The 144,179-nt window shown below is 39.8% G+C and overlaps 7 protein-coding genes and 1 long non-coding RNA gene across 9 annotated transcripts in view; 4 read left to right on the top strand and 4 right to left on the bottom strand.

Moving 5' to 3' along the window:
- The first annotated feature begins 9,044 nt into the window (after positions 1–9,044).
- On the top strand, positions 9,045–30,732 carry alx4a (ALX homeobox 4a). The gene is made up of 4 exons (XM_038701174.1): positions 9,045–9,458; positions 21,653–21,972; positions 26,086–26,214; positions 26,704–30,732. The coding sequence occupies exons 1-4, from the start codon at positions 9,107–9,109 to the stop codon at positions 27,022–27,024; spliced, it is 1,122 nt and encodes a 373-aa protein (XP_038557102.1). The 5' UTR covers positions 9,045–9,106; the 3' UTR covers positions 27,025–30,732.
- A 705-nt stretch (positions 30,733–31,437) lies between these two features.
- Positions 31,438–51,015, bottom strand: ext2 (exostosin glycosyltransferase 2). The gene is made up of 15 exons (XM_038701173.1): positions 50,848–51,015; positions 50,065–50,407; positions 49,710–49,933; positions 48,678–48,767; positions 47,600–47,716; positions 47,147–47,342; positions 46,189–46,328; positions 46,000–46,093; positions 41,306–41,437; positions 37,841–38,030; positions 35,498–35,664; positions 34,786–34,929; positions 34,195–34,323; positions 33,416–33,498; positions 31,438–32,626 (listed from the first exon to the last, which is right to left on the bottom strand). Exons 2-15 carry the CDS (start codon positions 50,377–50,379, stop codon positions 32,488–32,490), a joined length of 2,160 nt encoding a protein of 719 aa, XP_038557101.1. The 5' UTR covers positions 50,380–50,407; positions 50,848–51,015; the 3' UTR covers positions 31,438–32,487.
- A 2,401-nt stretch (positions 51,016–53,416) lies between these two features.
- dagla (diacylglycerol lipase, alpha) lies at positions 53,417–94,144 on the bottom strand. Its single transcript, XM_038702106.1, has 20 exons — positions 93,701–94,144; positions 73,253–73,354; positions 72,946–73,157; positions 72,648–72,749; positions 72,406–72,544; positions 72,177–72,264; positions 71,278–71,412; positions 71,098–71,175; positions 70,462–70,585; positions 69,958–70,109; positions 68,809–68,892; positions 67,585–67,662; positions 67,249–67,329; positions 66,849–66,991; positions 65,330–65,398; positions 65,165–65,237; positions 64,468–64,676; positions 62,342–62,468; positions 57,731–57,897; positions 53,417–56,988 (listed from the first exon to the last, which is right to left on the bottom strand). The coding sequence occupies exons 2-20, from the start codon at positions 73,345–73,347 to the stop codon at positions 55,884–55,886; spliced, it is 3,261 nt and encodes a 1,086-aa protein (XP_038558034.1). The 5' UTR covers positions 73,348–73,354; positions 93,701–94,144; the 3' UTR covers positions 53,417–55,883.
- Positions 94,145–94,184: 40 nt separating this feature from the next.
- Positions 94,185–98,130, top strand: LOC119890727. The gene is made up of 3 exons (XR_005442290.1): positions 94,185–94,323; positions 96,705–96,765; positions 97,492–98,130. It is a non-coding gene; the product is annotated as an uncharacterized LOC119890727 (long non-coding RNA).
- Positions 98,131–100,951: 2,821 nt separating this feature from the next.
- On the top strand, positions 100,952–102,913 carry polr2l (RNA polymerase II, I and III subunit L). Its single transcript, XM_038702105.1, has 3 exons — positions 100,952–101,094; positions 101,815–101,919; positions 102,633–102,913. Exons 2-3 carry the CDS (start codon positions 101,825–101,827, stop codon positions 102,739–102,741), a joined length of 204 nt encoding a protein of 67 aa, XP_038558033.1. The 5' UTR covers positions 100,952–101,094; positions 101,815–101,824; the 3' UTR covers positions 102,742–102,913.
- A 405-nt stretch (positions 102,914–103,318) lies between these two features.
- Positions 103,319–110,650, bottom strand: LOC119890722 (cleavage and polyadenylation specificity factor subunit 7-like). The gene is made up of 9 exons (XM_038702103.1): positions 109,989–110,650; positions 109,267–109,470; positions 108,124–108,227; positions 107,816–107,961; positions 107,365–107,698; positions 106,986–107,089; positions 105,083–105,227; positions 104,727–104,959; positions 103,319–103,646 (listed from the first exon to the last, which is right to left on the bottom strand). The coding sequence occupies exons 1-8, from the start codon at positions 110,073–110,075 to the stop codon at positions 104,731–104,733; spliced, it is 1,353 nt and encodes a 450-aa protein (XP_038558031.1). The 5' UTR covers positions 110,076–110,650; the 3' UTR covers positions 103,319–103,646; positions 104,727–104,730.
- An 82-nt stretch (positions 110,651–110,732) lies between these two features.
- On the top strand, positions 110,733–114,695 carry sdhaf2 (succinate dehydrogenase complex assembly factor 2). The gene is made up of 4 exons (XM_038702104.1): positions 110,733–110,886; positions 111,889–112,112; positions 112,708–112,817; positions 114,054–114,695. The coding sequence occupies exons 1-4, from the start codon at positions 110,860–110,862 to the stop codon at positions 114,182–114,184; spliced, it is 492 nt and encodes a 163-aa protein (XP_038558032.1). The 5' UTR covers positions 110,733–110,859; the 3' UTR covers positions 114,185–114,695.
- A 2,839-nt stretch (positions 114,696–117,534) lies between these two features.
- Positions 117,535–144,179, bottom strand: part of syt7b (synaptotagmin VIIb) — a 180,459-nt gene continuing 153,814 nt past the window's right edge. For both annotated transcript variants that reach the window (XM_038701019.1, XM_038701021.1), the window contains 6 exons: positions 129,349–129,472; positions 123,882–124,149; positions 123,571–123,740; positions 123,126–123,240; positions 122,713–122,912; positions 117,535–121,458 (listed from right to left, as the gene is read on the bottom strand). In XM_038701019.1, the coding sequence (XP_038556947.1) occupies positions 121,354–121,458; positions 122,713–122,912; positions 123,126–123,240; positions 123,571–123,740; positions 123,882–124,149; positions 129,349–129,472 (982 nt within the window). In that variant the 3' untranslated portion in view covers positions 117,535–121,353. The remainder of the gene's footprint in view (positions 121,459–122,712; positions 122,913–123,125; positions 123,241–123,570; positions 123,741–123,881; positions 124,150–129,348; positions 129,473–144,179) is intronic.

The raw sequence follows: 144,179 nt of genomic DNA, 5'->3' as shown, positions 1-144,179 counted from the left end.
CACTGAGTATTTACACTCTGAGGTCCTCCCGTTGGAGGAAGGCTGACCAGCTGCTAGTGTGTTTTGGGTCTCCCAGGGCCGGGCTCCCTGTATCCAAACATACTATTAGCAACTGGATTGTTCAGACTATTTCCCTGGCCTATCAGGTGCGCGGTTTGCCTTCACCTGGCTGTGAGGGCTCATTCTACCAGAGGCATGGCGGCCTCTCGAGCCCTCCTTTCCGGGGCCTCTTTGCAGGATGTTTGTTTAGCGGCTGGCTGGGCCACTCCGCACACATTCATTCGGCTTTACAGTCTTGACCTTCCTTCGGCACCTGGCACTCGTGCGCTCTCCTCTTAGTCGTGCCACTTTATTGCACCGGGGCAGGCGGGGTTTTCGGCACGGTTTAGTGGGTATCTCGTTCCCATAGTGTCGTAACCGACGCAGTTCGAGTTCCCTCGAAGGGGAACGTCTCGGGTTACGTATGTAACCCTGGTTCCCCGAGAAGGGGAACGAGACACTGCGTCGGCCCGCCGCACCTCTCTCCCCGCCTGAAGCGCCCGCTTCATAGTTTAAGCTAATGATGAGTGTGTACAGGTGTGCTTTAAACTCCTACGGTTATTCCGTCACACCTTACCGTTCTAGCAACAAGCCAATAGGATTGGAGTGATTTCATTCACGTTCAGACCTGCTTCGCCTAGAGGCGTTCCCATAGTGTCGTAACCGACGCAGTGTCTCGTTCCCCTTCTCGGGGAACCAGGGTTACATACGTAACCCGAGACGTTAGCAACGATGCTTTTGGGAAACGCACACCTGGATGGTACAATGAACTATTCAGGACAGCAACACACACTCTCCCTGAATCTTTGTTTAACCCATTTCCTCAGAAATACATGAACACACACGCCTCCATGTGCTACATGCTGTGTGTGGAAGCTGGGTGTGCTCTGAATTTGATGAAGCAGGATAATTCTCTCAACTGATCATATTAGTAAAGGAGGAATCCCAGCATCAACACCAGATTCTGGAGGTAGTCACATATGGGAAACATTTTTCCAGATCCTAATAAACTTTCATCTATGGATTGTGTGTATGTAGAGGGTCTGCATCGGCTGGGCATCTCCATGCCTTCTGCAAGTTGTGCAGAGCCCAAAAGTCAAGATGTTTTAAAGAAGGCAGATGGAAAATAACTGAAGCCACACTGTGCACTAACATGCACATAGATATAAATGCACAGTAAATACAGTGCACACAAACGCATGCCCAAAAACAGAAGACTGTGAAAAGAGACTGAATAAAAAAGTACAAATTATTATTTTAAAACTGCTTTATTTGAACTAAAAAGGGTGACTTCACATTTGCTTTCATATCAGTTAACCATGAATTGACAATGGATATTTGGAAATCAAATTCTGTGCTTACGAACCAGAAACACTGAGGTCCACTGGGAGTTTACCTGTTCTAACTTTGAACCTGCCAGGTGCCAGATGTTTAAAACTCCTCCACAGGAAGTCAAGCAGATGTTTCACGGGCACTGTGTGCAGTGGAGGTGCAGACTGTACCCACCAAGATTACGCACCCACCCAAAGTCAAAGTGAGGACCAAGAAACCTAGAACAGATGAATTTTCTATCTTTACCTCCTTGGGCCTTTTTTATTAAATTCAAGATAAGTGCAACCACTGGGTTATTTTGCTTTTCCCCCTTTTTTTGTTTAATTTGATCAGAAAATCTGCTGACGCAATTTAGTCCTCACTCATGTGAAACCAATTTCAGCAGCACATAAAAGTCTGCTGCAGTGCTTCAAACAGACAGAGGCTCATCTCATCCTCACCCAGAAGACCCTCGGTCAGATTAGCCATAGATGTGAGAACCTGGAGGTGTGTTCTTACCACTGTTTGCTGCAGGGTCAAACACAGGGAGGAAGGAGGAGAAGTTGTTTCACACATTCAGCAAACTCAGAAGGTTGACACTATCACACAACCTGAACAGAGCAACAGTCAGTATTTTTATAATGTCATGCAGTCAGGACCATAGAAAGATGAACAGTGGCAAAAACACACACACAACCACACACACACCAGCACTGATCTCCCACACAGCACTATGGATCTCAAAATGAAAACATGGTTATGACCAACTTACCGTTACTTATGGAGAAACGGTGCCCAGGAAAACAAAAAAACTACATGTTTAACTCTGTTTCAGTTCTTCATTTTTTTCTGCAAAGCCCTTATCTTCTTTTACAGCAGCTAATTGCTGATGAAAAAGTACAGTGACAACACACAAAGGAGGCAACTGAAAATAATTCTCTTAGCAATCTGCAGAAAACACATTTCTGTTGATTCTAAGATTCTATTACAGTTTAAGGTGAGTTATTTGATACCAGCTTGAAGCCATATACGATAATCAACCACCAACTTATCACATAATAGCTTCTGCAAATACACAAAGTACCTGAATTTAAAACAGAAATTTGATGATAATATCTAATAATTGTCTTTCTTTTAGGATTATTTTAATATTTTACGAAGAATCATAAAGTAAAATTCATGTGTTCACGTGTCTGTGTTTCATTTTGTGTATCAGACCAAATTTATCATGATCTATTGTTCGCTTATCAGAGAGCATTAACAGCATTCATGCATCTGTGCAGAATTTCGTTCACATTCATCAACATGCTGTGTGTCTCTGAAGTCTCTATCTTTAGTGCCAAAATCCACAGCGAGCACTTGTACAGAAGCCCAGTTCAGAGTTAAAATGAATGACATACCACCATGCAAATATGAGTACTATCGCAGAAATGTATTCACATGCCAATAAAGCTTCAGTTTCCCGTAAGTAAAGAATAACTTGGCTGGCTGACATCAGCTGCAGTGTGTCACTACAACTGCAGTATATTTGATGTTTAAAGTACAAATTCTTTGAAAAGGTGAAGTGAATATAATATGTTAGCTATATGACAATTATTTCAATTAAACATATTTATTTGATTTGAGTTTTACACCTTAAAAGGTGTATAGGAGGTAAACAGAGTTTCAGTTTAAGGAATTTGGAAAATGATAATATATCCAGTATGTTGCAAAACACTGTGAGCTGGTTCAACTTGAAAGTATAAGTTCCCTTGCTGTCTCAATAATGTGAGTAAGTTCAGTGTCGGCTCATGAGTTATTCAATAGACCTTGTCACACTGACATGGTACATTCAGATCTGACTTCCAAATATTTTGTAATAGTTTGAAGAATCAGTTCTTCAGTTACTGCAGATGCCTTACAGCTGTGGCAGCAGTTCAGATAGTAAGACAATGTGTTTGGCTGCTCCCATGAAATATGTTAATTTTACAGTGTGCAGGGTTAGGGACGAGTGGATTCTAACCTTCACCATGGTTAACATTGTTTTCATTATTATGAGAGGCATGACAACCATGACTTCACTTAAAGACGCACAGCAAATTTTCATCATGATTTCTTTAAACAACAAAAAAAGAAGTGTCACTGAATTTTTTACGCTCAAACAACACATGCTGGGACGTCTGTGGAAATGTGTCTGTGAACACTCCACTCCACATTCATTCAAGTCATCATTTCAAGTCCAAGGACTTCCTGTCAGAGGTTTTGTTTTGCTGTGAAGATCTAATCTAGACATTTTATATTGATTTAATTTGATGTTTTACACTGTAGATGTATTTGAACCCCGTTTACACTGCATCTGCATTTACCATGGCAATTGCACTATTGATGAACTGACCACAATACTCATTGTAAATGGTTTCTTTTGTTCAAATTCACAAGATGAGGAAGTCTGTAAAGACTATTGAGGTCAATGTTTTTTTTTTCTCTGGAGTGTCTCATTAAATCTGAGATTCAAAGGTCTTCACTCAAAATCCCTAAATCAGTGCCACCGGCTCAACAGACTCCTTCAGAACACAGTGATCCCTACTTTATAGTATATAGTAAAAACAATGAGCAAAACACAGCTTATGATGCATTCAGTGACACAACAGGCTAAAGTATTCTAGGAAATAAAAGTACCAGTATATAAGAAGAATAAATAGTATTACAGGTATAATACACAGTGATAAATGTTAGAAACACAAAATTGTAAAAACAAGTGTAAGTCTACTTCTTAGTTTACACATGCAATAGATGAGAAGTTGACAAAAAATTGTTAACTTTCCAAATATGTTGCATTACCACCACTGAAAATACATGAACTGCTTTGAGTCAAAAAGTCATCAAAGAATCCAACCACTGGTGCAGTACTGTTGTTCCACACTGAAAACGTTGTAATAGGATATGAAAGGAGGGGAGTCTTTGATTCAGTCAGATACACTGCAGATATTCGCATGTCACGAAGATGAAAACTTGAGCAGAGCTTAGCTCATTCTTTACACTGTAGAAGACAGAGAATGTGGTCAATACTAATTACAGATGTTTGCCTGTGGGCAGGGCTGCCCGTCATTATGCCAGGTAGTGGCTCTAAACAGTCCTCAATGCTGATTTGGCCAGTGCCACTGAAATGTTATTCCAATTTGGTGTGTTTAAAAGTATTTTAAAAAGTGCCACATGTGATGTGTTCAAAATAGCCCAGACTCCTGTTTTGGTTTCAGAAACGCTCAACACATCCCCCAGTATGTTGAGACGGTCTGGGTTTTCGTAGACTGCGATGCCCAAACAGGCTCCGTGAAGATGGAATGTCTCTTTTATGTGAAATTAAATAAGATCAGCTTGTGGGCCTCGCTCCTTCCTTTTCCGCTTTCCGTTTTATGTTCATTTCCATTCCCGAACAAAGCCGTCTCTCCACGGTGTATTAATGCTCATCAAAGGCCTCAATCAAGTTGCTTTGCCACAGGCTAGAACCAAACTGGAGAGGCTAAAGTTTAATGTTGTCAGTGCAGCAAGGATGTGGGCTCATGTCTCTTCCGTGTCCTTGTGTTTTCTTTTAACTCCCATATTCGCAAATATCTTGCAAGTCCGATTAGTGGAACAAGGCATCTGAAAACAGCACTCACTGAAGGGCCATTTCAAGGTCACTGACTGTGACAACAGTCTTACTCATTGTGCCTTTAGGACAATGTCTTCATGTATTTCACTGAGAGAGGAAAATTCAGAAAATAAAACATAATTACACAGGGCTTCCTAAAAAATTTGTCACGGCTGTATGTCAATAGACTCTTAGTTTAGATGTATCCGGCAAAGAGAAATATTTAAGAAGAAGCTGCCAACTGCTGACATTTTCTATTTTGCTTTGTATCAGTCCTTAACTTAAACTTCCTTTATAGATTGTGAGCTCTAACCAGACTTTCCACATGCATATGTAATTAACAACAGGTATGGATTTTAAAGTGAAAGATTCCTTTTTTTTTCTTGCATTTTCCTATTGAAATCCAAAAATACTGAAAATCACTGAAAATGTATTCATATAAAAAATAAAAGTATAAAAAGTAAAGAAAAACTTAGTCCTCATCCCAAAGCAGTTGTCTTTCTGCTGCCAATGAATATATTTGTCTATATAATAAAATGTAATAAAATATATTATAGATTTCATCAAATGAATGTTTTATCATCTAGGGACTGTCATCTTGTGGAAGATTTAGATTTGTCTCTCTACAGGAGAATAAAAACAGTCAAGTAAAAAGTTTTATTTGACTCATAATCGCATGCGGTCAGTAAATTTAAATATTCAATGTCTGTCATCAATTGTGATCTTCTTTCAATGGAACTTGGCCAAATATCATACTTTATAAAGACAGAAGTAACTTGTGTTTCTGGAAGTTAAATATGATGCCAGTGCTTTTTTTCTCCTTTGTGTTTGCACACATGAATGCATCTGGTGTGTGTGTTTTAATGCTCTTTTATTCATTGCAGGCAGGCCTACCGTTAAGGGGAAGCTTTCACTCACTGGGCCAAATGGTCCATCTCACTCTCACTCTGACAACCTGTGAAAATAAAAGATAAGAGAGAGATTGTGCAAGGTTCTTATAATAAAGCAATTACAGTTAGTCAAACTGGGGACACTTTCGCTTGTGAAATAAAAAGAGATCAAATCATGCTTGTGGCCAAAGCATGAACCACACTCTAAACATGCAATGAAAATATAAAACATGTTCCGTCTTTATTGACAGAAGTTGCAGAATTCCTGGATCTACACTAGAGACAAATATTCGGGCACATATAGCATTTTGAGTCCTGCTGGTGTCCATTATGCTTCCTGCTGAATACCACACATGCAACTTTTTTATCTATAAAATGATTAATTAATGACCTTTCAGTTCTGGTGCTTGTGATGACCAAGAAGTCCTTAAATATGTAAAAAGACCTCACCAGAAAAATGCAGCAAACATAAAGCATCAATGATTTGCACTGTAGAAATCACACATGCAGTGTCCTCTCTCTGAAAAGGTAAATTTGTGCAAAAGCTGTGACGTTATTACATTACAAAATCATTACCTAACATTTGCTCAATACTAAGAATAGCACAGACAGAAGTATTCTGTTCCTGCAGGTTGAAAATCGGGCTAAGTAATCATTAAGTCTGGTTCACTGCCAGAGTGAAGAAGACTTGAGTGAGAAGAGTGAGTTCAAAGTAATGAGATATTTGTTTGACTGTATTGGATGAAAGATAAACTGTTGTAAAGTCATTTCATCGTTTCCCCTCGAGACAGTCAGTTTACAGCTGAGTGTGAGCCAGTTTCTTCAGAGCATGAACACTGCATCAGACGTACAAGCATAGACACCTTCCAGCCTGATGGACTTCATTTGAAATCCAATCATGTAAATGGAGCAGATTTCTGTCCTCCTTCTCTCAGTTGCTTTCTTTTTTTTCTCTCACACATGTGTTTGCACGTGTGCATGTGTCCACAATGTGTGCATGACTGTATGAATATGTTTGTTACAGTATATGTGCACGCTACATATATAGCTGTTAGCTGTGAGTCTTTCACTTTTTCTGCTGGTTGCTTCTAAGCTCTGTGAGTGTGCCCAGCTCATCCTACACTTCTCATTTTTCCATCTCACAGAGCTTGAAAAAGGGCAGTGATGGTCACACCTGCTGCATAGATGCAAGATAGACCAAACTGCGTGTTGTTTATCTCTTATTTTTGTTGAATACTAAAAAGTAAAAAGTTCTAGATTATGTTTCCGAAAACACATTCAAAGTTACATCAGGTTCGGTACTTATTTATATTAGATCTCAATGCACTATTCAAAACATAGATAACTGTGTCAGCAAACACATTTACTAAAAATAGAAGATTGTGAATATGGGCTGCCTGTTATAAACCATGGGGTAATTGTTTAAAGTGGTACATATTTATTTCACTGATCCCATTGTTTCAGCTTGCGCATGAGAGGAAAGGATCCAGCAAAATGGGTAAAATACAATTTTAATTTTAGCAGACTAATTGTAAGAAATGCTGCCCTAACAGAAGCACATAATAGCAATATCAAATATAAAATTTAGCATATTAGAAAGCAATTCACATGAAAGTGAAATGACACAAATAAATAAAGGAGTGTGTTTTCTTGCATGCATAGTTAGTTTTTTTTTATGGGAGCCTTAATTGTGCTGACAAGAGACTGCTTTATTTTGAATTAAATGGTACTGTATTGAGCTGTGTTGAAATTAAATTGTAGCTAATTTTAAGTCTATTGTTTTAAGGGCTTATTAAGGACTTGATTGTTTCATGGAGGTAATGGTAAATAATTAACTATTATGGATCAAACTCAATAAGGCTTCAGGACGTTCTTATTGCTCAGGTGTAGGATTCTCTAAGCTACTAAAAAGAGCAAACACCTTGACGGGAAATAACTAGTCTATATCATGTCTCTAATGTTAAGTACGGTAATTGCAGTGGCCTCAGTAGCCTTTAAGCAATACAATACACAGGGCCTCTAAAAAAAACTCCATTGTTATTGTTGCGGGTTTTTCTACTGCGGACTGACCTGCAGTATTGTCTCCAAATGAATAACGGTGTTTAGGCTCTAAGCAACTTACTGCAGATCAGGTGGTCTTTCTTAAATGGCTGCAAATATGAAAACAGGATGTACAAAGCTCACTGCAGGGAGAAAACAACAGGCGGTTGTACTGTAAAATGGGATAGGCTATATCGTCTCACCTAACAAAGATTATATCATAGGCTTACACATATACCACCTGTATCACAATTTGAAATTGAGATCTTGCAATATTTGCAGTCATTGCAAGTTGGCTGTTTTTCTCAAACCAAATCTGTTGAAAAAATTAAAGATACGAAATTGATAATGCACATGATCTTGTGATGTCATTATTATTTTATATGTATTTCAATCCACCTTTATTTAGCCTACATACAACCACGATGCATTCAAGGTCATTCGTTCTTCACGTTTACCTTTTCGTGACACATCAAAATGTTTCACTATGGGTGAATACAAAATGAAAAGGATACAAGTGACTTAAAATTCGTTTCAAGTGATAATTAAGGCTCTGATAAACTAAGTAGGCTACCAGTTTTATTCAGAAGCCACAGCGTTGGCTGTAGGAGCACAATCGGCCGAGTATGGATGATTTGGCTTTGATGAACCACTGCGAATGAAGCGTGAAATTGTGCCCTCTCCGCCCCAGTGCCATCACTCATGGGCTATATTCATATCCAAATTGCATTAATGTCATGTGTTAAGCCCCCCGCCCTATTTTGCAACACCCCCCCCCCCCCCACACACACACACACACACACAGCTAATAAACGACCTAACTCGTTCATGTCATCAGCATAATCACTTAGGAAAGGTCCTGAAGCCTGGAGATCTGGGTCCCATCCTCTGAGGAAAGACGGGTTTGTGTAACTCTCCTCAAACCTGAAGGGGAGTTTGGAGTGTTTGGTCAACGACAGTGGTTCCTGGAAAAGATCTGAATCGTTTTATAACCAAACCCAGCTGCGGTCTGGTGTATGCTGCAGTCTATGCGTGCATGTGTGTGTGTGTGTGTGTGTGTGTGTATGCTCATCTGTATGAGGTAGAGGAAGGGGGGGGGGGTGTCTGCGCTTCCCTTGCCGAGAGAGAGAGAGAGGAGAGAGAGAGAGAGAGAGAGAGAGAGAGAGAGAGAAAGAGAAAAAATTGGTCTTTTTCTCCCCTTGACTCTTTTTTAGGCATGAACGCCGAGACCTGCGTTTCATACAGCGATATGACATCCATGGATTCGTATTATAGCCCCTCTGTAGCGCAAGGTAGGGATCACCAGACGGACCACTTTAGAACATTCCCATTCACTGACACCAAATACAGCCCCACTGCCTTCCTGCCCAACAAAGGTCAGGCTTACGGAGAAAGGTCCCGGAGCCCCTTCCAGCAGGAGTGCCAGTCATTGGATGCCGCCGCAGCTGGGCAAGGCACTTTCAGCAAATACCACCTCTTCATGCAGAGGTCTTCTTGCAAAACACCACCCGAGGAGGGCAAACTGCACCAGGAGAGCGGACACAACGGAGCGCTCATCCCGTACTATGGTGAGTGGAGAAAAAAACAAAAAACAAACTTTCACAAGATTGACTTCCAGGCGTCCGGCCACGGTCCACTTGGCAAGGTGAGGCTTCCCAAAGACAAAACACGAGTCCAGAACTGAGTTTGTTGAGTTGTTGTTGTTATAAAGGGGAGGAATTATCACGGAAATATAAGCAGAAATGTATCATGAGGATGTTTTCTCCGTGCAGTTGTTTTGTGTCTGGTAATTTCCTGTACCTGTGCAGATATCTGTTAACTTGTCATCGTTCATCATTTGTTCCCACAAAACCCGCAGATGTAGCCCAAGTGGTTTGGACGTTTCGATCGCAGTGCATGGCACACATGCGTAAAAGGGCCATTGTGGTTCCGTGAGTGAACTGACAGAACTCAGATATGTCATGACGCATTTGATCCGAAATTGTATTTTCACTCTCTGACTGATAAACATTACATGTCCAAAACTGTTTCAACGGGTTTGGTGCATTTAAAAACTGTCATTTGTTTTGTTTTCTTCTTCCGGTCTCCTGTAAAAAACCCCCAAGAGTGTGTAAATAACATCAGCAAACGTTTTTTCTCCAGCAGCAGCAGCAATGGACATCCCAGGCATGGCCTGTAGTAGTTATGTGCGTAACACAGTTAAGAAGAGGCATAATCTTCCCGACTATCAAATTGTCCCTTTGGCCATCAAAATTAAATTAGAGCGCATTTAATGCGATAATCTGCATTACAATCCTTAATATTGGAGCTGAGTCGGACAATTGAATTAACAAGTTTTCAGATGGCACAAATAGTTAGCTCCAAACTGATAATATTTTCATTTCATTGCTCTGCCTGATTGGCTCCAATTAGATTTAATTGCATGGGAACACTTCTGTAATGGGTGAATGAAGAGGGTGTAAATCAAACTTTGACCTTCGTTAGGCAATCGCAACTTTCAAGCAGCATTAATTCGTTATTAATTCCCCCACCCCACCCTCTCACCTGAAACACACACGGTATGAAAACTGGAGTATCAATATTTGTCATCCAAAAAGAAGCATTCAGTGCTTTTGTTAAATTAAAACACAGACAACCCGCATTTAACTGGTTTGCCCTCAACTGCATCCCTGCCTGCTCATACAGCACACACACACACACACACACACACACACACACACACACACACACACACACACATACACACACACACACAAAAGAAGACTAACCTTTGATATCATGACAGTAATTAAAATTTTTAATCCAGATTTAATGTAGTCAGTAGTGTCCATCTATGGGCCACAACTTGGAAAGAATAAAGCGACAGAAATAAGGAGACAAAGAAACACAACACACAAAAGAAAAATTGTTGAAGAGTTAAATACCCTATCATCTAGTGTGTATTGTACCTTTCAGGCTCAAATATCAAACACTGCTACCTTTTTATTCAATTCTGCGAGTCTTAAGTCTACTTTTTTTTTTTTTTTTACGTTGAATTGAGATCAGGTCTGAATTTTAATTTAGTTTTTTAGGTAACGAGCACAATAGAAGCATTCTGGACTTCAATAAAGTCAGAAAGCCTCTCTCTCTCTCTCTCTCTCTCTCTCTCTCTCTCTGCTTACAAAGTGTACACAATTAGTTTTAAATACCTTAAACATGTGAAAATAATCTCATATTTTTAAGAACTTTGTTGTAAACGGGCAAACAAAATAATCATGTTTAATATAGGCCTATTGCGAAAACAAAATATACACAAGATGAGATACGTACATGTGAATGGACATACAGTTATATTTGGACAACTGTGTGTGATTCGTGTATGCAACCCCCAAAAATTATTTAAATCATCATTTTAATAATATCAGGGAGCGAATATATCAGAGAGTGAAAAGACAATAATATATAATATATAATTTAGTAATACGTTTTTTGGCCTTCCACCACTACGCTTTTACGCAAGAAGTCGTCGGTCCTTCTTCGTTGATGTGCACGAGCTGCTTGTCGATCAGTATTACACTGAAATGTTTAATGGAAGCAGTTTAAGGATGTTTTGACAGTTTCTGGAAATCGGCCTGCAGAAAAAAAAAATTTACAGCTCCAAAATGTCAAGAACGGAGATCAATCTTTTCAAAAGCTCATACTTCTTTTATTATGACTGTTAAGTTTTTATTACCTATTAACTTTGACATCCGGTAAACCCAGATTTTATAATGTGTTGTAAATAAACCGCAGCTATTAGGCTGTGAGTAAATTACAATTTTAGTTCAAACTATAAAAAAAACCCTCCGTTTCCTGCAATTTATTTATTTATCTTAATGCTTAACCTGAAGGGAGAAATGGTGCGATCATGTTTGCTGCGTCCTCATGAAGGGTAAGTTAGTGAAATTACATAAAAATTTAATTTAATTTCTCGACTTATTTATAGCCTACTATTTTTGTTTGTGTTTTTCATTTTAATATCACGGTTAGACTTTTAGAGTGAAATATGCACGCGCAGACTGTCAGGTTTACTGGCAGGCCAGACACTTCAAGGAGCCTTAAATATAATGACGGGATTCACAGTGCAAAAGAAAGCAGGAAAAAACATCTCGGCTCTATAGACAAGAAGAGCTCTGAAATTAATGCGACTCAGATGTCAACTTCTCTGTTTGCCTTTGACTTGGCCCCTCAGAAAGAAAACTTCATTTAACTCTTGGAACAGGAGAGATCCTGTTTTTACATTTGTAGAATTTATGTTTTGTTACTTTCTCTCCGATGTAATTTAAAAATTAAATTTATATTGACACGTAAATGTGCGAAGATTGAGGCTTTAAAAAAAACTAGATCGAAATTCATTGTTTTCCTTGTGATTCTCAGTGACTGAAGGTTCTAGTTAACCCATCTTTTTACTGACTTCTGCACCACTGACTGGATATAAATTGAAGGCAGCAGTAAAATATGCCGAACTTACTAGCTGAGGAGAAAAATGATAAATGATTCCTGATGTGTTTATTGGAAAATGCTGGTGTATTTTACTTCCTGGCTCATTTCTTTTATGAAACCTGTATTTTGCACAATAGCAGGGCTGTTTCCGATAGGCAGAGAATGGCTTTGTTGTTATAATTTGTGGCTTGATCCATTCAGTCAAAGGTGATGTGATGACTGGTCTCAGAGCTGTCTGAAGGGCAGGCTGCCAACTATAACTCTGACATTTTTTGGCCATAGAAAACAGCATGTCTGTCTAATAACCATTTACATACATTAGATTCACTACAAACACAGTTATTGTTTCTACTCAACACACTGCCAATCATGTTGTTACATGAAATCAACAAGGCAGCTCTTAGAGCATCAGCTTTCAGCACAGGCAGAGACTGTTTCTAGGTAGCCTTACAACAACAGTAGAGTTACAGGCTTAAAGAGGCAAAAATAACAAATTTAACAGCGGAGAAAGAAGTTTTAAGATCCTTTCCCATAGTTGAACTAATAATAAAACAATGTAAAACTACTTTATCACAAATAAAAGTCCTTTATTTAAGATTTAACTTTAGTTTAAGTACAGAAATGCTATCAGTAAAATGTAAAATGTTTATATATGTTAATATAACACTGGCTAATTTCATTTATTTATTTATATAGCACTTATCAAACAAAAGTACAAAGTGCTTTACAAAAGATAAATAAACACAGCGTGAAAAAAGGGCACGTAACACCACCATAAAGATAAAATGCATGAGGACAATGCAAGATACAAAAAACAAATGAAAAAAATAAATGGAAATCACAAGTAGGTAAAACAGATTTACGATAAACAAGAGACTAGAATAAATAACAACTTTGTATGACTAAAATAAACACCATAAGATAAAATAACACCACAACATATTTTATAAGATGATGATATCTTTTGCATTTAAAATCCAAATCTGCAAAGGCACTCCACTGCAGCTGCCAAATAAATGCAGTGAAGTAAAAAGTACAATATTTATCATGTGTAAATCAACTAAAGTAAAGGCCTCAAAATTATACTTAAGTCAAAGACATGTTTTTAGGTTTATTAAATAAGTAATGCTGGCCACTGAACGATTAAAAAAAAATCAACATAAAAATGGTCAAACTGCTGAGGGACTTTTATTTTAACTAATTTAATTTTATCAGTCTCACCTACACGCCTTTTTGATCCTCCAGAGACAACACACTTCCTCTTTTGATGTGTTTGTGTCTTCTCTCAGTGTCTGAGGGTGCTGACCTTTAGCTTGGCTTGCCTGCCCTTGTCTGTTTGGAGGGCAGGGTGAATTTCCCTGCACGCAGCAGAGAAAATCCATTCAAACCCCCTGTTTGAAACTCTCTGGTGTCAAAGTAGAGCACTTTGCAACATGTGGAGTCCAGTTTTATACAGTAAACGTTTAACTACACCAATAAGGCAAATGTTGTTACTTTGTTGTTGCACTGATGTTGAATTGTAGGCCTAATTATAGTGGGATCCTGCCTTTTATCACTTTTTTTTTTTTTTTACAGTGACTGAGATGTGCAGGATAATGACATCTTTGCAACAATTACAAACTGCTGTTGTAATTTCAAGACATTAAAAGGTTGCTGTTGATCACAGCTTTAACCATAATTTATTTTTTCGGGCAAAGTGAGAATTTGATCCAGTTCTGCTGCCCTGCAAGCGTAAATATTTAATTCCCTGCAGAAGCAGTTTAAGACCATCATCCCGAGTAGGACCAACATTAAAGGTGTGATCGCACTGGCTTCTGAGATTTTGTCACTCCCATCTCCTGCCCTTTAGTTCCTTCACCATCTTCAACCCGGCACAACCATTTCAGCCTCTCTCAGCGGCCGTCTGTGCTGATTGGTTCGAGCAGGGAGTAATGGGAACCAGCCATGCAGCCCAGACAACTGAGGCACACTTCAGCAAGTCAATGACATGAGTGGAGGTGACAAGGACTCAGGATCATTTTACCATTTAGCTTAAAGTTTGGCAGGGCAATTTACATTAGGCTCAGTTTGCATGGTCGAGTGAGAGCAGCAGGGCAGAAAGGCTCATGCTGTCCAGGACTTCCTTTGGTCTCTTTGTCACTGCGTCATGTAAACTGAACACTGGGACAGCCGTGGAGGACTGCATCAACACAGAATTGCAGAGATTCCTTTTTTTTTTTTACCTGTTATGTGTGGGTATAATAAGGTGACCTTTCTCACATCAGTCACTTAACTTTGTTTGATTGGATTTGCATTTCTCTATTGTTCTTTGCAAGGCAGAATAATATTTTGTATATAACAGTAATGGCTGACCTTTTTGAGGTAACATGTACACGGTTACAACATACATACAGAAACATAGAATTTTCAAGGTATTACCTCCTTAAGTACAATCACTGTACAGCTTCACTAATGTATTAAAAAACAGCACTTCTGGATTTTTATTTTTATTGATGCAATTGGTTTTTGAGACTTTGGTAGGTTTTGAAAAGTTGAATAGTAACTTGCTTGAGGATCTAAACATGTATTTCATAAAAAAAAACATACATAAATACAGTAGAAATGGATTTAAGGTTCTCTTCAACAGCAGCTATTTTATTTTTATTTTTTATTTTTGTTCAGTATTTATTATGTGAAACTGCCATCATCAGATTAAATAAAAAAAGCACTCTAATGCACGGGTAGGCCTATAAAAATACTTGAATATGTCATGTTTTGCCAGTATTTGTCTGTCTGATTATCTTAAACATGTACTGTATTTCCATGGTGGACAGATAGGCCTTAAGCCAATGATCATTTCAGAAGATTTCGTTGGTGACTGAACAGTTGTATTTCTGCCGTTAGACAATTATTATTTCTTATCCATACCTATGAACCTTACATGTAGAGAGTTGTGATTCCAAGGCCTACAGGATTGTTGCAGTGCACATTGTTAGGATTGATGCCTTTTAAATTTTTTGGGAAGTTGGCTGGTGGAAATTGGTTGTATTTTGTGCTCTCAAACGGCTGTTTCACTATTCAGTATTTCATAACCTGAATCCTCAGAAGGAAGAAGTGATCATGCATTTTGTTAAGTGAGTTTCCCAGCAAAGTAATTTTCATTTTTGATGTGCGTGCACACAAAAATGTACTATAGCAAGTTTTTCCCACTCGGATGGAATGTTCTCTTTCGATCGAACAACAAAAACATAAGATGAAGGAAATTCTGTTTTGCTCCAAGGTCTGAGAGAAACATTTGGAAAAGAGCTAGTGGGAGGGAGAGAGACACAGAGGGGGAGAGAGCAAGCATGACAAAGAGTGCGTGAGAGGTGATTTATCAGTTTTAAGCTTTATGGACTTTCTTTTTCAGTCTGTGAATTTTGCCTGCTGAGATGGATCTTAGCCCTGCTCAGTCAGCAGAGTTGAATTTCAAAGTGAATGGCTACCTATCGCATGGTCACAAAAGAAAACGTTAAAAAAAAACAACTAAAGAGTAATGTGCTGATGTTGGCTGAGGGTCTATCTGTGGGACACACCATTGACCATTTCCAAATTACATCAGTGGCGTAAAAACGCACTGTTTAAGGGCATTGTGAGTGCGTGTTATGTGTGTGTAGAGTATGCGAGTGTGTACTGTATATTGTCACAAAATGTTTGGATGAATGCACCTGACACCATACCAAGCATGTAAAGTGCCAAGCTATTCATAGTCAGTCCAAATGAAACAAGGTTAGGTTTCAAGAAGAGAGTCAGAGAAACTTTGACTGCACCTTCAGCAGTCATGGAAAAAGTATTAAGATCCTTTAATTTAAGCAGCTATAGTAGCTACTCTTACAATACAATCATGACAATGTGAAAACAATGTGACAATAGGAAAGGGGTTGGTCAGAATTATCTGCTGCTTCCCTCTGCTTTACAGAGCTTTATAATGAATTTCGCTCACTGTTTTTCTGTCCTGACCCAACTTCACTGTTTTTAAATGAATTTAGTAATTTAATGTACTCTCCCTGCTCACTCACATAGGGTTGTTTTCTACCTGCTTAGCACCAAACAGGAGTCAGACAAAGTTACCTGTGAACAAAGTGAAACATTTAGCAGCTAAAGAGCCAGACATTTCCCTCAGGAGTTGGTGGTGACCCAAAACGGAGCTAAAATAGAATAAATGTTGAATTTGCATTCGCCAGGTGGTGAGAAACAGGACTCCAAATGAGTGATTATGTTGCTCTGTAACCGCTGGATGTGTAAATAAGAAGCTGTTTGCTAACAAGTTCACCATGTTAACTTAAAAGGGTGATGACATGTCAGTGTTGTGTTCTCAACTTATTTCCGCTGCCCACACAGTGGTCCCCAAAAATCAATTATTGTTTAAGTGAAAGCAACAATGTTACAATATGAAAATGCTCCATCACAGATAGAAGTCCTGCATTCAAAAGCTTATATTATTTAAAATAGAATACATTATTTTACTGGATTATTTCTAAAGATACATTCATGAGTAAGCAGTATTTAAATGTTGTAGAGGGCTAAGATAAAGCTACTTTTAATTACTTTGTATTGGCTAGTGTTGGGTGGTTTAATATGTAACAATTTTTAATTATTAACTAATAATGTTTGTCGTGTATTGTATGTGTAATTATTATTTGCAACATAATAATAATAACTACCGCTTTCAGATAATGTAGTGGAGTAAAAAAATACAATATATCCCTCTGGAATGTCTGGGAGTTGAAGTAAAAAGTAGCATGGAATAAAAACAATCAAGTACAAGTACTCTTACTAGAAACCAATGGGCATCAGAAACAACTTCATATATATTCATATGAAATTGTTTCTGATGTCTAGGACCACGCATCAGTATCTCAGCCTGCCTCTGTCTTTGCAGCCAAGCAAAACTTGTTGCTCCATGTTGAATCCCAATCCATATTTTAAGTCAGCAAAACAAATCTCCTGTAACACATACAAATAAATACTTTGCTCACACTTTTCCTTTCCTCCGTGCATGTAGTTTAGGCAAACTGTACTTTGTTTTTCCCTTTCCTTCATCTCTTTTTTCTCTTTCTCTCTGCTGTTTCTGTTTCCGTGTCTTTCAGATATTTCTTTTTCAGTTTGAGCAACATGTTGTTAATCTCTCTCAGTCGCCGCGTGGTGTGTAATTTATAGTGTTTCCTCTTAACACCGTGAGCTGACCCCAGTCATCCCAGTCAATAAAGAGGCAGGGAAGGTGCCCTGTCGCTTTACAGCCAGTTAAACTGCACTTTGATGTTGCCCTCTCATTTTCTACTGTGAATTAATAGCTGTCCGCGCTGAATGTCTGACCCAAAAGAACGTCATTTTAGCGCTGATATCCACAAAGGAAGTGCCTCACAATATTAAAAATGAGGCACCGTGGAAGGTCTTAAACCAATCCTCATGTTCATTTTGATATGATTGCCAAAGGTGACATATGTTGTAAAAATATATACTATACTGTTGTGTATGTCACATGAAAATTTAGACTTGTATACAAGTCAGTAATCTATAGTCAGGTGTAAACATTCACGTAAGCTGAACTGCAAATTACTGCTCAGTTTGATCTGTGTATAACCCTTTCTGTATTGTGTATTTACTTTCTGCAGAACGTTCTCTGTGCCCACCACACAGAGCTGCAGACTCTCCTCTCCTCTCTGTGCTCAGTAATTGGAACAGATGCTGACTGTTGGATCCACTGCAGTGAAAATAGAACATTCTGTGGTTGCAACTCAAAACATTTTGCATAGCATATTCGTCTCCAAAGGAAAAAAAAGTAGTGTGTGAGTCTGCTGGATTATTGTTAGGACGTACTTGTGTTAAAGACAGTACATGGAGAAGTGCAGGTGTGAGCTGAAGATGTCTTTTGCGTAGCAGAAGAAATAGCCATTTTTGCTGCAGGTTTTGCTGCAGCGTATGCTTTTCACGTCTCCTGACAGGCAATGTTTGCAATACGACTATCTTATGTTCTTCATACATATGGCATTCCCTGGAGGAGGGCTCACTGCTGTTCACCTTGGGCAGGGTTTGAGAGCCTCGCAGCTACAGCAGATCGAATGGCTAACAAGCAGGAGATTGTCACAATATCCCCCTCCTGCCAAAAAAACATCAATGACATGCGATGTAAACAATGGCCTTTGATCAGCGAGAGGCCTCGTGATTTCAAACAGCCTGACAGCTCTTTTTGCCACGGGAATATGATGAAATAACTAGAGTATTTATGCTAGGACAAAACACATTTGCTCCCTTCAAACTTAACAGGATGTGTTAGTCATGGATAGCGAGGCAATGTTGTGGGCGTTAGACCCCCAGTGAGAAGTCTGCCACCAGAACATGGCCCCTCAGCCTGAGGCCATTTCCAGCAGTGTAGGGCAAACATCTCAGGAACCAGATCCTCGGTGCTCATTGAATCTCTCAGGGCTGAAATACATCTGGTCTTATACATGGTTCCTCAGTCCTTTACCGCAGAATGAAGACTGTATAGCAAGGCAGGTTTTACTCTCTTCTTCCTAGGCTGAATAAAATAATATAGAATCAGTACAGAAACTTTGTTGACAATGAGCTTCTGCATGCACAGCTCTCCTCAGCAAGGCTTCAGATGGAGTGAAAAAAAGTGTAGGCTCTGGTCATCAAACCTCAATGCTTTTTGAGTTTTGCAATTGAGTATTAAACAGGTACTGAAAGCTGGCATTTATTTTTTTGAAGATGTGCCCTCAAATTAAGGTAATTTAAGTATTTGGTATTTTTGTATCAGTAAACAAAAGTCAGGTATCGTATTGGCACTGGTATCAAAAACATTAAAGCAAACCCAAGCCCTAGCCATTAGATCTTAAAATACTCAGTCCTCAATATATCCATAAAATTAGATGTCCCTAATAACAGTGACAGTTCAATATAAACTAGTCAGACACCAGTATTTCTGAAAAGTGAAATTTTCCATCCACGAGAGCCAATTTTTGTATTTTATGATGAAGAAAATTAACAATGAACGTAAAACATAGATAGGAAGGCAGTATTTTCTGCACAAAACATTCAATGTTAGAACAAAACAAATCTGCAACACAGATGTTGGAGCTCACATACCTGAATTGAATAAAAGAACATCAGAAGAGCAAGTTCATATGACATGACATTAGGTGTCTGCATGCACACCTTAAAAGGACAGAAGGCCAAACGTCACATAATGATAATAAAATAAAACAATATAAAAGATCCCCCAAAATTTTGCCACAAACAATTACTTAGACAATATAGCAAAATATGCACCAATTTATCATCTGTTACATGCATCCCATAGATCAACTCATCCACAAATAAAACAACTTATTTGTAGTTTTGATCCTTATCTAATGGAGGAATCCCACAACCTTATGACTTTTTTAAACACCCCTGTGCCTACACCTTGGTAATTTAATTTATCACTTGTCCTGCTGAGACTTGTGCTGTTGACAAAAACTTGCACTTGAAATACACACTTTTGTGCACGTGTCTGTGAGAGAGGCATAGTCAGCCTATGACAAGCTATCTATTCACCTCACCTTGCAGCACATTACCCAACATGGCTGTGAGTTGAGGGTCACTGGGTGTGTGTGTGTGTATGTGTGTGTGTGTGTGTGTGTGTGTGTGTGTGAGAGAGAGAGAGAGAGAGAGAGAGAGAGAAAGAGAGAGAGAGATCTTCTGTGCTGACTGAGTACTGAGAATTGCACATGGGGCTCACATGAACACACACACACCTGCTGGTTCTAACCTGACAAATTGTCGGGTGGGCAGATGAGCAGAGACGTCCTCGATCCTGAAAATAACTTCACCTCAGATGGTATCGAGGAGCAGGAAGGTGCATCGCTGTGAGTTGCCACTAGACTGAGCTAGAGGGTGGGGGCTCGCAGGCCTCATTAAGCGGCCTGAAACCAAACGCTTTCAGCTATTACATCCTCCACGATGTGGATGTGCATTAATCCAAAGATGTGTGTATAAACTGGATGGATCGGTGAAGGGCAGCAGCAGGGCAAAAAGAGCTGCCAGCGTAGACAAGAACGCTGGCCCGAGACACGGCTGTGGAAATTTATGATCAGAGAGCTGCCTGAGGTTTTACAGTTAAGCTGCAGCCATGAAGAAAGTGTGCGTGCGACAGAAAGAGAAAGAGAGAGAACAAAGGTGTGTCTCTCTCTTCTTTGAGTGGCTAGACATTACTCCCCAGCAAATTAATTGTGACAGTCTTGCTGCCAGGTGACTTTGCAGCCACAAAATAGACCACAGTCACACACAGCACTGAAAAACAGAGCCTGAGTGAAAGTGAGAGAGAGTGGTGTGTGTGTGTGTGTTTTGGAGCAGAGGCCGTGGGTGGTTGGGGAGGGTATGCAGTTAAAAAAGCTGCAACTTTCTGTCAGTCTCAAATTATGACCAGAGTGCCTGCTCCCCAGCACATCACAGAATGATCTACGAACTACAACTGGATCCCGTAAGCAGCCAGTGATCCCAGTCATCCATTACACAGGCAGACAGACAAACAAATCGACACATACTCAGCACTGCGCGCCAACAGATTTCACAACTGAATTTCCTCACAAAAGAGCGAGAAATTACTTTGTTCCACCCTATCAAACCACATGAATTATTATACTGATCCTACGAATAAATCACCAGTTATGAATATACTACCAGAGGCAAGTAACTGAGTGTAAGAGCTGAGTAGAATAGAGGCTCGGTAAAAACGTTTTAAATCTGTTTGCTTTCTGAAGGTACTAACAAAAAGGAACAATTTTTTTCTCAGTGATGAAAATATATCTAACTTACAACAAAAATCTTTCTTGAAAGGAGAAAAACAGCACAATTTACAGTAGATCCTCTTTCAGCATTTATATTCCATCAGCAGTGACTTCTAATTACTGATTTATGAATTAAAAGTTGTATTTCTGTGTGGAAATGTGAGATGTTTTAAAACTCCATTTCCCAGAAGCTTTTAAGTGACAAATGTTGCATTATGGACAGACAGAATTGCAAAAAGCCGGTTTCAACATTTTGAGTTGAGTTGCTCTTAAATCAGTTAACTCTGCATTGTAGCCTGCTTGTGCTGTACAGTACAGCTGAAAGTGAAAAAAGACAAGTTATAACACTCGTTTTTGCCTGACATCATGTAATGATCTACATTTTTTATTTTCACATTTGTCTTCTGCTAGAAGGTAACACATTCACAAATATCTGCTTTGATTCAATCCTCATAAAATTGGAAAAACATGAACCTCCTTTAACAGTTTCCATCTCCTTCCTGTGTCTGCAGTTAAAGACAGTTCAGGTCTGACAGACTCTGACTTGGCGCCAGACTCAGACCCACCTGGAATGGACACCAGCTACCTGGCTGTGAAGGATCAGGGCGTGAAGGTGGCCTCTGATAGGCCACCAGGCACAGACTTGTCAAGCCCTCTGGACAAGGGCGATGTTGGTGAAAGTAACAAGGGGAAGAAAAGGCGCAACCGCACAACCTTTACAAGCTACCAGCTGGAAGAGCTAGAGAAGGTTTTCCAGAAGACGCACTATCCAGACGTGTATGCCCGGGAGCAGCTGGCACTGAGGACTGACCTGACTGAAGCCCGTGTGCAGGTAATGCAGGAGTATTTTGAGGAAAGTCACATGCAGCTAAATATAAATAATAAAAAGCGCTTTACACTACATGTCACATTCACAACACACAGTGATGGCAGAGGCTACCATGTAAGGTGCCAGCTGCTCATCAGAAAGAAACAGACACACTGCAATTTGGGGTTCAGTATCTTGCCCAAAGACATTTTGACATGCAGACTGGAAGAGCTGGGGACCGACCCTCCAATCTTCCAATTAGTGGGAAACTTGCTCTACCTCCAGAGCCACAGCCTCTCTAATCACAGCAACAACAGGCCTATCCTACCAATAAGTAAAAAAGTCTTCGTCACAGCAGAACAGATGATGTTTAAACAGCACAACCTCATGGATCCTTCAACATCTGCAGCTCTGCAGAGATAACGTCACTCACAGAACAACATGAGAGATTTATCTGGTAATGTGGGAGTTGAGGAGAGAGAGAGTGGGGGAGTGGGAGTTAACAGAGGCCAGGGGGCCCATGGGGCTGAGGTTTGAGCCGCCTGGGCCTCATCTGTGCAGTTTTCATTTCATCAGCATTCAATATGCGGAGACTTGTTTGACTCTGCTGTGTGTCGATGGGATCGTCTCAGTGGCCTTTTTTCTTTGTACCTGAGCCTTTTGGTTTCCTGAATTTGTGAGTTCAGATCTGCTGGTATTAGTAGAGCCTGAGGCATGCAGCACCTCACTGACTTGAAACCCTTCTAGTGACCTTCTGGCCTGATTTACAAACAATCCGGTCATGACTGCTGTAATGCATTCCAACACTGGTGGAAAGAGACCTCCACCATTTCTGTACACGTGTGGTGTATGTGTATGCCTGTGCATGTTTGTGTGCACCGTGGACTATAAAAGCCCTTGGATTTTCTGTGTTTTTCTTTCATTAACATCCTGTTCAGACAAGAATGTGTCCCTACTGTGGTGTCCAGGTGTGATACCTTTCCCATGAGCTTTGAGTGAAGTTAGCGATTGATATTTCAAGTCAAATCTGAATTTTGACCATTTTTGAGGCATATGGGAAAAATGCAAGTATACAATATTTTGGCTTTATTTTTGCTGTATGCCAGTGCCGTCCATGGGATGAGATAAGAGCTCGATTAAAAAACAATCTTTTACATGACGAGCTGGAGCAGAGACCAGAAAAGCTATGCAGTGAAACACAGGAAGTCTGTGCAGCCGCAGGGTTATAATTCAACCCTGAGGGCTCTGCTCTGCTGCTCATACTATCACAGACCTGCCTGCTTCAGATGGATTCAGCTTTACAGCCCTCGGCTCTCCCAGCGGCCCTCTTAAACACTCAAGTCAAAAAGATAAAAGAAACAAGATGCCTAGTCATTCAGAGAACAGGGTTCTGTACTCTATTCAGGTCATTCACACGCAAAAGGACTCACAGCTCATGAATTCTGCGTCTTGAGTGAAAAAAAAGAAAAAATAAGAAAGAAAAAAACTTTTGTTTAAATACGAAAACTAAAAAATGCTTCAAGCATGTGAGTATAACTCTGAGGAGGGCAATATTATGCCTCATTGTCTCTGACGGTTCTCCCACAAAGAAAAACAAAGGACTTTCAGTTAAAAAACAAAAGGGTCTGGAGATGTTTGCTTTTTCAGTCTCAGTCTTTCAAAGGGAGAAAGTAAGTCCAGATCTGAGTCATATGCACTACAGATACACGGGAAGGTCAGGGGTCAAGGGTCGGGGTTTCAACAACATCACATTTCTCAGATTTGCAGTTCTGTTAGCCCAGAGAGCCCAGAGAGCTCAGAGAGCGGAGATGCCATCTGACATGTGGAGTTCACTGGGCAAACACAGGTGTCCATGAGTTTACAGATCCAAGCAGTTATTGGAAGATGAAATAGCACTAAAAAGCCTGATTTGACCAATTAGGAACCTGACGCACAGGTTCAGTCTAACTTGCAGATATGTTACAATGGATCGATATGCTTCATAATTAAAGAAATGCATAAAAACCTTTGTTAAACCAAGAAGAGTGAGGAATCATGACAAATACCATTTTTATAAAACAACTGAAAACATGATTTTATATACTATTATTCTTAGTCAGTCTCCGAAAATAACTTGGTATTCAATAAATCGATTAATGGACAATTTTGATAATCAATTAATCATTTACGTTATTTTACAAGCAAAAATGATAAATAGGCCCTGAGTTCAGTTTCTTCATTGTGAGGAAGAGTTTTGATATGAAGACATCACTTCGAATTTCAGGAACTGGTATGGCCATTTTTGACCACATCAGACATTTTTATATAAACAATTAATCAATTAATTGCGAAAATAATCATTTGTTTAATCAGAATTGAAAACAATTTATAGTTTAGTTTAAGCCTTAGTCAGAAAATTTGTGCTCTTAACAAATCTTGAAAATGACAACTAACAGGTCATGTACCAACACAAATAAAGACTATAGTTGTAGAGTCTTGGTGCCACACATCATCAATTAGCAAAGCTAATTCAAATTGCAACATATAAATCTTATATAAACAAGACATTATGTGGGAGATGGTTTTGAGGGGAAATAGACAAACTTACATTTAATGAACACCAACACTGGTCAGAGGTGTTTCTACGATATTATTAGTGCTTTGGGGGGGTTGGAAAACTGAAGCCAGGCTCAACCATGGATTTCTTTTTACTTTGGTTTGGAAGCTGACATGAGTGACAGCAGAGGCGGGTTATCAATCCTCTGAGCTGGTCTCTCACTTCAAAGTGTTTTCAGCCCCATACAGCTCTCCTGCTGGGGCCAGTTTGGCATTTCTCTGCTCTTTCTCTCTGGGGCTGTAACATAAATAAAGCTTCATTGAAAGTCCACCAGCTACTTAAGCTGTCATGGTCTTTACCAATTACTGTCACGACACAGTGTGTGCAACACAAAAATATGTTCTCCCATTATAATAGCCAACAGACTCGGCACAAAGCAGAGAGTGAGCATGTGAGCGCTGTATGTGACACTGTATTTGTTGAAGCAGAGATACCTTACAAACCTTTCATGTATATTAAACATAAAGCAACCTTCTTTTTGAGAAACTAGTGATCTTGTATGAAGTTGGAGGGAGATGTATGAAAACATCAAGGAAAGAAGGATTACGTCCTCTGGTTTGTGTGCTTCTTTAACTTTGGAGGAGACAGCATCTCAAAGCCAGCTGCTTCAGGCTTCAGGAAATTAAAAAGGAAAATGCAAACAAACCCCAGTTATAATCCCCTCTCACTTTTCAATTTCCCATTTTCCCTCCTTAGATCTATAGTGAGGTGTCTAAGCAAAGAGCCGATACTAATGAAATAACAGATATCATATCAGAGGCTAGTAAGTTTGGTTTGTGCGATAATCAGTCCGGCCAGGGAGTAACAATCAGACGAGAGTTGTATAGCAAACCGTTAAATTTTGAGTTTTGAAGAAAAGCATGTCAGGTCCAAACCCATCTGAGGCAAATGTATTTAGATTGCTTTCACACACTCTGATGGTAATTCAAACACAGTAATGCTTTGAATAAACAATGGTGTCAGATTTATATGTCAACTATGATTACAGCAAACATTAGTAATGAGAAAAATGCCTGCCCTTGTCAGACAACAAATAAGCAAAGGTGAAGGGGACAAGATCTGTTTACATTTTGTTTTGAGGACTTAAGTGAAGTGAAGGTTGCAGCACAGTTTACAAAGGCCTTTTTCCTCTTTCTCTATTTCCAGTTTCTTTTCCCCCTCAGCTCAGACTTACATCTATATTACCTCCATTGCCTCTGAATTGTGTTTGTACCTGTGCACTTCAGATATTATTTTTCATAGTTGAGCTTTCAGTCTTCTGGCAGTACTGCATGAGATCCTTTTAAAAGGAAAATTAGATTTTTATCTATAGAAAAGTATTTCCTTCAGATTTGGGGGAACTTCCTGTCAAAGGGTTTAGGTGTACAAGCTACTACACTCCATTTTCCCTTTTTGGAATTTTAAACCTCACATTGACCCAAGACCAGGACTGGATACTTGATAGAAAGAGCTAGATGAAAGCAAAGATCCCTTGTTCTCTCAGAGAAAATCGCCGAACAATCTTGCCAGTTTTATGACATTCAGACATTTTCTCTTTGCAGGTATGGTTTCAGAACCGAAGGGCAAAATGGAGGAAAAGGGAGCGTTTTGGTCAGATGCAGCAGGTCCGAACACATTTCTCAACAGCTTACGAGCTGCCTCTTCTGACACGTCCTGAGAACTACGCACAGGTGCAGTTTTTTTTTCTCAACCCAAATGTGATTTTTAAGAGACAGGGTTGATTGTTCTACTGTTTTACATTTTTATTTTGATTGCTGCTTTCCAGGTTTCAGTCATATCTACTTGTAGACTGGAAACCCTGCTAAGGTTCATTACAAACACCATTTAATAGCCTTGATTTTCCCCCCAACAGTCAAACAATTCCTTAACATTGCCTATGTTTTTTTATTGTTTGCCTTTCGTGTTGGAACAACTTTGCTAATATACTATGCAATGGTTTTTGGCAGCTGTTTTTGAATGCACCAATAAAGAAGGTTTTCAAAATAATTTTTGCCCATAACTGCATTACCATGCAATAATAACAGACTCACGATTGATGGGCTCAGAATAGTGTGTCTGATTAGTTATTGTTACTGTTTACTTACTGTTAATTAGTTAATATAAGAAAGAAGTCGGTTCTGTCACTCTTTAACAATGTTGATTTCCCATCATTATTTCAGATTCAGAACCCTTCTTGGATCGGTGGCAGCAGTGCAGCATCTCCCGTGCCGGGCTGCGTGGTGCCCTGCGACTCTGTGACTCCATGTATGACACCTCACCCCCACTCTGCCAGCGGGATGTCTGATTTTCTGGGTGTGCCAAGCCCCGGAGGTCATATGGGACAGGGTCACATGGGCAGCCTGTTTGGAGGATCTCCTAGCATGGCCACAGGCATCAACACATATGATCTCAACATGGACCCTGACCGCAAGTCCTCCAGTATTGCCGCTTTGCGCATGAAGGCCAAAGAACACAGTGCAGCCATATCTTGGGCCACATGATGTGTTGATACCTGCTGGATGGCGGATCTTGTTGATCCCTGAGATGTATACAACAAACCCAGTATTGGGTGAGGGGGCACTAAAATCAGAAACTTTAACGGCAACAATGACTACCTTCAAAAATGTTGCAATAAAATAATTATGCAAATATACGGATGGGTGAAGATTAATCAAAGAGAAAACAGCAAGAGATTTGGCAAGATAAGTGGCATGGCACTGCTATGTTTCTCCACCCCTCCGGTGGGAGAAAGCAACCACAGTGAGCTTTGTGGAAAGCCTGGTGGGAGGTGATGCTGTACTTTATAACAGGAGTGGCAGTGTAGTACTGATGATATGCGAAGGAAAATGTTACATAATTTCAAACAAAGCCATGCAGTTATATGCTTAAATACAGAATATTCTGTTTGTACAGTGCTTTCCGTGTCATGGAGGTTCTCTGTTCAGGTGCTGTTTTAATTCTACCATATTATTTAAATTTTGAGTGTTATTGTTTTTTCCCCTCGAGTTACTGGTTTTGATTTGACAAATAGCTTGGCAGGCATCCTTAAAACTTTATTTTAAAGTTTAGGTGTAATTGTTAAGCCATGTATATATTATTTTAAGGCAATCATAAGCAGCATTAGCACATGCAGAAGTGTGTAACACACACTGTTGGTATGCTAGTGCTACAGAAAAACTGTTATATCCAGCCTAGCTGTCACATTATGAAGCTTCTCGGATTCAATGCAAACATTTCAGTTGCTAAAAAAGTTTGAAGTGGTTCTGCCCACTAGCATTTAAAAGTCAAACAGATGAAATGTGGTTTGTTTTAGTGCGGTCAGGTTGAGAGATCCACCTGCCGCACTGACTCAGCCTGCTGATGGCCAGAGAAATGAAGGGATGGAGGAGGAAGCGATGTGTGGGAGTATGAGAGGGGCACAGCAGGCCTGCTGCTCTGAGGGCTGAAGAGCCTGGGAGCGCCAGCCTCCAAAAAGAGCCAGCTCTGTTTTCAGGAGGACAGACTCCAAGTGGACATGACTGTGCCCCTTGCATTTCCAGTCTCAGGAGTTTAAGAAGGAGAAGTGCCTACTAGTCAGTCATTCTGCCAGAAATAACACCGAAACCAGCGGCAGCCACCTTTGAAACAGAGGGGGCTGGTGGAGATTACAGAGTGTGTTGACACTTTTAAACACTGAAAGGATGTCAGTGTTCAACAGCCCTATTCTGGACTTTAACACGGCCGTGTTTGGCTGTCATAGCTGACCGGTTAATGGTTGTGAAGCAGCGCTGGCATATATGTTACAGTGTCTCTTTCTCTATTTCTCTCATTGTTTTTGTCAAGACCAAACAAAGGAAGCCATCGACCAGATTAATTCAGAGTAACCTCTATTCAGTAAGGTTCTGACTGCATCTCAGTTGGATGTGGCTCCTCTTTCTTTATACACCCTGAGGTCCTATTTTACCTCACAAAAACATACTTCTGTTCATCACATACACATCTAATATTTCTCTAAATGATGATGGAAGACAGTATCCAAATTTAGTGAGTGAGACAACAGGAAGAATCAAGGAGATTTCTGTAGGGATGGGTTTATGTTTCAGCTGAGGTACTTGCAAAGCCTTATCCAGCTGCCTCAAACTCCCAGATTCACTATGTTTCAGTTATTTTTTGGTGATTTGATTACATGCAAACTTGTTTGAGAATTTTTTGTGCAATTTCACTTGGGTCCTGCATTATCTTTTGCTCTAAGACTATAATTATTTTAAGTCGCATCATGCTTACAAGGTGTAAAATCATGAATTAAGTGTTTAATCAAATAACACAACAAACTAATTGACACACAGAAAACCTGGGATCAGGTAGCATATCGGTAAAGGTATACTGGTCGGTTTCTGGGTCTCTGGCAAAATATAGTGACACTGCTCTCTAGAAAGCTATGTGCACTCTCCATCTGGGGAACATGGACCCAACAGCAAATGTTAACCCCAAGCCTCTTAGCCTCATTAGTTTTTTTGGCATGATATCTGAGCAGGACCTGTGTTAATGAAACCACTAAGATGTCAGGCAAAGCACCGTAAGGAATCATGTCCCCTGTCTCCACTCTCAGCCATTACTCCCTGTTTACTTCTATGTAGTTTGTGTCTCTTTGTGGAAAGAGAAGAGGAGGAGCAAGGCAGAAAAAACCAGAGATGATCCCAAAACATACGCTTATATCCATATCCTCAAGTCATATAAATAGGTCAAATATTAAACCTTGTTTTTCCCTGGATTCCTCCAGTTACAGAAATGGCATATGAGGTTTACCGATGAGGTTATGCATGTTCTTCCTTTGTTTCCAAAGCCCGATTTAGGCCTTAAGCATAACAAAGGTTCATGGTTTTGAAAAGCAAACCTGAGACCTTGTAGTGCACCTTCAGGCAGAGCAACCATTGCTAATTCACTAAACCGAACCACATTCATTGTCCTTCTGGGCAGGTAAGAGAAGCGGGGAGCAGGCTATAACCTGTCAGCAGAGCAGAATGCCCCGGAGTACTCCAAATTACATCCAGTTTTACTCTCCGGCCCAAATCCAAGGCATATGCATAATCCTCCTCACTATAGCGTACATATCTCAAAACTGAGAGGGTCTCCTTGCAAATGCGGACATAGGGGCCCCCTGTACTCTAGCTGAGGGGTTGGATGGAGGACGAGCCGTGAGGGCGTCTGCTGTGTTCCGGTGTTCTGGGAAAAGGACAGTGCACACAGCTGCGCTCAGGGGGTAAATGCAAAACAAACATGCCTCACACATGCTTCCCCCTCAGCTGTCATGGCTCTGCTTTCAAAGATTCACCCCTCCTCTTCCTGACCCACCTCTATACACACATACACATTGCACTGCGCCTCTCCCTTTGCTCACTTCCACTGGCTCAAAGATGCAGCCCCCGATCGCAGGGTCCAAGGCACAGCCGCCCGGCCAACCCAGGAAGGCTTTTTAATTAACACTGAGCCATGTGGAGGCTGAGGACTGCAGTATTGTGTGTCAGGACAGACAGGGTTGTCTGTCTCCTAGTTGGTTTAGAGTAAAATTCTCCTCTGCACAGTGCGCAGACATACTCACATTCAGTAGCTCAGGTTTATACAATGCATACTCACTGTTTTCAACCTTCATTATTCATGGATTTACACAGCTCCAGTCAGTCTCCAAAACCTCCATGTCTTCCTTCTCTAAGAACGGCAGACATTCAATCTACCCCTTGAATTCCTTGTCCTACAATCACATAAGGACTGTTGAATCCTTATTAAATAATGATCTTTTGAAAAAACCTCCTGAATGCCGCATAACTCAATCCCTCAGTTATGATGTCATCATCCACTTTTCTCATTTTCTAATACTACTGAAGTCAGGCAATCAGTATTGATAAATGTGTGTGCTGTTGCGTGCATGTACATTTTTGTGTATGCAAAATGGATTGAAGTGTTATAAGACTCTTGGAAATGTTACTAATTATATATTGTTTTACTTTGTGAGACAATTTATCAAGTATTGGAGTGTATGTTTTTTTTTTCATTTGGTAGTACATGGTAAAATTGTCTTTCCAGAGTTGTGTTGTTTTTCTCGATATGTAATTCTTACAAGTTCCAAAAGTTCTTTTTTCAAGTATTTGTGGCTTCAAGCCGTCTTTTGAGTGTATGAATTTACTCATGCTTGTGCTACATTTTGTGTGATTAAAGTACAATAAGTTATTGCACTTCTATTCAGAAAAAGTTTGTCATTTAAGTTCTAAGGTATATAGGTTAAAACAACAAGACAATATATAAAGGATAGAATTTCTAGCAAGACAATCATGTTGGTGGTTCCCTCAAGCACCAAATGTTATACACAATTTGAAACAACCGTTACCACACAGTGCAGAGAAAAATCCACTACTCTGTATAGTATTTAGAGGTCACTCAAATCACTACCAGTTTCAAGAAAAGCCTTTCAAGTCATCAGCTAAATGTAATGGTTGGCCACAACTTGTGAATAAGTTGTCTGCTGTTGTTAAAAAACACCAATGAATTTGCAGTGTCTTATTGCATTGCACCACACTGCCAAAATATTGTGTCATCCCTGTAGTCACATTCTGAAATCCCCACGCATTTCAGTCCCTTTGAAGGGACTCGAGTGCTGAAATGAGATCGCATAACCCGCAAGAGTATCACACTAATTGAAGTTGACAAAAATACGAACTGCGCCCTTTTGAACTGCTGACATTGAACAGGGTGGATTAGGCAGCGTATATTAACAACAGGTGACAGGCTGGAGGGAACAGTGGATCGTCAGTGTCACGTAGGGTCTGCTCTGGAGGGTTTGAGGTTGGAGCAAAGACTGACATGAAAAAGGAAAACGTCTGTCTTTAACTTCTTCCCACCTCACTTACACAGACAGAAAAAAGAACATTAAAACTGCGACACACATTAGTGTGGTCTTTATCCTGTATTACAAAAATCATATATACACTTAGATACACAAACTCAGTCAAAGAAATTTCAATGACAATGAAAAGAAAAAGGCAAATATAAACATCACAAGGCAATGTTAACATCTTATACACTGCACTGCTCTCAATGCTGTAATGTAAAAATTAGAGATGGGGCAAGTAGGGATGAAAAGGACAAAAAACACACAACAGATATAATGGAAAAATAAAAAAAACAAAGCATTGCAACAGTTTATACACATCTGTTTTGAGAAGTGTCTATTATTCACTATACAGTATGTCTTTAAATGCATGGCGCACCGTGTTCACACACGTAACTCATCAAATGACTACTTACTCATCCTGAGTATTAGATTTATGGTCCAATCAGATTGTGTAAAAGACACCGTGAATATGTGACCACACTGTGTGTCATCACATTCAATTAACCATTAGATAAAGCCTACATAGATACATCATTGAATTATTTACTATATATCAAGTATATTAACCATTTATTTCTTATACAGAGCAGCTAAAAGAATCAGGTCCAAGAAAATCCTAATTGGAGCATCATAAATTATGACTATTGTACAGCACTGCTGCAAAATACAAATATATACACTGTATACACTGATTCCAGAGCAGCTGGAGCACAGAGTTTCCAACTCAAAAACAGTAACAGTAAGGGACCACAAACCTCCAATCAGTCAGCCTGTACATCAAACATCAGAATCAGGGTGACCGTCCAATAGCATGAAACTTAAGTCCATGCATTAGTATTGTAAATGTCTGAAAATCTCTTTTACTTCTTACCAGATTTTCAGTGTGCTCTATCATTCAAGACATTCACTTAATGTCCTGTGCAATTCTGCGTTTTAACATCAATTTAAAATCTCAGCGAATGTCAATGTTAGACTTAGAGGTGACAGAAGCATGTACAAATTCAGTCTGAATATTGACTTCTTGATATAAAAGACGACGTCGTGACAAATCTTTAAGTGTCGAGGCTGTGACGAGGTCCAAACATCTGTTACATGCTGGTCAGAGGCTGCCGATGTTGGGGAAGCTCTTGAGCTTCTCTGGGAAGTCGTCTTTATAGAGCACAGGGTCTGCACGGTGTTCCACCACCTTCAGAGGCATTGTACCAAAAACTGATGCAAACTTGTTGATGCACTCGGATCTAGGGACGAAAACACAACTTGTTTACCTAAAAAGCTATAGGCTAATAACATGCATGTATTGAGCAGGTTCTGATTAGTAATATTCGTCAATGATGTATATAAACGCGGTCTATACCTTTTTCTTTCCTTTTAATTATTGTAAGGAATCAATCTTCCTTAAATAAGTAGTTTTTTATTTCCACATTTTGCACGTTTATATATCTGTTTAGTGGTATGTAGAGGCTACATCCAGCCATTGATCTTGTGTGTTTATTTTTGCACAGCAAACAGAATTGGCCGGTTTAATATAATATGTATGTATATGTATGACTTTAATTAAATGAGTGCATCTAATCACCTGTTAAAAGTTACCGGAAATACTGAAAATAGATATACCATATTTCACTGCTACACGATTTTACAAGACACAGATTGGGTAAAATTGGGTTTCACCTAAATTTTATGTCAATGTGCTAAGGAAACCTTGAAATTATAGCATGTGTGAAACAAATATTATTTAAAATAAAAAAATAAAAATCAATTTGAACTTTTATAAGATTTTAATATGTTTTGTAATATTCCAAACAGAAAACTAATACATTCATGGATTTTTCGAAGATACAAACTATAAGAATATTCTATGACTGAAATTCTGCACAATACCAAGACAAAGCTGTGTAGATGTAACACGTGATGCAAAAATGCTTGAGTTAGAGACAAAAACAGACGTGGAAAATCTTTACGGTTTGTCCACAAAAATATTGTACTGAGCTCATTTCATCCAAAACTTCCAAAACAATGTGCCATACCTCTCCACCATGTGTGTCTGATCCAGGGACAGTCCATCAATGGCAGTACACTCAGGACACTTGAACTTTTTCCTGGGGGTTACCTAAACAGAAGCAGAACAAAGTCACACCAGTAACGTCAGCTCACGTCAACTGTTTGTTAAACCAGAGCAGCCCAGACAGAATCTAATAAACTGTCCAGTCTGATGAAATAAGTCTGTGACATCCTACAAGAACTTTTGTCAAACACAATAAGGGGAGAAAAATTGTCTGAATTCTCTTCAGTGGAGTTGGAGAGAGATAATGTATGGCGTTCCTCTGTCTAACCTCCATCACATCTACACCCCCAAAACAGGCCTGCAACCCAACGCTCTGACACACACCCGTGAATGTATGTGTGTATATAAGAAAATGAGAGACACAGAGAAGAAGACAGAAGCGGTTGGTTGGAGACGGCGGGTGTTTTGTGAAGGAACCTGTGGGAGATACGGTTGGAGGTGGGAGCGCGGGTGAAGGCGTAGGGGAAGTGTGCGGCTTGTGATTTGATGGCAGGGTGTGCTTGAGCCCTGGTGAGCTTAGGAAAACATACTCAGAGGGGGAGTGCCAGTGAGTGACACCCAGATAAGGGAGGTTAAGGCCGGGCTTTAGCTCGGGCCCCTGCACCTGGGCACAGTCAGTGTGATAGGGAGGGGGAGAGGCAGTGAAGCCGGGTGAGAGCTGATCAAACCCAGAGATCAGACTGTCAGCCTTCAGCCCCTGTAAGCTTAAAGCATCCAGGCCAGTCAGAGCTATGCATGTACCTTTATGGGGGCTTTGCCTGTGATGTTAGCCACCAGGAAGTTCATGGCAATATCTTCACAGTTCATGTGAGCGTCCACCCAGTTCTTGATGTCTCCTGGCATCTTGTATGTGTACAAATAGTTGAAGTACTGGAAAGGAAAGAGATTCACAACAACAAATTCTTACTAGGTGCCATATTATATATACACACACACATATATATACACACACACACACACACACACACACACACACTGCAGATTCATTGCGTAAAATAATGCCATCACATAGTGATCCAAGAGTGTGTAGGAGGAATCGCTGCACTAGAATTTGCTTTGAACTTAAGTGAGTGTGTGAGCTTTTAAGTAGAAGTGAGATAACCTCACCCTACATATGACACTCTGCTCATCTATCACTGTAATCTTCTTGCCTGAAAGACAACACATACCCAAAACAGAGGTCAAATGGAAATTATCTAATCCTTTCTGCACGTGTCACTTCCTTCGCGAAATCCATTCTGTGTGTGTCATTACTAAGCAACAGTTCTAACATCCACCAGCAGCTCTAAGTTGCCAAAACTCCTTGATTTCAGCCAGGCTTTCCCAAATCACCTTGTGGTAGAAGGCGGCTCCTGTTAGAACCATGGAGACCTCGTTGGTCCACTCAGACTCATACTTCCACTTCCCCATTTCATGGTCCCAGAGGTGCAGCCGGCCAGGGTAGCCGACCAGCCTGTCTGGAAACTCCCTCCATACCTGCAGCAGGACAGAAGACAGACTTTCAGACAGTTTCAGGAGAATTGAACTAAGGTGAGAACTGACGGATTACACTAAAAGATAAATGATTAGGAGGCATTTTCAGAGAGAGGTATCTTTATGGTTGGCTGAATGTCTCTGGTTTGACACCAGCAGCCAGTCTGATCCTTCTACTGCAAGCAAGAAACACCGTCATCTAGTAAGACAGACAACTCCTCTATCCTGCCTGCAATTCCATGTAATTATCCTTAAACTGAGCACAATTTTATTAAATGGCTTCTAAATGGATTCAGGTGAGTGCACAGGGCTAAGTAGGGCCGGGCAGGTATGTGGGCATGGAAAGCATCAGCTCTAGACCTGTCATCATTCTTCACACATCAAACACATTCAGCAGGCAGTCAGTGGAGAATGAGACTGTAATCTCTCTGAATGACTTTAAACTCCAAGATCAACTTGAAATGGTTCCCTGCAATACCTGTCATCAGAGGAAGGATGGGGAAAGTAGGTCAAGGTTAAGGGGTGTTTTTTTTTTTTTTTTTTTTTTTAAATAAGGAGGCCTTTTTCTCACCTCGTAACCAAACTGCAGCTCATCTGATGTCAGCATGATGATGTCATCATCGATAGCTAGCACAGCTTCTGTCTCGATCTCGTCGTAGGGGAAGAAGCGGTTGCTCAGCTTGTTCTCTTTGGTTCGCACGACTTTGAGGGGAACACCGATCTTTGGCCAAAGAGACTCTGCAGGGAAAACAATACAATAATAGCAACCACGTTTCTAGTTGTCCCAACATAGTTACAGGGCTGATACAATTAAGTCGATTAATCAGTTGACAACAATTTTGATAAGTGATTAATCATTTTCCAGGAAAATTGGCCAGAATTGGCTGGTTAAAGCTTTTTAAAATGTGAAAATGTGCTGTTTATATTTTTCTTATACGACAGTAAGTTGACTCTCTTTGAATTTTTGAAAGTCAGTTGTACAAAAAAGAGCTATTTGAAGGCGTCACCTTGTAATGGGCATTTTTCACACATTTTTCATTAACCAAACAATTAATCACCTCATGAATTAATTGAAAATAATAGTTAGCGGCAGCTCTACAGAGATACATATATATTGTGTGACACTATAATACACTTTTTTCATAAATCTTTAGTGGTTGATAAATATAAATATGGCCACTATCAGTGTTTTAAGATGGTTGAGGAATCATGATGTCATTTACCACTGACAGAGATATTTGAAGTCTGTCTTGGCAGTGAAAAACAGCGCCCTGGGAGTTTAACTTCCCTCACTGACTTGTATCGCTACGCTAACCTCAAGCACGTGCAAATCTAACCACACTGCGATTCTTCACGAGGGAGCATTTCAAAGATCTTGGGCAGTGTCCATGGCACGGACTGTGGCACAGACAGATCACACAGAATGTGTCCCCTCATTAATGGGGTAACTGGGGCCTGGCAGCCCATAAGAAGAGCTCTGAGTCCACCGAACCACGTCTGTCAAAAGCTATTGTCAGGAAAAGTGCTATGTTGAATGCCCAGACTTTCTTCTTTCACTCTGTCCATGTTGCTGTCATCCCTTCTTTTATATCCAAGGTTGGAAAGTAGGAGTGAGGGAATTATGGGCTATTATCTGAATTTTAAAACTTTAGCCGCACCTAGGCATGGGTCAAAAATGCAGCTACTGTTAATTCTTCTGTGATTTCTAAAACTGTATTAAAGACTAAATCTCCTGTTCTGAAGAATAAGCAATCGCTTTTTTTGCATGCCTTCTGCCTTTATTGTAGCTTTCTATACCAAGAGATCATTTATAAGAACAGACACAAACAGTGAAAGCAGGTCAAAATAATTTGATAAACATAATGTCATTTAAGTCTGTCACAAAGCTGATCTCCAAACCCACAAAAACACAATAATGCTACCTTGTGCTTTGTCAGCATCTTCTAAAAAAACACTGGAGGAAGCAAAACCTCTGTCAGTCTGTAAACACATCAGATCAAGGCTTGGTGTGAATGGGGAAGAAATCTGCCTTCATATTGGATTGAGCCCTGTAAGTCTGACCCGTCAATGGCCCCTTGTTAATTCTAATGGGTCACAAAGCTCCAGCCAGGCGCCGTTGATGCCTCTAATGAAAAGGCAACTCACAGCCACGAGGGAGCACTTCAAAGTCCTCTCATTATTTCATTACATTAGCTAACTCTTACAGCAGCAGGACCGATTTAATTCCTGGTCCAGAACAGTCTGAGCTAAGCCCTCAGTAGGTTAAGGCACGATTAACTGTTGTGTACTTAATTGACATATTAAGGCAAATAATTAGAGTGCAAGGTGCAATAAATAACAACTAATAAGAGATTACTGTGACACATCTCTGATGGACTACAACTAATGATGTAGTGTAATGAAAGACAGAAAAAACAGGGACAGACATGTAACAATAAAACTGCAAGTTAAACAGAGCACTACTGGTCAGTCACTACTGAAACCTACTGATGGCTTTTATTGGTACAAGTACATTAAGTGTATGCGCAGAGAATTGAGTATTAAGTAGTAACATCTCAATTGGCCGGCTTTCACTTATTACTCTTATGTTTGAGGACTACATGTGTTAATGAAAAAAGGTAACACCTGCACGTAAAGTTTCCTCCATGCCATAAAAGTTTATTAATTGTCCCTAAATTGGCTAAACCGATCAGTTGGGGAGGTGCGCCATAGAGTTAGGGGCCACCATGTTTATTTCAATGAGTGTAGACTCAATATTAGAAAACACCTCTGCAAAAAACAATTTGGCAGAATGACAAACTATTGTTTTTTGGCTAGTTAGTTTAGTTTTACCAATTAAAATGGCAACTCAGTGTATATACAACATATATATCTTTAAGAAGGCTGCATGAACTTTCTTATTTTATATACGCACCCTCAGGAGGACTCTTGTTCTGGTTATTCCACACCACCAACAGCTTAGCCAAGCTAGGCACCTTGGAGATTTCTGTGATGACCCGGAAAAGACTCTCAACGCGATCATAGGTCAGCACCACTGCTGTGAACCCAGGTGCCCTTGGCGGGATGAGTGGCAAGAACAGAGGGCTGTTCACACTGGACCATTTCTACACAAGACAGGAAAACAAAGAAAAACGTAGGCTGTTTAGGTTGCAAACATATTTAGTAATTTCTTGTTTTTCATTTCCATGGAAAGCTACTGTAGATCTAGTCTCATGTCTTCAGTGTCAACCTTGTCTGTCATGTTTTCCATGATTTAATACACTATAATAGTGCTTTACTGGACAGTGAGGTCACCTGCAGTAATTTCCAGTTGATGGTTTTTATTATGGAGCACGAATCATCCAATAATGTCTCTCAGGGGGCTAACAGAGTGCCAAAAGCTTCAAGTCAGAAAGTGAACCCTGCAGAAGCAGCAGTACAGAATGATAGGTAAGACCAGAAAGGATTTTGCAAACAAGACAGTTGGCTACCCTGTTGTGATGCTATTTTGACGGGTCTTCATGGATATAGGAGAAAGGGTGGGACAGAAAGAAGAGGGGTGGCAGTCAAAGAGTGGAAAGCCAGGTAGTAAATTTGGGCCTTCTATCGTCACTTTTGGAACTTGGCTTTGCTATCATCGCTCCCCTTTAAAATGGCTTGTAAACCACGGATCCTGACTCCAGCTTAGATCAAGTGACACTGTTAAAGAAGCAACAGGAGAGTTTTCTTATGGTATGTGTGCTAAACTTTAAAAGTTACAAAAAACCCTGGAACGCCAAACACAACGAGTGTCTGAGTGTCTACTAAGGTTGTTTTCTCAACTGAATTAAAAAGACAACCTATATCTTTCATTTACAAGCATGTGCTACTACAGCACTGACAAAACCCAACTTCATCAAAGGCTCCAAAAATGTTCCACTCTACCCTGGTTACAGTGACAATCAGTCTGCGAGGGGCAAAGAGAGCACGTCTAACACAGTAAATCTGTGGGCTTCTTGAAGTACATATAAACCCTGTTTCTCCTTTGGTCCCAGGTGGCCACACATTGATTATGTGGCTCCTTCTACAGCATCAACAGAAGTCTGTCAACAGAGACACAGCCACTGCCTTTAACACAACATCAGTCACTCCTCCACCAATAAAAAATCCACTTTATTGGAAAGTGGAAACTTCCTTGTGGTCATTCTCACATTGTCAAACCCGCCGAGGGGGAAATAATTAAACTAACACATATACGCACCACAGATGCATTAAAAACAGAATGAAAGAGGCAGAGACCACTTAAGTCATTTGTCAAACAGAATAAATTAGATGAAAAGAAAAAGCCACAGCTCAAAATGTCCCCAGCAGTTCTGAAAAGGAGTTGATGTGTTTTTCTTTTATACTTTAGATTTAAAAATAATCTTATTTGGTTATTTGATCTGCTTGAGTGGTTCTTCGTTAACTTTAGTGAAGAAAAGATCCTTGAAGACTCAAAAAAAAAGGTACATAGATTAAGTGCAAGATAATATAAAGAACTGCCAAGTATTCAAAATGCCTTAATCTTTCTATCCTATCTGTTAACCTGTAGAATCATCATAGAAACATTTTGATATCATCAACTTAAACAGCTTACATAAGTATTGCTAATATACACAGATTAAGAGGCACAGTAGTGGTAGATTAAATCTAATCTTTCAATATTTTGCTGAATAATACAAATAATAAAGTTGCAACACAAGATACTTGATAATTTTATAATTTATTAATATTATGACAATACTATGTTCTTGTGTTGTTTTATTTATTTTTACTATTTTGGCTCTATTTTGGGGAACTTTTCAAAAGATAACGACCCAGGGGTTGACTTCCAGTTTTAAAGATGTTGAATGTGGGTGAACATTGTAAGACTCTTAGTAATTTATACCTGTGAAGGATTAGGTTTAATACAGAGTTTAAGTAATGGATAAAGACTGTACTTTAACTTTTAAACATGATAGTGATCAAATACAACTCACACATGCCCAGGTGCCAATCACTACAAAAATGTTTTAAATTCAAATTTGGAAGTCTGGAGATGTCGAAATTCTTGTAATCTATAAACCTTACAATGCCACTACCTAACGACTCTCACACAAAATGCAGCCTGTCCCTTATTCTGAAACCCCCTTCCAAAAGGCACCAGCAATCCTGGGAAATGTGCTTTCAATTACCAGCCTGAAGACTACAGGAGGAGAGGGGGGAAAATGTCTGCCTGATTTATTTGGTGCTCTGTGCAAGTTCTTCTCACCAACCGTTCACTGAATCCATCGACAAAACACTTCATCTCCCATCTCTGGCAGGAATGGCCAAAGGTCTGTACCCTGACACAATTAACCTGCTCTGGGTCTGGACAAACCTTGAGACATGAGTGATACTGATAGAGTGGACTGGGAGTTGGACACTCTGACTAAACATTGTGACATAAGTGGGCAATGTCAAGTGTAACTGCTGATTAACAAGCTAGCTGCTCAAAGGAAAACAGGCAACCCATGGTCAAGAGTGAGCAGCTGCAGTGAACCTATTAGCAGAGCTTAAATGACAAAAATCAGAAAACAAGCGCCACTTGTTTACACCAACACAACCTGATTGTGACTGCCACCTCTCTAATCCAAGCATTTCAGTGGATCTGCTTATACTGGGGTTCTTGTAGACATCTGAAAGATGCAGACGCTCACATGCAAATGTCTCTACCCCACGGGCTGAGGATGGAGGAGACACTACATCAGACCGGGCTGATTAACAACTCCTGAGAGATGGTCGCTCAGCCAAGCTGTCTGCAGCCACAAACTCCCACAACCACAGGGAAGCTAAACACACACACCATTCTTCACATCCAGCGTACTCACTACAAACACAATGACTCAGACATGCAGGAACTTATTTTTCACCACAACGGAGGCATCCTCCTAGCGCAGAACTGCTGACACAAACTGGCTGCCTCGGAGCAAGCTGGGTGAATACCAAACTGTTCAGCACTGCATGTGTGGCGCTTCAGAAAGTGGGGAGGCATCTACTGTCACTCTCCCACAGAGGCTTCGATTTACAAGGCACAGGAGAGTGGGGAAGTTTATGTGGCACTGTGAGCGTCTGTACGGTCAAAGCTCTATTCTGGATGGCAGTCATTTAGATGTCTGCAACAAAAAGACTTCTAGAAATACAACTGAGCGGCTCAGCACAGCAGAGCACACAGACTGTATAGATTATGTAGCTGTATGCTGGAACAGAACAGCCTTCAGGGTATAGCTAAATATACTTCAGAACGACAACAATGGAAGGTTAGGACACAATCATAATAAATATACAATGATCTTGCTCAATGGCTAAAAGTTACAAATAACTGCAAAATGCACATTAACATAAAGTCTGCACAATTACATACCACCACAGGTGGATTGTTCCACTGCTCGTAAGTGCGTGCAGCATATGGGTAGATGCGGTCATTGATGATCTGGAGTGTTGTCAAGCCGATAGCCTTCATGGAGCTGAAGTAGGCCTCCCAGAACCAGCGTGCCTACAGACAAATGGAACAGACTTCTTTAAATGCACCTATAAAAACAAAAATTGGCTAAAAAGAGCAAACACAAAACATGCTTTGAGGATCAGCACTGCATATTTAACAAAATGTATAGTAAGCAAACATGCTTTTTCTATTAACTTTACAGAGATATTCACAGAACTGATCAAAACAGGTGATTACATGGACAACAATAATTGATCTTGAATAAGGTAGTATTTCATAAACTGTTGAAAAAGGTTGAATAAGGTAGTATTTCATAAACTGTTGGCATGTTGTTATTGCTTATAAAACAGTTTTTGTATTATTATTGTTACATTTATTACATGGCCATTACATGACAGAAGATAAGACCAGTGTGAAGTCATGACTGTAAAATCAAGGTTATTCCCTGCGGTCCATTTTGCAGCCCTCTCCCAGCCTCTCGACCTTCAGCAACTCTTCTTCTGAAGCGCTCTAAAAATGTCTTTTGACTGTGTCTGTTTTACTTCAACAGATCTCTGATGTGAAAAGCAGAATTTAATGATAACTGAATTCTTAACCCATAACTTAATGTTATCACATCGGCTGCTGGAATACTCAGCCCTCATTCACATCTCACGTCACGTAGTTCTTTCAGTCAAGACCGTAAAGATGAAAAAGAATCTGTACACTGAATTCTTTTATTCACACAGTTCAGGCTCTGACAGTGTGATGGTTAAGATGCCGAAAAGAAGAAATCTGAAAAGAAATCAACGCAAATGAACCTGATTTGACCAGAATTGATCAATAGCAGTATTAGTGGTATGGACCATGATGTGTGTCTCTCTTTGCCTCCAACATCAAGGAACAGCTCAGAGGCGAGAGAACCTTATAAGAGTTAATGAAGCTTCAAACAACACCATCTCCTGCCAGGAGGCACTGTGTCACCCGACTCCAGCCCCAGCTCCTCAATGACCCACAGTTCCAGGGTAAGAGGATGTGAATTTGAGTGTTTAAAGCACTAAGCTGTATTTCTATCTGGTCCTCCTATTGCAATGCACCAGTGTGTATTATTGGCGTCCCACGACAGTCCTTAGCGGCACGTTAATTATCTTGCCATTGCCTAAAACCCATGTAGAATGGGACAACGCATTGGAGATGTACAACATAAAAGCTGTGTTTATTTTTTATAGAGGGGGTGAGGAGAATCCAAAAAGACCTTCCAATCTCAGGGGGGAATCCCAATGGCTCATAAATCAGCCAGTGATGAAAGTTTCTTTTCTGACCGGGAAGAGGCAGAAAGCAGACTGTGTTGGCCCGAGGGCCCGTCCCACCACCCTCCACCCTCTCCCAGCGCCTGCAGGAATTTTTATGAGAAGAGAGAGCGTTCTAAGAGAGGAAGAGAACCCCTTACTCCATCTTACACTTGCAGCATCTAGCCTACAGTCTAAACTTTGTTCCTATTTGTTCTACTGATGTGTAGCAGTACAAATACAGCAACTCAGTCTATAAGTCTATAAGTCTGCTGCAAATATTGTAAAATAATGCAAACATTGTGTCATCCCATGCAAAAACGCTTGGTTAAAACCAAATAATCTTCTCATTTCCATCTCATTAAGAACAGCTCCCATTCTTTTGTTGTGTAATATAGTTAAAATACAGGTCAAAACAGATGATCAGAAAAGGTTTTGATTACAGTGGTCTGCATCAATTTGTTGAACTTGAAGTTGCCGAACAGATGACTCAACCTATGGACCAAAAATGGTAGCCAGTGAGCGTGGACAGAACCAGGCAATCATTAGTGTTTTTGACATAATCAAAAGCAGCAGTGAAACCAAGTCCGTTTCAATCATTTGAGCTGCTCACGGGGAATATTGTTTTTCCTCAAGATTTATTGGCACTTTACTTTTAACTGTGATCAAAACATTTCCACACACATACACACAACTTGTTCTAATGATGACCTGGTCTCTCAGGTGTAAATCAGTCCTTGAATGGCTAAAATAAAAACTAGTAGGACTTTGGGTCTTGCATGACTTAAGACCACTGCTTTAGCAGCAGGTTTCATGTGGGATTATACTGTCTTGGCGCTAGTGTGCCCCATGGTTTACAGACCACAGTTTGTGGATCAAAACATTCGGCAGAGCAACAGAGGCACACCATGAGACTGTACTCGTCTGTTCCCCCTGTACACTTTAGATTTCATATTTATCTTCGGGCTGTAATGTTCTGATAACTCCTGCATTTGTGAAGGTAAGGAAAGAATAGGAATCTGGTGGAGGACCTTGGTTGATAGTTCAAGGAGATCAAATCTGAAACTCTATATTGTTAAGATTAAGGAGCTGTTATTACATTTTTGACAGACCAAAAACCAACTGACACCTGTCATCATCCTGGCTGACTGTTTAGCTCTGCATGAGGGCATACGTGTAATAAAGAAGACTGGTTTGAGGAGAAACAGACAACATATAAGGGAGAGGAGACCGAGTTGACATATTCTATCAATCAGCTGCAGCCAGTGTAGTGTTCTGCACGGTGTAGTGCTACAGAGGCTTCACAGACTGTATACAGTGCACAGGAGGCTAAAGACAAGTAGGATTAAAAGAAAAGGCTGGTAGTCCGATTGAAGCTCAGTACACAGGCAATAGTAGGGGAAAGGATGTGGAGTAAGTGGAACTTCATCTTGGGAAATAACTCCCTCCCTGCACCTTGTTTTAATTCTAATTTTAATATCAGTATTGATTTGGCTGTGCTAATCTAATAAAAAGTCTGTAGTGTGTACGAGTCCTATTTTGAGGGTATGACCCAAACGAGACTCATGGAAGTCAGAAATCAAACATGGGCCCAGCGGTCTCATCTTGCAGCTGTTTAGTACGTAGCCTTTTAAAATGGGACCTAAATGGGTGCTATTACATCATCTCAAATTTGAAAATGAGTTCTGCTGTCTGAACCCAGTCTGCTGACTACTGATGGAAGCTCAACAGTAACCTATAACAATTTGACCTGGTCTCTAATAACACTTGCTCTTTAGTTAACCAAACATTCTGTCCCTGCAGGATGAACTGAAAACACTTGCTCATTATGGAGATGTTACTACTGTAACTATCAATGTTTGTGTGAAATAAAAACACACTCGACCTGCTAAAACTAATTTGAGGACTTTATTTCTACCCAAAGAAGCTTACATTTCTTAGCTTTTGTCAATCCTTTTTTAAATCTCCCTACCAAACAAAAACACTTTCTCACCAATTACTTTTTGGAGCAGCTAACATCACAGGTATTTATTTGGCCTCTGACCCCTCAAGGACTAACCACAATTTATGCTGACAAAACTGTAAACTTTACTAAATAAAAACTAAATAAAAGTATAATATAAGTGGTAGACTACATGGTATTTCTTTGAGGGTAAGTATGCATTGTCTACACCTACTTTTACATTCATAAGCACAACATTATGGGCACAACAGCCCATAATGGAACATAGAGAGACACTCAAATCAAAGGCTGCTGAGCCCTCTGCTGGCAAAACTAATTAAATACATCAGCTCGATCAGTAAGGTCTTCAAAGCCTAGACCTGGATTCAACAGAAACTTGTGCTTGCTGTGCTCTGGTAAGATTTAGGTTAATTAGTTGAAAGAAGAGAATAATGTGACACTGACCATCATTCCACACTGATCATTCCCCATGCGACTGAAATTAACCTCCAAACTATTATCTTCCAACTTGCACCTTCAAAGCCTCCTCTCAATTCTACTTGTTAAATTCTACCTCATGTGAAACATGATAGGACAGCACACTGATGCTTTATGTGTGGGTTTAGAGTGTCACCAACACCACAAACAAATACTATATAGCAGTACTCTTATTTTCCCCAAATACATAATAAAATAACTTGTCATGACATGTCTCACATGACGTACAGCCAATTCAATCCATCTGTAGTCCATCACATTAGGCAGAAGGGTACTGTGATAATGCACTGTCAGTGGATAACAATATTTAATAGTCTACCAAATTAGCTGCTATACACAGCAGAAACCCCACCTCACAAGCCATGTTTTTGAGCTCGTCTGGTGTAATCCTACCCCAAGCCCGTCTCAGAGCCCTCGGCCTAAAATGTTTGGCCAGGGTAATTGGTAAATGGACCAGAGTTGATACAAGGGAATGAGGAGCAGCTGAACTGGTGCACTTCTCTCGTAGCCGCTTTCACTTTTGTTTATTGTGGCTCAATGCAGATATCAAATGGAAAGAGAGAGAGAGCCGTCTGCCGTACATTTCACTCAAGCTAAAAATCAACATAGTTGAGTCTTCTGAAAGCTTTCTAAAATCTAGACTGGGCAAAGGAGCAAATTCAAACTTACAAAAGTGACAGTGGGATCCAAATTTCTGTCTTTCACATACAACTTTTCAGCTTCCATAGACCTGATTGGTTACTTGCTTGCGGTACAGGCACATGTCAGACATGAAATGCAAGTGCTTTAACCCTACTGACAGCTCCTCTGATCTCTCAGTTCTCAATCTGCAACTACATGTAAGGCACTTTCAATAAGTTTTGCTTAGAGGCGTTTTCTCTTCAGTTAGAGATTGTAACTGTTACCTGTCTCTGCATCTCTTCAACTTGTCTGTGAGGAATACTCTTTAGGATAGTGTACATCTCTGATAGCTTCTCCTCTGGAATAACCACAGATGCCCTGTACAGAAACAGAAACATTAAATTAGAGGACTGAAATTGTCTAACTGTAAAACCATTTACTTGGTTTTCAGCTGTTCAGTGACTTAGGCACACCTTTTCCAGTCAAGTACTTCAGAGAATGGCAGAATGTAGGAGTCAGCAAGGATGACAGGGACGCAGCCAGCCTGTAGTACATCACTGAGGGCAGCCTGACCCAATCGTGCCCCCCGCAGAACCACACAGAATGAAGACTCCTGTAGAAACACATTGGGAGTTAAAACTAACTAAGACCAGGCTCTACTGACCCATGTACACTGCTAGAGACGTCTTCAAGAACATTATAGGAATTTTAACTGCCTTTTGACCACATTCACAAAGTTCCAGTTTTAGTTCCCCAAAAAGTTCCTGCTCCCAAGAACTTTTATAGTTCTAAGAACAGTTGAAGGGACCTTGAGTGAAACAAGTGTACAGTGATTGTTCCAGTCTTAAGTGTATGTTGATTACCACAAAACAAATTATAAGTTATAGCTGTTGTTGTTGTTGTATGTCACACAGAAGTGACGTTGCTATACCTGGTTGCTGGTTTGGTCTGTTCACTTGCACAGACTTTACTCGGTTAAAAACATGGTAGCCTATGACATAGCATGGACCAGGTAAAGCAGCAGAGAGAACACTGAGTGCAGACGTTGGTTTCGCTTGTTTAATAAGCTGCGTCATTAACAAGCCCATGTGCGGCTCACCTGCTGCCGTGATTATGGATCGCGGGTGGAAACATACGGAAAAAAGACGAGTTCTTCTTTTAGGAAACTTTATAAAACGTACTGCTGATGGAAAAAGTGGATTAGACGGGCAAGGGGGGAGATGGAGATAGAGGCGGGGCAAGCCGGTGTGTTTAACTGAAGTGTAGGCCTCTTGTGTGGGGAGTGTGGGGAGAAGAGAATTCCGAGGAAGGTGCAAAGCATATTTAAAATTTATAATAATAATAATAATGTTTGTGGTGATTAAAACCTGCTTTCACTTCACAATCTTCATCTTTGCAATAACTGGTTTTTAATGTAGTTGTGCTCCCCACCTGCAGGATCTGTGGGTAGTCGTACACCTGCCCCTTGTAGCAGCGTTTTCGTGCAGAGGCGGCACCCTGGGAGAGGTTGCTACACTTGTCCAGGAGGAGCAGTGCTTCTCCGTTTTCTTCCTTCAAGCGCTCCAGTTCAGCACGGTACTCTCGGTGGATGGCAGTTTGAGAAGACAGAATAAAGTAGCGCCGTGGCCTGGAGGAATGGAGTTATCAAGCCGTACTTTATTATTTTATTATTATTATTATGGCTGGCTATAAATATTGCTTGATCAAGGTTAGCCTAAATAGTGTTGATAAACCACAAAGAAATATCACACATCATTATGTTCCCTTGGAGCACAGTCTGTAGAGAAGTTGCTGATGGATAAATTAGGTAAAGTGACTATAATTTGGTCATGATGTTAGATACTCAAACAAGATAACGAGAGTTAATGTGTAAGATGTTCTCACCCAGGCTGTCTCTCAGGGAGCTCAACATCAGCAGAAAGGGGGCTGTAAACTGGGATGCTGACATCATAACCTTGTCTGTAGGTCCATGTAGAGAAACCACCTCCAGCCAGCAGCGTTCTGAAAAAAAAAACAGGATTGTAACAATGCATCGACACGCATGGGGATTGCAACGGACTTCTGTCTGCTACAGGAAGATTCTTTAAAACACAAAATAATTTATTTGTTATTTTGGGTGCAACCAACAATACTAAAGTGAGACATGAAATGACATCAATCAAGGCTTAACGCCCTGGTTAATAGATCCCATATAGTCAACTAGGTGACAAAATGCATTTTGGATTCTGATGTATTCTCACGCAAAGTGGACATAAAGAGGAAACACACCGTCAGTCACACACACACCTGGTTCTGATGAGGCTCCATGCCAAATAGACTCCAGCTGGATGAGCCCAGGAAATTCCTTGCAGCTAAAGATAGTGTTCATTGTCTCAAGGCTGCATGTTCATAAACCCAACCTCTCCCATCCTCAACCATCACTCTAGCCAACAGGACATCTTGAGACATCCAGCTCTTGGTAAATACAACCAGATTTGAAATGTCTTCTCAAGGCCTCTTACATAATATATGTTATCTCCCAAATGCTTGTAAATATCTCTTTCATCTTCATTTTACATTTTATACCTTGGAAATGAATGTCATCTGTCTTGGACACAGAATATACATAAAACAGAAAAATGATTTATCCTTTTTATTTGTACCTACAAGTGGCTGTGATTAATCCTGAAAACTGGATTCTTGACAACATAATTCTCTCCTGTCTGGTATTTCGAATACAGTTTGCAGTTTTAGATATGTTTTTAAGCTGTAGGTGTCCCAATTGACTGTAAATGTTTATCTAAATATGAGTGTTTTTGTTCTATATATTTTAATTCTGTTAATGTAGCCTGTTAACTACAAAGGAGCGAGCCATCTAATTAATTCCACTGTGTCATTGGTAATCTTAGGTTTCACAACGATCCACATTACAATTAACAAATTCTTAAATACTAAGATTGCTTCTAAGATGTATTGTAGCTACCTGTCTCTGGGCACATCCAAGGCTGTATTGTAGTCTGGGGGGCCTCCAGGTAACATGTTGAAAAGTAGGTGATTCATCCCTTTGTCCCATCTACCAAAACACACACAAGATTAATGTTGGAATGATTTAAGTTAATTAACAGGTTATTTAAACAACAGAAAATTAAATGATGGCAGCTTTGTTAATAAATTAATGTTTTAAGTAATGGGTATTCTTTGTATGGTCTTGTAAGGTTTTTCTATTCACTGGTTGTTATCTCTGACACTAGGATGTACATGATTAATATTTTTTTAATTCCATTTAAATGGAATTGTTAGTTTACACAATGTACATGGTTAAGTGACTGTAGATACATACTTCAGGGATTAAAAGCTACATTTGTGATTTAACACCACTGATAACACAGATATGAGAGCAATTTGAGAAAAAGGGGTTTATATAGAGCACTGGTTCCCATACTTTTTCAGCTGAACACCCGAAAGACAAATCTGGCGTCCCTGCAGGACTAAAAATTACAAAAATACATCTACATTTACAAACTACGGATAAAGGGCAAAACAAACCATGTATATAAAATGCATTTATGAATTGGTTTTTCGGGTATGCTCGATTTGGAAAGCCAGATTCACACAAGTATGTTGTGCCAAATTCAATCAACACATCTTGAAGGTTTCTTCTCTAAAAAAAAAAAACAGTTAGAATTTTCCCAGATAAAGCAAATGTTTCGTTTGGAGATACCTGTCCAGTTAATTCATTTTAAAACCAACCCCTCATTACTGAGCACTTCCCCACATATTACACATTGAAGAATCTATAAGCTCGTGGATGTGGACAGAAGATAAGGTTAGGGAAAAGAGAGAGAGAAAACTTCACACAGCATCTGAGCTGAACAGACCAGTGTAGCAAAAAAGAACGCTCATTCACATATTTACACTTCTGCCAACTGGTGAGTCAATACAAATGTGACCCATTTTGGGTCCCCAAGTCTGTGAAACATGGATATAGAGGAATGGGTCTAATGCAAATGTTTACCTGGGTAGCATTGCCAGAGCCTGGGCAGTCTCTCTGATTCGCAGGGAGTTCTGATTCAGCACATCAATAGATGGGATAAAAAGACAAGCTCTGGTGACGTCATCAGTGTAAAAGTCACTGTCAGAGATGGCGCTGAGCAGGTCATTGTATTCTCGAGACAGACCAGTGCTGCTGATGGGAACCCCCAGTTCATCCACAAACTTCTGCAGAGGGTAGATGTAGACCTACAGAGACAACCATTTCAACAATTGGTTATAATTTCAACAAGAAACACTGCATATACTCCAGATACTGCAGGAATACACTTAGTTGGTGTAAGCTCAGTGATGTGAGGGATGCTTTGAGAGACAGTTACCTTGATTCTGTTTTTAGGATTGTAGCCACATCTATACACATCAAAACAGGTGTGCATACGACAGCTGAGGTCACCCCTCTCAGGAATGGGACTCGAGACAGGCAGGCGGACCAGAGGGGCGTCGTGAACACTGCGTTTATCAAGGGTCCAGTCAGCTGCGGACTCAATGGAGTGGGGCCAGAACTGAAACATCCCGGTGGCAATTAGTCCCAGCAGCACCACCGAGAAAAGGGTGATGTAGTATATGCGGTGCTTGGTTTTCATCCGCGGGATAAGTGCAGGGCCCCGCGAGCTGTATTTCCCCGAGGCATACATGCCTGACAACTCTCTCTCCAACCAGCCACTGTTTTTTTAATGTAAAGAGTGCAAAGCATACGTTGTCCATTAAAACAGTCAGTCATCTGATTTTAATGTATGTGCTGTCAATGACACCTAACTATAGTTCATTATAACGATAACGGTCTTTCACTAGTAACGTTAACGTTACTGGGCCAGCGTCAAAAAGCCAAAGTGTTGATCTTGACGCGAGGTAAAGATCCTACAAATTGTCTAGCTAACTGCTGATTTTCAAGTTGCACTGCCAGAATATCGATGAGAGTAATTATTGCATCAAAAATAAATAAAACTATGGATAACCGCAGCTAACGTAAGTTAGTAACGTTAACGTTAGTTAGCTAAACCAGCTGTGTAAACATTCATGCTAAGTTGGCTTCCTAACGTCAGTTGGCATTATTAAACATTATAAAACGATTTAAAAAACCGTTATAGATATGTTTTACTCACCGAGGTTTAACGAAACAGGGTTCGACAATTCGGTCTTAATTCATGGCTACGGTTAGAAAACAGTCTGCACTTCTTAACTCAGCAATAATGCTAACCTAGCATCAAGCTAACATTAGCGCTCCAGGAAATCTTGCGGTGATTTTTCGGATGTCATTCTTCTTTGTGCTTTTGTGACTCAGGAGTTAGATACTCTGCATCCCCCTGGTGGGAGATACAGTACTACGTGTTGTACCCAGTCAATGGTTTTACCAGTGCACACTAATGTTGCTAATAGGCTTTACAAAACCATTTGGAATTGTATCGTGTAAATTATTAGATTTTTTTAAAGATCAAAGCTCACAAACTTACCTTTCTCAAAGCTTTCAAACAAATTTCACAGTCTTCCTCATTGGGCCTTGTTAACGTTACATTTTTGTCAATGTTTCTGACAAAAATTTTGAGGGGTTTAAAATTGACTGATCAAGTGTGGCACTAACATATTTTTATTTCAAAATAATGGATAACTACCTTTGAGGTGAAGCATCTGGTTTTAAGGGGGTCAATTATAAAATCTTTCCCTGTGATATGTTATTAGAAAGTCTGCAGTATTACTACATCAAGTAGTACTGGTGCCATTTACTCTATGCTGTAAGTAAGTCAATTGAGTAAATTATAATTAAAGTTACTTATTGTTTAATTTAAAAAAGTAAAAGTTTTGACTGATCTGCTCTGTCTTGACTAGGGCAGTAATCACAGATTTCACAAACAGCTTACTGTTGGTCACACAGTAATTAAAAGCAATATTTTTCTATACATAAATAGATAAAAAAAAATACACATTAACAAATGCCCACATGCTATTGTGAGTTATTAATGTTTATTTTCTTATGTTGTACATTTTCCTATTAAATGTTTTTCTCTGTACTGTTACCTCAGTAAATACTTCATGAGACAGGTGCAAGGTGCGTCATTGGTGTTATAAAACAGACACCTTCCATCCGGGCTGTGTCATTTGACCCATGACACCTCCATAAGGCTCAACAGTAGATTCTGATCTATCAGACTTACTGTACACTCATAATACACTGCACCTACACTTGGGCTTATATATAGCTCAGAACAACTCAGCAATCTTTACTCAAAATCCATGTGCACTCAGCAGTTTTAAAACTTATGACACATTCTTTACCTCAAATCTGAAGCACTAAACCTTTTCAGGATGATTCATTTGGCAAAATCTACTCCTAAGTACTATTCTTCATGTTTACATGATACCTTGCATCAAAAGTAATTTCTTTAAAATAAGTCACTTTCACAAATTGCCTGTTAATTGTTAAAAGTCTGTTAATCTGAGAAGTGACCAGTGTGGAATGTATCTAAGTATGTTTACTCAAATACTGTACTTAAGTACAATTTTGACATACTTGTACTTAACTTGAGTATTTCCATTTTATGCTACTTCTGCTCCACTACATTTCACGGGAACGATTGCACTTTTCCACTAATCCACATTTATTTAACACTCTTATTTCCTAGTTACTTTATACTAAGAACATATATGCTTATATGACATGATGCAGTACTATGATAATAATCTACCCAGTAGTGTATAAAGTATGTATATTGGATCCAAATTGATGAATTACAACATTAAAATGCTCTTACATTTATTTTGTTAGTGAATAAAGGAGCCATCTGCATAATGAGTACTTTTACTTTTGATTAGGGCTGGGCGATATGGCCAAAAATTTAATCACGATACAAAATTTCATACCATTCGAATAATTATCCCGATAAATTTTAAATCATCATTTATTTCGAGTTAAAAGGCTGATTTTTGCTTTTTGAAGAAATGGTTAGTTGTGGTTTTAAACTGTTTTTTTATGATCAGAACATGACAAGCACTTGCCAAACAGTGGACCACTTAACAAATATGAGGAAGAACATTCAAAACAATTAAGATAAAACTTTTTTTTGAACATGCTTGAGGAAAATTAAGTAAAATCTTTTTTCAGTCCCTTTTTCTCAACAAAATAAATCTTAATATAAAAATTAAGTGCTAATTCATTTGTGATTCAAATGAATTAAACCAAACCTTTATTTACGATATACTGAACACTTGTTATATTGTTACTGAAGAAAATTATATTGCAATAATTATCATTATTGATTTATTGCCCAGCCCTACTTTAAATTTCAATTTAAATTAAAGTACATTTTGATGACAATACTTCTGTACTTTCACTAAAATAACATTTTGAATTCAGGACTTTTACTCTTAATGCAGTATTTTTAAATTATGTTTTTATACTTTTCTTTAAGTAACCAATCTGAGTACTTCCACCACTCTTTTAGGAGAAACTCATTAGAAACTTGAAACACACATGAATAAATAATACCTGTATACTACCATTATAATCTTATTAATATACTCAAGCTAAACTGTATCTGTAACAAATTAGTGAGGAAAACAAGGAGACTCAAAAAAGCTGGGACATAAACCACAATTTGTGGCTCATTTAAATAGACAATCAAAACACTGAAACATTTATGAGTAGTACATGCTGACAGATATGACAGAAATTCATAATTATTTTCATAGTTTGCAGTTTATTCCATTACAGGCAGGGCAGTGAGGGTGGGGGATAAATACATTCTCATTTTGGGGCAGGAAAGGAAGGGAAGCAAACCAGGTAAACATGGACAAGACATAGTTGAATTATTCTCTTTTCAATATAGACCAATTTGTAAATCTGCCAATAGATTGAATAAATAACTTTCAGATGAAATATTTTTTCTATATGTCATTACTGATATTTTTAATATAGTCTTTATCTCCTTATTGTTATATAGTTTTCTACATGACTATTGGAATTCATCTTTCTTTTTTTTCTTTTTTTTAGACATCTGCATAAATAATTACACATAGAAGATGGTGCTGTACACATCATGGTGGAAAGTATTATAGTGCTTTCTTTCAACAGTGTTTAGTGCGGTTTAGTGTATGACCAGTTGCAAGCAAAGCTACTTAATGTTGGAAATGTGACGGCCCAACCTTAGTGTATCTTGTCAGAGACTAATGGGACTGGCAGCATGATTTGAGTAGTGTCGGATTGTAAACTGGCTGGAACTGCCTGCTGTGAGTAAACACAGCAAATCTTATTCCAAATAGAGAGACGGTGCAGAACACTATTGTGACTCCAGGCTTGACGGTGGCACTGCACCAAAGGTCACTGTGAGCAGGCTGTCACTCTGCAGCATGTCCCACCACTATGAAACATTTGTAAAAAGAGCATATTGTCACCATGCCATGGCAGAATGTCAAATACTTCTCCACTTGGACAGAAAAAAAGCTGAAATATATAACTCCTTACATTTGGGAAAGTCTAAAAAGTTCTCCACATTGTCCCAAAAACTGAGATTAAAAACCACTGACATCAAACCAATCTGTTGCAAGAGCAATAAGGATAATAACACCATCAAATATAGCAAGAAAAGTGATAACATTAACGGTAATAAATAACGCAAATTGTGAGCCACGTGTTACACCCAGTGTGATATGGAAGATTGTATGCCACATACAGTATTAAGAATTGGCATACATAATGTTCCAGCCCATTTATTAATACAGTTCAACCCCAAGGATGTTTGAGATGGGATGTTTGAGATTAAAGGGAAGCAAACACCTTGATGTCCAAGATGACTGAGAGCACCTTGAGAACAAGAGAAATCATATCCTGGGACACTATAAGGATACACCGTTTGGTCCTGTCTGTTGACCAAGGAATTCAATAAGCTTCAACAAGGTTTGAGTTTACATATATTACACATTTCTGGACAAGTTTAGAGTTTATTTACTGTGACTTGTTCTATACCGGCTATGCTACTCTGAAATGCATAGAGCATGCAGACCTTGACCTGGGCACATTGCTAAGAGCTCTCCTAAGAGAAAGGTACAGTAGTTATGAGTAGGACAACTATTAGCAACATCATTATTGGTTCAAACAAGTTAAAGACCTTGTTTTCAAAAAGAAAGCAAAATAAAAGTTTTAAGGTCAGGATGGCATCTTTTCTGTGGTGTTGCTGTGTAACAGTCTATATGGGAACCAACAGAATGGCTTGGGAAGGAGATAATGAACTTAGCTTGTGTTTAAATAAAGCAATATCCATATACGTATACAAAATTACATCTCATAAATACATTTGGCAATACAATGTATTACATTTTTTTGGCAAGGGGGGTAAATTGAGCAATATGGTCTGTGCAAGAGTATCCAAATGTCAATCTAAGTGGCTTATTGACAAGTTATCTTTCAAAATAAAGAAAAAAATTCATGCACTATAAAGAGTAACCAAAAGACTCAAAAACATCCATAGGCGTCTGTAATAACTTCTGTCACAATCACTACATTTTAAGACACATGAATTCTCACCAATTTAACACACTTACTCTCTTTCTCAAAGTCAATTCTTTATAGACCTGAGGAACATTTCATAATGTCTTCTCGCTTCGGTTGATTGACAAATATGTCCATCTTCACATTCCTGATTTTGAAAAATAAAGTAAAAGCTGGAGCTGCTGAGGGTGCAGGAAGTTGTACAGTACATCAACCCAGATGATGTGCCTATGCTAACCTCTTCTACAGTGTTAGTTTTTGAATCCCTGCTCAGTTAAATATTCTCCCTTTGATTTTGTAAAGTCAGGGAATTTATGTAATGCTGACGTGTCCTTTGGGTGAGACAACATCGTTTTGGAATGACATTATGAAGCTACAGTTTCTTTATATTCACCCAAAAGCAGTACAGCCCCCTGGCATGCAGAGAGAGGTATCTTTTTTTTTTTCTTAGTCATTGCAATAGTGTGAAAATGCTATAAACAGCGTTCAAAGGAGACACCTGAAGAATGGAAATAGTTTGTGAGTTGGTCCGTCAAGTTCACATTGGATCTCTGATGAGTGACTGCATTCCATCGCATGCATGTACTGTGATATGTTTTAAAATTCCGATTACTGCACCTCTCAATTTAGAGCAAAGGACACTGGAGTCTTGGAAGCACACTACACCATAGATGATAGTGTGTTCTCTTCAGGACAGTGGCAAGGGGGAGATGTTCGTAGGGAGTGTATGGCTGGCAGGGTACCCTCACCGGGGGAAAGGTCGTTGAGCTCCTCAGACGACGAGAGAGGGAAGGAGGGTGACAAAGAGATGCCCGAAGAGGGGTCAGCAGATCCAGCAAAAGTGCGTGGGGGCTTGGGTACTAGGTTAGGCTCCAGTGTTGCTCTGGCCAGAAGTTGTTTGTCATCCAACTGCTGTCCATCTCCGAGACACTCACCCTGCCCAAAGGAGCCCCGGCCTGACTCTGACTCCCCGTCAGAGAGCTCCAGAGGTGGTGAGCTGCTGCCGTCCAATCTGAATAGAGAGTCTAAGTACTGGGCAAATTCCAGCACTGCTTGGCTGGGGTTTCCATTTGATAGTTGGGGTGGAGGAGTTGAAGCTGCCGGTCTGGTCTCTGCACTTAAACGTTTCTCTGCTGTATCCAGCTCCCAATCTTCCTTTTCTCTATCTAATGGTCTAGAACCAATTTGTGGGCTGAGGGGAGCGTTAGGAGTGCTACCCGGGCTGTAGACACCAGGTATCTGTTGGTGATCCCCATCAGGAAGCATTTTTGGGTTGGCGTTAGCCTCTGGCTTGAAAGGCTGAGCCAAGACGCTCTGGTTTAGAAGAGCTGGGGAATGGTGTCCACTGTAACGAGGTGTGGCGGGAGACAGCCGCATGGGGTAATCCGGGGTAGATGCGGATTCCAGTGGGGTAAAGAAGGGCCCAACCTCACCCAGGTGCTCTGGCGTTGCCTGGCAGAGGCAGTCAGCAGCCAGTAGTTCAGTGCGAGAGCTGAGAGACGGGTTCTCCTCTGGGATCGGGGCATCCAAAGGGAATGGGAGGCTACTCAGCATTGGTGAACCCCTTAGCGCAGCTGAGGAGCGTCTGGAATCCAGACTGTAGAGGGATTCGGCGTCTGAGAGACTCTCCATGACAGCCAGCGGTGCTTTGCGGTCCCTCAGCTCCACCGCCAGGCGCTCCCGTGCTCCACGCAGCACAACAGGCACTGGGGGAGGAGGGCACTCAGAGAAACCATCCAGAGATATTTCAGACTGGGCACACGAACTAGAGGAGAGGAGAAGAAGGGGTTGGACAGTAGTGGCAGGGAAAGGGAGAGGGGATCCAAAACAGGCAGACATGAAATACGGGTCAAAACACCTTACGGAGGGTTAAAGGGGGGAAAGATCGGAAGGTGTTAGTATTTCTACCACATCTAGATTCTACAGACTAGGCGAACACCAGCAAAACATCAACAAAGAACAAAGAAAAATAAGAGACTGGGAGGCCAGGAGTGTATCCTAGTGGCAGATTTGCTCTTGTATTAGCATTCAATACAGGAGGGTGACATTATTCAACCATCACTGCCAGGAGTTCACACTGACTTTGGACAGGGGCTAAACCAGAGAGGGCGAGGTGGAAACTGAATACTACCATATGTTGTAACTGCTCTGTGGTCACACAGCGTGCATGCGTGCATGAGAGAAGGGAGCACATTATGCAAAATTAGTATTAGCATGCTTTGCTTACCGTAACATTGTTTTTTTTCTTGTTTTTTTAAACAAAACGGAACAGACAGAATGATGATTTTGAGAAAACAATAAAGTAGCAGTTAGTAGCAGTAGTATTGTTTAGTATTAGCTAGATAGTTACATTAAAAGTCCCCATGATTATCCCTACAGTTTAGGAAGCAGTTTGCTCCATTACATATTAAGTTAGAGGGGAAACTGAATATACAGAGGCTCAAACAAACTGTTTTATATATTCTTTTAGGCACCAACACACCCACAGTGGTGCCTGGTGTACTAACCGAACACTACTGTTCCTGCGGTGGTGGGTCGTAGGCGTCGGCTGCTGAGAAGTTGTTGATGTATCCACGAATATGCTCTCTGGGTTCAAGTCCACTTCTGTGGGGCTCACCATGATCTTGGCTGCTGACAGCAAAGCGGTTTTCCCTTTGTTGTAGTTCTCCAGCACCTGTCACGAGCACAAAAGTATACATAGACACATGACGACAGATAATGGTATGATAAGAGAGCAGTATGTGCATTAGGGTTGAGAATCAACATGAAGAGAATAATTGCATACGTAGGACAAAGATAAGCAAGTCTAACGGTAAAAAGCTAATTTTATAAGCTGAAAATCTATAGACCTATTAACCAATAGATATTCAAAAATATTGCTTGCTAGCTTATTCATTATTATTAATTTATTTTTGCATGCAAAACAAATAATTCCACTGAATTATTTAATTTCAATATTATTTGACTCCCTTCTCAAAAAACTGGATGCACAGTTATTTCATATATATTCTCCATTCCTCTTCTACGTCAGGATACATGATGATTTCGATAAATCAATAGATCAATGTATAATCCACTGGCCATTATTACTGGCCATGTATCTTTAAACACACACACACACACACACAAATACATTTTCATTCACAGACAGTCTTCACGCATGTCTAGTTATGCATTTAAATCACCTTCAGTAAGATTATAATGGTTTTCAATGACATTTTCCAAGACACCACTACATCTTTATTCAACTGCAGATATGATTACAGCTATTACTAAAGTATTAAAAAAAGCACAGTGTAGTTCACATAAAGTGCAATCTAAAGGTGAGCTTACACCCACTCCAACTGACTGAATTAAAACACCCACGATGGAGTCATGATGCCTGAGCAAGAGCTACACAAGACCTACAGTATGACAAGAAATAGTAAACCACGTGACCCGTGTACATGCGAGTTCAAGGATATTCAAGAAAACCCCTGTCCCATAGCATTTTAAAAGTGTTGTGTTAATAGATAAAATGTGAGGAGAACAAACACTTAAAGCAAATCACATCAACACACAATTACATATATTTGGTTAACTTTAATGAGTTAAAACACTGAGTGGAAGCACATTATGGCATAGAACAACTTGAACAGTAAGGACATGAGAACACACACACACAAACATAAAATGTATGTGGCAATAGAGCATAATATGGAGAAAATAAATGGAAATGAATGTAAACAAACACTGAATATCGTAGGACACAGGTTCATTAAGTTAAAAATACCATAAACAAACATGTTTATTATGTTTGGCTTTTGCAGATGGTTATGCTTCACAAATAAAAACATGATGATGTCACAAGGGTGAGTGTGATACACGGGGACAAGATTGCTGAAAATGATAACAGCAAACATGTGGCACCAACAATGTCAAACATTTCACCTGCAGTCACAATGCAAACAAATGACTGCAAACACAAACAAACATATTGATATTATGCAATAATGTACTGAAATCCATACAGCCGTGTATTCATATGACATATATAATTTCTGAAAGCACATTATGACATAGCATTATGAACAGTGGAGGACATCCATATATAATTGCAGTTTTCAGTCTTGTTAATAGAAGCCCTCCACTGTACCAAGTCAGTTATAAGAGAGTATGAGGAATTTGTAAGACTCAGTGAGCAGCAATTTTATAGCAGAGCAGTGGAGCTAAGCAGAGTACTCTATATTTACACATTTGTTCCCCTTTTGTTACTCCATCTGCTGCTGATGAGTAATTGACAATTCCTTGAAGGGATTATGATTGAGGAAAGGCTGAATATGTGCTTTCAAAAGGCAAAAAAGGAGAAGATATCCAGAGAGAGAGAGAGAGAGAGAGAGAGGAGCTGCAGCAACTGAAAAAAAACAGCCAAAAGGAGGAAGAAAGAGCAGTTAATGTGGAAGAAATTAGGTTACCATGGAAACTTTGTGAATACAAAGAAAACATATTCGCTCCAGGAATGGGGTTAGCAAGTTAATGCCACAGCACTTGACCAAATGTACCGTAGCTGCGTGAGGAATGGAAAAGAATGAAGGCTTGATATGAGGAAAGCTGCATGAGGAATCTCATTAACAGGAAAAAGAGTGCAGGTGGGTTTGGACTCATCATGCAGGGTTGCAAAAAGCTATTTGACTCTAAGGCTTAAAAGGGATTACATATTCTTGTAGCTGTTACATACACCATTCACTTGTGATGTATTCCAAGAGCTATTTAGTGATGACCTTTGTTGTTGTTTACGCAGATCCGTTCCCTCAACTTGCTTTGTAACCTGTTCACATTCTTTTAATTTTGTCTCCCCTTTTCCTCCTTTTTCTGCAACGCCATTTGATGGCATCCAGTGAGCTTGCCTGGAGTTGGTGCATCCAGCCACTGGCTTTTGGTGTTAGTGGAAGGTGGCAATAATGCTAGTAGGAAGTCTTAAAATTGTTCCAGTCTTTTCAGAAAGCCAGAAGGAGTTTTACATCAGGCAGAATGTTTCTGCTACGGAACTTCATGGGCATGTCGTCACATCATCTTAGACCGGGGACTCAGTCACAGTATTAATTGTAACAATATATGTATGTGCATTGTGCACAGATGCTAATAAAGTATTATACTTTATTAGCATCTGTGCACAATGCACAATGATGAGTGTCATAAATTCTACGCAAGAGAATCAAAATGATTCTTTGGCACTTGTAAACTACAGACTTCATCTTTTTGTGAGGTTATTATCTTGACAGGAACATTTTCTATCGGATTACCATTAGACTCATCTGACTGGATTTCAGAAAGAGGAGTAGCTATCACATCTACACAATGGTGAGAGTTGGGTTGGCCTGATTGGGTTTGTGGTGGAATGCATGAATCATCTTCAACTGAAAGCGCTCCTGAGCTAGGGGTGGAAGGCCTGTTAGAAAGCCGGGGGACAGATACCAAGCCCAGCTGTGAGGCAGAAGTACAGTCTGACAAAGGAGGAGAAACAGGAAGAACAGACTCAGCATCTGAAAGAGAGGGAGAAGCAACGACAGCCACAGGGACAGAGACAGCCTCAGTCTCTGCGAGGGAGGTTGTGGAAGACAGGTCTTTGCGGGTGGGAGAAGAGGAATTAGAGTTTAATTCGGTTTGTGAGGTTATGAACTCAGTAGTACTGCAGATAGGTTGAATGACTTCTAGTTCCTCTGGTTCTGAATTTTCCTGCTCACACAGAGGACAAAATGGTTCCAGTACCTGCAGAAACACCAGAGGTATCATACTATAGACTAGGCACAGCCTATGTGAACATACGCACGCACAAACAGAAATAGCCATCCAGAGATACTGACACAGGGCTGAGCCACAAACACCAATGCAAAACCAAGTAAAACACATTGGACACACAGAGGAACAAACTTGGAACTCTTCCACCACAAGAAAGTGCCATCCCCAAAGTGGATCCACTGCATGCAAACATACCAAATTAATTCCCTGTTATCTGGAGAGATGTTCAATGCTTGTGAATCATACACTCATAGAGACCAAAGGACACCATGAACCCAACCAGGAGTGAACAGCTCCCATGCTTTGATACTGGAGCAATGTGAAGAAAGCAACAGGTGTGGTGAATTGTAGGTTAATGATGGGTGACATGCATTAACCGACCGTGTACAATACCTCAAATTAAATCTTCCAAATCTCTCAAAAATGATTTTAAGTGAACACTTAAGGGGCATACCACTAAATATTAAAACTCCATATTTGTTTTTCTTCCTCCCACCATCCAAAGACATGCGGCCTTGGTTGATTGGTGACCCTAAATTGTCCTGCCCTGTCCGTGTGACTGGTTGTTTGTCTATGTGTGGCCCTGCGATGGATTGGCGACCTGTCCAGGGTGTACCCCGCCTTTCGGCCGATGTCAGCTGGGATTGGCTCCAGCCCCCCCCCGCTACCCTGTATGCAGGATAAGCGGTTGATGATGGATGGATGGATGGATTTGTTTTCCTGTGTCTTTTCAATCATGTGTAACAGTATAATGAAAATCATAAGATGGGTAGATTTAAAAGAGACAATAAATACATCGCCCATCTTCAAATTAGTTTTCTCTATTAATATTCTTTGCCAGGTGTAAAGCTAGTTAACCACTGGATATTGTAGTTTTTATTTTAGGAGAAAGCTTTTCAAAGCATCACGGTGAAAAATTTCCAAACATACAAAGTGGATCAGTATTAAATCTGGAGTGTATCTACGAGAGTACGTACTGTTATTTATCACAGATGAACAAGGAGAAACACATCCACAATTATATTGTAAAATCTGTAACTTTGTAAAAGATTTATTACAGAAATCTAGAAATATTATGTTAAAACTGAAAATGCAGTTGTTGATGTCTAGCTTAAGTTTAAAATGCTAAATATGTTCCTATGTCATTTTCAAAAAGTGGTATACCCCTTTATGTACAATTGTTAAAAATATTCAGTGAATGCATCTGAATTTTTGTAATTAGAGGCAATCCACACATTCTCATCATTCATTAATTAAATTATCCGGTATTGGAAATCAAGAACATGATTTAAAAGCCATACCCCCGCCAATCCATATGCATGCACACAGATAAAACAGACCTTATTTAGGCCCTCCATCACCATGTGGGGCATGTGCTCATTAAGCATGGCAGGTGATATGATGACCTCATTGAAGGCGTTGTTGTCCCCCCACAGAGCCGAGTATGTTGGCTCCTCCTGGCCACAGCTACAGAAAGGGGGAGAGAGAGAAAGTCTGTCGATCATGGTGAAAGATTAAGTGAACACACATGTTGAATTAGCAACAGCCCGCCTCAGTATTCTTCACTTATAAAACAGTACATGTGAGAGAAGCATAATGCAGGCTGTCACACCACTGCATGGAACATTTTGTGATGGACTTCACAAATGACCTCAGTGTAGACACTGCAACAGACTAAGGGTGCTCCGATCGATCGGTCACCGATCATAATCGGCCGATAATGGCTTTAACTAGTTTGATCGGTGGTCGCTAAAAATGCCGATAACAAAAGACGACCAGATGATGCAATACTCGCCAGACAAATTTTCAGCGGCAGCTAAAATGGTTTCACTACGCTGTGTGAGCGGTTTTCAAAGCTAGCTAGCACCAAAGTCCTTCTCAGACAAGAAGGGATTAACGCGCCCACATAATCATTTACAATTAGTTGAGCAGCAATCAGACAAGTGGAGCAACACGCAGGAGCGATCACGTGAAACTGTCGCAGCTGTGCTCATCTCACACACACGCCACCCGCAACCGGAGTTTAACAGACACATCAGGCAGAGAGAGACTGATCCTTCAGTGTGAGTTTCCTGATGCAAAGAGCAGTGCCACTCAATCAGCTGACTGCCTCTCTCTCTCTCTGTTTTCGTTACAAAAACGGAGACCTTTAGCTACGTTTCCACCGCCCGTCCAGATTAAAACGGTGAATCAGAAGATGTTTGTCTGCTGACCCAGTGGACAAAACAGAGGACTTTATAAAACGATGACACACACTCACATTTGGCTTTGTGAGTCGGTCTTATCAGTCATGCAAAGCAAAAACACGCTACTTACAGAGTTTTAGTATTTTTATTAAAATATAAGTACTGTGTAAATAACACTTAACAGTTAAGCCTAGCCTACCGTGCATGTCGCTGTTTTTACTTTGCGACAACTCCCAGTCTGTTTTCCGCTGCCGTCTCTCGTACTCCTGTGTATACAGTATACTGTATAATGCTACATGATAAATAAAAGGCTCCAAATAGACCCAGTGATCGGTATCGGCCGATGCTGCTTTTAGCAATCGGTGATCAGCAAGTTAAGAAAAGTTCACTAGCAGCATATAGCAAATGATTGAATCTATCTTCAGAGAAAAGAGGAAGAAGGGGATATATCCTATCTTCTTTTTAACCCCATTTTTGTACATGACAAACACACGTTATTGTGTTGTCATTGTTAGGATAACTTGGCCAAACCACTTCTGTGTCACGGTTTTGTACCAGCTTGCAGACGGTGATTCAAGATTGCAAGGCTAATGGGCTCTATGTAATGGCTGGACACACACCAGCAGTGAACAACTACAGGCCACAGATCAGATTACCATGAGCATGTAAACCCAACTGGACAGTGTTATCTAACTTGACATGTGAATAATTTTTTCAGATGAATGACATCCACCGGTTATTCACCACAAATGTATTCTGGCCTTGGATTACAGCCCAGCTGATGCAGGATACATGTTTGATCTCACTGTCTTTATACATATTATTGATATATCTCTTTTAAATATATTCCACATTGTATAAAATTAAAAACACCAGGTATGAAAAAACATGTACATGAGACAGGAAGACTACAAAACAAAATATGACAAAATACAGCGCAGCAGAGAGTGCAGAAGAATGTAAAACCATATTGTCCCAAGTATGCAGTGTAAACCTTTCCCCACTGAGATGCAGGTTCTTTTATGAAACAAATATAACATCTGCTCTGCGGTATGTGTCCATCATCATCATCGCATCAGTTATACTTCCATGTTAGCCTGTGTGAGTTAGAGTTATATGGTAAAAGTGTATGTTTTGTAGAAAGACGAGCTTTAAGACAAGCTCATAACTGCAGTAACTTCAGAAAAAAAAACAAAAAAAACAAACCACAACAGTAAAGAACAACGTTTGGGGATTTAATTGCTATAATCTACAGACAGCTTTCAAGTGAATTTTCTCACCATGACTCTGGAGGATGGTTGTGCACCACGTGGATGATCCTGCCAGGAGGGTAAAGGGGGGTGGAGGCTGAAAGGGCAATGCTGAGGTCACTGGGGTGGAGCCACAGGCGACTGCTGGGGGGCGCTGCTGGCTGAGACTGAGGATCATCATCCTCTACTGGAAGCTCTGATTTGGGGATGCATTTGGTACCTCCCGCAATGATCCTCCACTGTTGCAAAGGAAAATGCATTTTAGTTATGTAACATAACATCTAAATATAAATATATCTCATGCAGCAGCCAGGGGTGAACTACATGATGCTTTAATTACAGCAGAGATACTGTAACTGCAGTGTTCTGAGAGGTTGTGTGGATGCCTGCAGTTTATTTTAATCAGCCACTACGTGTAACGTGTAAAATGCAGCATACGTGTGATGCTGCTGGGTTTATGTAGTGGACTTTGGTGGGTAAAAATGCAAATATGTTGTGAATCTGAGACCTGTTTAGTAATGCATTAGTATTTGTACAGTAGATATATGTTATTTAATAATGGTTCTTAAAGCATTCCCTTAAGTTATTACGAGATGGATGTTCTTGGCCAGACAAGCTCATAGGATGTGTCAGATTCTTGCATCTTTCTTGTTGATGTTTTCATAGTGCAAAATGTCTACAAGTCTACCTGATTATCATCTTTTACAGTTTCAAGAGATTGAGTCACCTTTGGCTTGTTACTTTTCTGTAAGACTTCCAGAAGGTGGCGTCGGAAACCCTCCAGTTGTGACAGGCCAAGCCTAGGACAGACCAGCAGCAGATACCTCTATTGTATTAACACTGCAGCAAAGTGAAGTTAACCACTGTATGCTGGATAAATTAGAAGAGATACCTTGGTACGAGGTCTTTTCCCAATACCACAGATGTGACAAACTCTTTGGAGTACTCCATGGCATCCTCACTGGATAAATAAAAGAAAGATTATGTGAACAGGACTTGTGGAGAGAGTACACGGTGTGAATCGTGAGGAAACTAAGTTGTCTGCACACACTTCACACAAACATTTGTTTTAATCCAAATTTCTTCAGAACAACCAGAGGCTATATGAGGCCAATAATGGTCTACGATAGACTGTAAACTATTAAACTATGACGTTTTTAGGAATACATATATCTGGCCATATCTATAAGGAGTGATATAATACTGGACAAGATGGACAGAAAAAAAAGCAAGAAAAATGATTCAAACTAAATGAGAAACCACAAAAAATTTAATCCTAGCCCCTACAGAAGAAGTGGACCCTCCCTTCCCATTTACTTGTGTGTCATAACATATACAGACGCAAAAAGCAGCATCTCCATTTCCACATTTGATTTGCATGTGAAAAGATTACCCAAAAAGGGCATCAAGTGTGACCTCGCAGACTTTGAAAAGGACAAAACAGGTTTAAGCATTGCTGCTTTTTGAATGGGGCACAACAACATAAGAAAACCGTATCACAATCTAAACAAGACACACAGGACCCATTCATTCAGTAAATACAACTGTACAGTCTGGTGGGGGAATTTAATGGCTAATTTGGAGCATCCATATGACTTTCTAGGGAGCCATTAATACCTATACACTGAAGTTTTGATGTCAGAATATACCTTTAAAAGTCAAATTACCATGTCTTGACTTCAATGAAACAGCAAAAGGTGCAGTGCTGCATTTAGTAATCTCTTGGTACACACCCTCTTCCAGCATCATTTGCATGGTTAACACTGCAGCCAGCTGTATGTGAGGGTGTTTGATAGTGCTCAAGTGTAGACAGACAAAATGTAAATGAACCCTGAACTAAAAATAAACTACACTGTGATGGTGGGAAAAAGGAAAATGAAAGAAACCACAGATTGGGTACATGTCAAAAACACTTTACAACACCCTGTTTTAAAAAAAAATAAAAATACGATGCTTTTTGCAAACTAATTCTGTGGTTTCAGAATGATGGGATGCCTTAAAAAACTAGCTGAATGTTTAAGGCCCCCTCTCCTCTATACAAAAACAACACCACATTGCTCACAGTGTCATGTTTATTCTCCAGAGTAAACACTACAGCTCTATCGATCAAAGATATTTACATTAGGTCTGGTATAATGCTGAGGTTTAGCAGTGATGTACTGTAATAAACAAGAGCTACAGTCTCAGATCTTAAGTAAACAGCGGTGACCAGGGTATCACCTGTGACAGCAGTCTGGTATGAAATTGTCAAACTTGGTTTAAACATGTCTGGGATTAAAAAACATAAACATGGGATTTGTGTATGAACGTGGCAAACATGCTTGTAATAACTTCCTTCTCTCGTATAGTCTTTTGTATTTTGCATGAACACACACACACACACACACACACACACACCTGACTTGACTCACCTAAGAAGGCCACCAGGTGGAGAGTAAGAGTAGCAGTGAAGTGTGGGGTACTGAGGTCTCAGCAGGAAGGAGAGGATAGCAGCAGTGCCTGCACCAAGAGAATGCCCGACTATCACCAGCCCATAGTGCATGGTGCCCTTGCTCTGTGAGAGACAGTCAGAGTCGTTAAGCTCACAACAGCACGTTTCTCACCAGAGTGAAGGCAATCACTCCAACAAATTATCTCTACTGCCAATTGTAGAATTGTATACAGTAGGGTTAGGGCTAGTGTGATGTTACACAGATAGTGTAGCCTTGTTTAAAGTACCACAGTGGAGTTCATACAAATGCACATTGCAAATGTTAGAAAATTTTCATTACTAAGCCCGACATTCTTTATACAGTGTACTGAGTCGTGTACCAAGTCTCTGCCAAAGGCTTGTGACAAGATCATTTCCTGCTCCAGTTTCTTCTTAATGTATTCTGCTGAGTAAACCATTCCCTGAGAATGGAAATGAAGAGAAAGGGATTCAGTGGAGGAGAGGATGGAGAGAGAGAGAGAAAGAAATATGGACAGGAAGTCTGAGTCATTCATCTCTTATTAAAACATCCACAGCAATTATTCTACTATTAACAATTGAAATGGCCTTTGGAGTCTGGGATAACGTTACTTGTTGAAACAGCGCTATAGAGAACAGAGGAGACTATACAATGGACTATACTAAATGTATTGTAGTTTAAAACAGCAATCTCTGACCTTGTGGCCAAGCCAGGTGCCCTGCTGCTCTTCTACAGGCAAACGTTCAGAATCCCCCGTCAGATCAGTCAAGGCGTCCTGATACACACAAGACAAATGTAAAAATTCTACAACAGACAGCATAAAGCAGAGTAGACAAGTGGATGAAGCGAAGACGGGGAAGTGCACAGACCATAATAATAATAATAATAATAATAATAATAATAATAACAATAATAACAACAACAACAACAAGTCATTTAGCTGAAGCTTTTATCCAAAGTGACTTACAATTGCTATATGTGTCAGAGGTCGCACGCCTCTGGAACAACTATTGGTTAAGCGTCTTAAGCGTCTCAAGGTTAAGTGTCATGCCCAGCTCTCCCACACCAACAGCCTGTGTCTTATTCACTGCGCTATCCCCAAATCACCCCAAATCAGACACAGGAATTCAAAACATCATTCATAATCTCCATTGCAAATCTGATTATTTCTTATGTTGTACCAAATGTCCCAGAAGGACTGTACCAAGTGCTATAAGACGAGGAAAGGTACATTCTCAAATAGACTCCATACATCAGCCTCACTTTAACTTTATATTTTATTTATATTACCATTTCAAAATTATAGGTAAAATGCTACCCTACCTCCTTTTCAGTCCAGTGATCACACTGGACTGAAAAGGGGTTTCTTATCTTGATTATGAATGTCAGAAGTTTGAAGTTTGTCCTTAAGGCAATGAGGGCTCAACATTTGTGTGGCCCACCATAGATTTAAATATTCACACACTTTGTTAATGCGTCTTTAATCTTTGTACTCTGCACGTCCAACAAGGCACAAACAGTACATGCATTCTGATTTGCTAAAACTGCATGTTTAAACCAGTTGGGAGCAAGGCATCAGATATCCATGGGCTGAGTAGTTATTTTCCTCTCAAAACACATTTTGCCTTTGTTACAAGGCCATAATGCATCTATAGTTATTATCTATTATTCTTAAAACACTACAGGTGTTTTCTCAAATGCTTATGTAAAAAATTGATAGGACATTTATTTCTATATTGGACTGTCACGTTTCTGCTCTATGCATGAGGAGTGTAGGAGTTTGAGAACACTGCGTTAAACTATGAGAACTTCACCTGCTCCGGAGGTGTTGGTGTTGCTGAAGGGAATAAGGTCCACTAATGTTCAGAGAGAGCTGAACAAGTATTACTGTACAAACAAGACAAGAAAGCTAAAAATTCACCTTTGGCGATAATGTTCCTCTGATGCTGATGACAACTTTCTTTTTCGCATGATCCACTGCCACGAAAAACGGAGTCTCGTAAACCTGTGTGGAAGACGCAGGGCAGACAGTAAACGGTGATGAGAAAGTGAGAGGACCAGGCGAGGGGTAAAGTGAGGAGGAGATATCGTGGTTCCACTTCCATTCCAGTGAAATGAGCAAACCTTTCTCCACTTGGCACAGTTCACAGACATATGTCACTCCATGGGAGAATTTTATAGATGGAAACTCAGCGCTAACCTCACTAAGAAGTGCTTTGCTTTACAAATCATTAACATCATGTGGTGGTGTGAATGCTATGGACATTCTGCATGAAAATAGAATGAGTTACCTGAATATCTGTCAATCTGTCCGATCAGACATTTATCACTCACTAACTTAATTCCCTTAACATGGCGATGCAGCAACTTTACTAGATACAGCTTTACAACAAAAGTGCACAAGGCAACACTGAGGCAATGATATACTAATTACACAGGTTTGTAAGAAGTCCCTGACATTACCTACTGCAACCACTCACAGAAGAGGGCTCTCCATCCAAATATCTCAACTGGAATGCAGTTTGATAAGTGAGCTGAGTAAATCACTCAGTAAGCCAGTAAAGCCAGAAAGACTGCATCACATGTTGAGAGAACAAATGCTATATCCTGAGGTCACCAAAGTGGATACTCTCCAATCTTCTGCTGCTCCTTATGATTCTGTCCATAGCAATCACACACAGCCTTGGTGGAGTCCAACACCTACTAGGAATGCACTTGACTTACTGCCGAGGATGTGGACACAGCAACTTGGCTCCCCATATTTCAACTAAACTGGTGAGTAAAGTGTTATCAAAACAGATACAAATTATGGGCAAAACTACAAAATACAGCCACTGAATGATCAGAATAGCTCTCAGTTTGTAGATGTGCAGCACTGCACCGCAGCTCTGTGTTGATGATGTTTCTTTGACAAGATTACAGTCTGGTTTGCAAGCTTAACATCATGTGCAGGGCTGCCTAAAAAGGGCATATCATAATTCACCTCAACTGTGTATTTTGCAGTAAAATGCCCACCCTAACAACCCACCCTCTCCACACTTCCAACTGCTCGTTAGCCGGTTGTACTCACAGCATCATGGCAGGAAGTGTAGACAATTTGAACCTGCTTGAGGTCCCTGTCCAGGAAGTGTCTCCGTATGGCCAGGACATTACAGCCACAACAGTTGTCCTCCTCCACTGTCACGGACTGAGACAACCGAGAGCTAGACACTGACGTACAGCTGGGGTGTGAGAGGAAGACAAGAAGAAAACACGCAAAGACAAAAAACAAACAAATACATAAATGGCTGATCATTTTGTAAAACAGTAGGTGTGACAAACACAAGAGAAATACAGTTTATTGGTAGGATTGCAGGAATAATCTAGTATCCAAGTGCAGACACTCTGGATGAGAGTATGTAATTAATTCGGTATTGCTTGTGTCAGTGAGTGAATCTAACTAGAGTGGTATTGTCTCAGTGGATTAAGACTTGGAAGTGTTGACGCATGTGAAATGTGATCTGCACTGAGGAGGCTCCAGAGAGACAGAACACAAACAGATCAAAACTGTGTAGGTTTATGATTGAGTTCTTACGGGCAGGAGCTGCAAGGCGGCACAGCCCACAGGCAGGCTTCCTCATTAGGTACATGGGCCAACCATATGCAGCCAGGGCAAAGAGCATGTAATAACACACATCTTTGTACATGTTCATCTCGGCCTAGGAGAGGGACAGGCAAACAGACAGACACACAAGTGCATCAGAACAACAGAGGAATAAGAGCAACTACACAATTCAGAAATCCTGAGATACTCAAATCTACAGATATAATTTTAGATGAATACATACAAGTACACACACACACACACACACACACACTAATAGCACAGAAATCTACTGTAAACAACTGCAGAAAAACTGATTTTTAAAAAGAGTTCTCATCAAATCAACTAGCCAAGGGACCGGCCTCTTCAATTACTCTTATATCTACTTATCACAATTTCTCTTCTTCCCTATTGCAGTTTGTGAAGCTTTCTGGTGAAAAAAAATTATTTAAGGGTAAATAAGACAGAGAAGAGCTTTTACGAATGGAGTTAAAATGCATATTGTACTTTTCTTATTGTTCTAAACCTTTTAACTTTTACGAGTCCACTGTTCACGTGGTTTTTCAAGTGATATACACACACAAATCACCCTTGACTTTGTGAATTTATTATCACACAGAAACTCACCGAGTTCTTAAGGTCCAGGTATCTTGTGTTACGAGTGACAGGCATTCCAGATAAGAAGGCTAAAATATCATTGTTGCCCTTAGGAAGAAAAAGCAGAATTGAAAAGTAATTTTCATTACAGCAACTGCCAACACAAGCACAGAAATACACACGTTAAAATATTTTTATAGACAGTGATACCTGGTCCAGGATTGAAGATCTCTTAGACCTCTGTCTCTGGCGGAGAAGTACCAGGCCAGCAATAATATCACTAGGCACAATGTCCAGGTCTCTGAAGAACTCTGCAAAAAGGCTGGCCACTTCTGAATACGCATCCTGGACAGGACAGTAGCAGATATCAGGACATGTTGTCCAAGCACAGTAACAAAAAGAGGACTGAAGTACAGGTTTGCTACAAAATAGACATAATCATCATAAAACCTTTAAACTGTCTGACCCTCTGCTTGTTGTGCTCTGTTTAAGTGAATAACAGTCCACACAAACAACCACAACAAACTTTAAAATATATATTTCTAAATCAGGTAGCATAACTTTAGCCTAAAGGCGAGGTAACTTTGGCTTCTCAAATTCACAAATTCAGTAATATATATTTCCAAAAATATGGTACTTGTTGATTACTCTAAATACACACTTGGACATCAGGTGTATGGATGTATGGCATATGGTATAACAGTCTGGATATTTTGAACGTTTTGAAGCATGGTAATCTGTGGGTTTGTCACGTTAGTTGGACTGTTGCAATTTTTCTGGATTTTTTTTTTTTTGACTTCAGTTCTACAGTCTAGTCTGGTGAATGGTGGTTACTGAAATCTCTATGACTGAAGTTATGCTTTACTGTTTTACAGACAGATTCTAAATGGATTTAGTCTGAAATGAAATAATTTTACATTCATATTTTATATTGAATGCATAATTCTGTCACTAAGTAGCTGAGCAATACGCTTCTCTGTGTCAGAGTCTTGACTCATTCGGTCAGGGCTTATTTTAATGACTGGCTCAATGGCATATTTCTGGTTTCATTCCTTTCCGTTTTACTGTAAGGGCAGAGAGGAAACGGGTAAGTGTGTGTTGTGACTCACTGATTGTGTATCCTGGGCTCTTGTGCAGCACATAAAGAACTTTAGTCTCCTGCTCCAGCTACTGGCTTGGCCTTCCTCTAGCCTGTGTCTAATGGGGAGAAAAACACAAAAAGAATTTGTGTGAAAAACAGGTAAGATGCGCATGCCTTGATGCTGTGTTTTAGTTGAGTTTTGTGTCAAGACAAAGTAAAAGACAGAGAGAGATATAAAGGATCTAAGTGCCTAATACCTGAGTGTGTACGTAGTGAGGTTACGCTGACGCCGACGGGTGGCTTTCAGTTTGACAAATGTCCGACCAGTAGGATCAAAGGTGCACATGAGGGTAATGCAAACGCTGAATATCACGAGCCAGTTGCATGCAACAATTCCTGCAGAGAATATTAAAACATTATTCACATTCAAGCATAACAACCCTCTTTTTAACCTAAAATGTCCATTCCAATTCTCTCCTTTAAATACTCTTTCACTCACCCAAAGCCAGGTTTTTGGCAGTGACATCAGAGCATGGCTGGTAATACTGGACAAGCCAGGCAATTCCCACCACAGCATACACTAGCTCGACCAACAGGATTGCTGGAGATATAAAGCGAGAGAGGGAGTGAGGAGAATGATCAATATCTGCCCAATCAATATAAACATTGTTCAAATCTTAACTTGGAACCACAAGTAATCCTCCCAACCACCTCCTCCAATTCTCACAGGCATCAAGAGGTAATCCTGTGTAAAAGCGAGCCTCAGAAAGAAAAGTGAGTGTGCCTGCGGGTCTTACCTAGTCGTATATAGATGACATACTGCACAGCTTCCCTGGGCTGAGTATAGAGAATGCTGCCTCTCATGCTCAACCACATGATGGCGCTCTCACAGATAAGGCAGCTGACCAGGATGCCCAGGTACCCTCGGCCATGGTCCACCAGCGTTACAGAACAGGACTGGTCTGAGCCATACGGGAGGCCGAACAGAACCACAGATAGAACTACCAACCTGAGTATGAATGCCAGAGACACCGATAAATAAAAAAATAAAATATACATGCAAAATAAAAACAAATCCATATAGTGGAAGAAACACTGACTCACCAGATGCAGTGCAATAGAAAAAGGAAGAGGGCGGGCAGCACCAGGTCATCACTGCCAACTGACCAGCGCCGCCGAAACATCACCATACCAGGCATCACTGCCCTGTGGGAAGAACGGAGGGAGAGAGACAACTTCAGGGACATTTTTTGCAACCTTGCTTCTTTGCCTGAAAAGTCATTATGCCTCAGTTCATCACAGATATTTTTGAAAAGGTTTAACCTAATGTCCTAGATACTGTACCTCATAATCTTACAATTGCCAAGCTTCAAACAACTAAAGAAGAAGGGGGGGGAGAAAAAAAAAAGGACATACCAATGACGAACAAACACAAAGCACATTCGTACATTCTCAACAGGTCAGATCTCGCTCAAAGCTCTGCATCATCAGCACGGATAGGGAAGGGATTTTGTTTCTCTTTCTTAAACTCTCTACATCACAATCGAAAGAGGGCTGCAGGGTTTATAATGGAAATAGGCTTGCACAGAGCAGAAGAGTGAAAGATAATGGGAAGAGGAGAAGATGAAACTATGAGAGAAAGGGATGCAGAGAAAAACCACCACTTAATCAACAAAAGAAGGAGGACCAGCTTTGATATATGATGGTACCACGCTGGTTATGGCCATGTGAAAAAGCTTCTTTTACGTCACTCTGTCCATTCTCTTTGTAGAAAAAGCATTGTGAGTTTACTCAAGTTGCCTCTGGGATGAACTAGAATAAACTGTAAAAGGCATGGTGGGAAGGAAATAGTAGGGAGAGAAGAAACCACAGACAGGCTGATGCAGGCCTTACGGTGCTGATACAGGCTGATACAGCCTTTATCATACGCTGCTCCCGCATATTTGCTGAAAGCTAAAAAAGGACAGTTTTTTTTTTCCAGTTATAGGGTTATAGATGAGCTTAGCAACAGATGAAGCAGCCCAACAACATTTCTTGTTTGTCACTATCCAGCACAGCTCTGCTTTTTAGTATTGTTTCAGAACATTTTTTTCACATTTTGTTTAGTTATTGAGAAACTGGCAGCACCCTCATTGTTTCACCCTTTAATACCACAGTCATCATAGTTGTTAAAGTCTCACTCTGCATCGTGCCTGCATAAAATAGGACAATGGCTAGTTGCATAAGTTCTTAGTCAAAAGGTAAATGCAGTATTATACAATAACTTCTTGTCTAAAAATCTATGAATACCCCTACAAAGATGCAGTAATCTGCATTTCCACAATGGCTGTAACTGCAGAGGCAATTTGGGGGGGTTCATAAATTAGCAAAATTGCAGGAGTTAGGCTAGGTTGGTTGGCTAGGTAAGGTTACTAATTGAAATTGATCGAAAAGAGAGGATAGATAAGTACTGGCACATCCTGCAGCATCCTTCTTCATTTGACATCCCTTTGATATTTTCCAACTTTGTTCGCATTTTTGTTTTGTTGTTGTTGCAAGTCTATATAGACCAATGACATTTAGCTGACGCTTTTTATCCAAAGCGACTTACAGAGGTCAGAGGTCGCACGCCTCTGGAGCAACAAGGGGTTAAGTGTCTTGCTCAGGGACACAATGGTGGATGGGTCACAGTGGGGATTGAACCCGGATCTCTCACACCAAAGGCAGGCGTCTTATCCATTGCGCCATAACCACCCCTATATATAATAATATAGTAATGCTTTTTTTAATGCATGTCAGGTTGTGCCATGACAACATGCATGACATTACTCCTTGTCCGTCTATGGCTATTGGAATATTTTTTAGAAGGTGAAAGTGCAAGCTACCAAAATCCAGCTAAACAACTGTAGAAAAAAAAGCTGCCGGTCTGCACAACAATAACTTGCTGTGAAAATAACACCTGTGGTCCTTGTGCTTTGTGTTTCACAATGTCCCGTAAAGTGCATCCTTTCTAGTGTAAACAATAAAGTTATATGTGTGCAAACAATTTCTTTTGTAGCTCCATGCCATAATAACGATGACAGATGCACAAAAGACAGGCAAATAGATAGACGGTCTCTGAAAAGACTAGCTTTGAAGAGAGTCAGCAAGTGTCCTGCACTAACATGAGTTGGGATTTGAAAAGAGAAAGCACTATTACTTGTAAACTGCCAGGCTAACTGCGAAGTTGAATGCAAAAGAGAAGACCCTGGACAGACCACAAGGAGTTTCCCCTTCAGACAGACTTGCCTCGGACAAAATCGCTGCAATACTTTATACCAGGGTTATTTTTCAAAATGGCAGGCAGGCTTCCCAGGGGGGCTCCAAAGAGTTTCAGGGGAGGCTCAGTGAATGGAAGTGAAAAAAATGTTATAGGAGAACTCATAGAATAGCCTAAATGTGTGTGATTTGGTTAAAGAGATAGTTCAGAGAAACAGTAGGCTAGTTTTAAGGAATTTTACGTTTTTTCCAACTTTCCCAGAGTCATAAACTAATAAATGCCTTTGGGCAGACCTTTGTTATGTATTCGGTGTAGTGTGAAGTTATGTCAAACAGCAATATTAGTCTATTAGCGAAACTAAGCAAACTAAATAAAGTAAGGGGGCAACTTTTTCCAAGGTTTATCTGCGGGGATGCCTGCAGTCTAAGACTTTGAAAACCCCTGCTTTATACCAAACATGTATTCATTATCAATTGCGCAGCACATTATCTCAAGCTGAAGATGGATCTAAGGTTTCTTAGACTTAGAGGCAGAAAAAAGGAGATCATCTAGCTTATGAAATAACCTGAAAATGTAAACAAACATTTTTTTTTCTGGTTTGTACTTCAACAAGAATGCACCTAATTACCTCTGAAGGAAGAAATCAGGCAAAGAAAAAAACCCATTCACTGAGGCATTTGTGCTGCCACCTACATAGCTCTCAGAAGTGATGGGTAGAAAAACACTGGCATTTCCTCTGTGCAGATCCTCTGGTGGAGAAATAACTTTTACACTTTCTACATCCCTTTTCTTTCCTATAACTACACACAGAAACACTGGAGACCTTGTTGTCAGAATGGATTCCCAGACCAACTCACCCCCTTCAATGGAATTTTAACTTGTAACAAAATTCAACACAATCCAAGAGCTTTGTATTGACAAAATAAAAGTTCTATCCTATCTTCATGCTAGGTCTAAAAAGGTCTTAAAATCATAACCTACTTCTCTGCAACTTCTTTATCCCCAATGTTTAGCTGTTCCCTCCTTCATCTCTCCAGTGCTGCTTATTGAGCCTAAACACCTGCGCTGATTTGCATTATGTCTAAATTCGGATCAAAGCTTCTTTCCCCTATTGTTTGCGACCAACATGAAAAATGGGCTCCTATTCTTTTTTTTTAGCAGGATTGTGACTGACTTATTTATGTCAGTTCTTCTATTTGGATTGACTATGACCGACCACATCTATTATAAACACCATATACACAAATGTTGAATTGCTCCGTTCAGCTATTCCTGCTTTATATGACTAAACCGATCAGCCATAACATTATAATCACAGACCGATGAGGTGAATAATACTGATTATCTCATTACCATGGCACCCATCAGTTGGTGGGATATATTAGGCAGCAAGTGAACATTTTGTCCTCAAAGTTGATGTGTTAGACGCAGGAAACAATGAGCAAGCGTAAAGATTTGAGTGACTTCGACAAGGGCCAAATTGTGATGGCTGGACAACTGGGTCAGAGCATTTCCAAAACTGCAGCTCTTGTGGGGCGTCCTGGTCTGCAGAATCAACAGGTATCAAAAGTCGTCCGGTGAACTGGCAACAATGTCATGGGCGGCCAAGGCTCACTGATGGATGTGGGGAATGAAGGCTAGCCCACTTGTGTGATCCATCAGAGGAGCTACTGTAGGTCAAATAGCTGAAACAGTTAATGCTGGTTCTGATAGAAAGGTCAGAACACACAGTGTATCACAGTTTGTTGCGTATGGGGCTGTGTTACCGCAGACCAGTCAGGGTGCCCAAGCTGACCCCTGTCCACTGCTGAAAGCGGACTGGTCCCGTTTTCTCTTACATCACATGGATGGCTGGGTGCGTTGCTTACCTGGGAAACACATGGCATCAGGATACACTATGGGAAGGAGGCAAGCCGGCGGAGGCAGTATGATGCTTTGGGCAATGTTCTGCTGGGAAACTTTGGGTCCTGCCATTCACGTGGATGTTACTTTAACATGTATCACCTATCTATGCATTGTTGCAGAGCGTGTACACCCTTTCATGGAAATGGTATTCCCTGATGGCAGTGGCCTCTTTAAGCAGGACAACGTGCCCCGCCACAAAGCAAAAATGGTTCAGCTATGTTTGAGGAATACGAGTTCAAGGTGTTGACTTCACCTCCAAATTCCCCAATTCTCTTTTCTGTGGGTGCTGGACAAAAAAGTCCTATCCATGGAGGCCCCACCTATCAATTTACAGGACTTCTGCTGCTAACATCTTGGTGCACGATACCAGCACACCTTAGTGATGTCCTTGCCTCGACAGGTCAAGGCTGTTTTTGTGGCAAAAGTCCCCCCCTCACACAATATTAGGCAGGTGGTCATAATGTTATGGCTGATCAGTGTATTAGTCCAACTGCTGTGGGGGATGCAGCAAATGTTTATAATATTCATGTTTATTTTCAAGGGATACAATATATGCCAGACAGAAATGTCTACGCACATGCAATAAGTAGTATTTAGAATCAATGGGCCTCATTGGGCAAGCCGGGGGGTTTACCTGAGGTGTGTGTGAGTGTGTGGGGAGAAGACAATTCTGAGGCAGGTGCAAAGCATACATAAGACAATAATAAGAATGTCATGGTCATTAAAACCTGCTTTCACAGGATGGTATAATGTGAAAACTTGAGTTTTTTTCCTGGGGGGGGGCAGGTGGTTTACAATCACGATGCCGGCTCAACATCATGATGTCTGTCAGCCATCGCCGATGGACGATGGAATCGTCTATCGGCCCAACCCTAGTTCTTATTTTGCAAAATTGGATTCATGACAAGTGTGCACTGGCCCATTTTGTTCTTACCACATTATAGGTCAACAAAAACTAAGAAAATAAAAACTGCTACATTTCAATATGGGCATTCTCGTGCAATCCATTGAAAGCTAGGACTGGGACACTTAGTTTTTATAGTTACGTATTTTAATTATGACAATAATTGATCGAGGATGAAAGTTTCGTGTCAGTTTCATGAATATTGACACTGCACTGAACAATGCATTATTAAACTATAAGGTTTTAAATACTGTTGTCCATTAGCCTTTTGCTAAAAAAAAAATGCTGTGCATTTTGTAAAAATGTGTATTTCAGATAGCCAAGCCTTCATCATTTGTGTGTATGCATGGTCTGAGGTAGTAAATTTGTTTGCAGAGTACAAACAAAATCAGGTAAAAATCACATTCATTACATTCATATATACAGTTTAAGCAAATATTTGTGAATGAGGCCCAATGTGTTTTGTGCCATGGGAATAAATGAGGGGACAAGAACAATTCAAAGTTTATAAGGTTGAAATAAGCCAACATTTCTTTCTACTGGCATCCATTTATCATCATCATCATTATTATTATTATTATTATTTTCTCTAAATCAAAAATTCTTAATAATGATGAATAAAATAAATTTTGTACTGGGCTGTTATTTTACACAGATACCATGTGTAGTCTTTGACCATGGGGCAATGTTTTAATGAGTGAGGTCACGTTTTGTTTATTTGATAATAGTTTCACATTATTCCACTTAATGTTGCTGTGACACACCAAGAAACACAGTAATGTGCCAGCAAAGGCGGGGAGGGAGGAAAGATGTTACGTTAACAAAAACAAAACATATTGGCTTTGCTAATGTTTTATGAGTAAGAAAATACATTCAATATGTTTGTTAAGGCTCACGGATACACGTACTGTAAGGTAAGAGTGTTTTGCTAAGTAAACAGGTCACTTTAAAATTATAAAATGTTACACTTATATGTTTTTGCCTTATTAACCAGCTCTACTATTGTGCAATATTGAGCTGGAATGATAAGCCATGTACTTCATATGAACACAATGCATTGTGGACCTGGATGGGTATTGTGACAAAATAACAAGCACGGTCTTCATCTAAAAGTGAATGACATAATGAGGTGAAAGGACAAGGCAATCATTAACTCATTCTTGATTCTATTGAGAGGAACAAATTACTGTAACTAGTTTTGCTTTATGAATGACCTTAATCAGGCAGACACCCGCTATTCACCTGACTGTAGCAGCAAAGAGGTCTACTTGTCTCCTTGTCTCCAATAAACATTTGTAACTACTCACCTCCCAACAACACGGACTGAGGCCACATCCCCACTACTGCCTTTTTTTTTTTTTTTTTTAAACAGACCTTTTGCTACGTTTGCACCTCCCGTCCAGACTAAAACAGCAAAGTTTGAAAACGCTTCTGATCCCTTTTTCGTTTTGAAACTCCGGCGGGCGTTTTAGTGAAGATGGGCAAAAACAGAGGACTTTAGAAACGATGACACAGACGCTCACGCTCGGCTCTGTGATTGGGTCTTACAAGTCATGCAAAGCAGACACACGGTGCGCCTCTTATAGAGTTTTTGACTTAGCATTTTTATTGAAATATTCTGTACCATGCAAATAACACTTATCTGCCTACACCTGTACTGTGCATGTCGCAATTTACTTTGCAACGAGTCGCACTCATTCCCGTGTTTCATTCAGTAACAGTCCCAGCTCGTTATTGGTCCATGCAAAAAAAAATAAAAAATCTGGTCTGATTCTTCGTCTACATTTCTGTATTCTTTCCCAAAATCTTCTGTAACTATGGAATAGATCATCTGCTTCATGTTTACACCGGCACGCGCATGCCCAGTGTACCTGAACGGCCACTGTGCGTTTTCAGTTGTTTTAGTATAGACAGAGATCAACTCTAAAACGCAGCTAAAACACTGATGTGGACAGAGATCGTGTGTGACAGAGATTTTGCTTTAATTCTCCGTTTATAAACTAAAACGGAGTAGCGTGGATGGGGCCTGATAGTCACTTTATGCCATGTTTGCTTAACAACGCAATAACCTACAGGCCAAAACATAGCTATAAAGTTCAACACATACAACGGTCTTGTGAGCTTCATGAAACTGGTGTTCACAGTAAGGCTACTAGATTTCATATTAAGGTGTTTCTGTTATCTCACGCATCCCTGTTTTCAAACCTTGATATGTACCTGTATGAAAAGGGGCTCGTACCACCTGCGACCCCACAGACAGCACAACATTTGCCACACTGATGCTGTCACATTCAGGTGGTACCTCAATTTCTTTGAATAATAGACCATACGGATCCAATAACACATCAGGAATCTGTGATTTTATGGAAGGTATACCCAGTAAAATATGTTTTAGTGACAGACAGCAACTTAGCCTGAGCAGAGCTGGCAGGTGATTACAACTGTCTAACTGCAAAGTGGTTAAACTATGAACAGCAGAGTGACAGTACGAAGGTTTTCTTTCCAATCAAAGCACTACAGCAGGTGGTCTCACAGATTGGCACACCTTCAACCAAAAACTGTGAAATCAGCTGTGGTACTGTTTGGTTGGAAGAAAAACGTCTTTAGTTTCAGCTATCACCAGCAAATGGTTTGATACCCCAACACAAAGCTTGGCTAGGCTACTTGCTGTGATTATTCATAAAAATCTAAAGCTTCAGAGCAGACTGGGAACTTGAGGAATATACATCAGGCATGGCAAAACTCTTGAGCTACAGATTCCAGCTTTTAGTATTCATTGTACTTTGTGACTCCTCAGCTTTGAGGTAATGCAAGAGAGTGAAAGAAACAAGGGCATGTGAATGGGTTCATGTGACTGAAGTCACCTCACAGCTACTTGCTAAACTCTATCTGGGTTGGAGTAACATTAAAGAGGGCGGTGGAAGAGGGAGGGAGGGAGGAAAGAGGGGAAAAGAAAAAAAGGGAACATCTGAACTCCCCCCGAATCTCATTAAGGCCAAAACAATCAGGACGGTGAAATCGCGCAGATCTCTTAAATGGAGAAGGCCCACACTAGACCGCCAGGGACACTGTTATCAGCACTCCCCTCCAGGCCTGTTGTTACGATATGACTTAAACTCCCAGCAGAGACCTCAAGAGTGGAAAAAACATTATGACATTATTCTAAATTAAATGGGATTAGAGAGTGTGACCTTGTTGTAGTGTAAAGAGCAGATCTACTCAGATTATAATAAAAAGGTAAAAGTAAAAAGTCCAATTACTTACTAGTACCAGTTCCTTCTTTCTATCTATCCATGCATCCGCCCGTTTTCTAAACTGCTTATCCTGTTCGGGCTTACAGCGGATGGAGCCTATCCCAGCATGCACTGGGTGATTAATGGTTTCCAAATTAAGTTTTTTGTGCTACTGCAACTATGCGGGTAACTGTTGCCTTAATCCCTAATCCAAAACACTGTTGCCTAAATAGCAGATCATTTTGGCACTTAAGATTATAGATACAGATTATACTATCAAATCAGACAGTGTGGAATGATCTGTCCAACATAACTAACTACTGCTAACAAGATCACACTATGCAATGATAAAATTAATCAAATTCATCAGTGCCGACCTCACTGTTTCCCAGTTACTAAAATCTGTTACATCAGAAGGTTTACAAGCACATTCAGTCATTCATAACCACTGCTTTCATGAAATCTGGACCAACACTTTGGCTAACAGAGGGTGTATTATGTTAAAAGCCACAGTTTTCTGGCTGTGGCTTTTAACACAGCCTCTCCCTGAGCAAGACACTTAACCCCTATTTGCTCCAGTGGCATGCGACCTCTGACATATAGCAAGTGTAAAAGCAGCAAATCTTCACTTTTGAGAAGCTGAAGTCGAAGGATGTATAGCATTTTTGCTTGATAAACAGATAATAGAAGAGTTTGTGGATTAAATTTCAGACAATTGTTTAAATGACTAATTACTGGGAGTTATGACCTAGGAAGCACATTAAAATAGCCTTTAGCCCAGCATTATCATTAGCCATCACTATCATTATCAGTGGTCTTTGGAGTCATGTATTTATTAACAATCACCTTGTTAAAATTCTTTTTTAACATAACCGGACACTGTTATATTCAGCCAATCTGTTTTCAGGTTGTCTTCTTGCATTTCAGGTCTCTGTTAGGCAACGACGATAACCGCAGAATGTGTGAAGTCAATCGATATTTCTGATTGATCACTCCCAAGATTCTGATGAGATCAATGCGCTGAGAACACCTCAGAAAAAAATAAAATAAAATAAAAAATCCCTTTTACTATCACTGTCTAGTTAGGCCTGTAAGATATGAGGAAAATCTGCATGGTGTGAAAACATTGTTCAATTCTGCAATGACGATATATAAATGAACATATATTTAAGTGTGCATACAGTTCATATGTCAGAACAGATTAAATTAACAATTGAAACTGAAAATTTTAAATGTAACTAAATTTTGTTTCTAGAGCAGCAAAAGTAAAATTTACAACAGCAAAGTCACTATATAAACTCAATAGTATCTCACTGGAAACTACGGAAGCCCTAAGCGGCCGTCCATTCAAATATTTTTCTTACTCCGTTTTCACGTGATAACGGGATAATCGTGATCGAGAAAAACAAAACAGTAGCTTAACACGTGTCGGCAGGAACGTTTCTCAATGATAATCTCACAGTGGTTTTCGGACTCACAGCCATGCGTGTTCAATCCTCACTTAAGACCAATCTTTTTCTTCTTTTTTTATCTTTTTATAACTAACTCTACAACAAAGTTCTTATGAAGAGACCGTTTCAAGTGCTCACAATAAAGAATGTGCTGGACTGTGTGCGTCCCGGTGATTGGTTCACATCTATCAATCTATGGACTTTTCATTTCCCCATCATTCCCAGGCTGAAGAAATTCCTGCGTTTCTCATTCAGGGGAATCCATTTAAAGTTACACATTTCCTGACAGCTATTTCAGAACCTTTAAAATAGTCATTGGGAAATGTGTGATTGGATTCCCCTGAATAACAACTTTGCTGAAGAGGATAATAAGAAACACACAAAAAAAATTGTCGAAAGCAGGAATTTAACAGGTAATCCTTTGATTACAAGTCCTGTGCTCTACCAACTGAGCTAACCATTGACACAAGAAATTTTTCTGAAATTATCCTAAAGAAACACACCTGTCGAACATGTATTCAGCTATGGTTTGTTATCTCGAGATCACAAGAAAATTTTCTTGTTATCACGGGAAAGCGGAGTAAAAAAAAAAAAAATCTGAATGGATGGCCACTTAGGGCTTCTGTAGGAAACAAATCTAAAACGTCATTAAAATAAATCATATTCCTGACAATGACAATTTTAGAAAGATTGAGAAACAGTATCAGTCCTTCCTCCTGTCCTCTGTCCTCCTCCCTCTGCTGCTGGAGTGATTCACTGCCTGCAGGTGCCGCTGGTAGAGACAGCAGGGGCTGGTTTGTCTCAGCCAGCAGCCGAGTTTACAAGAATTTGACAAATTTTAAGATACGTGGCAACCTAAGCTAAACAGTTAAGACTACAAACAGCAGGGCAGAGGCTGCAGCGTGACAATAAATTCTAGGGTATTTAGCCTCGGGGCCCGTTTAATACCTGACCAATGAGGTCAACGCTACTATCAGAGTACTGAGTGTAAGATCAGACTTTAATCCTCAAATTTGAATTTCACTTTCTGTTGATGCATTTTATAGTCAACCTTGTCTATTTTACACAGTCAAACCATACAGTAGAGCGTACACTAACCCAATAATCTTAGTATAGGCAATCTATCGAGTTTTACAGTGGCATACAGGAATTCCAGCTCATTACTCTTGTAATCACTTCTGTGTGAAACTAATGAGCACTGACCTCTGATGAGATCAACTCTGCCAGCCTCATTTCTTGAAGGAAGACTCTGGTCATCAGTACATTTCTCAACGCGACAGCCTCACTAATAGCAGTTGAGGCCTCAAGGGCTTTCCCATCCATCACCCAGGAGACGATTGCCTATTAGTGGTGCAGTTTAGCTTCTACCGTGGACAGCAGATGCACTTTTTTTCACCACAGTGAAATGCTAACAGACCATACTTGCATTAACTGCGGTGTGCTGAATAAGGAAGGTGGAAGATGTTCACAATCAAAAGAGTGTATATCTTCAAAAAAAAAAAAGGGTTTTAGATGAGAAATACCACATTCCTTTGACAATGATGGCTTTTGATGTTAGTCGTCAAACATTATTTTCCTCCAATAGTCCATAAAATAGGTACACAAACACACAAATGCTGCCAAATCCTTTCCCAAAAAATGGGTTACAATATGTTCTTTGTGCAACAATGAATTATGTTTAAAAAATACACAATGTTAAGGCCTCCCTGACTGGACAGACTTAATTTGCAGACTGTTGCAAATTATGACAACATGCTGAAGATTTCACAACCACCACACAGCACAATAGACATAGCTGACTAATTCTACTTTCACAGCAGGCATCCAATAGTTCATTTCACTTAATGTGATGAAACTAACAGGTAGCTGGCCAAAAAGAGCACTTAGCACATTTAAACTTGAAGTGTGTAAAATGTCATATTGTCACTTTGCAAGGCATAGTCTGTACACCATGGTTCTGATTATGGTTAAACAATAGATCATTGTCTGAAAAAAATAAATCAAAGAAATTCCTCTGGACCATGATGGCATTTTATTAACTTGTGTAGACATTCTGTGGGTTCATAGCTCCCCCCCCCCATGAGCAAGGCTTGGCTCTTCTCCCTTTGTTTCATGCTGCCCTTTTCTGTCCGAGCTATAAATAACACTTCAGATCTAATACACAAATTGTATTTGTAATATATATATATATATACATACATACACACACACACGTACTGTAAATGGACATGGGCGCTTATCACTTTGAGCAGATTTCAGCAGGACCTGTCATATCAAAGTTTAATACAGCTGATTTTAAAACTCTAAAGTCACTAATCAGTGATAAACTATCATGTCTGCATAACCACAATTTGATTTATTATTATTTTTTTAATTATCTTTGCTCATATCATTCAAGTGATCCCCTTCATGATTTTCTTGGTGATGGTGTGGTCAGGATAAAAGCAAATGACAAGCCGATCCCTAATTGATGTTGAGGGAATAGTAGAGAAACTTCCCAAAGTTGTTACTGAGGCGAAATTTCAACTAAACCCCCTCTAAAGCCATAAATACTGGCACACACCACACACCCTGCTGTGTGTGTTTGTAACCTGAGATCAAAAGAGCATCTAAATGTCTAAAACCTGACCTTTAGGGCACAGACAATTCCATGCTGTTTCTGTCCCTGAATCTGCCATGATGGTGCTTTCTGCATATGGCATGAGTCATGCAAACTCTTGACTCTCATCCTGAGCTAATGTGACACCGTCTGAATCAAAATGACATGTGTTTTGTGAAAAGACTGACATGTTCCTCCATGTGAGCAATGCTTTTGTGCTCTGCACAACGTGCGACTGTGTGCCAGGCCCAGGCCCATACCCACGTGATGCAACAACAATGATGTAACAACAATGACAGGGCTCCCTGTCCATCATAATGGCTTTGTCTTTGACATGGACATGAAACAAACAGGGCACAGGCATGCAGCACAGCATCCAAAATGTTTTACTGAAAATGACTGCTTTTGAATTGTCTGATGCTTCTCCTCCACGTGCTATTAACTTAGAAAACCAACAAATCAATCACAATAACCTTATTTTTACTAATGTGTTTAAAAAAAAAATTGTCTGTTATCTCTTTATTCAGTCGGTAAACACTAATATCCACCAATACAAATAAAAGGTAAAAGTTTAAATTCACCTGGTCTCACTGCTCAAGTGATTACACAGAACACTGTCAATATATCAATACATCCTGAACAAACAGCAAATTTGAGCCCTATCTGAACTCAACATTGTTGTATATTCCTTGTTTTACAGAGAGCAGGCTGATCTGGTGGGCCTAGCAGCAGGTGTTTTAGTATCCCACTCCTCCATTTCACTCATAGTGAGTCTGCTGCAGCACGCAGCATCAAGCCAAGGTGTGGCATGCAGCCTGTTGGTTATAGCCTCTTTATTTTAATTTTTTAAAACACATTCTCTCCCTGAGAAACCTCTATCACCACTGTAACCAAGCTCAAGAAGAACATTTACTTTGTCTTGCAAACATCTCCACACACGCATGAGAGAGACCAGATATTAAGAACTGGTTTGAAAACAAACAGTTGAGAAATTCTGCTCCATTATGCTAACAGAGAAATACAATTCCCAGGTCTTACAAGTGATATGTTACTGCAGAAAAACTGTTAGTCACATGGTTAAATATGCTAAAGCAGCCCCCCCCAGACTGTCACTTTGCATTCACACTAATAAAAAATAAAAAAAAACAGCACGACTACTTTAAACAGATCAGTTCAAACCTAAACTTTATCGCAAGGTACCTTTCAAAGTGATATTCCAACCATAATCTGCAGCATAATCCAAGGTGAGGGTTTGTGAGGGTTAAACATTCACCCACTGTTTTGCAAAGTTAGTTGTTTCCCCATTATCAACCTGACTTCTGTCAGTGGATTCAAAAAGTGTCGCATTTTTCCATGTTGGAAAAATCCAAATGTCCACATAAACCTCTTGAAACCGTCCAGAATTTTCCAAAACCCATTTTATCCTAAACTGGCTAATAACATTTTTGTGTTGTGCTACTGCCCCTCGAAGCGGCTCTGGAAAGTATTTGTGGACAACAAAGAATTGGATTATGCTGCAAAGGTGGTTTAAGAAGTTTCTATTGACACTTTTATACCTTTTTTCCTGTGAAAATGTCTCTCTGGTGGAATTCATCTAACTAACCTTTCAGGTCTACAGGGGTTGACTGATTGATACTCAAGAGCATCACATCAAGCTATTTTGTGTGTTTTATCATTACAGTTTGAACAGATATACAGTCTGATGGCACAGCCAATGACAAACAGGTGTTTTTTGCAGGTACGCAAATTTAGTCTGACACTAAATAACAGAATGCCTTTGTCTTAGACACAGCAAAGCTGTGCTGGTATGGCAGTGTGTTGTGCATTTTTCAGCACTTGATTAAACAAACATGAAACATTACACCCCTTTTGCTTTGTCGAGTGGCTGATACTACTTGATACCATTCTGAAACCGAGTGAGTTTTTGTGTCCATCCAAAATGGGGATGCTCTGCTCTGATGCACTGAGCATGCTCCGATGACGACGTTTCTTGTCAAATCATGCATTTCCTATGTTGCACTTTAAAAAACATCCACACCTCTTCTTCAGTAATGGAACATTTCACAAACATCTATTCCATTTCTGAAGTACAGTCCTTTGTCAGTTTGTGTGGGCTACTTATCCAGTTGAGCAATAGACAATAAATACATACTACATTTCTAAATTGTATCCATCTCTAGCCAACACATACAAAACACTTGTGGACATGTTTCAATTATCTGTAGGGGTGTCATTCTTTACTTGTTCCTGGTTATAAGTGCCACTCTTCACACACTTTCGCTCTAAAATGTCAGCATGAAATACAGCAGCTTTCGCTCCATGTCTAAACAGAGCACATGAAAAAAAAGTGCTGAACTCCTCAGTCTAGAGGTTTCACTCACCTAGAGAGTGTGTAAACTAAGGTGTGTCCGACAAAACACAGCTGAACAGACTCTGGCTTTCACTTACGCATCTGAAGACATCCTGGATGTACCGGACATTCACAGCAGCATTTTGTTTCTGCAGCATATATGGATGTCCTGTGCTGATCAATGGGATTTGAATGCTTAAGTGGCGTTTTTATTTAATGAAAGAAAAATGTTTGCCTTTTTAAAATAGCTAGAAATATCTACTTTTTGTTTTTACCTTCACATAACAATGTCTTAAATTGTCATGCTGCCTGTACAAAGGAAATGTAAGGATGGGGGTTGGGCAGGTGTTTTCTAAAATTAGCAGCTTTAATGAAATTCTCATATACAAGGTTGAACCTGAATTGCTTTTGGTCAAGACATCAAGTCATGTGATACAGTCCCCTCCAAAAGTATTGGAACGGTAAGGCAAATTCCTTTGTTTTTGTTTTTCACTGAAGACATTTTAGAGCATGAGACAAGAGTTCATAATTTCAGCTTTTATTTCCTGGTATTCACATCTAGATATGTTAAACATATCATAGGATGTAGGACATATCACCGTTTGTGTTTGACCACAGCATTCTTAGGTGAGCAAAAATAATGGAACAAATAATCTTAAAAGTAATAACATTTAATATTTGGCGGCATAACCCTTGCTTGCAATAACGGCCTCAAGCCTGCGACCCATCACCAAACTGTTGCAATCTTCATTTGTGATGCTATTCCAGGCTTTTACCACAGCTTTTTCCAGTTCTTGTTTGTTTCAGGGTGTTTCTCCCTTCAGTCTCCTCTTAAGGAGGTGAAATACATGCTCTATTGGGTTCAAGTCAGGTGATTGATTTGGCCAGTCTAAAAGCTTCCACTTTTTTCCCCCTGATGAAGTCCTTTGTTTTGGTGGCAGTTTGCTTTGGTTCATTGTCCTGCTGCATGATAAACTTCCTTCCGATTAGTTTCAATGCATTTCTCCGTAAATTGGCAGACAAAAATGTTTCTGTACACTTCTGAATTCATTCTGCTGCTACCATCATCAGTTACATCATCAATAAATATTAATGAGCCTGTTCCAGAAGCAGCCATGCACGCCCAAGCCATGACATTACCTCCACCATGCTTCACAGATGAGCTTGTATGCTTCGGATCATAAGCAGTTCCTTTCTTTCTTCACACTTTGGCCTTTCCATCACTTTGGTAGAGATTAATCTTGGTCTCATCAGTCCGTAAGATTGTGTTCAAGAACTTTTGCCGCTCATCTCTGTACTTCTTTGTAAATTTCAATCTGGCCTTACGATTCTTACTGCTGATGAGTGGTCTGCATCTTGTGGTGCGGCCTCTATATTTCTGCTCTCTGAGTCTTCTTCAAACAGTGGATTGTGATACCTTCACCCCTGCACTGTGGAGGTTGTTGGTGATGTCACTTAATGATGTTTTGGGGGTTTTCTTCACAGCTCTCACAATATTTCTATCATGGACTACTGTTGTTTTCCTTAGCCGACCTGTTTAACGTCTGTTGCTCAGTACACTAGTAGTTTTTCTTTTTCAGGACATTCCAAATTGTTGTGCTTGCTATGCCCAGTGTTTGTCCAATGGCTCTGGTCAATTTTCCTTCTTTCCTCCCATAGACAGCACTCTGGTCTTAATGTTGGTTTATCCTCTTTAACAGGAAATGCAGTCTTTATAGGTTTCAACCAAGGATGAAAACTTAGACTAGTCTATTTAATGTTTGGACATCAACCTAAAAGGCAACACCTGGGCAACAAGAAACATCTGTCAGTCACATGTTCCAATACTTTTGCTCACTTGAAACAAAGGTGGTGTGTCCTGAGTTGTTTAACACATCTAGATGTGAATACCAGGAAATAAAAGCTTTAAATTTTGAAATCTTGTCTCATACTCATCTTTTGATCTTAAACCCAAATGTCTTCAGTGAACAACAAGAACAAAGGAATTTGCCTTACTGTTCCAATACTTTTGGGAGGGACTATATTCCTCAGGTTAAAGAACTGCAGAGTTAGTTGGTGAACTATTTTTAAAGAGAAGCTCTGCGGGCACACATTCAGGCCCATAGCTATGCAGTGACTTTCCTGTCCTGCAGGTAGCTTGTTACAGTGTCAGAATCAATAGGAATCAACAAGAGAAATATCTGCTGAAGGGATGAAGACGGCTTGGCATGAAGTGAGGTGTTGGGCACAATCCTGGACAGACAGGCCTCTGAGAATGTCTACAGAAAAGCCTGAGGTTATCGCGGGTTGGCATGATGGCGATGACTGCGGCGCAGTCCCAATTCTCTCTCGTCTCTTGCTCTCTGTCATATATCCATCTGTTCCAGTCTCTCTCTTTTTCTGCTCGGGTCAGTGTTACACTCTGCTCAGATCAAGATTCTCTCCATCCCTGGCTCTGCTCCTGTTGTCTCCACTGATCCTGTCTTCCCTTGTCCGGTCACACTACAGCAGTATTCTGTCCATCCTAAAGAATCTCTCTCGCTCCTATCTCCATCACACCCTCTGCCTTTCTCATCCTCATGCTCTCTCCTTCTTCTCCTCCTACCCACACACTCATTCAGTATTCATATTTTAGAGGACATTTATGGGCATGAAACCGAGCGCGTGCATCTGCACCATTTTCGATGCAGAGAAAACCTACATTTTCTCCTTGAGCCTTCCCCTGTCCCCCTCCTCTTTCTTATCTAGCTAATCCAGATTCTGGTTTTGGTTTCGTGTTGCTCATCTTTTTTTAGACTGAAAGCCATGTGCCACTCACTCCTACTCTCCCTCTGCCTCTTTCTCCCATCTTTTTCTCCCACTGCCGCCCACTCAATCCCTTTCACCTCTTCCCACTCCATTCTCTCTTCTTTTAGTTGATGTGATAGTATGTGCACTGTTGATTGCATGTGTGTGTGTTTGTGTATACATGAATGGGTTTTTTTGGTGCTGGGGTGGTAACATATGTGCTCTGCCAACCTGTCTGTGGCTTGCTGCCACAAATCACGTACAGATCCGTTTGTCACTGTATCTGGTCAGATACTGAAAATAGCAGCAGTTTTGTCCATGCAACACACCACTGCAGCTATAGGGTTTCAGCAGTGTGCTGAATATATTGGCATTTTTCACACACTTGTATTGAACAGCGGTCTATTAATCACATGATTTCAGTTCTGCTTACAGATATGCAATACATTCATGTCTGTTCGGGAGGGAACACAAACAAACACACACCCTCCACCAAAGCACCTGCCTGTCTCACATTATTATCCCAGTGATGCCCTTTTACATATGGCTTATTTGGATCACCTGTCCCATCATGCACTGGTAAAAAGAGCTAAAATTAAAAGCACATGCTACGAAATCTCAAGGCATAGGGAAGACCTTACATAAATCAAAGTCTCGTACTCGCACCAGATATAACAGAAGTTATTAGCATCTGCAAACTTGAAAATGTTAATCGGCTCATTATCTCTGAAGAACTTGCATTTTAAGCTCCTCGTTTGACAAATGAGGTTAGGCGGGAGGTTACTGGAACTCTTGCTTCCCGTATCTTCTGAATTGAGAATAAAACTATTTTCAGGACACTTTAAGGAAATTATCTGTTATCAAAACACTTTTTCCCCCCAATGAACATGATACAGTATTACAAAAAATTAAAAGGTGCCTTTTACGCTGACATGTAGACTGACAACAAAACGGATTTCGATTTCAAGGGCTCGTGGCATTATACTTTCAAACAACAAGAATAACGCATTTTGTCGGACAAGGAATTAAATTAATGCCTGAGGTGAATATTTGTAGTTTAACTAAGAGTTTCATTCAAATCACTCCTCAGTTTGGCTCATATGTGAAAAATAAATATATAAATACAAAGGTTCATGTTTAAGTCTTAAAAAATACGAGTATTTTATATCTTTTCTCATGAGCACTCACATCCACTTCATAACGACAATACAGATGCTGTTGAGATTTTACATGCCTACAACTTCTGCTACCAAACCTATGTCCATCATTACGGACCGCTACTTATTTACTCCTTTGATATGTTTGTTACTGCATAGAAGTACATACTGTTATGTCAACGTGGGTTTATGATTATTTCAGCTTCATATACACAAAAACTACATACATACACAGCATTTACATTTACACCTTCATCAATGAAAACGGTGTGTTTATTTCCAGATAACTGCTGGAAGCTGAGGGAAAAAACAATGAACATGAAACATTTGTAGAGAAAACTTTGATCAACCCTAACCATCAAACCTAGTCCTAACCAGTAACAGCCTAGGCAGTTATATCTCACAGGACTTTAAAAGGAGTGGCTGCAGATCTGTAATTGTACTGAAATCTTTGGCCATGATGTAGTCATGTTAAATTACACTCCAAGATGAGCAGTTATCAACAAATAACATGCTTTAGGTGGACAGGACTTCATACATGTATTTAAAGCTGTTGTCCAAATTATATATATAAAAAAATAATTTAAAAAAAATGGATAAAATAATCAGTCAATATTAGAACAGAGGAGTCAGTTTCTGGCACAAGGAGAGGTCACACACAATGCTTTGGAAAACAAAGAGACAACATATTGTCTCTGCCAGAGGCACTTGGTTTCCACTAGGGTCGAAGTCTACAGGGATGCCAGGGAACCAAGTGTAAACACTGGTGTTGATGCAGCCTGATATTTTATTTAAATTTGATTAAATATGTAAGCTTGTCTATACTCAATAAGGTAAGAGGAGGCATGCAGTGCAGAAATCAGTATGAAATGTGATGAAAAAAAGTAAAAGCTGGATATAGTCCAGTACTCATCTGACACTCTGTGCCACTGCTCATAACAAACTGATCTTGTGCCTTGGCATAAAACAGAAGATTACAAGGAGGTCTAGACTACAGGATGTGGCACTGTGTGTGTAATGGCAAACATTTCCCACTTTTTGCATTCTTCTTCCCTGAATGTGCTCTGTAATAATAATAATAATAATAATAATAATAATAATGTCACTCTCTTAAACTGGCATGTCATGTTATTTTCAAAGCCATTAGGGGGTCTTCATTATCCTTGTTAGGACAAGCTTGTCACTCTCCAACTGACACCTCTGGGCCCAAATAAGTATTCCTAGTGTGAATGATAAACAGGTGTGACATTCCCCTTAGTGCCCCTGTGCCAGGTCCAAAATAAAGAGATAAAAAGAAGCATGTGATCTACTGCCAAACCAAAAGTATAGGCCTATAGCCTGAAGAATGTATCATTCAGCTGGCCTTTAAGTCTTCTGGTAATGAAAACACCAATGGACTGGTCATTAGCTACTAAATAAGCAGAAACAATAGCCAAAACCAATATTGGTAATGGGGTCTGTCATTAATCACTTTAACTTAATACTTTGGGGTGTTGGCAGTTTACACCAAGGCTAAGAAACTGTTGCTTTGGGCTCTCTTAACTTGTGACTGGCATTTGTCATAATTTTGGCATTTTAAACAGCAAACGAACTGTAAAATATAAATAAAATATGTAACAAACAAACAAACAAACAATAACTCAACCACTGAAGCTATAGTTAGCACAGGCTGCAGCCCTGTGTGCGTGCCTGCAACAGCATCAAAATGTGTAATGCCAACAAGTCGATTAACAGCAGAGGCAGCAGTGTCTAATCTCATTTAATCAGGACAGCTGCTTAAGGTGGCATCCTGCGGGCCTTTAGCTAATGGAGATGTGGCCTAAGAAATGTGTCTCAAACGAGCACTAAAACATGGACTCAGAAACCGGGTCACACTGGCCGTGCTGTGCGCGTAGCTCAAGGCATGTTATCAGTCAGACTGTCTCCTCATCCCGGTAGCTGCTGCTCACCTGAATTTTGACGATGCCTTGCCAAGACCCGCAGCATCGGTTCCGCTCCTCTCCCATATCCTTCCAACTGCCGACCGCCTCAGCCTCGCTCTCCCCGACACCGGCTCACGGTTGGGTTGGGAGGGGAGGGCTGGATTCACAAATGTCTCACCGATACAATTATAATAACCGTACAGACGTCATTACACCAGGAGGATGAATGGACCCACAGACATCAAAGAGCTGGAGCTTTCCTCCGTTATCTGCCGGGTGTCAGGAAACCCTGATACATGCCATCAAAGCGTAATCAATTACACGGTCGTTCTCAACCCGCAGGAGAATGACTGCTTGGTCCTCTGCTTGATTGCAACACGTCGGCTGTGGCACACTCAGTGAGTGGGTCGTTTTCTTGTCCCTCCGGCGGCGCTTGGCGTGAGGATATCTATCCACGAAAGAGAAATAACAGTTCCTCGGGTTTAACGGACAAGACGAGCTCTTCGCCTCTGGCGTTGTAGTCAGTAGCTGGTACGATCAGCCGGACAACTCCCGTACCCCAGCACGGATAGCAGCTAAACGGAGGCTGCATTTCCCGAGAATTTGGCCCATCCCCTCGGATATTTCTCCCATAGAAAAAAAACAACAACGTACGAATGAGCTATTTCCATTCCGTGTTGGGTTGGGCTGCGCAGATCCCATACAACGTTGTGTTTACGCACACCTGACTCGCTTTAGTAAGCCGTAGACGCTTCAGATTTCTTGCGGACGATGGGCGCCACCGGTGGTTTGTGAATATCAAGAAATCAGCCAATGATTCAAAGAGCGTGGTGTATTTTTAAGAGGTTTCAGCTCCCTTTTGTGAGGTGACCCAGAAAGAAACCGGGGGGATTTTCCACTCTTCTGTTTGATCAGTTATTCTATCATTTAAGGGAGCGGCTTGTTTCGGATAGTATTTATTAAAAAACAGCATTGGGCTATATTAAACGCAAAATTCTCATTAGCGCATGCGCAGTTTAGTATTTACCCACAGCAAAGTTTGTTACCACAGCGACGAAACGGCAATACAGGCAAAGCTTTACTTGAATTTGAACCAATATTTTCTCCAAACCTATATTTAAAACTACCAAAAATATAATGTGACCTTATAGATGTATAGGCTAGCTTTTTACTATTACCAAAATGTATGTAGTGAACATGACGTCCATTATTATACATTTTGTTTAGTCCTTTTAAACTTAATCTATTTTGCGTCACAAACAACAAGTTTTGTTCACATAATTACACACCAACTGTATATGCATGTATTATGGCATATTGGGTAAGAAGATCCTGACATAAACAGGGAAGGGGTAACCTACTTATATGTTTGAATTTCGAGTAACATTTACGAGTTCGACTCTTACTGATTACCATCTTGACATACTACGATCTTCTTTGGTACGACTTATACTGGGCGTGGATACGTGTCACGTCATACACTCTACACATGAAAATAGCTGTAGTGTCATCTGTCAAAAATGCATGCACAGAAGCTAAAGCTATTCCAACAAGCTATTAAAAGTAGATCAAATGAATGAGGAAATACCTCATCAGAACACTTGGCCTAGTCCTGTCACAGGAACTTCTCACTTAAGTTTTAAACAGCCTGCTGCCAAGACTGCTGACCTCAAGACTGGGGGTGATTTTGCAGCAATCTGCTGAAAATAGCTTCAAATGAGCCTGTAATTAGTGTGTCAAATGCAGGGTGTTTACAGTACCTATGTGATAGTGTTTGGGGAATAAAGGCTTTAATGTGAGAAACAGATATTGCTCTGCATATTTGCAATGTGACATTTAGCACATTTGTATAGACTGTGGCAAACGTAATGCAGGGTGACTCCCTTTCATAGAGAAGAAAGTGACATGACTCATTTCTCTATAAAATGACTGACTGCGTCCAGTAGTATTATGGGAAGTGACAGAAGATGATGATTGCTGTTTTACCAGTTTATCTCTGCCCCAACAACAATGATACTACTAATACTGAGTGCCTTCTGATTTGTTGTTGTCAATTAGCGGTAATGCATCTCTGATGTTGTTTTCAGTTGAGTTTGAGTTTGTTCTTTAGAGAGCTCTCAGTCAGCGCATGCTGGACAGGGTTGAGCCTCAGAAGCTCTACATAGGACAAGCAGGTAATAATATAATATAATAAAAATAGATGGACTGATAGTGTTCTGGATCAACTGGTGTGGTTCCCCACAGTATATGTACATTAAATATTTTGTAACTATCAGCCCTAAAAATAAAATAAACAAATGTATTACTATGTTTGTATTACTAAATGTACTAATTATTAGAAATATTCTCTATACAACGCAAATTGTATTATATGTAGCCATGGGGTATTATATGTTGCTGTTTTTGTGTGTGGCTCTATATTCCAACACATTGGCTTTGAAATCAGACAATGAGGCAATGAAGCTTTAATTGCGAGTTTATTTCTATGGATGATCATTGCATGCTCTGTAGCCCTGCCATTCCACTCTTGCTCTGGAAGAAAATTTACTACAGAGACTGTCAGCTACATGGATATAAACACCCGTAAACACACCTAAAGGTGAAAAACAGCATTTTAAACTCAGCAGTTGTTTAATTTGAAATCAAATGCACTTACGTACAGAGCCAAAGCAATGACAATGTAATTTTCCAAATACTGTATCTCAAAAATGCCAGACAAACTTATTTTCACAAGAACCAGTGTGTGTGTGTGTGTGTGTGTGTATATGTATAATATCGCATGACTGTAGTGATAATGAAACACTAAGCTTTGCCATGTTGAAATATAAACTCACTGGATTAAGATTTGTTTTAAAGAGGCTCTAAAACCCAGGATGTAATCAAAGAATAGACTCCCCCTATTTTGAGGGCCAGATGGTACATTCCAGTGTCTCCTCCTCTCCCTTTTTTGTTCTCCTCCCTCCCGCTTTCAGTGTCCTCCATCCCTCTGCTTTCCCTCATTTTCTTATAATAAGGACATTGTCATTTCCAGACACCGCTGCCGTTTCTCCTTCATCTGTTATCCCGGTAATCTCGACAGAGCTGCTGGAAAGGTATGTAATGTCTATATTTTCTCTTCTGACATCACTGCAGGATATAATAGGAAACATTTTTGCAAATACGTGTCCAGCCTACATTCTGTAAACTACGAGCTATGATGTGTTCATTTAATTTCAGCAGCGTTAATTCCTCTTCATTCTTTCCCCTCATTTGCATTTTCACTGTTTTCTATGCAGCCACGGTGGTCCTTATTTCTTTCCTCCATCTTGTCCTCCATTTATAGCTCATATGACTCATGCAGTTTTACAGTGAGAGAACAGAGAAAGCGCTTTCTCCTTCTTCACATTATTGCATCTGGATTAGACTCTTGTCGGGGTCACATGAAATAGAGATTCAGTCCTTTACTATGAATTAGCTCTGCAGCTACAGTACCATTCCCTCTTCATCCATTTCAAAACTAGCAGATTGTCCCATGAAAAAGCTTTCCACAGGAAGCTAATCATAATATTATTTCTTCAGTAAGACATTATGTCACAGCTGCTGTGACCAAAATAAACAATTCCCTGTCCTCTGAGCATCAGAGTGTTCCCATCAATGTCATCTTTTTCCAAGGTCACATTTAAGGCCCCACTACCACTACTGCTTCACCGCTGTACAGTGAATCATGGATCTTTCATATGTCAGTATCTTTACATTTAGCAGCGCAGGTAGCATGGTGTCTGAGCCTAATTTACAGTAGAGAGATAATCTGGCTGTGTCTGTTTGCTGTTTTTCCTCAGTGAAGCAGCACAGAGCACAGACTCCTCCTGACCAGACCACACCTCTGTCCCCAATTCCATGGAAGCCAAGGCCAAGTCCGGGGCTCCAGCGCCCAAGGCGGCATCTAAAGCAGAGAAGAAGGAGCCGGCAGCCCCACGCAAGGTTGACCCTGCTCCTGCAGCCCCTGAGCCTGAGCATCCACCTCCCCAGGATGGGGCCGCAGAAGCTGAAGCAGCAGCGGCAGGTGACGAGGCTGCGGCCTCCGGCACAGACTCTCTGGAACACCTGAAACCCTTTCTCATCGGTGGTGCCATTATTGCTGCAGGAGCCATCTTGCTGGGAGTTCTGCTACTGGCGAGGAGAAATTAAAACCAAATAATTATTTCAAATTAAAGTATTTACAGGTTGATGATTTAGCGCGTTGTTGCTGAGTGGTTCACAGACTTTGATGTTACACATGGGAGATGGGGAGCCACTGTGCATCTTATATGCTTCTTTTTTAATTTTTTTGGCCTGCTTTCACTTGTAGTGAATTGAACCATTCGCGTTTATCAAGGCTGTATATGGAGCATAATTACACGTAGTATATGCATGAAGTTGCGTCAGTACTGCGTCTCAACTGTAACAATATATTTATTAAAAAAAAACTCTAAAGACTACTCTAAAGGTAGCTTATTCAACTGCTTTATCCTGTTTAATCCAGTTTGCACCAATATTGACATAAGCTAGCAATATTCTTGCACTGGAAATGAGCTTGGTTCACTTTGCTAAAAAACTGCATTCAAAATGTTGAAACGTCTAAATATTAATACTGGCGATCAGAGTTGTTCTAGGTTTTATTTTACTTTTAAATAAGACAATTTGGCCTGAAGACAGCTGGAGGTATGCATTGTATGCACACATTTCTGGCTAGAACAAGGCCTAGGTGAAGGGATCCAGCTTCTCTTTCTTCGGAGTACAGGGAGAGAGATGCTGAATACTCACATATCCAAGAAATGTCAAGAGAGAGCAGCACAGTGATATTTAAAAATCTATTTTCAGAGACAGAAAATATAAGCATGCAGTGGTTTAGGAATGGGATTTGGGGGATTGTTGGAAATAAAATATGTACAGCATGTGGCAGAGAATAATAGTAAAGTCACTTCTTACAGTAGAATAACAGAGTTTTATTTAACTGTCAAATGATGTCACAAATCAATAACTTTTCAGGTCTCACACAACAGCCACAGTAGTGCTGGTTCAATCTGTTTACGTCTTACAGTAGATGTAGCTGTAGCAGGCTAAATGGCCATTAGTGTTGCAGTATCAGGTTTAAAGCCTGCAGCCAAAACTTTTGATTTTTTTCTGTTTTCACTGTGCTGCCCTTATGTGGCTTTAGGAAAAACCTCATTATTAACTAAGTACAACTATAACGTAACGAGAGCATCCTAGGTAGGAGCGTAGAACTACTGTTGTATAGTTTACTCAAAGGAAAAAGGAAATTGTCAAGCAGTCACAATTTTGTTGCTGCACACACTCACCTGTACAGTTGTACACAATAATGTCCCCTCACATGTAAAGCTCATGGGGGTGTCCTCTTCGCATAAGTAGATAGCAGAAAGATAGTTCTGACACACATTACTTGATTTTAGTTGTGAGGGTACGTATGAGTTTTACAAGACATTACTGGCCAACAATATTGTATGAACATACACATTCAACACCCCAAACACATCCAGAAAAGATAGTATGCCAACACCAAAACAAACTTCACCTTACATTGTACAATACAGTGTACCAAAAAAAGGAAAAAAACTATTTTCATAATTTAAACAGCGTATAAATGCAATAATTCAGATAGGACTCCTCATTTAGCACATGTGCTGTAGAAAGTTAAATTACATAAACGATGATGTAATGATCATGATGATTTGTGGTGAAGATGTATAATGTTAGTGATGGCAATGATGGCGATGTTACAGATGATGATGATGGTGACTAATGATTTTAATGATGGTTATGATATATTTTTATATATTTCTAACATATTTTCCTTATGCACACTCCCCCCCCCCCCCCCCCCCCCACCACACAATCCTAAATGTAAAAATGAAAGAGGTTGTAATCTAACCTATTAAAGGCAGTGAACCAGCCCAAGTGAGTATTTACTTGAGAATAACTGCACTCTTTATTAATAATTATTCAGAATTAGGGATCAGACAGAGCTTCAGCTGAATGAATGAATTAGAAGTGGTATTTTGGTTCATCCGATCATTCATTTGAGGTAGCATGATTCATTTGAACTCTTAGACAACATAATAATAATAAAGATATATGTTTGGCATGTTAGCATGCTAGAACACCCTCTTTGGTTAACATTTTAGCAATTTTGGTCTTAATCTTAACTCTGCATTAATAAATCAAAATTTTATTTTCCACATTTCATGATTTATGTTGAATGTTTTCTGTTCCTATCATCATTTCTAATTTGAAATACAGAACAAAATTTTCAGACTTTTTGATTTGGTGATTTTCATGTTTCACATTTTACTGAAGTAGTATAGCCAGTAGAAGATTCTATAAGCTTTGGAGTTACATCAACAAAAAAGCACAAAACTCAAGGCTGTTTTTTGTTTTATGATTGAAAGCTAACAATTTGGAGGTTTACAACAGAAATACATTTAATCACCTGAAAAATATCCACTGTTCACTTATTTACAGAGTGCAAGCTACTATATTTAGTTGTCTTTGACAACAACTTTTATGGTCAGCTCATCTTTAACTACATTTGAGGGACACTTGCTAAAATATTTACAAGATTGGTCATTGCTTCATTTGGTTATTTTTCCCTGTCAATTACCAATTTCTGTACTGGCCTACAAAAGACATTACCGATTGAACTGTACACCGACAAAGATGTTTCTTCATTGTGGCCGATTCTACTCAGAAGCTTTGTGAACTATGCTGGGAGTTCTCTGGGGTCACTAAAATAATATAGGCTACAAAAGACAGGCCTAGACCTGCTGTAACGGGTGCAACAAGGGGAGATATACACCAGTTCTGAGGTCTACATAGCTAAAATAAGTAAAAACTCCATCACCCAGAATGGTAGGATGGATGCTACTTGTGTCTGCAGTTTGTCATTCTACACAGTTACAGTGTGGCAGCTTTTGGCAAATACCTTGCAAATTTACACTTAGTTGCCATTTTAATAGGTACACATAGTTCAAACCAATGCAGTCTATCACAACAGCATAGAGAAAAAGTACAAAGATTTTTTTATTGCTGAATTTACATTTATGAATGTGGAATTTTGCCATTTTTATTTATTATATAGATCTTCTTTTCTTTTATAAATGCAAAATACCACATTCTCCCACATCAGTGCAAAATCTCCATAAATATGGTCAATGATAAATATGCTGAAGCTTTGACAGAATTTTCTGGTGTGAAATAGTTTCTGGGTGGTCTTCGTGTCTAATAAAGTCTTTGCGTGTATTTTCAGTGAACTTTTGTTCTGGAGGATTCTGGCCGGAAGTGCTGCTGTTATTGAGAGAACGAGGGAAGGTGCCATCACTTTCTTGCAGCTATTTTCACTCAGAATAATACAACATTTAAGCTGTAGGTAAACTAGATCATTGACGGTGAGTAAATAAAACTTGACACTTCTGACATGTTTCAGACTTTGTGTTTTGGTCAACATGTTAGTAGCGGCTAACGTTAGCTAACAGTTTGTGCTAACTCGTGGCTACAGCTAGCTTAAAACCATGGGCTTTAGCTAACATTACACATTAAACCACCAACTCACCCTGGGAAGACAGCATTAAATGAACACTTGTATGTACAAAAACGAGTGTAACGTTAGCTTAATACTTGCGTTAACATTTCCTAACAAAACACGTCCATTAAAGCTAAAACGTAATGTAGCTGGAATGTTAGCTATCCCGTAACTAACGTTATACCACTAAGTGAGCTGCTCGATTTCCCGGGAGGAAAAATCGCGTTCGTTTTATTGCTAAATTTACTATTTGCTGTGATGGCGCAATGGATAAGATGCCTGCCTTTGGTGTGACCTCCACTGCGACCCATCCACCATTGTGTCCCTGAGCAAGACACTTAACCCGTCGTTGCTCCAGAGGCATGCGACCTCTGACATGTATAACAAAAGTCGCTTTGGATAAAAGCGTCAGCTAAATGAATAAATGTAAATATATTGGGATTGTTCGTAGACTGTCTAAACACATCCATATGTTAACCACAATGATAATGTTATTTAATAAATTGATGCTAGCAAGTTGTCCTGCTAGCATTACATTTTGCACTCCGGCATGAATGTTGACAGGGTCATGTGTCTCTGTCCCCAGGTGTCCTACAATGATCATCCCCGTCCGGTGCTTCACGTGTGGGAAGATCGTAGGTAACAAGTGGGAGGCATACCTCGGCCTGCTTCAAGCGGAGTATACTGAGGGGTAGGTCTGGGCAATAAAACAATAATGAAAATAATCTCGATATAATTTTCCCCTATAACAAATATTCAATAAATGTTTCTTTTAAGATATTAATTTTGTTGAGGAAAAGGGACTGAAAAAACACTTAATTTTACTCTTGCATATATGTTGAACTTTTTTTATTATAATTGTTTTGCATGTATGTTATTATGTATTGAATGTATACATCAGATTTCTTAAGTGATCCACTGTGTTGCAAGTGTTTGATGTTCTGTCCATAAAGATAATTTAAAACCACAACTAACAATCTGGTTTACCAGTGGGTTTCTGGCATTACACTACATCTCCAGATGTTGCGAATAGCTGTGATTCCTGGCAATTTATAATATTCACGCTTTAAGTAACACACTGCTAAGTCAAAAAAATTATATAGGAAACTTGCATGGGAGTGGCTGCACCAAAATAATTTTCTAGAAGCAGCCAAGTGGAAGAACACATAAAAACCTTTTAGCCCATTCTGTTGTCACATGGTATGTTTGTTTCCTTCAAAGTTTCCAGTTGTCTACATTCAATCTCGGGATGCAGTGATGAAATGAATAATAGCAATTACCTGAGGCCATTTAGTCTGCTATCCTGACTGTTGTCTGCACTAATGTCCATGTACTTCACTTATTCTTTCTGTGATCTGTATGCAATGCATTAGGACTAACATTACCTCCTCTCTCCCTCTTAAGTGATGCCCTTGATGCCTTGGGCCTGAAGAGATACTGTTGTCGAAGGATGCTCCTATCACATGTGGATCTTATTGAGAAATTGTTGAATTATGCTCCACTGGAGAAGTGATTGCAACTGGCCTTCAAGAACTGCATGGACTTTGTGGGACTGAGGCATGGACATATTCATGTTAGTATGTTGATGTGACAACAAATGCCAACCACAGCAAATACTTCTGGAACATTCATTTGTGCAACTATTTGATGCATTCTTTTCTAAATAAAACTGTGAACTGACATGGTTACCTGTATTACTGGCTTATCAAGTTACCAGTCTTTCTACTGGAACTATAAGGTGAAAATTAGATCTCACCCTTGTGTGCTATGCATTAAAGCAAAGCTGCGTCTGAAATCTTGGAGAAAATCACAGCTATTAAATTAACATTTCCTTTACTTATTCTACATATTAAACTTTTCAGGTTTGGGTTAACCACACCACTGTCTCAAATTCTACGAAAAGGGCATCAGAATGATCAATGATTAATAGCAATAAAAGTATTAACTAAGGTTGTTCACTAAGTTCAAATACTGTTTTCATGTCTTACTGGTAAATGAAAATACAAAAATAAGCAATTAGATGATGTTTGTGGTCCCCAGTGAACAGATGTAATACAACCTAAATGCCTGAGGAAATAAAACACTGGAAATGTATTTTCAGGTAATGTTTTTTAATGTGTAGATTTAATACAAAAGAAAGTGATGAAAACACTGTATTACAGAAGTTGTTAAGAGGTGTTCCCACGCATGCAAGCACTGGAATCTGATGTCCCAGCAACAAATCTACAACCACATTTTTTTCTTAAAACAGGTAAAAGTCGCAGTATGTACACACAACTGGAGAAACAACAAAAAGTACATTTTAGTCTTTTGGAGATACATCTTCAGTCTCACCTTAGATTCCTCTGGAATTTTATACATCTTGGTGCAGAAACAAAAATTCTGTCTTCGCTCTTCACACTTTGAAACTCCACTAGTCTAGGGAGGGGAGAAAAAAAAAATATATACCTTACAAAGCCACATTTTCACAAATCAAATATGGCCAGAAGTTTTCCTGCATACAGTGCATCACTCTTAAAGTTATGCATATGCTTTACCTCACTATACTGTAGATTGCATATGTCACTGAGTTACTGGCGTGCTAGGTCAATTCATAAACACATTCTGACAAGAAGACTAAAAATATGATGTAGTAAGAGTCTAGTGATGTAATGGGTTGCAGACTTCACAGTTCATTGCACAGTAAGAACTTAGTACTAAAAATAACTACTTTACTGACCTTCACTTGAACTAATCTGGGTGCAATGAAATAGCACTAGAAACCAAAGGCCTGTATTTCTTTTAACAGGTTATCCAATACAGCCTAAAACCTTAAAATAAACCTAGTAATCTGCACTCTGACGCCACATAAAAAGACACACAACAGTCATGCAACACATTACAAATGGTATAACAAACCATCACAGAAATCTCTTAAAAAGGTCCAAAATTAAAAGTTGAACTTCATCTAATGGAATGGGACTGTCGAGTTTTAATGTTCCTAAATGTTACTTCAATTTATATGGTGCATAGTACTGGAAGGCAGGAAGGCTGCTCAAATTCAGTCTTTTCTGGTGGGGTAACAGTCAATCCTGGGAACTGGTCTGATAAACAGTAATTTTAAATTTGAGGACAGATGTGTGTGTGTGTGTGTGTGTGTGTGTGTGTGTGTGTGGGGGGGGGGGGGGGGGGGGTTGACACTAAGCAATAAGCTGCTATTGCATTGAAGGTCACAGGGCTATACTGCATGATTGTCCAAAGGGTTGAACATGGTGACCTTTGCTTAGATAAAAATTCCTGAATAACTGTATTCTATGATAATAATAGCACCAACCATCACCCCTGTATGGCTCTATGCAGTCTCTTCTGTTCTTCTGTTCTGTGGTCTTGATGTATTTCAAAACACAGAATCTCATGATAAGATGTACCAACGAACCCAACAACGGAACTGGCAATATAACACATAGCAAATGTCTGATGGATGAGAAAGTATAAGTATATAAATTAGAGGAAGCTTACCAAGTTAGCGGTATCGGTCTCTGTAATCTCGGTGCCTTTCCCGTTCCCGTGAGCGTTCCTTGTCCCTGTCACCACTCCAGGAGCGTTCTCTGCGTCTTCGAGACATTCCCGCACCTTCCCAACCTGAAGAATCTTCTTTGTCACGTTCTCTGTCACGTTCTCTGTCACGTTCTCGCTCTCTGTCGCGACCCCTGTCCCGGTCTCTTTCTTCATCCCGAGAACGACTGCTGCCCCTGCAGAGAAATGTGTATTTGTGCGATATTGACTGATAAGAAAGCATAATGCTAGTCCCATAGTTTCTGTATGGACAACAAAATGCAATATGTCTTAGAGTCCTGAAGCATAACTCCACAAACCTGTAGCCGTAGTTGCCCTGGATAGAGACTAGACAGTCTTTGAGTGAGGTGACCAGGGCCTGGCAGCGTTCATCGCTGTACACTCTGGACTGCTTGATGATGGCAATGGCAGTTAATAGAGTCTCCATGGCCACCCTTAAGTCACCTGCATTAGCAGTTGGAGAAAGTTGCTTTTAAGTAGTTCAGTAAATCAAAGCTCCTAGACACATACAGTAAGGTTGGGCAAAAGATTTCAAGCACAAACATCTATTTGGGCTTAAGCTATAAAAGCGCTGAAAATCACTATCACCAGTTGGTTGTGATACATTCATCCAAACCTTTGACAACCAATAACAATTAGTTTCACCCTGATTAGATTATACTACACCTTCAGAGTCACACTATCATACCCTAAGTTACATAGTATTCATAACTGGCTTCAGGCAGTATCTGGACTCCATATTTGCCAAATTTTGTTCTTTTAGTTTTCTTGTGACCAATTTGAAATTGAATACTTTCCGCAATAATTTACCCACAATACCCAGTAACAAGATGAAAACAAGAATGTAATAAAAACAATAATTGCACAATAATCATTACAAATTCTTCATTTACATGTGTACAGACCCGTTACAGTCAGACTTAAAATGGAGCATTGATGCATCCTGTTTTGTTTTATCATCCTTTAGATGTCTCTGAGGTTTTGAAAGCTACACTTGTGTCTAAATAAAGTCTAAGGAACTCTCTGCAGACCTCTGAGATCACAATTGTGTTGAAGCACAAATCAAGGAAAGCCATGTTTTTAAAACAATTGTTGAAGCACTGAATGTTGATCCATCGATCAAGTCTCTATGATATAGCGGCTCAATGGAAGCCACTCCCGCATAAAAGGCATCTGCCTTGAGTTTGCCATGAAGGCAATAATCTGACTCCTGGATCATGTAACAAAAACTCTGATTGCCTACCCTTGTGTATTAATGCCAAGCGCTATGTCAGGTTAAAACTACTACCACACATCAACTGATTACTATAATCCTATTGACAAAATGTAGTGGTTTAAATACGATATATTGATGCTTCTCAATGGCAGGTACTGGAAATTTGGATTGGGGGAACAATACAGAGAGGTCCCTTGAAGAAAGCTGCACCAGGTCACACAAAACCTGGTGTGCAAAGCTGGTAGAAGCAGACGTCCAAACTTCAAGGCCCTGGAAACCTATTTGCTCATATAGCTTCTTATTCCTAGTGATAAGTCCTACATTAACACTGTCAAACTTACAACAGTTCTGGTTAGTTTACAAGAGATTTACTGTATTTTGAGTTTCATCTAAGCTCTTCTCACTGGTTTGAGGTGGGCAGTGCTCGGATGGGAAATAGGTGATGTTGTCATGTTTTTCAATGTGCCAATCAGAATTTGGCAACATTTGAATCAAAGGTGAAGCCAGCTGTGGGGTTATTTGGTTTGGTTGTCAGGGCTCTGTCAATCAAATCTGACAAAATAGGACAAAAGTTTTCATTCTGATTGTTGCCTATTTAGTCATCAGTATTTTATGTTGTCGATGAATAGTTCAGAAGCTTTTAAGAGACTTTAGACTTTGAGTACTTATGTAAATGACAGTATTTACAGTGCAGTGTTTTAGCATTAATGTTTTCAAAAACAAAAACGCAAACAAATGTACTTATTAATGTATCATGTTTCATTTTTTTAGCTATTGCCCATAACATAACAAAATACAAAAATAATAGCTAAATAGCTAAATCTATTTAGTCTCCAATTCCATTGTAAGAGCAGTGGGGAACAGCTTTTTAATGATTTGTTTTTCACATGTCTGTCAGTCATAGGTAGGCACCAGTCCTTTCTCCACATGGCTTATTAAGTTGTGTTCTTTCTTCCACTTCACATAATCCGATCAGCTGTACTCACCAGCCGTTGCTCCAGACACAGCCTTGGTGATGGCACTGCTGGCGACAGCTCTATTCCTGTTCATCAGCTCCTCAAAATCCCCACCTGTACTTTGAGGTGCGTGTCTGAAAAACACAAAGATTGCTGTCATCCTGACTGACAGATTATTTAACCATCACCACAAAATATTACTTAGAATAACTTTAATAATTTTTGTGAAGTTCCGTGCTTTATTATCTGCATGTGTTGTATTATTTTGTATTCCTCTCTGCATCCTGGTCTTTTTGCTGCTTTAAAAATCCCCTTTCTACAACAATATTATCAAGTTTCATCTCACTGGGAAAAAACACTTTACTATACTTGCAAAAAGCTATAAATAAAAAACAGTGCATGGTCTCACTTTTGCTGGCTGTACCCTTTGCTGCTGTGTCCGTCTTGTGCTGGGGTGAAGAATGCTGGATTTATATGCAGACTGGGAGACGGTTGGCTAGGAACATGGACTGGATGAGGAGGGAACAAATGGGGTGGTGGAGGAATGTTTGGTGGCATATGTGGGAAGGGAGGTGGCTGACCAAGGTAAGGGCTGGGCAGTGAGGGAAACCTGTTTGCATGTGGATGTGATGGGAAAAGTGGAGGTATAGGGGGAGGGCTGGGCTCCTGTGATAATAATGAGGGAATCTTTTCAGAAGAATCTAAGTCCTTAGGATCTTTGGAATTAACACGCATGGGTATACCTACAGAAAGCACATTGTTTTTGTGAAAGACAACAGTCATTCTGACATTTTGCATTATGATATAAATTTAACATAAATTCAACAGTTTTTTTTTTTTTAAGATTGTGGTGCTCTTACGTTTATTTGCTGTGTCCTCAAACATGGTGAGATTCTGGCGAGTGGCAAAGCGACAGTCTATCCTTGCCCCATTGAGTTCACATTGGGGTATTTTTTCCAATAATATTTTTAATGACTCTTCCGAGGTTACCACCATTTCTGCATAGCTGTATTGGGGAGTGGAAGAAACAACACATGTATTGGCTACCATCGCTAAGTTACAAAGATCAAATCCAAACAAGCTTCATTTCTTAAAATAAACAAATAAACTCACAGGAAATTCTTTCATTTTGGGGGGGGATTGCTTTATATTTTAGAAAACCACTCACCCTCTTGACTGGCCATTAATTTTGTTCTCAGCAAACTTGATCTCTGTGATGTCCCTCACACCCAACGTTTGAGCCATGCATGTGAGGTCCTTATCAGATGTCCACTGCAGGTAGTAGCAGGTTTGGGGAGATAAAATGACAGGAGGGTACACAGTTACTTGTGATCTAGATAAATAGTGCCACAGAAATTGAGCTAACATGTTATATGTATTACTGAGTAAAACATTTTTGTGAATGAGGAGAAATTCTTCAGAATATGTTTCAGAATATCCGCTATTATTGAGAACAGGAGCTTAGCCAAATATTAGGTTGCCCTTAACTGAAATTTAAGCCAAATGTCAGCTTGTACCCTTGTATTTTAAAAAGGTTGTCTTAACAGTGCATGAGACAAAGGCTTAAATGTTTAATTGGTAACCAGTAGCCTCGTGCTAAAAAGGAGGTTTATCGAGGTATCTGGTTAACTTAGGACAGGCCCCTGGATGAGCTGGAATTCTATTTTGCATTACTTCCCTTTTTAACTTCTAGACTCATTCTACACAAAAACAATGTTTTTTGGACTCAGTACCTGGACACGAGAGATGTGTATTGCACATGAAAATCTTCACAATAGAGGAGATGCCACGACACGAAGTAGATGTATATGTAATTATTGCCACTTATTCAAAATGGTGCCCTCTGAGGCTAAATCTCATTCCAACCAATATACACTTGTCCCTTTCACACTCATCACCTCTACATGTGAAGTGGACAGTAAAACCCCAAAACTTTTAATTTACTATTCACTGCCTTTTTGTGGTGAGTTTAAAAAAGAATGTGTAGTGAAGCTTTGAAAAAACATCACTTTGTCCAAGGTATGAAGGTATTGCACCAGCCACCATTGTACCAGCTATCACCTGCCTGTACCTGAAATGAGATGACTCTACACAGACATGAAAATGTGTTTTAATTAAAGGAGGAATGCAGTTTAGAACCAGATCAAAGATATTTGAACACATTTATTTAAACAAAAATATCATGTTGCATCAGTACTGCTCATTTTGTTAAATTTTCTTGTGATAGGGGGATTTAAACAATGTTCTGCAAGCCCACATGGACAAAACAAAAGAATGTAGTCAACATTAGTACAGAGAGGGTGTTACTCACCCAGGGGAAATTTCCAATGTATAAAGCGAGTCTCCTCAGTGAGCTTCCTCCTTTTTGACTTTTCACTGGTGATTTAGCCTCCTCTTTATCTGGTGTCTCCTTAAGAGGCACCACATTTGTAGTAACTTTCTTGTCTTCCTGATTGACTGAGCCAGTCAAAACTGCATCAAAAAGTTCATTTGCTTCAGCTATTCTGTCCAAATCCTGTGTGGGATAGAAAAAAAGCAACACAATAAACTTTTATGAACAAATCACTGCCAGCCAAAATACAAATCCTAGCAGTGGTAGCAGCAGGAGGTGTGGAATTGCTGCGGATTATTTCCATATTCTTCTGGTATTGCCCACTACTACAAGGATTTTGATATAATAGTGATAGAATATCAAGAATATTGTTATTCTACTCACAGACTAGTTGTTACAAAACACAATTCGTTGCACTTTCTGGGGGATATCTGAAGTTGCCAGAAAAAATGTAACTACAAAACTAGATGAAAGTACTTTAATTGGCACGTATGATAGCACAACTTCAAAATAAGATGGAGACTTTTCTAAGAAGATGGACTTCAGTGATATTATACCTGACCTGAGTCTATAATAAAGAAATCCTGGACTGTAGTTTAATTTTGATTGCAAATATGAGTGCGTTAAACAGCTGTGATCAGTTCACACAAGTAGCTCACACCGCTGTTCTACCCTCACAAATTATGAAACGTCAGACTCACCTCGTCGTTTTGATTCAAGTCACTGTAAATATCTATGAGACCCTTCCTGGAGGTACTTGGTCCGGCTGCATGTCTTGCAGCAGCCATCCCGTGGGCCTAAGATGATCCAGTTGACGGCAATGCAGCTAGTTTGTTTTTTGTTGTTGTTTGTTTTCAGTGTTGTTCGCACATGCACGCAAATTATCAGTGCATGAGTTAACGTTACCGACAACAGGTGCACAGTGAATAGATTTGTTTGTTTACGTTACGCCTTGTTTCTAACGTTAGCTAACGTTAACCAACATTCCGCTTTAGTTCGCAAAATTGATACGGTACCTAATGTTAAAACAAAATAGGATGACAAACCGAGAATCCGACAAGCGGACAGAAGTCAAGAAATAATATTTTAATTAACACTTTGAAAATACATGCAAGGTTTTTCATGTATTAGTACACATTCAAATAGTTCCTGCCTACTGTAGGCTCGCTCTTTGATCAGCTAAAGCTAATGTTGCTACGTTACGTGAACTGAACATTTGCAGTGCGTCAGGAATATTTTACCGGTTAACAACAAACACTATTTGGTTCCTATGGTAAATCCCGTTCAAATGAAATGATCTGAGGAAAATACTTTTAGTTAAATTGATTATATGAGATAACAGGAATATACGAATTAAGTAATAACGGTTAACTATGCCCCGTCGACGCAAATGTGTTTTCTTATAGCTAAACATTACTGTTACCTTTGCAATATGGCGCTGTGTCCTCCTGTCCCCCCTCGTTAGTTTTCCGTGTGCTGCTGTGTGTCTGACTTTCAGACAACAGGAACATTTCCACGGCAGAGACACATTTCAGCTGGAAGTCTCTCAACGTCTCAAGAAAGAGGGCCAACATGCTGTCTTCTGTTATCGCGAAAAGAGTGAGTTTTCTAGTAAACATTACATTTATTTGTACTTGTTGGTTGAAGTTTGTATGCCACAGCTTTCGGGACGTTAACGTTAAAAGCTCGTCGAGGACTTTCGAATGATGTAACCCCAAATTAAAATGATTTAATGTGATGTAATATTACTATTATGTAACGTTAACGTTAACAACCTCATATTAATGTTGTGAGTAAATGGCGTGAATTGTTCTCTTCAGCTTGTTCTCGTTGGCTCAGTAGCTTTATTAGCCCTTGAGTTAAAAGCATGACCTGCTGGGTGACAGTTGTACAATCCAGGAGTTGTAGGTGATGATATTATGCAATTTCCCTCTGCTCTCATTGTTTTAACTGTATCGGCATATTTCTTTTAAATTATGTTCTTTATGTAATTGAAAATACTGTGAGCTGCATTAATAATATAAACAAGTAAAGAGTTACAGCAGACTCAATTTGATACTTATGCATGGTGTTACGTTGATATACGGCTGGGCGAAATGGTCAAAACATTTCATTTTATTTGTTATGTTGTTATTGAGGAAAATTGTATCATGATAATTATTATCATTAATTATTATCAAATGTAGGCCTATCACAATCTTGTCACAGTAAAAATAAAATTAATGGACAAATCAGCAGACCAAAGTCCCTAAAACCCTTAATTACCGTTAATTGTAAGACTCCAGCTTTATAAAAGTAAAACATTTGAGAACAAAAAGTCATCTCTGTCTATAAAGCCCCATTCAGACATGCACCTCATTGCTGAATAAGCACCAATGCTTTTAGGTAAAAGTCCCAATGATAATCTTACACAAAATAAAGTCTATGTATTAAAATCGACTAGGGCAATCAAAGGGCTCAGCAACAGCAATGCCTTTTTAAACACACGTTGAACTGATTGCACAGCGAATTATCTCAACTGACTCATCACATGTATCGGAAGATACAATACAATGCAAGGTACTGGTGTTTGTTCAAATTAATGTGTTTGTTGCCTCTCAGCTGGTGGCGGGGGTGTGCCAGGCAGCATGGCGACCAGCAGTCATGGGGCTGGTACCATCTCGTGGTTACCGTGGAGATACACCAGATGACACCAGAGGTGACCTGATTGAGATCCCTTTGCCCCCTTGGGAGGAGAAACCCGACGAGCCCACTGACATCAAGAGGCGCCGCCTGCTGTATGAGAGTCGCAAGAGGGGCATGTTGGAGAACTGCATTTTGCTCAGGTTGTTAAACTGTTGTGGTTTTCTGTCGTGTGTGTGTGTCAGTGTGTGCCATCTAGCCATATTGGTGATGTTTTCAAACTTTCTTTTGTACCACTTTCTAATTCTGGTTCACAGTGCAGAAAAGGGTAAGAAAGAGCAGGCAACAATGAGCAGAGTGAGAATTGGACATACCGGTAGTAATCTTAACAGCACACTTTTCATTTTAGGAAAACATCCCACAGGTCATAGTGGCAGTAACCGTAAACCATGTGCTTTTATCATGTAGGAAGTGTACAGTAGAAAGGCTGGAAATTATTACACAACTACAGAAATTGGGTGAATTAGAGATCAGTGTAAAAACTATTTTATAGAGGTAGTGGGGAGCGTAGATTATGGCAATTCTTTGGGAGCCACTGGACTAATTAAACAACAATAGAAGAACGGGACATTCACAAGGACTAAAACCAGAAGGAGGCTGTAATGCATTGTGAATGAGCCCACAGAAGAAGAAGTAGTCCCCAGTGAGCAGTCCATTTACCAGCCGCTCAGAAAATTTGCAGTAACCATGACTTTCCATTTGGAGAAGACTCCAATGAATTCTCCGTCTCTCATGCAGCCTTTTTGCAAAGCGGTACCTGAACACAATGAGCAAGAACCAGCTGCAGCAGTATGACAGACTGATTAATGAACCAAGCAATGACTGGGACATCTACTACTGGGCAACAGGTGAGAGAATAGTTATTTTTCTTTGACAGTGTTCTCCTCTGACATGTGACATTGACTGTACAATCTCATTACAATAGACATAATACATTAAAGCAAATCACAAGTTAGTGAGCTGCCAGCAGATCGACTCCAGTCAAGAGACATTTCAGACACTGAAGGGAATTTGGATGTACTTATGATTCTCACTGCAAAACATTTGAATATGTAATAACACAAAAACATTGCAATTCAGCTTTGCAATATTAATGTTTATACAAATTGCAAACAGCAAATATTTGCTCTGACTCATTTTGTGTTAATAGCGTCAGAGAAATCTGACTTTCTCATTTTAAATTCAGTCTGTAATGTAGAAAACTCCATGGACAATAATTATAAAAGGCCTAGTTTATTTATTTTTTTATTTTTTTACTGGCAAACATTCATGGCTGCTGATGCTGAAATAATGAAATCCCTGCTCTGCTTACAAATTAACTTCAAATCTGTTGCTGTTTTTTTTAACTGTTCCTTGTGGCTTGGACTTCACCCTGGGAACTCATTCACTGTCCCAGTATAACTTGTCATTTTAGTATTCTAATTTTCTCTTAATTTGATTCAATTATATGTCTGTTTCTATGTGCAGAACAGATGAGAAAAAGAATTGGTGTGAGAACAGCATCAACACATCCATCTGCCAGCACCACACTGAAAAAACAGATAAAAACTGTTGCAGGCGGTCACTCTTCACTGAAACAAAAAACTGTTTATTCGATCCATCTTGAAGTTAACAAACAAAGAATTTCAAAGGTCATAGATATACAAGTCTCCCATTTAAAAGCCTTGAATGAGCCCTAAGCTGTTAAGAGATGAGGAAGGCATTACAATTATGGGACACAAGAATCAAATATCTTGTCTCTTGTCCTTGGAGGACCACAGTTGCCTTTTGCCATTACTAGAATATGAAACAAATACAAATATTGACAAGCATTTTCTTTCTTATTATCATCAAAAGCAAAATATCATGATTAATCAGCCTTCGTCAGCCTTTCAGTTTTATGTTCTCAGCTTGTCCTAAAATAGACCAAGGTGATGTCAGAAGGGCTCCCCTCTGTGTGTTCTTTGCTCTTCAGCCATCTGTCTCATCATTAATCTTGTTGTATAAAATAAAGAATCTGAAATTTCACTTCTTTCCCCCAATAAAGATTTTAAAGTTGGAAACTTTAAGAAGAAGAATTAAACCTGTTCTCCTTTTGTTTACAGAAGCTCACCCCACCCCTGAGGTTTACCAAGGAGAGGTCATGGATATGCTGAAGGAGTTCACAAAGAATCGCAACCATGAACAGAGGTTAGATGCACCAAGCTTGGAGTACCTGGAAAAGGAAGGTCAATGAGGCCTGTGACCCATAGACCTTCTCAGACACTCATTTTAGGTGGGGCACTGGGTGAAATATCTGTGTCTAGCCTATCAAAAAAAAATCATTCAGATGTCAGCCGTGATTCTTCAGTTATGCACAGCAGAGTGTACAAAATAAGTGTCCACTATTTCCTCTGTTAACTCCAGCCAGGTGATATAGGGAGAAGGAAATTCATGGAGGTTGAGAGAAGTTTGTGGATTAGGTTAACATTGATGCAACACAACAGTTGGACAGTGTTCTATATGTTTTACATAACTGTAAATTTGTGATTCAAGAGTGTAAGTTAAAACTGCTCAGTGTGTATGCATACTGAACAAGCCAGCTCTGATATATAAATACATGGTGATTATCTGTTTTCTATACTAGACAATTAAACAGAAACACTTTGACTCACTCATTAGCGGAGCTTGTTGAATTGCCATGGTTGGGTTCTGTTGTGCCTATTAAAGATATAAAGTTATTTAATAAATGTTGATGTTCTACTGTTTTTTGCTGCTTATGTCAATTCTTTCATTACAATTTTTAATGTATCAGAGGATAAATCACACTCTGGAGGTGGCCATGATTGACACTATCAACAGTATTTGTTATGTGATGATTGTGTTGTCTGCAGTATCAGGACATGGACACCAGGTGGTAGCAGATCACCTTCTTTTCTATGACTGTCAACTAGAGGCACCTGCTAATCTTTATATCTCTGTAAAATATCTCACATACCTTCTTTTTCATGCAGGATACAATGTGAAGATATCAGTATACAGCAGCCATATTTATTTGCATGGCATTCTGCTGAAAACCTTTATGCAGTGGCTTATAGATTATGAAATCTGAGGTGCCAGCTGCCTGAGAAAAAAATCACCTTACTATTACCACATTACTGCATTTAAGGATTAAAAGAGTCGTTGGACATGGAATAGGCTGTGTGTTCATTACAACTTTTTTGAGACAAAGCATCAGTGAAATTTTCTGTCAAGCCGAGTTTCCAATTAAACCACACATATATATATATTTCTTAAAGCCATGTAAACACAAGGTCATAATTCTCTCCTCCACCACCACTGGATCAGTGTGTGTTGGCTATGGGGGAAAATCTTGCCTGGCTATGTGTCATGTCAGTTCAGTGGAACCTTGTACTGAGAGCAGAAGGGAAATGCCCTCTGGCCAGGAGATGTGCACAGAATCTCAAAACAGACGACAAGCCTGCTTGTGTATGCCCATGGAATAATAATGTACATCCACTGCCTAGGTGTTACACAAACAATGTTGATGTGTATTTTCTTTGTCGTCATTTTAAACGGAAAATATGTTGAGTGAGAATTTTTATGTTCTCAGTTTATCCTAAAATAGACCATGGTGATGTCAGAAGGGTTCCCCTCTGTGTGTTCTTTGCTCTTCTGCCATCTGTCTCACCATCTATTGTAATCAGTGGTGGGAAGTAACTAAGTACATTTACTCAAGTACTGTACTAAAGTACTCTACAAATGTTTTTACAGTACATGTTTTCACAGCTATAGTTACTAGTTACTTTTAAGATTAAAATTTTACCGTGAAAATACAATGTATTGTCCAGCATTGTCTAGTGTTTCATAACATTTTTGTCTTGTGATCCCTTACAAAAAAGCAATGTCTAGTTAGTGTCCTTTGTCACATTTCAGATAGCTATGAGTTGTAGTACCACCAAAGTGAGATTACAGTAAGTAAAGCCAGAAGAGCAAAACTTATCCAATATATCGCAAAAGAGAGCAAAGATTAGTGAAATATCCAAAAGATTAATACAAATGTGTGGCAGAAGGTTTTTTCTTCTTTTATCTCACATCATGAGTCCTCAGATTTATCTTGTAACCGTTTGGAAAGTGCCTAATGCTTAGGCTGGGAATCAATGGATTGAAATACCTAATTGTAAAGTAGTTAAAACAAGCTCCACCCAGCCAACTACAATAGTAAAATACTGCTTACACATTGATACATCCATTTTAACAATCTAATAATTATGTATATAATGAAGTAATATATAAATGAATGAATAAATAATTATACATATCAGTCTCAGTTGTTTTGTTTGTTTCTTTACATTTCAAGACTCATCAAATTGTGTTTGTGAATGACCTGCATTACACACTACAATTTATTTGGCTGTAGCTGAATTGTCAGTTGCTGGCTGTCAAATTTCCCTGCCTTTAAGAAAACAAAAAAGACACCACCTGTGGATCCCACATGCAGAGGGAGCAAAATTCACATCTTCATTGCTCTGAGGCTTGTTTAGAGTGTATATTCATCAGTTGCCCACGCACACCCACTGTGCCTATCTGTAGCCCAGCGCTCCTGTCATCCTCCACGGCTGCTTCCTGTGTCGTGACAGCTCTCTGTTTTATCCTCAGCCCTGCCGTCACCCTCTGCTCCCCTGGAATTTCAGTCTCATGTTCTCTTGTTCCCTCTTTCCACCACCACCAGCATCCCCAGCCTTCATCTTGTCTTCCCATGTCTGCTGGAGAGTCGTGAGCAGAGGAGTGCTCTCACTGGTAAGAGTTACTTCTGCCAGGTTCAACTTTGAGGATGTTAGATAAGTTGGTAAATTAAACACCCTTTCTTAACATTACATACACACAGTTATTTCCTCTTAGATGTTATCTTCTGTAGAAGATGCAGTGAAATGTAGTGTGTAGGAGGCAGAGCAGGTAATTTCCTTAATTGTAGTGATCAGCACCGATTCTAAAGATCCATGTTAATTACCCTTGAAATCTTGGCCCTGTTATTTCTGCCTGAGCTGGAAAAGAGAGGAAAATAGAGAGCAAATATGGTTATGCATTTCCAGCGGTGTCTTTAATAAGTGTGGCTTTATCAGTTGGTCCATGGATTTGTAAATAGACTTCCACAAAAGAAATTGATGGTATCAACACCCAAAATCTGACTAAACTGAGACTGACGGTAGCAGTTAGCAGCACCTCTCTTTCTTAGATGAAAACTGCACTTATAGCCTCCCAGTTTACACAGGGTTTGAAATTGCATTCTTGGGTTGTATGTTGAGTTGCATCAATCCTACATGCAGTAGTGGTAATTGTATGCCACCATATACTTCTACTCCACTACATTTCATATAAGTAGTTGGAGTTTGAGGTAAAAATTATTTGAATCATTTCAATTGCAAAATGGTACACTTATAAATGGTACTAGTTAAGTAAAGGATCTGAGTTCTTCTTCCACTTATGCCTTTGTGTGGAAGTGACTACATTGAATTAACCCTTTTTTGTTGTAGTAGAAGCAATAATAAAAACGAACTTTTAAAAAATTCATAACAATACCAGAAGTATCTTTGTTTTATATACACATTTATATTTTTATATACACTGTACAGATTTCAAAAAAATAAATGGTTGATATTTAACATTGTGCACCCCACGGATGTGTAACTACAAAGAGAAGAGGGAGTGAAAGAGGGGGCTGAGTGATACCAAGGACAGACAGATATCAACCCCAGTAAATACTGATGATTTTTTTTTTCATACAGGACACTTCACAATCATTTGTACAGTATATAAATTAAAATGTTGCTGGTTAACCTCTCTTTGTCTCAAGCAGAATGCCCTAAATCAGAAATGCGAGCCTGTCCAGTGAAATTTACCAGTTTATAGCATTTGGCTAGTGAATAGTGTAGACAGACATATCTAGCTCGATTTCTTAAAACTAAAATATACCAAACCCTGACTGTTATTTAACCAATATTTAACCTGCATTGATTAAAGTGACTTTCACTAAGCCTTTGGAATGTAATGCTTTGTCAACAGCACTCAGACATGTTTAACAAACAGGGCCATCAGGACAGACAGATGACTGTGTTCCTGGTTATTTTGGGATGCTCTGCTCTGACCTGAGACGTAGCTAACAGTGATGCAAAGAGGTGATGATTATCTCCTTTCTCACCTTTTGTCCCCTCTCCCTTCCTGACACTTGGAGAGAGAGCGCATATGGTGAAGAGCAAGGCGTGGCAGGGTTTATAAGGCACACAAAGAACACTTTGTGCCAGAAAGCATGTGTGCACGACGGGGGTGTTTTGGGGGTATGTCAGCTGTGATGTTTCGGTGCCACCCTTCACTCTTTTCTTTTTTTTTGGTCTTGGTAAATTAGATCGAACCAAATAAGAAGGACAGATAGGACAAAACATGGGTAGCTGCTCCTGTACTATACTAAAAATGAATGTCCTGTATGATAGTCAAAGAAGACAGGTTTTATCTTGTTGCAAAGGTTGTTTGTGACATTTTTTTCCCTTTGACCTTCACTCTCAGTTCATCTATAACATATTTGCCTCCTTCCAATCCAAGGAAAAAATAGCCCTGCTTTGAAGAGAGGTTTGTTCCAGCATCGTCATCAGCAAGTGCAGTGATTCTTAAAGAAGTGACAACTTTTAAAAAAACATATTTCTTTGTACATCTGGATTGTTTCATACAGAATAAAAACAGTAAACAATGTTCTGTATTAAACTGGCAAAATAGAACTCAGTGCAGATATATACACATACAGAGGGACTCACAGTAAATACAATCACACAAACTAAAGTTTGAATATTGACACTCAGTCACAGTGCAAACACACACACATCCAGTAGACAAAGACAAACAGTGGAATGTAAAAAGACACCCCCCCACCCCGATATTATTACTGTCATTTGTTTCCATTCATCCAATCAGTGCATGCCTATATGGGACTTGGGGGAGGTCACGTTCAGGCAGTGAAGCAAACAACTGGAAGACTGACTTGTACTTAGTTCAAACGCCCCCAAGACAACATAAAATCAGGTCCGTGGACTCATATTGCTAAGTTTAGTGTTTTAATGCCTGTTTAATGCACAGATTAATGCCACTGCTGGAAACATCATAACATGGGTGACAGAGATGCATTTTGATTGATTGATTTCATCTAGATCTGATTTCCCAACATATCACCATCTCTAATACTCATAAGCTGATTTACTGCCTGGTTTTTATGTCAGTTCATGTCAAATCATAAAATATTTCTTGCTGTTTCCTTTTGACTGCACCTCGTGGACCTTCTTGGTCGATGGAGATTGCTCAATTGAATCTGAGATCTCGCGGTGGATAAAAATCATAGACTGTTCAATTCCTGGCATTCACAGCATGGCACCTCACCAAAACTAACCGATTTTGGAGTGATGCTAAGCAGTCTTTGCTTACGATGATTTTTGTTTGGTCTTCCTCAGGGAAGGTTGTAGCTTTTGACCCAGTCACCCATGTCTTGAGCTTGGTGCGTATTGGTGCAATGCCACTGTGTGCAAGGAAAACTGTGAGATATGGTTGAAAAAACATGAGCAATAAAAAAAGCTGTAGTAAGGGGGACCTTGAGTTAAGGTTTTCATTTTTGGTCATGAAAATAAAAACATGTTTTGCCCACTTACCCCTAGTGGAATCAAGCCAAGCAGAAAGTTTCAGTTTTAGTTTCCGTGGTACCACTGAGACTTCTCCCACCACCCGAATGTGATTGAGATGAATGCAATTGTGTCTGTTGTGCTCAAATAATTGATGTTGTTGTCACATGTTGACTTCAGCTGTCTTCACCAATTTCTTCTAGCCCCAATGAAAATTATTCACTGAGGGGTTTGTGGATTATCTGATAGCCCAGAGCATTGTTTCTGGAAAGACATGCTGCTGTTAGAATTTTCAAAAGCTATTTCAAATGAAGAGAGCACCACAATGTAATCCTGTTTATCTCCTTTGTATTTGGGGTGGCAGCAGTGATTTCACGGGATCATACCCATGACATATACATCCGAAACTGTCTTCTTGGCTTTATACCACATATGTCCCCAGTACTGTATGTGTGTCTGTGATTTGGCTGGACGGACCCTTTAACCTTAGTGACCTCCCCATGTCTTCAACTAACTTCAACACCACAAACACTAACAATACTTTATTTTTTATCAACATTATTATTGAGGGCAATGCTGTTTTCAACAATATCTTTAATTTAGCTGTCCTAAATACTCCCTCATTCACACACACACACACACACACACACACACACACACACACACACACACACACACATTAACCCACACTTCCACACTTATGGAAGCTGGCTTTTTGCTTATTTTCTGTGTCTGGAAGAACATGTTGATTCTCTAAGTTCTTTTGAAAAGGAAAAATAAAATAAAACACAACATTAATAACTCTACTCTTTTTTTCTGTCCATCGGGATTTCTTTTCCAAAAAAATAGTTTTTTTTTTTTTTTTTACACTTGCCCCTATTGGACCAGCATTAAATGTTCATGTTCATTTCCTTTTAATCTGTTGAAGAACGTCATTTGGGGTTACAGCACATCACCCACATCACGCACAGACAACGAAGGGTTCCAGCCAAGGGAGAATTATTACAGTGGTGCCAGAGAAAGAGTGAAAAGTGAAAAAGATCAAACAAGAGTTTAGTGACAATGAGTCCAGTTCCAGTCTAATTCCATTTTAAATACAGCCCATCACTTTTCCATTGCCTGTGTCGGTTTTCCTGATTTTTCAGGCATTTTAAGGGTATGGAGGAATAGTGATAGTAATGGAAGAGGACTTGAACAGAGGAGGAGAAAAGATTCCGCACTGCAACACCAGATGTAGGTGGAAATGAGTCGCACAGATCAGTGCCATTCACACTTAGGTGCATGGTTTAACACAGCCCGTCTTGCCACCACAGCGGATGGTTGGAATACCAGTTTGATCCATTTTTGGTTGGTAGTTTGTATTCATGGGTGGCAAAATGTACTGCTCTGATGTTAAACACTGGGAATGGTTGACAAGGTGGAGGAAAGACTGAAGGGTATCTTGAAAAGAAATCTCATAGAAAGAGGGCACAAGGAGGAAGTGAGTGAGGACATTAAAGACGTTTTTTAAGTTCAGACAAATGGATGAGAGAGGGTGGGGGTCAGGTGGGAATCAAAACTTGACATGGGTGTAATTTAAGGATGGTGTCATGAGGACTAAGGGCAGAGGATATCAAAGAGGCCTGAGAACAAAGAGATGACACACATTGTCTGCAGCCCGAGACTGAAGTTAGGGGAGGAGGGGATATGGGTTGAGGGCAGGGGCTGAAATGCTGATGCTGAATTCTGAGTGGGGGAAACACTATAGGCAGGTTGGTCGCTGGGTAACTCAGGCCTTGAGAGCGTGCCACTGGGACACAGCAGTACGAGGGCGACCCATCATGTCTTTCCAGTGTTTTACCTCTGCAGGGCCACTCTTCCATGAGAGATAAATCTGTGAGAAAGAGAGAGTCAATGTAACTCATGTACACAGGGATTGATATTATATGTAAAGACCCTTAGCCCCCCCACCCCCCCAAAAAAACAAACAAACAAAAACTGGGGGGTATTAAGTAAAAAAAACCTACGAGTCTTAAGTCTAGCCCTGCTTTCACCGCTAAGCCTGCCGGAATTTAACTCAAATCCAGAGCAGAAAAAGAAAAGAGAGATTTCACTTGCTGAAATACTCTGAGAAGGTCTAATGCTGACACTAATGAAGATCAAGCACAGAGTCTTTAAGTAATTCTCATGTAGATAGAAGCTCCTGTTCTGTGCATGTCACAGGAAATAATATTCTGTCCTCCGACCAGTTTCAAGTTATTTATGAATGTGGTATAATAGGCAACATATAATGGCTGCTGTATGCAGGTAGGTAGTTTATGTGGTTAGGAGGCACCTGCAATTACTGTAGATGTGTGTGAATGACAGAGAGCACAATAGATCATCCATGAAGTGCATAGCTCAATTGGGACGGTTGTTACAGTTGAGTTGACTCTAATATATGAATCTGTAATGAGATAATATTGATGTGGATTAAATAATGGAATACTAGAAACTCAGGCAATGCTTTATTTGACAGGTCTGTAAATCCAAATTACTTTCTATGGGATTTTCCTGAAAAGAGCAATTTAATTTGGCAATAATTATAGCTGAAGCAGAGACAGTTTTAAGTTGGTACACTTCCAATGAATTCATTCTAATTAATTGTTAAGATAGCAAAATCTAGACTCTTTCAGTCAGTGCACAGCAGCTCAGCTCCACATGTACAAATGTGACTTTGTCTACAGGAAGCCATACAGTTGAACTTATATGACAAATTAAGTTTCCAATAATAAATTACTATTGTGTTTAAAATGGAGCAGTTCTATCAAAGAAATTGTTCTGGAAAGCAGTACCTAACTATTTGTCATTTTCAAGTTTTTTTCCAGGACATATTCTGAGAAATAATTACAACAACCAACTAACTAAAAAAATACATATAACAGCATGCACCTGCATTTGCGTACATGACATGCTAATTGGTCATTGGTGTAAGTCTAAATTCAAAAATGACTCAAAATGACTTTTTTAATTGTAAATTTAATTCTAATTTGTTCGATAATTAATAATTTACAATGCAGAAGACTGGTCTGCGTTTTCCAGCAGGGGTCAGTAGAGACTGAGTAACAGGAAGAGAAGAAGAACAAGCGAAGAAGAGGGATGGAGATACCTTTCCAATGACATCATTGCGACTGAGCCTGTCCTTGTCCATGACGGTGATAATTATGGTGGTCTCCCTCAGCACATGGGCAGGCACATCAAAGGGGAAGGACTCGTTGAAAACAGGGTTCAGACAGCGCTTCATTACCACTGTCTTCTTCTTCTCCACGCGCTTGTCCTTGTGCATCAACCACACTTTTACATAGGGGTCTGATGAGAGGAAATATACACCAGTTTGCATGCTGTTCACAACATCTCATTCCTGCTTACTAAAACTGAATGTCAGTTCGTGTGCTTTCATGGATTTGATGTCATTTTCTAGTGGTGAATAAAACACACAAATTTTCTCATTTTCATTTTGAAGGAGCAATGATATAGAAGGACAACAACAGAAATACATTGGAGATAAAGTAGCATTCATACCAGAAGTGCCTCCAATATCCATGGCTTTGAGGTTGCGGGCTTTGATGATGCTCACAGTGATGGTGTTGGCTGTGGGGTTGTAGCACAGAGACACCAGCAGATCCCCTCGACTCCCCTGGAGAAATCATGCACAAAGACAGTGAAACTGTTGACTTTTAAAAAAATCCCTTTTTCATGTTGTTCTCCCTTCTTTTGCATACTGTGTATTTCTGTTTTGTCCTCTGGCTGTCTGTGTTCTTTCCATCTACCTGTCAACCTCATATTCCCTTCTATCTCTTCACCCACCAGCACACTGCCACATCTCCCCTGGGAGCATCACGGCAGCCAGGAATGACATCACCCATTACATTCTGTCCCGTCTTGTCTTTCCCCCCTCCCTCTCCTCCCTGTTCATCTTCTTTCCTTCTCCTTCCTTTGCTCCCCTCCCCCTTTCCTTCTTACTCACGCTGCCATCGCTGCATGGTTTCAGCTCCTTCCAGAAAGTCTGCATGTTGGCCAGGTCCAGTTTGTTGAGAGGGATGGACACCTCTCCTATGGGGTCATTCCTGCTGAAGCGGTCGTAGTCGAGAACCTGCAGGTATAGAGTCCTCTGGACCACCTTCTCATAGGGGAATCCTGAGAAAGAAATTGACACAACACAGTCCTGCTAGGTCACAGTGATGCACATTGAAAATAAACAGCTTAAGAGTGCCTGCATGTGCAGTGAACATTGTTAAGTTCATGGTTAAGGTATTAGGAAAGTCTCCTCCATCGAACCTTCAAACAGGAAGGTTTCATTCCAGTGGGGGTTTAGGTTCTTCCTCTTGACTTTGGTCTCCAATTTGTGCTTCTTGTCTGGCAGCAGGTAGAGTTTGACAAATGGATCAGAAGTGCCGGAAAAGTCCTTAGCAGGCAAATCCTGGCCCTTGAGAATTTTGACAGTGAGGGTGGAGTCCTGAAAACTGTATCCAACACTGAACTGAATACGACCCAGCTTCTCACACACTGGACCCTCATGATCATCTTCCTCTGAACCTGGAGACAACTGAGAAATACAGGAGGAAGAGGAGATAAATGTTGTGCTATTCTTTTTATTCAACTCTAGGTGGTTTTAGCTACATTGTGATGGAAGCAGTATGTATTGGTTCATTACTCTGTTTGAAGGAACATATTTAACAAAATTTTTTGGTGCTGTTGGATTGTGCTTGTAAGAGGTGTTTCTAATATTTAGTCTACCTTCTGTGATACAGCTAAATGAGGTGGACAAAATATTAAAAACACCTCTCAGTTGAACACTTTACATTCAACAGCACCACAACCTGCAGCCTCCAAAATGACCACAAAGTTGCTGTCAAAACAACTCAATATCTAAATACTTGCATGTACTAGAGATTTTGACCGCAACACACGATCCTCATCAGCAGACCGAGTTTGCTCAGTTTTCACAGAACTGTGTATGTTCAAACTATCCATGAGTTTTAGTGGATTTGAAAAGTAGCATCTGTGGGATATGGGATAAATTACAGTCGTGCAACACTTCATCTCTCAGTAATGACGAAATTATGATGATTCAAAAGTGTCTGAAATCTCAGTTTACTGCTCACTATAGATTAAACTACTGAGTAGTGAATGAGTAGGTGAGAGAGTGATTTTGGATACAGCACTAGAGTTCCTCAGAATCCTGGAAAGTTTGAACATCTCCAGTTTTATAGCAACTGAGCAAACTTAATGTCTGTCATGATCCGGCAGTACCAGCCTCTCAGCCTTGGTGTTTCCTCTGTTTTCCCTTCCTAGCGTTTTTGTCAATCACCTGTTTGTTCTCCCTGTGTGTATGTGTCAGTGCCAGATTGTCCGTTTACACTAGTGGTACACATATCATGGCCGCAACTTGAAAACTGCTAAGTAATTTTTTTCTTTGCTTGTTTATCTCAGGTCTTGGTTCCAAAGTAAGGAGCACTCAGTTTGCTTGCATTGTTCAATGAGCACTCTGTTTTCTGCCTCCTGCCCAGCTCACAGCACCTGTATGTCCACTCCAAACGACTCTCAGCATAGATTTTTAAGTATGTCATGATGAAGACCATGTGATTCGATCAAAATCTCCAGAACAACACAAGTAAGTGGACCTTGAGTTGAGATAGATTTGTCAGCTGTCATTTCCAAGGTCAAGAATGCACCTTCAAGCTCACCCTTGAAGTGAATCAACAACTCTAAATTAGTCTCCTCTAACACAGTCTCAACAAAAACAGGACTGTATGTAAACTGCACAAGCTTTAAGCAGATGTACCTAATGAACTAGCAGTGGATTGTACGGGTATACAAAATGTAGTACCTTGAGAATTGCATCACTATTATCAGACCATTGGGTCAAACTCGGATATATTCCCAGCATGTTTACACACAGATTACACACTTTCAAAAGCGCCGACAGGTGGTATCACACTAAATAGGAATCCTGGAATCCACAGGGGGCACTAATTCTGCACTTCAACATTTAAAAACACAGCTCTTAACTGGCAACCTAGCCTAAATGTTATGTCACATGGCTGCTGTCTGCTGTGTGATAAAAGCAAATTATGTGTTGATTGACAGACCCTCTGACTGATGGTGGCGTGGCCTGGAGGGAGGGAAGGAAATCCTGTTTATCTGATGGAGGAGGAGCTAGAAGCATTACTGAAGGAGCAGCACCAGAAATATAATATCCAATTCCATATTCTCCCACACATTTCTGATGGTGCTGCTTAGCCTCATTCTCCATGCTGAATATGATCATTTTTCATTATGCAGTCCTCTACCCAACAGCTGGCCTAAATTGCTTTTCCCCATTCTGTGTTGGGAGTTCTTCTTTTCCCAGAGTCCTTCCTTCTCCACTTCTTAAATTCTCCTCTCTAATTTCTTTATCTGCAACTAAAACAATCCACATGCAGTAGATGCAAATTCTCTTGGAGCAAAACAGGTGGCAAGGTTTGTATACTTTTAAGGTTCTACTAATAAGTATTGTCTATCTAGTTAATGACTGACCGAGCTTATTCATCTGTGCCTTTGGCCAAAACCTATTAAAAACATGGGATTTGCAAAAAACAAAACAGAACATCCTCTGCCTTATCGTTTAAACAAATAAAGCACATATAAAGACACATGCCCACTCCACAACCCATGGCTCTGTGAGCATCACAATAAAATGAAGCATGTGATTCTGACAGGACCCACGTCCATCCTCCCCCAACCACTATCACCTGAAACTCTTGAAAGGGTTGGATGTATTTATATACCCTGATATTCAAGGCCATTTCTCTGCATCCTTTTTTCTCAATATATTCTATGGAATAAAGTCTGCATATATGCCATGGTTTTCCAAAAGCAGCACAAGTGGCTCACAAGCACTGGATGGGTATTTTCAACATGAAAGGAGGGTTGTGTAATATATAGATGCCTTTGGCAAAACTGCCCAGAATGAGTATTATCATTAAGCACCACCACTGGGAATTCCTCAGACACACCATGAGACCCACATAATTACACACTGCTCATACCCATCTCTGCAACCACAGCACTGTGGGTCCTTCCACAGCTAATTACCAAACCTCGCTGGATAAGGCGCATGTCCCCTTCCCTCCCACTGTCTCACTTCAGGGTGATGATTACTGTATGTTTCAGTTAGCTGAGATACTCTTAACTGTAAAACTAACCGTGGTGCTCTACAGGTGGGTGAGCCGAGTGGGATGAAGACAGTACTTTTTGAGTGAGCTTTCTGTTCTCACTGTCTCCAGAACCAACACAGTGTATTATTTACAGTAGGTCATAGACACATAAAAATGCAAACACCTCATAAAAAATGACTTTATTACAACTTTGGTATTATTTTGTTATGAAAAGTTATGAAAAAAGTGATCTGGCAGGACAACAGTTCACTAAAACCATTTTAACACTTACATTTTATCTTCCAAATAAGTTTGGCTAAGCTGGGAGTTTGCTAAAAACCCACATGACTGTCTGAATGCTTGTGTTTCTGGCCCCAACATTTTTAGCATGGCTGCCATGTTCCCAGATCTCAGCAATTCATTTGATAAGTAAAGTTATTTTTTTCTGATAGAAGTAATGGCCAAAACTAGAAAAATTGTCCCAAGCTGTAAGAAGGTGGAATAACAACACTGAACGCTGAACTCTAATGCTGATATAAAGGTGGGTGATTTTAGTTACAGTGCAAAATATCAGTATTTGTCATAAATCAGCACTTGCTGATCAATCAACAATTTGATCTGTCAGTTTTTACAGCAAAGAGGCCATGTCACCAAAGCAAAAACTGTACATTCATTTGATAAAACAATCTCCACTCATCAGTTTTCAGAAAAGGCTCTGTTTATTGAGAGAAACCTCAAAGAACATGAACATAAATCTTAGTTAAATCAACAATGCCCAAACATACCTCATGAAGAAGAGCTTGGAGTGGAGGAGAGAGCATGTGTGTATCAGCAAACTAGCAGTGATAAGCATAAGGTTATAATGGCTGCATACTCCTGCATTAATATTATTGGATGTTACTGGGCATGAAGCAGTAAATCAGTAAGTCATTGTGAAGCATGTAGGAAACAGCTGTCCGCAACGTCAGTGCTCTGCCTGAGCTAATGCTTTGCTTCATTCCTGCGAAAACTGAGTAGAATTCCTCTGCTGGTAAAGGACTTGTGATACGGAGAGTAAGTGGAACGTGAATGGACATTGTTTTGTCAACGGATATTTCCAGTGTCAAGAATGAACTGTCAAGATGTGCGATCCAAACTGCATCAAACAAGAAGATTAGCTGCTACAAGTTAAAAATGAAACAACACAGACTTCTTGGACTGCTTGTATGTACTGCTAAATTTAATTAAAGTTACTATAACTTACTAAATGTTCACGTACAACACGCCTCACCGAAGACATGCCATGCGCCAGACTGCTTTAAATCCTCCAACATCAACCTTGTCCCCAAAAACACAAATGTAAATGCTCCCCACTTGTATAGCGCCTTTCTAGTCTTTTCGACCACTCAAAGCACTTTTACACTACATTCACACACAAAGCCTAAGTGCTCAAACAGAAACTAACACAACACACACATTCATACACTGGCGGAACAGCCACCAGGGAGCCAGGATTGAACTGCCAACCTTCAGATTAACAGCCAACCCGCTCTACCTCCTGAGCCACAGCTACCGCACAATGACCACACAAGCACCACAGGACCTAATGACTACTGCCCTTTTGCCCTGACCTCTGTGGTAATACATTTTTGTGGGGCAACACCTTGTGTTGTGCCACCTCAAATCCATCATAGACCCACTCGTAGACCCCCTGCAGTTCGCCTAAAGAGCCAACAGGTCTGTAGATGATACAGTAAACATGGCCCTTCACTTCATCTTCCAGCACCTGGACTCCTCAGACACCTATGCCAGGATCCTGTTTATGCATTTCAGCTCCACCTTTCACACCATCACGCCAGCTCTGCTGCAGGACAAGCTCTCCCAAGCTCTGAGCGTGCCTGACTCCACATGCAGGTAGATCATATACATCCTGCCTGACAGGAGGCAGCACATAAACATGGGAAACATGTCTCTGACTCTCAAACCATCAGCCTCAAGGTGGCATTCTTTCCCCTCCACTCTTTTCCCTGTTCACCAACAGCTGCACCTCCAGCCACCAGTTTGTCAAGTTCCTGAAGTTTGCAGATGACACGACCCTCATTTGGCTTATCTCTGGTGGAGATGAGTCCGCCTTAAGGTGGCTGACTCCTCCTACCCCAGACACTCCGCTCTGGCATGACGCGACAGTCCATCAGGACCAAAACCTCACTCCACAAGAACGGTTTCTCCCATCTGCAGCTGGCTTCATCAACAAGGCCCTGGACCCCCACTGTCACTGACTCCCTTCTGATATTATAACAGTGTTTACAATGGTGATTGATTACTAATAAGTTCCAGTCCTATTTTTAGGTTTTTACATTATTTCATCCAACCCTTGACTAATTTTCCTTCCTTGTCTCAAGGCATGCATGTAACCTCCATCTTAGATTAGGAAAGATCATCTGGAAGCACCATTCGAGTCTTTTAGCCATCTCATTTATTATGATTTAAAAGGCTTTGCTGACAGCAGCCCTGCTCCTCTTAATATAGATAAGTTCAGCAATGTGGAAAACAGACAGACCACGGATGAGTTAGTGGCATATCTATAAAATCTCTAGTAGCTATGCTGTGTTGACATTGTGTGTTACCATGAGCATGTCACTGGTGACTGAGTTGGCCAAATCAGAAACAGAGGAGTTAGCATCGTGGCGGCGTCCAGTCTCATCTGGGGTCTGACCTCTGGGACTGCTGCCTGGTTTGTTACCTGGGGTCCTGTTAAAATGGACACAAACACACACAAATTCACATAAAATGCTCATATTCAACGCTGGTATACAGTAAAACTTTTGGGCTGGTTTTCATGGTTTGGGCATGGCCCTTCACTTCCAATGAAGGGAAATCCTCACGCCCAACATACAATGAATTTTTAGAGAATATTGTGTGTACATGTTTGTAGTAATATTTTCAGGAAGGTCCTTTCCTGTTCCAAAAGTTTTATTTGGAAGAACTCAACGGCAATTGCAAGTCAGGCCTTCAACATCAGACCTCTCTAATAGTATTGTAGCTGAATGGGAGCTACCTTTCCAAAAAAATGGAGGCTGTCATTGGAGTAGTTAGTTACTAGTAAGACAGGAATAGTTACTAGTAACTAATAGAATAATTACTAGTAACTAATAAATAAGTAGTACATTTTAAAGTTTAAATGTTAAAACGGCTTGCCATGCCGATACAGCCTACAAGGTGAAGGTTATGTGAGGAGGTAGTCAAAAAATAGGCATGCTAATTTTCAGTAACCATTCCTAGCTAGGCTGTTGTTTGTGCTCAAAAGACCTTAACCAGCAGAGAAGCACACATGACTGTCAGTGATAAATCTGTTATGTATATATATGTATTTTTTTTTATAGCAAAAGAAAATACGCTCAAATGAATGTTAATCAATGCAAAAATGTTGCAGCATATTAATAGCATTATTTGAGGTTTTGGGAAATGCACTTATTGGCTTTGCTGTCGAGATATAGATGAGAAGATCAATGCCACTTTAATGACTGTACGCTAAAATATGTAGCTGGAGCCAGCACCCTGTTAGCTTAGTTTAGAAGACTGGAAACAGGGGGACACAGCTAGGCTGGATAGAATCAGCCCAACAGCACCTCTAAAGCTCACAAATTAACATCTTGTTGGTTTAATTTGTACAAAGCCAAAGTGTGAAAAATTACAAGTTGTGGTTTTACAGGGGGGTCGCTTTGCTGAGAGAATAATGACTTGGAGTCTCTACTGTTTGCCTGGCAACGGCCCCCCACTGTTCCCAGTCTTTATGCTAAGCTACTCTAATGGGGTGTTGGTAGCAGCTTCATACTTGCCATGCTAATATGGGAGGGGTGTCAATGTTCTCATCTTACTCTTGGTAAGAAAGTGGAAAAGCTTATTTGTTATAAACTTTATGAGTGTCCACATGCTTTCAAGCAAGGGAGGCTGTGGTGAGTCTCATTGCTCAGGGCTACAACAGTTGGATTAACTAAACATTCAAACTGTCATCTAAAAATATAGATGTATAGTATAATTCTAAGTAACAAGCCCCAAAGCTTACAGCAGTGTGAGATTTGGTCCATCACCACCTGTCCTTTACAAACTCTGAGGATTGTCAATGGACAAACCTATGTCAAAAACTACATTTACAGGACAAGACCTTTAGAAAACAAGAATAATAATCTGTCTGATAATCCTTGAAACAAAATGATAGAGGTAAAAATTGTATCTATATTATGTAACGATTTGGTAAACAAGGATAATAATAATAATGATAAAAAGATCTGATACCAGACTAGGCGTATTGACAAATAAGACTAATGAGCACTTATCACTGTGAGAGATTCAACCCAGGGAGAAAAAACAGAGAGAGTCAGAGAGACAGAAATACTCAGCGAGGGAGCAGGTGAGCTATAAAGCACAAAGGTAAAAGCAGAAGTGAGATTAGAAAAGGCCGGTATTGTGGGAAAGATGATCCATGAGGGAAAGATACATTTCAAGACTTATCTGTTCACAGAGGTTGAGAAAAAGTGAAGGAGAGGATTTGTCTTTGTTAAGACTCAGAGGATTAATTGAATGAACAAAGTGAGGTTACTGACTCAAATTATTGTGAGACTTAGACATCACCAGACACACACAATAACACACACAAGCAACAGCTGAAAGAGAAATCGAGAAGAGCAGGGAGACAGGATAAAGAGCCTGGAAACAAAACAGACCAGACTTGTTGGGTAAAGAGTCGGATGCTCTAAAGCACAGAAGGGAAGCAAACTGACACGTTCCATGGTCAAGAAAAATAGAAGGAGGCTGGACAAGAAGGGGTGAGAGATGGACAGGGTTTGTGCAGCAAAGAGACAAGCGAGAGAGAAACACAGAGAGGAGGAGAAAAGGATATGGTGTGGATGAGAAAAGAATTGATTCGTCACTCTACGTTTATTTCCTGTGATCTGCAGGTCAGGGCACCGATAATGCAGCGCAGACTTAATTCAAAATGTAATGGTTTCTGTTTCAGAGCTCAGCTTATGTATCTGCTTATAAAGACTTCTGAACCATTATTCCTCTAACAGGTCAAACTGGTGTATGCTGAGAAGAAATTACAGCTTATAATATCAACCCCTTAACACATCAGAGAACAATGTGTTACCATAAAATAATTACAGAACACCTGGCAGTCACACACATAACACCTGGCTGTCTCACTGTGTTATTTGACGTTATTCCCACCTGTACAGTTGTGTGCTGTGTTCAAGGACACTGTTTTACCTTTTTAATGAACTGATTAATATGATGATTCTGTTTTTTGCGAGAATATTTAGGACTAATTTGTTAGCCTGTAGACTTATAACTGGACTAAGATCATCTTAGTCTTTCAATGTTTTTGGCTGAGAGAATCTCAAACAAATTTACTGGATGGAAATGCGACTTGAATGGATATGGGAAATGTCAATAAACTATCACACCCAGGTGAACTGATCACCACCCTTCCCTTGACAACAGAAACAAAACATGCTATCTTACTGGTATCCTAAAGGGTTTGATTTTACCCCAATCAAGTGTGTATTTTCAATTTATTTACTAATGAAATGAAACATGTGCAGATGCTTAAAACCTTAAAATTTGTCTTTTGTCACCTTTCTGTTTTCAAATGTGTTTTCAATGTGTGGGAATTGTAGGGACTGGTTTAAAAACTGTTGGTACGGTTGGTAGTAAAGGCAATACTGACATTTGAGTGTCAGCTGCCAGTGCTAAAATGAATATGTAAAATTCAATTCATTCTTGAGATGAGGATAAATTGTTTAAAATGTACCCCACTATCACCTACCCCCTCCCTCTAAACAGTTGAGTTGCAGCTCAGCTACACGGATGACTCTTTAGAGGCATTCACCACTTTAGAGCACATAATATATGCCTGTCAGCTGAGTCTCTACCCAAAGAGTCTATAAATGCTTGCTTGTAGGAGGGGTTGGCTCAGTGACAGCCCATTGAATCCTACTAAATCAACACCCAACACACAAGACAGAGACCACATGAATCTTGAACAATCAACCAAACATAAACACAGCCGGGAATGTTCTCCATTATTTACAATGGGGATCTGCTTTTCATTCTACTGTGCCGCTGTAGATATTTGGCCATAAATCATCTTAGTCATGCAGAGCACATGCAATACCATAACACAGCATATATAAAACTCTAAAACTGTATGGACCTGCATATATTATCCATGCATTTTTCCTAACTGTAAACGTATTCACTGCTCCGTCTGCTCCCATCCAATGGAGCACTGAACCAAACTCTCTGTCTGTTGTTGTAGCATTTGCATAGATGTAATCCAGCATTAAGTCAAAGACTTCGAAGAAGTCGGTTGACACGGCAGTTGCGCCACTAAGAGTAACCAAAAGAAAAAAAACGTTTCTCGGATAATAAACCAACAGAGCAGATACTCTTCCATTTCTAACTAACTTGAGACACACAGTTAGGTGTTTATTGGCAGGCAGACACGAGAATAGAGAAAACAGATTAAAAAACAACTGTGGTAAACCAACAGCTAACCAAGTGGACATAGTAAGACGTAAGACGACTTCTGTCAAAAAGTGAAAGCGAGAGTAAGGGTTTCAGGAATAGGAAGCAAATCAAAGCAAAGTAATACCCTCACTTCAGGTTGATGACTTAATGTATCATAGAAAAACATAGCATCATTAATTACACAGTGGCAGTCTCTTAACAACATGTGTACATTTCATTGACTGGTCTGTGTCAATGCATGTATTTAAATGACCAAAAAAAGATAAAACCACAAATACGCAGTAGCCAAATTAGACCAAATTACAATATTTGAAACATCTGAGGAAACAGGTGCACTTCGCCTGCTTTAAAGGACAGCAATATGTTTTTTTGCCCCAAATTAATTTCTTCTTATTTTTATCCTTTTTTTCTTTCTTTATTACATTTTCTCCTGCTGTGATCTCCTTGAATGTGTGCAAATGCAATTGCTTTCTTGTTGTTTGCATTATGTGTCATTTACAAAGACTTCAGAGCTGTCATGTGTTCTGATGAAGGTTTCATGCCGAAATGTGCCAGAAGTTTTGTCATTCAATAAGTTACAAATAAAATTCCCCAAAATTATCAAAATATTTTTTTTTACCACTAGATTGCTGCCTTTTTCCTAAATTGGTTTTAGAGAAACAAATTTATTGGAGAAATTTATTGGAAAAATAGCAAAATAATACACTTGTTTCATCAAAACCTTCTATTCCTAAATGATTTGTATTAGACAAGTACATTTGTGGTGTTTGTTTGTCATAGTCACCACAGATGAACGTATGGTGACATGAAAGGCAAATAAAGACCTGGTGCTGCACAGAGCGTCCTTGAATTATGACTGTTAACAGGGCAACGGCCTGGGGGACATAGAGCAATCGGATGTGGTAGTGAGGTAAGTTCATCCACGCGTGTAAATATACATATTTACTTACTGTCAAATATGCACACACCTGCACACACGCACAGACTGCAGCAGGGCACTGATGGTGCATAATATCTCAAGCAGACATGATAACATCCTCAAATTAGCTTTTTGTCCAGAGATATAAAGAAATTGATGAGACTTGGTGCAGAAATACTCCTGTGTAACACCCAGGAAATGGGAGGAATTATTATCTTTCCACTCAGTTAATCCTCACTAAAAACAACTGAATTATTCTCACTGCAGGTATTTTGGATTCAACGACAAAACTAGACATAAACTCAACATTTTTGCAGTTATCAGAAAGTAAAAATGAGCGCACATGTATCATGCCACAGTGATAAATGTTGGAATTTGCCCAGACAGAAGGAAAGATATCTGTAGCTGCCTGCTGGTCATCTGAAACACAACACCAGTTACATAATTCATTCTTTAGAGGTTGTTGTAGCCATGACTACTGAAATGTGTGCTCCCACTTAAGGTTGTACTCACTACCATCATGTATTTTACACGGGGTTGCAGTTACCATGGTAACGGGAGCCTTCAAAAGAGGGCACTAAAATCCAAGGAAGTTCCACAGAGAGGGGCATATACTGAAAATAGCAAAAAGCCCACAAGGCAAAGGGACTAAACATTTAGAAAGCCTTTGAAACACACCCCTGGAACATGCTCTTCTCTGATTTATCTCATATCTACCCTTTTTCCAACCCCCTATGACCCTGTGGAAGCACCAAAGCACACACCACTGGGTATGTGTGAGCTCATGCTGAAAATGGCTGATTCATAAGTGCCAAAAAAAAGTGCAGAACAACCTCCAGCCATGATATTCAAAACAACAGGCAATGACAGAAATAGGCACGTATGGTGTTACCTTCTACTCTTAATAAACAGTCTGGATCATCAGACTGGAACAAGTTCTGATCTCAGTCTGTGCTTTACTTTTGCAATGGTAGGGAAATGCAAATGAACTACCAGCAAGTCTATAAAACGACACTAATGAAAACACACACACAGATGCAGTCCTCTCGGAGGTTGAGGGCACTATCCCTGGAGAATAACCACTTTGATCTGATGCCCTGAAACTCAAAACCCTGACTTTTGACCTCATGGCCTCAATCTGGGACTGAGCTGTAGGCCATCTACTGTGTAACTGGACAAATCAGGTCGTTACATCCCAGGGGAAAAAGCGGAGACTTCTTATCTTATCCTATGTCACATTTGTATTGTCTGTTTATGAGTCTGTTCAGCTTTGATTTATGATTCATTCACCCAGCTTTGATCACAGTACATCATGTCAGTAATTACAGGAGAAGCGACAGGATTAGAGAAAAAAATAAATAAATGCAAGCAGAGCTCTGGCAGCAAGAAGCATGAGCGAGAGAGAACGTCTTCATTCAGATCAGGCAAAGCAACTTGCGGTTCATATTTACTGGACGACAAGAATTTTAATCAGAGGTTTGCATTGTCACACACGTGTCATAACCAAATCTTTGTTTTCTTTCTGGCCATACTGTCCTTCTGCATGCCTCCTCGTGTCTGGGAAACAGAAAACTAATGGAATGTTGTGCACACAAATCTAGTTGCCATCTGTTTGCTCAAAGATGGCACTTAAGTATCTGTATGCACACTTTCTAAAGCAGAGGTGGAGTTTTTATTTTCTAAATATAACCAATCCTGGGTGTGAGAACTGAGAGGAATAAAAACTATTTCAAATGCTTAGCAAGAATAATCAGCAGAATCTGTCTCAAATTATCTGTCTTCAATTATTCATTTGATGCACTTCACTGCATAAATACACTTATGCGTACTAAAGTTTCACTTTAACTCATCTAAAGAGAATAATGTCTTTAAGTTGTGTTTCACTTACATGTTAAAGTGAATAATTTTTTTAGTTAACTGGCAAATTACGTCTTGACTTATTTGCACATAGCAATGAAACATCCCTGTGTCCTAGAAATCATGTTTATACATGTATTTACAACAGAAAATACACACAATTCCACTTGGATTAAATTTTTTATCATCTAAAAATGTGCTTCCTGAAAGTATAAGCAAAATGTGCCCTGACAATGTAATTAATTTGTTTCATTCATGGCAACTGTAGAACGATAATGATAAAGACTGACTTATTGATAAAGACTGACTTATTGTAAGCCTTAAAAGTTAGACCTCCAGGCTAACTCATGTTTCCAAATTAACAATCAGTGAGTGACACCTGCTGACCAGTGGCACCAAATGACAGAAAAGAGCTAAATGTGGCTCATCATTTTTGGTTTGTTAGTAATATTGCAAGCGAGCAATGAGAAGAGGATGAGAAGGGACGTGGTTGCTCACTCATCTGTGTTTTTAAGTTAAAGTAAGTTAAGTTAAAAATATTCACGGCAAATTAGTCCTTCTTACAATAGCCAGACAGCTTTGTACAACAGATGAATTTAGACATCTATCTGAAGTTTGACTATAAGTTTGATCAAAGCCACAGTCTGTCTTTGTAAAACCAGTCCATGATCTCCAGTATCCAAGATGTTATGACAAAAAATTATGTTTCGGGTCAGAAAGTAATTGGCAAAACAAATTGGTAGTATAGAAATGTAATTTCTAAGAGACAGGGTTAAATGAGAAGATTCTTCACTGTTTTATCTGTGTATGAATTAAAAAAAAAATATGTTATGATACATTCTTACAGGTTAGTTGTCCACTGTGTACAAGCTGACTAAATAGTGATCACCCAGAACAACGCCTCAAATAGAATGTGGATCAGAGAGATCATTTGAAAAAGCTATTTTTGTTGCTATATTACCCTTTATCACTTTGCGTTATCATTCTCACTGCCAAAATAATTAAGATAACCTGCCTTAGGATATGAGATAAGTTACAAAAGTGACAGAGATTTATTGCATTTATTTTTATAGCTGGCTTCATGTGAGAAAACAATATGAAATAATATTAGCTTTCATCATTTGGATGAGTTGAACAAGCAAGAAATAGAGCTTGAGATTGGGTGAGTATAAAATTCTGGAGTGTGTTTGGAGTCACTCCTTAAATCTTGACACTTGCGACCAGTGTTGGGAGAGTAACGCATTACAAAGTTACAAAGTAATGAGTAATGAGTTTTGGCAGTAACTTAAACGTAACTAATAACTTTTTCAAATTAAATAATGTAATTACATTTAATGAAATTTTACTTGTTACTTTTGTCTTGATAGCCGACAAATGCAGCCTATTCCCCAGATTTTCCGGTATATGATCTAATGTCACCCGACTTTACAGCGGCACAATTTGAAATGGTCAATGAATCAGCATTAGACTGCACACAAAGGCTGACAGTTCAGGCAATGCGAGCTTGATGTCCTGGAATTACGAACATTATTTGTCTTCCTTGGGATCAAGGACAAAAAAAATTGTGCCGAGTTGCAGTCTATGTGCAAGCATGAGAACTTTATCGACACCAAAGACTAGTAATTCTTATCGTCCCGAAGCACCTAGCAGAACAACATGCTTCCACAAACCTAATCATGAAAGGCCCCCGGTGCTAGTTCTGCTGACCAAGGAGGAGCCACCCCATCCAAACAGACAAAGCCTGATTTTAAACCCAAGAATTAATGTGCACATAGCTGAACAGACAGATTGCCAGGTCTATTCCACTACTTACTTTTCATCGTAGTGATAATAGGTTTAATGATAGATAAAATTTAACACTGGTCTTGTACCATACTGTGCCACAGAAACACTAAAATAATATAGCTATGTGTGCATTTATAAGAACTGAAGCAGATTAACTAATTACTTTTACATGCAGTAATTAATAAAGTAATTACTTTTCAGAGAAGTAACTACTAATGGTAATTACACATTTTCAGTATAGTAGGAAATATACTGGAACCAATGCATGAAAACTGTCCACAAGTGAAGTTCATCCCTTTTTTCCGATGTACAGCAATGAAGCAAATTTATCAGCCAGGCCAAGATGACAGTCATCTAGGCTGGCAGAGGAGCGCTGCTGTGACATCATCCAAGTCTCAACACCCTCAGGAAAGGATGGATTAGGTGAATAAGGAGATAGTGGAATGGAGAAGCGGAAAGAGAAGGAGAGAAACTGGCATAAGAGCAGCGCAAGAAAAAAGGTTTAATAACTGCAGTTAAATAAACACTGGGGAGAAATTGAGAGAGAAGGAAGAGGTGGAGAGGGAATGAAGGTGAGATGAGGAGACAAAGTCTTATTGAGAAACAAAATGAGGGCTAGAGTGGTAAGAGAGGAAATTGATGAGGGGATGGGGAGAGGAATGGGAAGCAGAGGGCGAGGGCGGAAAAGTGGATGGACGGTTGCGAACATGAGGGATGAGGGTTACCAGCAGGGCCTGGATGGGAACTGTGTCTCCATAAACATGCTGTATCTGGGTCTTGCTGATCATACACTGGCCCTAGGAGACTATGAAACACAATATAGGTCCCATGTCCCATGATGGATGAGGCCCAGGCTCGAATGTCAGCCCACTCAGCGCTCCCCACCAACAGGGACAAATCACTCAGCCTCCGCCCCCTTCAACACGCAGGCTAATACAACTATTGGAGCTATCTACAGAGTGCGACGGGTTAGATGCTCTTTGAATACACTTCTGCTGCCTTGTTCTTGAGATTTTTCCACTGGGAGCTGCTTTTTTTGTAAATAATGCTTCACGCATAAATAACCTGTAGTGGTGTCAAATACATATGCATTCAGATAAAAGTCAAATTTGTTAAAGGACTTCAAGAGCACTATTTTTTCCCCCCTTCCACCAATCACTGTCACCTTTGCTGTGACGCCCCCTTCACTTTCTTTTCATGGGCTCTCTTAAATCAGCTCCCTGCTCGTAGCCATAAGCAGCAACAAGGGAAATGGTGAATGAGGTCCAGACTTAGATCTGACAGGTTTTTTTTAAAAAGATGCCTCGTTTGTGCTGACCTACATCGCTTTTTCTTTCCAATCATTTTTCCTCCCGGGCCACTGCCAGCTCCAGAGGCTGCCGTGGGGACCAGTGGCTAGCCTGGAGAGTCGTTAGGAGGCATGACTCACTGTGATTGCTGGCTCAGACACGCATTTGAAAAAGTCAGATATACCAGCTGATGAAGGGTGGCAACAACTTCCTGCTTGATTAAAACTGTACATTCTGGCGTTGTGCAACTCAGAGTGCAGTAAAACGTTACCACTGGAACGATTAAAACTCTGATTCCCACTGAGGTCACTCATACCAACACTGCACACACCCTAAGTTTGAAGCGCACATCAAATGTAATGTACTGTTAATGTACTGATCTTTAAGTGTGTAGGCTCATCACCAAATTACAGTTTACTAGAAATATTCCTGTTCAGACTTTTGGTGAAAATATAAAAAATATGCTCCTGTATACTGTCAACACTTAAGGTAACTTTGTTAAACGGGAAATGTTTTTCTTTGGCCGCTGCGTGGAAGTGAACAGCCTTATTGTTGTTGGGCAGGTAGTGGTCAGTGGGTTAATCGGAGCTTTTTATCTGAAGGAAGCGGAAATGACACTTATCAGAGCTGTGAGACTGACTCCATAGTGCTGAGGGGAACGACAGAGTCAGGTAATAATTATCTGTGGGTTTGTCGCTACAGTGACCCTTTACCCATTACACATAGTAATTTAATCCATTGTCAATGTAAAATTATTTATTAGTGCAGCTTCATTTCGGTCAAAAAACCTTCACCTGGCATTTAATTTAGCAAGTCGCAGTGAACATTACATCGCAGCAAAAGGGGTACATTCTCAAGAAATATGTAAAACAGATAGAACACAGAATATAGTACAGTACGTAGTATACAACAGCATCAGCAAACATGCAGTGAAAATGCCTGACAAAAGTTGTTTTCCAGTGTCGTAGTAATGTAGTATGTAGTATGTAGTATGTCAACAGTGTTGACAGTGTTTGGGAGCTTATTTTTCATATTTTTACTCATCTCTTATTCTCCATAAATCCCATTTTTTTGTAAACAGGTATGCAAAGATTACTTTTCATTCTGACTGTTTAGACTTTGGAAATGTATTTCTCTCCCCTTTTTTGTGACATTTTTCAAAAGATGATGTCTGTGAGGTTTGTCCGTTTCTTTCCTAATAGAGCTTCCAGCTTCTCAAGCGTACATTTTTTGAGGTAACTGATTAAATTTTCTCCTTTAAAGGTTGTGAATGGTCACACTGAAAGCACGTATTATACCAAACTAGGACTTTGCATACCTCAGTATCAGTGAATTAGAAGGACATGATCAACTATTAACTGTAAAGGCAAAAATAAATGTGATTATATTCTAGACCAAACATTCAGAGAGGTCCACGATCTGCTTTTTGAACATCCTGTCATCATATACACTCTATCCAGGCACAATGTATTCTTGGCTTGTATTGAATGGGAGGAGACGTTGACATGCTCCATTTCAGAAACCATTGCACATTTTACAACGTTTACAAACTCAATGTTCAGAGTGGAGACTGTCCGTAAGCTCTTTTGGGTTTATTCATATTTATTTCCCTGCATCTCTCTGTGTGGCGAATCTCTGAGCTCATTAAGATGCAGCTTCTCCATGCAACAACAGCTTTCTGAGATGATAATAACAAACAGCTTCAGAGCTTCCATCATAGTTACCTGCAGGTGGGTGATTATGTCCAGTCCACCGCAGGGCTTTGGCCGGTCTACCACGGTGACCCAAATTGACTCACATAACAAAAAGTACCACATAAGAGATTAGAGGACCTTTCGCTTAACACAGAGGGAGAAAACAAGGCCTTTGTGTCTAGATAACAGATCAGTGAAAAACAAAATGTGTCCTTTGACAATAATATAATTAACTGTAATCACAGCTGCGTTGGTGTCTAATGGGATTTTATTTCTAAGATGTGATAAGTTTAATACAGCTGTAGATGCTGCTGCATTCCAAACCACAGGTTAACATTAAACTTCTCACAATACACACTGCTGATAATTAACTCTGTAAATTTCACACACACACACACGCACGCACACACACACACACACACACACACAAACACACACACCGCTCTCCGCTCATACAGTATATGCATGCAAGTTCGGCTGTTAATGATTGAAACAGGCTCCTCTGCAAGTATTTAGTTTTAGTTTATAAATGACTGACAGGCAGAAAGAACAGATAATTTCTCTGTGCTATGTTGCAAGCTTTGATCAGCAGTTCTCAGAATCTGAGTACACACCACTAAATATCTGCCTGCATATTACAACTGATTCCCAAAACTGCAATTTGACTAGACAAGTAATACATGCCTCCATTTATGTAAGCATACTTTCTTTTGAACAAGGGAAACAGTGTTTTATGAGATAATTATGATTCCCGATTACAAGTTCCTTAGCAGCTGTAGATTAGTGATCACTGATTGAACTCTAAAACACTTTAAAGCTGCATTAATAATTTGTTTTTATAGCTGTGGATGAAGTGTGTAATGTGAAAGAGATTGCTAGTAGTGATGAACTGACAAAGAATTATCCCTAACTCTGCAGTTCCCTTCACCAACACAGAGCTTTTTTTAGTTCATTGTTTTGGTTTTACAGCCCGCAAATTTAGTGTTTTGGTTCAATATAACTTCCATCAACTTTGTTTTGTTTCCATCAGTAGCAGAGAGCTCTTTTCAGTGAAAAGGCTCTGATAAACCCACTGTATGCTACCTGTCCAGCATCAAACAGCAAACAAAGTTAGTGACAAGCTGGTGAACACAGTGAAACATTTAGCACCTAAATCCCCAAATATTTTTTGTAAGAAAAAAGGTGGACACAAACACAAACTCCAAATGAATGTTAATATGTCTGTTGGTTCTGTAAAAAGGCAACTGTTTGCTAGCATGGCATGAGGGGGCGCACCAGGAGCCTCCAGTAAAACCCCTAAACCCGCAATGGGCCAATGGAGGACTGTGACTTTGCTATTGGATCTAGTTTAAAGTTCATTAGAAAAGAAGACAAAAGGACGGATGTATTATTAGAACTTTTATTCTCTAATTGTACATCCATGCTGTGACTGTGACAGCATACAATGGGACTGTTAACTTTTAATACTGCGAGCTAATATTGTTAATATGAAGTTTACTTTTACTGGTGTGGAAACAATTAGTGCTAATTTGTACTAATGAAGATAGAATTTTACGTTTAAAATGTTTTCAATTGTTTTCAGACCTTCATGACATGACATTTATGTAGTAGGAATAAGTATGCACGTGTGCAGAATGGGTCAGGTACTGACACCGTAGATAATTATAACAGACTCTAGGGAAAGGGGGCGCGGCTTGAGGTGGGTGCGACTTGAGGGGGAGCTACACACCTTATTGCCCAAGTGGACAAAAAACTGTTGCAGCTTTTATGTCTACATTTATAAAAGCTATTGGACAAGGACAGGGTGCCACTTTGTCTGTTTGTTTACTGTCCACATTTTGAGGGATTGACTGAACAAATATAGATTTGACATACACAGCACACACAGCTTTTGCTTTTATCCTATTATTTCACTATTATCAGATTTTGTGTTTGTAGATATTTGTGCTCCAAGCTGTATTTGATTTCATTAATAAACCAACAGAATCTCAAACCTCTATGGGAGTGTCTATTTTTATCTTGTAGTATATTTCTCTAGAAAGCAGAGAGCAAAGGTTTCCCACTCTTTCTGTCTCTCTTTTACTGTTTGACAGCGTCTTGTCTTGTCACATATATTCTTGGCCGGATCATCTTGTTCCTTCGTTCTTAGTCCACAAGGCTCCATGAAAACAACCGGGAGCAAGCCAGCAGACAGGCACAGGGGGGTTTACAGGGTAACTACAGAGACAGAGATGAGAGAGACGGACAGATATGATGATGGAGAGCCATTATTAGTTGTGGAAGGACACTAGACAACTTGGCCTTCTCGACCCCTCGGGGTAGAGGCTCACTGGCTGGCTGTGATTACAGTTAGGTGCTTGACAGTGAGAGGGAGAGGATGACGGGGGCAGTGGGGGGGGGGGGGGGGACACAAGAGCTAAGCTCATCCCCTGGCTGACCCTTAGACATTTTGAAATAAATTTTAAAGGCATTTAAAAGGTCATAATTGTCGCAATAACATCAAAAACATATCTTTTCAAAGAGAAGTTTTTTTCTTCCAAGACAGACTGCTATTTTTCAACAACCACAAACTCACAGATGACCTAGTTAGAACAGCACACTTGGATGCACTGCAGAAAGGTTTTGGGAAAACTTTATGCATTTTGAGAAATCTAATGGAATTAAAAGCAGCATTTCTGAAAAGAACAAAACAAAAATCTATGTACTGTTATGTTCTCAGCCTACTAGTTTAAAACAGTGGGTTAAGCACTTTATCCTTCATACAGGGCAGGCTGGAGTCTGCCCTGTATGAAGCTCAGTCTTTTGTTCACCAGCTGAGAGCTGCTCTGAGATCACTGGTAGATGACAGGTTAGCATATTTTTAGACAAGTGTTTCGTGTGAGGAACCTTACTTCTAAATAATGAGGGTGTCCTTCTGTGCCTCTACAACTCATAGATCAGTGAAGAGCTGCAGACAAGCAGACTTACAAAGATCTGGATGAAGAACACAGAGGGCTTGAAAAAAAGTAACAAGAGGACCTCAAATGTGAAGCTGGAAAGAAAATGTGGTGATATGCAAAATATAAATTTGAGTAAGCTCAACATTAGCTGAACAAAAGGAAACAAACAAAAGGAAAAGGACTAAACCAGAGTTTTTAGTTCCGTGCTAGAAGTCAAAGAAAAACATCCTGGTCAGAGGTAGAGTAACCCAATTAATATAACAGTATCAATCAGGGCCGTAGTGAGAATACCAAGGTCATGTCCTTGGAATTGTTTTTGTGGGGATTCTAATGGCCTATGGAGGAATTTACAAATGTTATATCAACATTAGATTATACGTGATGGTTTTTAATGGCTGAATATGATTTGTTTTTAACATATTTAAATGTGATGATTTCTGGAAA

The sequence above is a fragment of the Micropterus salmoides genome, unplaced genomic scaffold (assembly GCF_014851395.1).
Source record: "Micropterus salmoides isolate LMB-PRFRI ecotype aquatic unplaced genomic scaffold, ASM1485139v1 Ms_hic_scaffold_6, whole genome shotgun sequence".
Classification (NCBI taxonomy): domain Eukaryota; kingdom Metazoa; phylum Chordata; class Actinopteri; order Centrarchiformes; family Centrarchidae; genus Micropterus; species Micropterus salmoides.
This window is presented reverse-complemented; position numbering and strand designations above follow the sequence as displayed.

Bases quoted from the DNA above. Each gene is read 5' to 3' on its own strand.
- sdhaf2 (XM_038702104.1), top strand. From the start codon at position 110,860: ATGCTGTCTTCTGTTATCGCGAAAAGA. The intron at 112,113-112,707 runs GTTGTTAAACTG...TCTCTCATGCAG, and splicing joins GAGAACTGCATTTTGCTCAG to CCTTTTTGCAAAGCGGTACC. The intron at 112,818-114,053 runs GTGAGAGAATAG...TTTTGTTTACAG, and splicing joins CATCTACTACTGGGCAACAG to AAGCTCACCCCACCCCTGAG.
- ext2 (XM_038701173.1), bottom strand. From the start codon at position 50,379: ATGTATGCCTCGGGGAAATACAGCTCGCGGGGCCCTGCACTTATCCCG. The intron at 47,343-47,599 runs GTGAGAACATCT...CCATTCCTCCAG, and splicing joins CTCCCTGAGAGACAGCCTGG to GCCACGGCGCTACTTTATTC. The intron at 33,499-34,194 runs GTACATGCATAG...GCTTCTGTTTAG, and splicing joins CAGGCAAAGCCCCCATAAAG to GTAACCCCCAGGAAAAAGTT.
- LOC119890722 (XM_038702103.1), bottom strand. From the start codon at position 110,075: ATGGCTGCTGCAAGACATGCAGCCGGACCAAGTACCTCCAGGAAGGGT. The intron at 108,228-109,266 runs GTGAGTAACACC...TACTACCTGCAG, and splicing joins ACATTGGAAATTTCCCCTGG to TGGACATCTGATAAGGACCT. The intron at 104,960-105,082 runs GTTTGTGGAGTT...ATTTCTCTGCAG, and splicing joins CAGGGCAACTACGGCTACAG to GGGCAGCAGTCGTTCTCGGG.
- alx4a (XM_038701174.1), top strand. From the start codon at position 9,107: ATGAACGCCGAGACCTGCGTTTCATACAGCGATATGACATCCATGGAT. The intron at 21,973-26,085 runs GTAATGCAGGAG...TTCTCTTTGCAG, and splicing joins TGACTGAAGCCCGTGTGCAG to GTATGGTTTCAGAACCGAAG. The intron at 26,215-26,703 runs GTGCAGTTTTTT...TCATTATTTCAG, and splicing joins GTCCTGAGAACTACGCACAG to ATTCAGAACCCTTCTTGGAT.
- dagla (XM_038702106.1), bottom strand. From the start codon at position 73,347: ATGCCTGGTATGGTGATGTTTCGGCGGCGCTGGTCAGTTGGCAGTGAT. The intron at 73,158-73,252 runs GTGAGTCAGTGT...ATTCATACTCAG, and splicing joins TTTCTATTGCACTGCATCTG to GTTGGTAGTTCTATCTGTGG. The intron at 70,110-70,461 runs GTAAGAACTCAA...TCTCACACCCCA, and splicing joins CCGCCTTGCAGCTCCTGCCC to GCTGTACGTCAGTGTCTAGC.
- polr2l (XM_038702105.1), top strand. From the start codon at position 101,825: ATGATCATCCCCGTCCGGTGCTTCACGTGTGGGAAGATCGTAGGTAAC. The intron at 101,920-102,632 runs GTAGGTCTGGGC...CTCCCTCTTAAG, and splicing joins CAAGCGGAGTATACTGAGGG to TGATGCCCTTGATGCCTTGG.